General features: G+C 46.0%; 4 protein-coding genes and 1 pseudogene across 6 annotated transcripts; 2 read left to right on the top strand and 3 right to left on the bottom strand.

Annotated features, from left to right (window-relative positions):
* Positions 1-16447: 16447 nt before the first annotated feature.
* LOC135919193 (diamine acetyltransferase 1-like) lies at positions 16448-32485 on the bottom strand. Its single transcript, XM_065452903.1, has 3 exons — positions 32196-32485; positions 20081-20341; positions 16448-16720 (listed from the first exon to the last, which is right to left on the bottom strand). The coding sequence occupies exons 1-3, from the start codon at positions 32424-32426 to the stop codon at positions 16589-16591; spliced, it is 624 nt and encodes a 207-aa protein (XP_065308975.1). The 5' UTR covers positions 32427-32485; the 3' UTR covers positions 16448-16588.
* A 16656-nt stretch (positions 32486-49141) lies between these two features.
* beta-PheRS (phenylalanine--tRNA ligase beta subunit) lies at positions 49142-76153 on the top strand. Its single transcript, XM_065453614.2, has 15 exons — positions 49142-49346; positions 49629-49684; positions 49937-50034; positions 50100-50156; positions 51967-52155; positions 52728-52878; positions 58062-58170; positions 58669-58801; positions 63471-63522; positions 64721-64782; positions 67828-68113; positions 68730-68822; positions 69761-69878; positions 73689-73844; positions 75689-76153. The coding sequence occupies exons 1-15, from the start codon at positions 49289-49291 to the stop codon at positions 75838-75840; spliced, it is 1770 nt and encodes a 589-aa protein (XP_065309686.1). The 5' UTR covers positions 49142-49288; the 3' UTR covers positions 75841-76153.
* A 2678-nt stretch (positions 76154-78831) lies between these two features.
* LOC135919744 (metabotropic glutamate receptor 2-like) lies at positions 78832-113811 on the bottom strand. 3 transcript variants are annotated; one of them, XM_070534566.1, is made up of 12 exons: positions 113672-113811; positions 110260-110358; positions 101746-102056; positions 97875-98036; positions 93080-93310; positions 90753-91121; positions 88023-88257; positions 87060-87206; positions 85199-85374; positions 83071-83486; positions 81888-82311; positions 78832-79113 (listed from the first exon to the last, which is right to left on the bottom strand). In XM_070534566.1, the coding sequence occupies exons 2-12, from the start codon at positions 110327-110329 to the stop codon at positions 78895-78897; spliced, it is 2760 nt and encodes a 919-aa protein (XP_070390667.1). In that variant the 5' UTR covers positions 110330-110358; positions 113672-113811; the 3' UTR covers positions 78832-78894. The 3 variants fall into 3 exon arrangements, with proteins under 3 accessions (XP_070390667.1, XP_065309698.1, XP_070390668.1); XM_065453626.1 differs by having other exon boundaries at positions 113705-113810; XM_070534567.1 differs by lacking the exon at positions 90753-91121 and having other exon boundaries at positions 113672-113810.
* Positions 113812-115575: 1764 nt separating this feature from the next.
* On the bottom strand, positions 115576-142752 carry LOC135919754 (Na(+)/dicarboxylate cotransporter 3-like). The gene is made up of 13 exons (XM_065453635.1): positions 142568-142752; positions 139500-139649; positions 131710-131825; positions 131083-131249; positions 130141-130210; positions 129424-129612; positions 129081-129203; positions 127344-127421; positions 126549-126653; positions 121576-121756; positions 117524-117685; positions 116497-116634; positions 115576-116354 (listed from the first exon to the last, which is right to left on the bottom strand). Exons 1-13 carry the CDS (start codon positions 142697-142699, stop codon positions 116193-116195), a joined length of 1773 nt encoding a protein of 590 aa, XP_065309707.1. The 5' UTR covers positions 142700-142752; the 3' UTR covers positions 115576-116192.
* LOC135920596 (U2 spliceosomal RNA) lies at positions 142133-142313 on the top strand (annotated as a pseudogene).
* Positions 142753-144179: the final 1427 nt, after the last annotated feature.

The following is a 144179-nucleotide window of genomic DNA, read 5'->3' as shown; positions in this document are numbered from 1 at the left end:
GGAGGCTTTAAAGCCGCTGCTGTGGGCGCACATCGCCCTCCTGGCACCTGCGGGTGTGCGAGGACGATTTCGCGCAGCCGCTATAGTGTCCAGCGCCAGAAAATGCATCGCCCGCGGCCTACAGTATGCGAGACCCCGGTGGGACCGGATTTATTTTATTCCCTCCTTCGGGGAAGAGGGGAGGCGGGGGAGCCCCAATGCTGCGATGCATGAGCTTAATTTGTATGCAAATAAGTCCCGCACCCTGCAGGTTCTACAGTGGGTTCCCGCGAAGTGGGCCCGGGCCGCCGAGCGAGCCGATTGTTTGCCGCCCTAGGCTTGGATCCCGGCGCACGAGAGCGCATGCGGAAAACTGCCGATTTAGAGAGGATCTCCTGCTTGCATCCTAATCGGAATCGCTGCACAGCTCGATCTCTCCTGGTTGAAAAGCTCCTCGGTGCGAAAGCTTTACGGAGCGGCGCCGCTGAGTCGGCAAGAACGAACACACGCGCGTCCGCACGATTGTTGTGCGCCATTTTCTCGCTGGCGGGTCCAGGTTTGAGCTTCAGACAAACTGCGTCACGTGGTGGTGGTCAGAGTCGTGCACGAACCTGCGAAAAACAATGCTTATTGTGCTTTCTCTCCCTCGCTTTCTTTAGTTTTTTTTTGTAATTTTTATATTTGTTTTTCATGCAAGATAGGGAGGCGATGCCAGGGTAGTCAGTTGGTGCTCACTGTTACATCCTTCAGGAAGGCTCAGTGGATGCGCTTTTCTGCTACTGTACGTGGCGTCGCGAGTTCGTTTACCGACATTGGTGACTCACGTTCTGACGGAAACAAGATGCGGTCACTCTTGCGAATCGAGCTTTGGGGGCACGGTGTAGAATTCGAGGTGGTAGAACTTCATCCCGAGCCCTCGACTTGCGGCATCACTCCTATACCGCGTGTTTCGGTGACGCAATTCTATCAACCATCGTTTACTTACTTTCACTTCATTCTATCAAACGCTTAACTCAACTCATTCTTTAATTGTTTCAAACGTGAGAACACGGAAACTTGGACACCAAAAACGGCAGACAATTGGGCATCATCAGGACGGAACGAGGCTTGTTGCACGTACACTTCATTTTGTTTTCTTTTGTATGAACTCTTGCCAACAGATCTTTCTTTCATTTTCTCAACAAAATTTATTATGGAGTTATCAGTTATCGTGTCTCGTCCTTGTTTTTTGACCTGTGCAGTGGAATTGTTTCCGCGCTTGCAATGACGGACGTTGGAGAGCCATCACCAAGTCTGTTTGTATTCGTAATCCATGCAGCAGAGTGTTTCGGTGTATACTGTATGAATGATCGGAATTCGGTCATCACAAAATAGCGAGAGATGAGCGGTAAGGGAAAGGCCAGGATGTTAACCAAGCTGAGCCCAGCTGGCTACACTGAACTGCGGAAGGGAGAAAGGAGGTCAAAGATGTGAAGAAGGACAGAAGGAAAGTTTCAGTGTGCACACCGCACCCATGCACAAGTTTTCGTCTTTCAGTCTTTCACAGACGTTTATATAAGCTGGCAGTCTTCAAGAAACGCCTAAGCAGTGTTCCTTGAAGCTCTTCACAGGGGAGGCGCAAGAACAGGGAGGGGATTCTGTAAATGTTTACAGAGGCACGCATCCATCTGTTGCTGAAGTGCTGAATAGCTGCGGGCGTCTGACTCCTTCTCACGTTTACACTAGCTGAGCCAATGAAAACTTCAGCAGCATACGAAATGTACTCTCACAATATACCCCCCCTGACCCCCCTCCTCCTGTTCCTCCTCCTCATCTCAGTTCCAGGACGGATTGCAGTTTCGTTGACATCTGTTTACGCATTTTAAATAGTCCGAGGTACTAACTTCTCCTATAGCATTAAAGAGTCAACGGTACCCTGACACACTTCTGTTGGCACACTTAAGTGTTTTAAGTAAACTCAGTATTTCATCCGCTCTTTGACGATGTCATACTTTGTACCTCTTCAGCGAAGATGCAAGCAGCGATTGAATAGTTTCTTCGTATACGGAATTTTTGCAAGATAGCTGGCAAGAAAACAATAATCTATGGTACAGTCCTTTTTTTTAAAAGAAAAGTTCCATAACAAGAATGTAAAGGACCGGTTCTGTGAGCAGGTAGCTCATATGCAGATTGACCACAAGTAAAGTCACCATATGCACTGAGCATTTCAGGCAACTGCCTCAGCCGACTTCAGTGACCGCTTGCCGTTGTTAGATATGGAGCTGGTTCCTGAGGCTACTTCGAGTTCCCCAAACTGCTTCGAGTGGCAGCACAGCTAATTGAGGAATGCAGGAGCAGGAAAGCGCATTCCAGAGAAGCGGCCGAGCAAACAAGTTTAAGGCAACAAGTTCGTGCGTCGCCGGGATTAGAAGGGGGCCTGGGACAATGGAGCGCAATCGACCCCCTTCGTCTTTGAAGAAGGCTGTTGCCACCGCTGCGGAGCCGAGTCGCCGGGATTTGCAGGTGGGCGTCGGACAATGGAGCAGGTGCAGCCCCCCTCCTTCTCCGGCCTAGAAGTGATTGCCAGTCTGCGTGGCAAGACAGCAGAGAGCCCCGCCAGGTGTGACCCCACTCCTTCTCCAGCCTACAAGTGGTTTGCCAGTCTGCGTGGCAAGACCGCAGAGAGCCCCGACAGGTGTGCCACGCGACACGGGCGCCTACCATTGGCTGCAAGTGGCGTCATCGGAGTGGACTCTCCCATTGGTCAAAGATGACGTGACTTGCAGTGCTCGGAGGGTTTATAAGAAGCCTTCCAGAGAGACCTGAAATTCTGGGACATGCCCTGATTCCCTGATTCACCTCTCTCGAACTTCTTGCCGCGGGCCGCAGCGTCCGAGTTGCTGCCGGCCCGTAATGACTGTACGACTGTTAATTGACGCTCACCTCCTTGTACATAATGTAGAATAAATCCCTCCCAAGTTTTGGGTTTTCATCCCGAAGTCCCGGCCTCCAAACCCTACATCTGGTGGCAGCGGTGGGATCGCCTCCGAATGCATCAGCTGGTGGCAGCGCTACGTATCAACCTTCGTCGAGAAAGATCATAAGGAACCGGGGAGAACGAAGAAGAGAGAGCCTTCGTCGAAAGAGGTCCGAAGAGACTGGGAGTATCGAAGAAGGAGCGAGCCTTCGACCCAGGGAGTCCGGAAGGAACCGGGAACAGCGGACAAATGAACCGGATGGCAGGGTGCTGCAACCGTAAGTGAGCGCGTGGTTTTTTTCCTTATGATTCGCCAGACTCAAAGGTTGTGTGTTCAATTTTGATAGTTCTGGGAATCGGGAGTTTGTTGCACTGTGTATTTGCACAAATTAATTAAGGAAAACAGTTTTAACCACCTGTCGGGGCAGCTGCCATGGATCTTAGAAGGTTGACGAGGTTAGATTTGTTGTTGGTGTGCGACGATTTGGGAGTTGAGGCGGACGAACGGATGGAAACGCCAGCTATCATAAAGGCGATTAACGATAGTGGCAATGATTACAAAAGCATTGAGCTTGCTTGGGAAGTGATACAGGAGCCACGGGAGCGAGAGCGTCGTGTACGTTTGCGAGCGCGTCGTGAACTTAGGAGTGAGCTTAAGCGTGAAGAACGCGAGAATGAACGGAAGCAGGAGCTTCAAGAACTTACTCTTAGGTGTCAGCGTCACGAACGTGAGAAGGCACGCGAACGTGAGCGAGAGCAAAAGTATGAGAGAGAGAAGGCAGCACTGATCAAAGAGATACAGTATTGTGATCAGTTATTGGCACAGAGACAACGGCTGTCTGAGAATTCTGTAGGAAGTACAGAGCGAAAGAATGAGGAGGTGTTTAGCAGATTTTCGCCAAAAGCCGAGGAAAAGATTAGTGCCTGTGAGATTGGCTGCCGATTGATAAGTGAAGGGAAAAAGCTAGCTGCTAACGATGCCTTAGTGGCAACAGAGGCCGTTAAAGGCCGCAGGGAGAGCGACGAGGTGCTGTGCCAACAGATGACTGTGGAGACAGCTAGGCCAGCTGCGAACAAATTGGCACAGTTACCGAGCGTGTGCGTCGCTGGTAAGGTTAGCGAGGTTGCTAGCGAGGAAAAGGGTACTGTTGACGCGACAGACGCGAGCACCCATGTAGAGCCAGATGTGCATGCAGAAATGAAGTGCGAGCTGGACGATGCAGTTGAGAATAGTTCTCGGGGTGGCGAGCTCCGTAGCTCACGAGAGAACAACTGCATTGTCCAGGGATCGGTGCGGCTCTCCGCCAGTCTAGGTAGCCTAGAGAAGGATGATTCAGTTGTTAATCATTCGGACTGTGCGCGTGAGACAGCGAGCGATACCGACGGGCTGTGTGCCGATTCACAGCGTGAGCTGGGCAATGTAGTAGAGGGCAGTTCGCAAGAGTGCGAGTTGTCTTACTCGAGTAAAGCCTACTGCATTGTGCCAGAGTCGGTTGAGCTGTCCGCCAGTCGAGGCAAAGTGAGAGTAGATTTAAATGTAAATCACTCAGACTGTGCGGGTAAGAGGCCGATCCGGGCCGACGAAATGTGTACCGGCCAGCACGAGGCACGAGGCGACATGAAAACGAGTGCAAAGAGAAAGCGCCGTAAAAAGAAGCGCGGTAAAGACCGAGAGACGGTAAATAATGTAGCGCCGCCAAAAATGGCGAGAAACCCAAAAGGGCAGGGCGCAAGGAAAAAGATGCGGTCGTCAAGGACGATGTTGACGCATCCAAAACGTTCGAGCCACAGGTCAAAGGGGGACCGCGAAGAATGTTCTGCACGGACGCGGACAAAGGGCACGAGGCAGTTAAGCTCCTCGTCGTTCCGTAGTTCTTCTCATAGCTCAGCGTGCAGTTCGAAGAAACGCAAGGTGGCAGGACGAGACCAGGTGGGGAGTAGCGACGCGGTCAATCGAGCTTGTGTTGAAAGCGGGGCGCGGGGACGCAAATTGGCAGGAGACCGTAACGTCTTGGGGGAGCTGATAGTGAATCAGCCCTTTTGTTGTTCCTCCGTAGCCAGAGTAGCTTTGAAACTGCGGCCTCCCCGGGTACGACTCAAAGTATGAGTCAGACGTAAGCGTTTGGAAAGGGAGGCCAGGAGCCCTTCCGTAGAAATGAAGTGTTTTGTTTTATTTTTGAGCATCGGAAAGTTTTTCGCGAATTGAGACTGGAATTTCTTTCAATATGTAAGGTTTGAGCTTTGTTTATGTTTTGGTTTGAGAAAGCTCCGAGATTTGAAAGATGCGTTTTAAGTAAACTTGTAGTCTCGCGAGATGCTCATTAATAAGTAGATAGGTTTTTTTGTGTGTGTGTGTGAGTAACCTGAGGGTCAAGGTTATTGTTGAGAGGCCTATCGTAACGCGCGTGTGTGTTATTTAACCTTCTTTCTTTTTAAGTGTTGAATTTTCTAAGGTTAAGCGCGTAGATTTTCAGTGAGTGCATGAGTTGCACTGAGAGGCGTTCATAGTTCCTTTAGCGCGTGTCCTGTGTGGACGGAAGGAAGCAGACTTTATGACTGGGTTGCTAGTGTGTGTGGAAGGCAGCCGTATTCTGACTTCTTTAGTGAGCGTGCGTGGAAAGAGTTAGTAGAAGACGCATTGGTTTGAGTTCTGCGGAGTGTATAAGTCCCGCGAGTTTAATAGTTCGTTTACGTCACGTGTCCTGTAGGACTTTCAGGACAGAAACGTGAGTAAGCGTGAATGAAAAGTTTGCCTACAATGCAAGTACGCGTTCTGTTTAGTGACCACAAGGCTGGTGCACTTGTGATTACGTACTTGTGAGGTTGACCAGATTGTTCAGTGGCACCAATACGTGTGATAAGTACGCCACTGCGATAGATTGGAAACATGCTGTTCGTGTAGTTAGGCCACTTATGTTATGTTCGGCTGTTTTCATTTGTTGTTTGCATCGTCAACGACCCTTTTGTTTTGCAACAACAATAGTACTCTGGTCTTGTCGGCAATCGAGGAGAAATGGATAGCTGTTTGGAAGGGTGGTTGGAACTGTTGTCAAAATTGGGGAACTAAAAGATCAGGGTTGATTTTGACTCAGTAATAGCCTGGCGAGTCAGGGGTGAAGAGCCTGCGCTTACGCGTGGTGCAGCGCTGTGTTGTTTGGTTTGTTTGACGTTTGTTCTCCAGGGCCTAGGATCCCGAAGTTCGTCAAACGAGGCTCGACCCCAGTACCCTGCAGCTTCTTTCAGCGTTCCTCTTGGCCAGCGAATTGAGTTCACCGGCCATTCAGAACAACCGGGGCGAGGACGAGCTGTTAGATATGGAGCTGGTTCCTGAGGCTACTTCGAGTTCCCCAAACTGCTTCGAGTGGCAGCACAGCTAATTGAGGAATGCAGGAGCAGGAAAGCGCATTCCAGAGAAGCGGCCGAGCAAACAAGTTTAAGGCAACAAGTTCGTGCGTCGCCGGGATTAGAAGGGGGCCTGGGACAATGGAGCGCAATCGACCCCCTTCGTCTTTGAAGAAGGCTGTTGCCACCGCTGCGGAGCCGAGTCGCCGGGATTTGCAGGTGGGCGTCGGACAATGGAGCAGGTGCAGCCCCCCTCCTTCTCCGGCCTAGAAGTGATTGCCAGTCTGCGTGGCAAGACAGCAGAGAGCCCCGCCAGGTGTGACCCCACTCCTTCTCCAGCCTACAAGTGGTTTGCCAGTCTGCGTGGCAAGACCGCAGAGAGCCCCGACAGGTGTGCCACGCGACACGGGCGCCTACCATTGGCTGCAAGTGGCGTCATCGGAGTGGACTCTCCCATTGGTCAAAGATGACGTGACTTGCAGTGCTCGGAGGGTTTATAAGAAGCCTTCCAGAGAGACCTGAAATTCTGGGACATGCCCTGATTCCCTGATTCACCTCTCTCGAACTTCTTGCCGCGGGCCGCAGCGTCCGAGTTGCTGCCGGCCCGTAATGACTGTACGACTGTTAATTGACGCTCACCTCCTTGTACATAATGTAGAATAAATCCCTCCCAAGTTTTGGGTTTTCATCCCGAAGTCCCGGCCTCCAAACCCTACACCGTCTACGTCGCTGTCGTCTTTCGGCGACAGTTGGAGACCGTTCACGCGCGCCTTGTTTTGTAGCAAGTGCAGCAACTGGCTAAATGTAGTCAAGCTCGGTGGCCAGCCCATATTTCAGTGTGTCAATTAGCCCAGACAGTACGTGAAGCTGTCGTGTTTCTTTCGCGGCACTCGCTGCATGTGCAACGCAACTTATCAAAGTTTCGAGATAACTCTAACAACTCTTAACGCGGCGACGTACGGTGTTTGTTTTATTCGGGAACGTTCCACGACGCCAAGGCACATCTCTGAGTAGTTATGTAGTCGTCATTTCCACGCGGCTTTTGCTCATGCAGTTGATTCGGGATTCGCAGGAAGAGTGGTGTATCTGTAATAATGATAAAGATTTTCCACATCGGCGTTTGCAATTATTAACTTGCTTTCCTCGGTATAAAAAGAAAAAAAAACGCAAAACATCCCTTTGCACTCAGAATTATTACGCACTCGCGCACACCACGTTTACGTCAGAGAATAGTTTCCCGTCGTACTTGCTATACTAGACAGATTATAAATGTAGTCAGGACATATCTAGTACGTTCGAGCTAAAACGCGGCAACACGGTTTCGTATGAGAAGTTTAGCATCGCAATGTTATGTGTCACGATTGTCAACGTTCAAAACAGTGCTGGGCGAGTGCGGAGCTAACGAAGACACATTTACAAACTAGAAATGTTCGACATGCAGCCAACGTAGACAAGCAACTAACGCCGGTAGATTTTGATCTCTCCGTACACCGAGGGAGCAGACAGGGCATACAGAGATAGAGATAAAAATAGATGATGAAAGAGAGACAGGTTGGCAAGCATAATGGCGTGGTTGACTACCCTGTGCTTTGGGAAAGGAAAAGTAAGCTAACAATAAGAGAAGAAAAATATGGTATAAAAATAAATGAAAATGAAGCTGTCCGCGTACATACGCGCAAAGAGGTGCCTAGCAGAGAGCGTTCACGCCCTATAAACGGTTTCTTGACACTTTCAAAAAACACAGCTCGAGCAAACGTATATTACTACCAATTGCAGCTCCAACAATGCAGTTTTCCGGGAGGAGGTGTGAGCGATTGTCGAGTGTGTCGGTCAGGCTGTCATTCTTTGCGCTCTGAAGCGAGAGCACTCGGTGGAGGTGCTCAAGTGCCTCTTGTTACGCACAAGCTTCAGGGATCGAATTCATTTACCTTTCCTTTGGTAAGTGCTCTTTGCCATTGGCCGCAGTTGTCTTCGTTAATGGTGTGTCACCCATCAAGGTTTTCTAAAATTTTCTCTTCCTCTAAATTTGTTCCCACGCGAGAAAATTACAGCCGATCCCAATGGTGGACTTATCATTAGCGAAGGCAGCCCGCCAATTGAAAAGAGCACTTACGAAGAGGTTTGTGAATTCGGGCCCAAATTCGCACTGTCGGCCATTATGATGTGAAAGGAGACCGTGTTTGTGAATAGCACTCCAAACCAATGACGACATAACAGAGTTAAAGTCATGTCGTCGTATACTATACATAAGGCGGAGCTGTATATGTAGATATAGGCGGGGATCTAGGCAACAAAACCGCTAGTCTGTGAAACTAGGTGGATTCCATGCGTTCACTGTAAGCTGAACTAAGCAGCGCGTCACCAATTTATCGTCGTAAGCATGCAGGTGGTTGGTATGTAATTTGTGTGTAATTTCGTTTACCGAAGTTGGGAAGGCATTTGGCATTCAGTCTCTAAAAGGAGCAAAAGCATGGAGATATTTTGATTTCTGAGCGAAACTCTTTCACTCTGAGTCTGGTCTGTGCTGCAAGCAGACTTGTGCACTACAATTTACATCTAATTAATTACTTTTTACCAATTACGCTCTTTGGTAGTTTTGTATTAAACTATTACCTCTTTTTACTCGGTAACTCTCATGTATTTCCATTTCTTTTTCAGTAAGCAGTTACTTTGTTGACGAGACAAGATGTATCCAGTGATGCTATTTTAAACACTTATTTGGCGTGTAGAAGAAAAAAAACACTGAAATAGAACGCCCGCCGCCGCACCACGTAGCAGTTTCACTGATGCGCATGTCCAGACAGACGAACACAACGCTCATTATTTCGTTTCCTCATCTCAACAGCAAGTCGTGCCCCTGTGTTGTCAGCATAGCATTCCGCACCTCGCGATGATTTCGCATTTCTGTGCAGCGCGAGCCCTAGCACGTCAGAAGGCTCTCGTTCATGAGTTTTTACTGCGCTCTTTCTATTGTCATTTGAATAGTTCCTGTGTTCGTAACTTTCCAGTGTTCGTACTTTATAAGGTGTCCGTACATTATGATATTGTCTATATCGTGGTCAACATTCCTTACCACCCACCTTTCTCCCCGAAGAAGCAGAATTAAAGCGTAACAAGGCCTTTTGCTGACCAATTAGCGAGTAAAGTGCAGTAGTGGTTGATAGATCTCTATGCAGCAAATTCCTCTACACCATTCATGCCAGAGGCACTGCGATAAAACAGATGGCGACGTGGAACAATGGACGTGGCAGGATGTGCCCTCAGGTTGATTAGCGCAGATGGTACAGGTCGATTCCGCGAAACAGAAGAAGAAGCCAAAAAAAAAAAGAAGCGCAGGACGTCGATGGGCGTCCTCGGGGCTAGAACGTGGCACTGGCTCTCTGCGGCTTCGATTGGCCCGTACTGCCCCCATGGGTCTCGACGAGCGGCGAACTCGAGCGGCCACGACGCCTGCGGCGCAGGGACGCGCGCAATCCGGATGACCGCCACGGCCGAGCACTCTGGCCCGCTGGTTGTTTGCCTACTCCGGAGGGACGCCGGCGGTTTGGGCTGTCCTCACGTATTAGCCATCCCCCTACCCCCCTTAGGACAACAAAACAAACAAACAAAGAAAAGAAAAAGACAACAGACTGGTGGCATGGATGTGCTTTATACATACCTCGCCCGAGGGGAAGCAAGGGAAGTATAGGTACTGGAAATATAGGCTCCTCAGAGAATGACCTCTCCACACTCGGTGCTAATGGAGAGAAATGAGAATGAATATTGACCATGCGAAGCCGCGAACTCCTTGCGTCTAAAAGCCGAGAGTAGGTGATTTGGCACGAGTACGTTGGTATGGTATCGCAACGTATGGTGGGAATGGCTGTTGTGTGCTAATTGTTCGGCTCTATATGCCCAAGTTATATTACGTTCTGTTCTACGTTGCAAGCTTGACAAATCCAAAGTCAAGCTGGGGCTTACCGATGGAAACCCACTGTGGGATAAAACTTGGAATAACCGAGGTAAAGTGGCTCAGACAGGCTGGCCTACGTTACAATTGGTGGACACATATTTGGCAAAGGCAGCCATGTCATCTTGGGTGTGTTATACTTAAGTGGCTATCCACCACTGCCATTGATATCACGTGACGTCACGCCACTCACTATTTCAAACTAACATGCGAGGGACGACAAGGCCGCCTTTTACAAAGATAGGTGCATCTATCAAAACAAAGGCCTGCCTGTCTGAGGCGCTCTACCCTTGTTCACCCAACATTTATCTCAAAGTGCAAACTTGAAGTACGCTTTATATCAATCGCCGGTGAAAACTAAAGTTCCCTGTTCCGTTTTTATGCAATCACGTGTTTAGCGCTCTCCCGCCCTCGAAATGCGATTCAAGGACCGACTTCTCGAGGCTTTTCGTTCAAAAATGTCGTTTGCCTTTGGTCGGACGCTTTCTATAGATTTACATCGTCACAGTTTGCTGGTATTCGCTCTGACGAACAGTTCTTGCGTATGTACTTTTTACCGAACATGGACCCCGATCTTAGTATGTTCGACTTTCCGCATTCTCAACCCTTATCTGCACATACATTCCCATTCGTCCCTGATGACCACTTAAAGTAGCCAAATTAGCGTGACGCAATGTTACGTAACCTACAGGCAAACTCTATTTCCTAGGACTCAGCTGCTTATTTTTCTTTCTTACGAAAGTAATCGAGCTCTACTTTTTAAGACGAGGACACAGAAAGACTTGACAGGACGGGCGCTGACTCCAACTATGTTTATTGAAAGGGACACATGCTAAATTTATGAAGAAGGCACTGAGCGCATGCGCTGTCATGACTGCAGGAAAAACACACACACATAAAAACGATTCATTAAGTTGAAAAGGCTGCATATTATCTCCCTTTGTTTAATAATCTGAGTTCACTGACACGCTGCGAGATTGATGTGGTGTTGACGCCCATGTCGCCTCTCTGCATGATAAAAAACACTTCTGATAGCTCGCGAGCTAATCTGTCCTTACTTCCGGTTGAAATTTTTGTTCCCTCAAGTCGTGGCTCACACTTTTGATCACTTAGATCTTTGCAAGAGCGGCAATGGGCAAGTCGATTCTGTAACAAAGCCGTAACGTCTCCTAATGATCTTTCATGTTCCTTGGCGCGTTCGTTGACAAAGCGCCCAGTTTGACCAGCATAAACTTTGCCACAAGAAACGGGTATCTCGTAGACCACACCCATGGCACACCTTACGTACGGCTTTGCGTGATTCATTTCACAGCCGGAGGTCGCTGGGCCGCCACTGCTTACTTTGGGGCAGATCTTGGCCAATTTACGTGATGCAGTGAAGACCACCGTAACACCATACTTGCTGCCAACCCTTTTCAGATTGTGGGAAGCCCTATGGATATACGGGATCACAACTGGTTTGGCGCTGTTACGTTCTTGTCTCCGTGGATTCTTTGGTCTCCCTTTGACTTTCTGTAATAGTGCCTCTGTCACAACTGCCAAAGTGTGGACAGGGAACTCTGCTTTTCGCAGTCTAGCTACATTACCCTGAAAGCTCGCCTGCATCATGTAAGGGCATGACTCGAGGAGTGCGGATTCAAGAGGAAGGGTCGCAATAGCCCTCTTGACAGCTTTTGATTGGGCCGAATCAAAGGCAAAAAATATTTCTTGGCTCCATGGCGATAGCATCATCAAACACACCTTTCTCCGAGCTTTATTATGTCGGAACTGCTCTAAAGTCCCCATAGCGCTTTCCTCATAACAACCTATAATCATTTTCTTTAATATTGCTAAAAATCATGAAAATATCTAAAAATCTTGAGGGCTAGTTCATCTTCAGTTAATGATGCCATGATATTGTCAATTGATGCAATAAAAATATTGCACAGAACTGGAGCTACACATGATCCTATGCGAATGCCCTGGCGCTGTAGAAACCGACGGTTGTCAAACTGGATGAGCGTGGCGTTGATATAAATCTCTAAATGTGAACTAAAGTTGTCGACTCTCAACCCAGCTGCATTCTGAAGGCAATTGTGCCATTTATTTCTATGCATTGTTAGATATGGATCCTTTTCCTGGCATCCTTCGAGTTCACCAGATCACATCGTATCGCCGTCGCACCCAATTAAGGTGCGCAGCAGCGCGTCTAACACGTTCCCGGACCTGTCAGACAAGTTGGCGACCCCAACCCGAGGCGTCGCACGTCCAGACAAGTTGGCGACCCCCTCCTCGTGCCCCGCGCGTCGAGCTATTATCTCCACCCCCTGCTTGACTCTTCCCGAAGGTGCAACGAGAGCCTGGCGCGGTTCCAGGTAGTTGATCCTGGTCCCGAGCATAGCTGTTTTGCAGCTCTGAAAGCTCGTTCGAAAACAACCCGTCTCCTCCAGGCAACGCCGGCTGTAAGTCATCCGTGAGTAAGTCACCGTAAAGCCCTCGGAGCCACACCATCTGCCGGTTGTGATGGCAGTTGCAGACCAGGAGGCAATACCGGTGGCAAGTCATCCCTCGAACAGTGGAGCCCTTGAAGCGACACTATCGGCCGAATATGACGGCACTTGCACGCGGGCGCCTACCATTAGAGCAAAACGAAGACACCTGAGCGGGCTCGACGATTGGCCTAAAATGACGTGACCCCGTGACACCGAAGGGGGGTTAAAAGCGAGAGACAGGGAGCAGAGAAAGCATTCCTTCATTCATTCACCTCTTTCAGGCTTCTTGCCACGGGCCGCAGCGTCCGATTTGCTGCCGGCCATCAATGACTTTATGATTGTTAATTAGTTCATGTTTTACGGAAGGTAAAAAAACCTTCCGTTTCATCTCAATATCCTCCTTAACGTCGGCCAAATCCCGCACTTAACGGCAAGATCCAATAGCATTGTCTAACTTCAATAAACGGGTCGTTATGGGGTGCAGAATAAAATAGATCCTCTACATCTATGAAAAAAGCATAACCTATCTGCTGCTCTCCTTCCAACATGCTGGTAACATCCAAAAATTTCTTTGTAGCAAAGAGCTCTGACATTTCTAAATTATTTAAGTGCTTAAGCAAAGAACGACTAATGTGCTGCTGCCAGGCGCTTTCCTCCCCGACAATCATCCATAAAGGCGCATCAGATTTATGGGTTTTCACAAAGAAGAACACGGACAAAGTATTAACTCAGGAGTACAACTAGCCTTCAACTAGTCGCTAACTAGCCTGGCAGCGCGTTTTCTTCAGCTGCTTATGGTATAATATAACAGTGACTTGCTTACAGCAGTTATGCATATTGTGTTTTGCTGCACGGCAGGGTGTTGATCACGGAATAGAGGCATGATGGACACGTCAGGGTTGTTCTGTTTGTGTAATACTATACCATTCATTTATTCCAAATAATAAGAAAAAGCAGCTGGTATCTTAATTCTCTGTTTCTTTAGTATTTCAGCCCACAGAGAACACAGGGACAGTATAAAAAAATAGACAAAGCACTTGTGTCTAAAAGGCTAAAATGGAACGAATATCACCTTGCCTAAACTTAGAATATTTCAAGTCGTTTCAAGTAATTAACTTTTATGTAGACACTTGAACTGCCCGGTGGCAATGGAGAAGTCACGAAATAACAGTATTAGGGGAGAGTGGGCAGGTATGAGACACCTTTACTATACTTTTTAATTTTTTATTGTAAACAAACGAAATAGTGGTATGAACATAACGCAATGGAATATGCGTCATATCTGAGCAGTACAGAGCCAGAACCTCTGCAAGAACTTAACAGAAGAAAAATAAAGCAGAAGAATGCAAGTGTCGTCCACACCACTCCACCTGCAGGGCAGCACTGCTGTGCTCGCTTTCTTCCTCCCATTAATATGGAAATTCGCAACTTGCAAATTGTGCAGTCTGGGGTATAATTCCTTTGTCCATCTGTATAGGAAAGTAAAATTGCCAACTTGTTTTCTTTTTTACTCAGAAACGTCCCAGTCATATTAATATTGTCGGTTTCCTCTACTGTATCGACAAATAAAACCGGGGGAGGGGGGGGGGGTGATTGAGAGGAAGAGAATCTCTTTGAAAGTCTCATGTAGCTCATGTAGCTCCTACATTTCCGTCGAAAGACGTTGGCTTTCTCTTTCCTCGCTCTGATTGGCTTTCCACTCATCTTCATTTGAGCTGCTCGTTACTTATTGGGCGATCTTCCTTTTTTGCGCTCTCATGTTTCTGAGAGCTCTGTCTCGCTTTAGCTTGCACCTTCAGCTCTTGAAAACGTCTCTACTTCTCGGCATGTTCTTGCTCAACGGCTAATTTCACTGCGGCGTGCGTCGATTATGACTTTGGTGCTCCCTTTCTTTCAACCTTAACCAAATGATTTGCTTGGCGCGGGTTTTGGGAACGTATGAATAGACATCACATGTGATGATTGCCGTTGAGAAGACCCCTGGAGAATGCACTATTTCCTAGCATTTACTCGATGTGGCTTCAAGTGGGCTCTCTTTTTTCTGTTGTCGCGACGGCATACCTCGGGGGAAGGTGTATAGTGGGTGACAACCTAAGAATAAAAAGGCTGTATATAAGCTGTTCAAGTAAACAAAACACATAAATGCACCAGCCAATTAGTTCCCTTTACTTCTGTGGCGCCAGGCGGTTTTACATGTTTAAATGTTTCTTTTTTCGTACAGAACTGTATTTGTGTCACTGGTTTTAGGACGAAACCTGAACGCCTTGGCATACTTTTTTCAGTAGATCCTGATATCAGTGCTCGGCCCAAGGTAATACTTTAATTTGAAACGACGAGATTTAACTTTCCGACTATCCTAAATATCCTAACATTTACATTAGCAGAGCAAAGTCATTAGGCTGTGAGCTAGCGGTCAGCTGTCTCGGCTCTTTTTGAGACGTGAATGGCAGGTGCATTGCATTTTTTCTGGGTGGAGCTTGTACTGAATTCACAGGTTGTCAGCGACAGTAGACCTCTTGCTTCATTGTTCACTGTGGCCATCTGCCTTCGCATATTTCCGCCTTTGATTGCCTCTCATCAATCCGTCGCAGTAGGGCGCCTGAATGCGTGGGCATCGAGGCCCCTTAGGTTGCAGAAGACATCATGCAGTCTTCATGTCTTGAAGGCTCATTGTTAAATGGACGATGGTTACGGGGCCATAACATTTCCGAGGTTATGCAACGGTAGTGTGCATAGAATTCCGGGGGAGTGAGATAGTGTCCCTTTCCTCCCACTGCTTAGCTGTCCCACTTTTCCACAAGCTGCTCTCCACGCGTAAAGCGATTTCTTTTCGCAAAAAAGCTTCAGTTACGCCTACGGTTTTGATGTAATAAAGCAAGTATTTAGACAAATACATGCAAGGCTATTGAGCTTTTGGGCCACATGTAGTAGTAAAAGTTTTGTAAAAGAGCAAACAAGTTGGGTCTACTTACTGTGGGTGGTCGAGCATCGCTTGTCCCAAAGTGACCCAAAGTCATGCCCTTTGTTGAAAGGCCAGTCAATGCTGTGGCTCTCTATTAGAAATCGAAATATTAAGTGTCCCACTCCTCCCACCATCCAATAGCTACCAACTCTTGCCTGACAATAAGGAGAAAAAATAGACACACACACAGAGAAAAACCTAATCACAAAAACAGAGAGTTCGTCTTGAGGCACGTTAACTTATCCAGCTACTCTGTTCTCAGGGAGAAATAAGAGGAAAACAAAGAGCAACTAGATGTGTGACGGTGAGTGGGTTGCGCCATTTCACCAAGAAACAAGAACAATGATGACAGAAGGTATATTCAACATACGTAATGGGCAAGTATACTCGGAGCCTAGACTACAGGGCCTCACTTATCAAAAACAAAAAAAGCGCCTGAAAACTAGGTTTCTGGTGATATCAAAGGCGCAACATATAAGAGACGAGAAAGTTACACACTGCCAGTCGAAGGCTCTATCTGTGGTCCACATTCATTAGAACCCACCTCCCTCTCCGAACAAAAAAAAAAGACGAAATGTGCATAAACCCTCTATAAACATGCACCGACAAAACGTTACCTGTGAAACACTCTGTATAACGCGCGGGCAGCCACGCCAAGTCTTGGCGTAGCCGTGTTCCTTGCACCGGGATTACTGTCCCCAGAAAAGCCACAGTAAATGTTATGTCGAAAAGAAAGTGATATAGTACATAGGAAAACTACACAGGGACATAGCCACACGTAATAGTGCTCGGCTACTAAGCTTCGTTTTAATTTCGCATTCCAGCTTCTCCGATCGGTTGCACGCACTTAAACCCACAGGTTCGAAAAGCGCGAGATCAGCGGGGCGTCCCCAGCTCCAGAAGACGGGCCAGGACCCTTAGCTGGCTTTCTACTTCTCCTCCAGAGGTGGGAAGCGGCTGTCCCGGTCGAAGAAGAAGAGGCGCACCTCTCCCGCCTCGCTCTTATCCAATGCGCCGTGTTTCAAGTAGAGTCTCTGAGCTCCCATGTTGTCCTTGTGCACCTGCGTTCCAGCGATGTCGCGCTTATTTTTGGACAACCTATACGAAGAGCAAGCTTTGAGAGAAAGCTCCAGCTCGTGACCAACTGCGTGATTTTAATATTCAAATACATGTGAAACGGCGAAATTGCTCGCTCGGGACGAGTGCTGGACCGCTTCGAACGAAATGTGTTGCATTCGAGAGAGAAAGTTCAGTTCTAGCACGTGTTGATGGCAGAATCTTGATTTAGAGGATGGCAACTTTTACACACACAAAATGCAAAAAGATCGGGAAGTTCTTATAAAGAAATGATGGCCGAAGTTTACAAATCCGTGACTCTGCACGAGAAACTGACATTGCAGTTGTGTAGATTACATTCGTTAGATCATCTGAGGCGTGCAGATGTGATGAATGAGTTTACAGCGTACGTGGATTTATTATTATGATTACGAGGGCTTCGCAGAAGTCGCAACCAACCAACGGGACTTAAGTGCGAGCACTGTAAAATACATCAACATTGCCCGCTTGGGGACGAGTTACAACAAATGATTGAGGGCCTTAACAGAGAGAGCGTATCAATAGGGTTGAATATTATTATGCAGAAGACAAAGATAATGATCAACAGCCCGGCAAGGGAACAAAAGTAAAGGATCGTTAGTTAGCGTCCAGAGTCTATGAAGGAGTACGTTAATAGCTAGGTCAATTACTCACAAGGCACCCTGATTATGAGAAGGAAATTTACAAAAGAATAAAAATGGGTTGGAGTGCATACGGCAGACACTGTCAGATCCTTACTCGAAGCTTACCACTATCATTGAAAAGAAAGGTTTACAATCAGTGCATTTTACCGGTGATAACGTATGGGGCAGAAACCTGGAGACTGACAAAGAAGCTCGAGCACAAGTTAAGGGCCACGCAAAGAGCGATGGAACGAAGAATGCTAGGCACAACATTAAGAGACAGAAAGAGAGCGGTTTGGATCAGAGACTGAACGGGGATAACCGATATTCTAATTGACATTAAGAGGAAGAAATGGAGCTGGGAAGGTCATGTAATGCGTAGGTTAGATAACCGGTGGACCAATAGGGTTACAGAATGGGTGCCAAGACAAGGGAACGCTGTCGAGGCCGACAGAAGACTAGGTGGGGTGATGAAGTTAAGTTCGCAGGCGCAAGTTGAAATTGGTTGGTGCAGGACAGAGGTAATTGGAGATCGCAGGGAGAGGCCTTCGTCCTGCAGTGAACATAATATAGGCTGATAATGATGATTGTCCGCTTTAAATATCTTAGGTGTAAGCAACATACAGAATCGCGATATCGCTATTAATAACTGAGAGACAGAGCACTCAGTACTTAAGTTGAAGTTGACGGGTCTTCTTTCTTTCTCAATTCTTGTGAAAAAAAACTTACAGCCTAGGTAAAAAGACTGGTTCTTACACGGTCCCTAGATTTTAACTTTTTCTTTTCAATGCAACAAACCTGATTTCATTCTGTACAGCAGTTGTCAAAGAAGACATTTCTCCATTCCCACGTATTTATACGGAAGCTCTAGAGGGGAAACTCCCTCCTCACTCGGGAGACCCAAACTCGGATTTTCGTATTCAAATACATGCGAAACGCCGAAATGCTCTCGTTAACAAGACTGGACCCAATTCGAACAATATTTTTTGCGTTTGAGCGAATAAGCTGAATTCTATCGGCTTTTGCAAGTATAATGTTGATCTATGGCCTGGATGTTCTTACCTAAGATTGCCGAAAATCGGTTTATGGTGTGGTTTTATTTATTGCAATCGTCGGAAATCAATAAACTTAAAAAAAGAAAGATTCGAGCACTGAGTTAACAGTTCCCTAACTTTGAACCACGAGATAATCAGACAATCACAATTCTACGTATAGAGGTCTGTTAGATCATCGCCAGGAGACAAATATGACATTACAGCTTGTGTGAAGTATTTACATTGTTTACATGACTCCTGCAAGACTGCTGTTCAGAAATTATTGCTATATTACTGTGCATTCTGGGCGGGGTAAAATATACCGGATTTCCCTGCTTTGGATGCCCCATTAAATAGATTTGACAGACTTGTGATATCATTTTATTGCCGAGTAAGAATGACCAACGAGGCTAGTCTCCTTTTCTTTTTTATTTCTTGATATATTAAATTTTTTGTTAGGAAAGACGAAACATTGTTTTCTTTTCAATATACCAATGCTTTATTAAAATAGATTAATTTGATTCCGAAGAAAATGATTTATCCATTCTTATGCATTTAGATAGGAATTCCCATAGTATAAAGCTTCCTGTCATGAGTGAAACGCACGGGATCAGCGCGGTAGTAAGTGAGGATAAATTGTTGACGTTGCTTCTTAAAGTGGGCTTAAACGAAGAGCACAACGTAAATAGGCTATACGGAAGCACAAGTGCAGGTCGGAGCGAAGGACAAAGTGCGTTTTCGATACGCGCATAAAAGTGTGTCAGCGCGTCATCATTCAATTTGTCATCTGTGCGTAGAAGGTGATTTCATCGAGAGTAAGTAGGGATGATATAGTTCGTGTAGGCGAGGGTGCCGTTTTGCCTCTTACTCTCCTTTCTTCTTTTTACAGCTCCATAAATATGACAACGCATGGAAAAATAAACAGTTGCCAGTCGCACTTTGACCTGTACTCTGTGATTAATGTGAGGGAAAAGAACAAGGGAAACCGATGGGGCTCGATTTTCTTTTGGTTACAACCATATGAAACAGACAGACAATGAAACGAGGGAAAGCATAGGGGAAATTACCGCTTATTTGTAATTAAAATGCAGAAGTGATGCAGAAAATGGAAATGAAAGCCCGGTGAACAAAAAGACAATTTCTCGCAGGTGGGACCCGAGCGCGCTTGCTGTGGATTAAGCATGTGGTACTTTAATTCCCCTTATGCCACCACAGCGCCACCTTCCCATCGACTTCCATGAGTATTTGTGCGTGTGTTAGCGAGCGCCGATAATTTCCATAGCGGCGGCTGTGGCAGATCCTTTCAACCGCAGGCGTCACGTAGTTAGTGATCTTAGAAGCAGGAAACCGGCAAATGTTTGTTGTCGCTTCTGTTGTGTTGCTAGTGCTGCTGTTTTGGATACAAGGTGCTTCGGAAAGAAACACGCGTGTAGAGCCATTCGATTCGCCGTACGACTAGTCGTGCAGCCCGTAATTACTTGTTGCGAAGCCTCCTATAATTCCAATTGCGTCCGAATCGACTGATTTCGTGCCGACAAGCATGCACCATGCGCGTCTTGTCGCTAAACTGAGCTCGATAATGTTGTCGCTGTAAGCCACGTTCAGTCAATCAGGGCAGCGAAGGTGTCGAGAGGCAGCCCTCGATGTTCGGAATGCGGCCGAGACTCGCCTTGAACTGGACGACCCGGCAGGTGTCCCGCAGCGCCTGCTCGCAGGCGGCGCGCAGCAGGGCGACGCCCAGCCCGCGTCCGCGACACTCCTCCGACACGAACAGGTCCTCGATGTAGAGGATGCGGCCGCCCAGCGCCGCCGAGTAGCGGTAGTGGAAGGTGACCATGCCGGCGGGTGCCTCTTCGGCCTCCACCATCGCCTTGCCGGTGTCCTGGCGCCGGATGGTGGCGAGGAAGGCCCACAGCTCGCGAGGCTCACTCTGCGAAGGCGGTGTATACACCGCAGCATCCGTACAGATTCCTTGCACATACGTCCGTTTCTAACGCTGACTCATAAGTGATCGTTGTCGGCGTTCCCTGCTGGCATATGTATTTTTGAACATAGGTTTTGTTTTCTTTTGATTGACCGATCTACCGACCTACCGACCGAACAAGGTGACAGTTGTTTGAGGAATCAACTGTTTATGTGTGCTTGCCTTCCTAAATTGATGTGCCCAATCGTTGAAACATTTGCGATGAAAGCCCTCTCTTCTATGTTTTTTGCACATCGTTCCTGTAATTCTCAAACGGACGACGCCATCAGTTGCAGTGCCCTACGACTACCTGCGCTTTCCGTGCCTCTGTGTGGCTTCGCCACATTCTCCTAGAGTGCAGCCCCGAGGGTTGGTATAGACAACCACAGTGCCGCAAGGGGGCATGGTGTCGCCATGGTTGTGGTCAGTCCAATTTCGAACACTGAACAAATAACAAATATATTCACTAGAATCAATGAAGAACTTGGCAAATGGTCAAATAAAGAGTAGGAATATAGTGAGCTTATAAGTGTAATAACGACAGAAATACGGAGAGAAATAACATGTTCGTTGGAAAGGAAAAAGAAACCGAAAAGCTGGTGGGACAGGGAGATTCGAGAAGCGATTGCTGAACGACAGAAAGCATCCCGAGAGCACAGGTAGGTAAAGAAGGCGCAGTTGCCGCAGGATGATATAGCCAGTATGTTGGAAATATACCGGGACAAAAAGTATATGGTTCAAATACTGGTGCAAGCAAAGATAAAAGGTGAAAGGGAACGTCGGTTATCAGAAATGCGTGAGAAAAAGAAGGCCACACCTAAAATATTATGTAACCACATAAAATTATTAAGCAGGAAGTCAACAACAATACAACAACATATCCTAGACAAAGATGGAAACAGACTGGAAGGAAAAGTGGCAATAAATTACATCTGAAAAATAACAGCCAAATCTTTCCAAAGCAATCACGAGGTTGTATTCGAGGAAAAAAAGAGCATGAAGGAGACCCAGGTGGAAAAGGAGCTGGTGCTGACAAATTTCAACTGGAAGAAAACCGAAGAGAAAATTCCTAAGCGCACATCCACAGGGCTAGACGAGGTTCCCATTAGGTTGACTAATGAACTGGAACCAAAAATTAAGGAAGCTCTGCTGAAAGCAGTGGGAAAAGCTTTAAAAGATAGACGGATCTCAGACAGTTGGCGACAAAGTAGAATGAATTTACTTTATGAAGATAAGGGAAAGAAAGAAAGAATTCACTCATATAGACCCTTGACCATTACATCGGTAATATACAGGCTAGCAATGCAGACAATCAAATTAAAGCTGCAAGCATGGACACAGAATAATAGCGTTTTGGGAGAACTTCAGAATGGCTTCAGAATAGGCAAGCGTTTAGATGACAACTTATTTGTTCTTACTCAGTATACTGAATTATTAAAAGTAGAAAGCAGACCGTTATATGTGGCCTTTTTAGACATTACAGGAGCCTATGACAGCGCAACAAAGAACGTCAAGCGGAAAGTCAGAGAGGCTGATATACTCTCATGGCTGACGGCAATGGAAAAGAAACCTGCCATGAGTAAATACTTAAGAGGAAGAAACGAAATCAGGAAAGAAGCAATTTATGATAACTCAAAGGGAAACTCATTACCTTTCGAATCGAGATCAGGATGCCTTAGAGCACGCACCTTTAAAGCGAGATATAAGAAGGAAGAAGAAGCATGTGCTTGCTGCAGTAAAGCTAGGGAAACAATGCAGAATGTTTTATTAGAATGTGAAAACGTCTGCCCAGTGGTCGATTTAGGCACCACTGGAATCCTATAAGCCATAGGGTTCAGCGAGAGCAGTGGAAAAGTAAACGCGTCCGCAATAGGGATTGGTAAGAGGCGATTGGAGGATTGGTGGAAGAAAAGTAGGGAAAAGACAAAAACGGAGGCGTACAAAAGCACAGTTCGCAATAGGGGACCGGAAAATTTGGTTGTGAGACTTCATTGTGTTTTTTTTTTCTTGTTGAACCTAGGTAGGACATTAGGCGGTACAACAGCAAAAGCTTGGTAGTGCAACCCACCACCCCGTTCCAAAGAGGACGCTCATAACATCCATCCATCCATCCATCCATCCATCCATCCATCCATCCATCCATCTGGACGCCACCTTCCGCAAAGAATTTACAACGGCCGAGAGTACAGACAGCGTCCTCCTGCGTTTCGCTTCGCTGTCGAAGCACGATTTTTTGCGCGTGCCGGACAGCGTGCGCGAACTTAACGGCCATGGCCTGCCACAAGCGCTTCGTGTCAAAAGGACAACTACACCATTTGATCTGGACCAAGCTCAAACAATTATTTTCACCATCGAAACGCCGCGAAAGCACAGCTAGCCTTACATCGTTACCTGAACGGCGCGGCGTAGGCTATAAAACAAAAGTGCTTGTGCGAAGGAAATGCTTTTCTTGTGTGTCAAGACTTCTTTTTTTTTTCTGCCTGCAACACGATTCAATTGCATCTAAGGCAAAATATGTTTTCACACAGTAATTTTTGACCTAACTAATTATATCTAGAAGTGAGGTCGAACAGCGCGAATAAGACAAGGACACGAGGAAAGAAATGCCACAGACAAGCGCTGACACGCGTATTTGTTTTCTCGTGTGCTTCTCTTATTCGCGCTGAGAGAGAGAGAGAGAGAATAAACATTTTTATTTGGTGAATGCAGCTTTGCAGAGGCGTCCTCATTCGAGAATGCCTTGAGCTCGGGCCGCGTCCTGGGCCCTCGCAATCAGCCGTTGCTGATCCTCGAGTTCGGAGCTTGCCAAGGCTCTCTCCCAAAGCTCGTTAGTGCTGTTCGACCCCAGTTCTAAATATGAACCAACTAGCCCTCATCAAGATCTTATTAAATACTTGTTATCGTCAAGTCCGATTTTTTTTCTTTTTATTCGGGTAATGGAATTATTGCAGTTGTGGCTTAAATGAAGGCGAGCCTGGACACTTACGATAATATTTTGCTTCGAAATAAAATTCGAGTCATCAGAAGGTTATGTTTACTCTCAGGAGTCTGCAGCGACTTTTCGCATAATTATGGATCTCGTGTTCGCCCCTGTCGAACTCCTCACTTTCGGAGCCGGAAGGCTGTGAGTTAATTATTCTCACTCTTTATACGGCGTTTGTTTTCCGATATGTACGCAAAATTAACAGATCGCTCACACTATTTTTCTCTGTTTCTCTGCGTCTGATAAATATTCATAAAGCTAGCGTTTTTCTTCCAGTGAAGAGAAGTGTGAAAAGTATTAGGTTATTTTAAATTGCGAGTTTAAACATCCAGAAGCTGAAAAGTTGACTACGAGGTACACCGTAGTGGAGGCCTCTGTATTTATTTTACATGATGTGGTGCTTTTAACTGCACATCCCTGCAAAGCGCGGTACACGAGCATTCTGTGCATTAAACCTCTCGTAATGCGGCCGCCGTGGACGGAATTGAAACTCATGGCCTCGTGCAAAGCAGCAGAATGCTACGTAGCGGCCGAGCGGATTGAGCAAGCAGAGTTAATTTGAAATCTAAGCAATCAGTTCGAAAGCGAGTCTATTGAAACTACTTGGTTTCGGTTAACCTTTTCTTTTCTGCAACATTTATTGCTCGTTTTGTAACCATCCAAACAGTATATTTCTTCTTCCGGTTATCACGAAGAATTAGGCCCCTGGAATTCACTGCTTGCACGTGAGTGCTCTTGTTTATTTCGTAGTCGTACTACTCCATGAAATAATCAGCTACACCTCCCCGCTGTCCCCTCTATACCCTCGCTCCGTGACTGACACAGACTCGTTTTTTACAAAATTTCGACTTCTGCCATCATTCTCTACACGCCCACTTAGCAATTTCACGGCTGCAAGTTTCCATCAAGCATTCGTGGAAGTTGTTGCCTCGACCAAGACAAGTGCCGTTGTCGAAAGGCTGGCTCGACAGGCAACTCTTCTCCAACCATTGTTGATCTTTTCACGTGAATTGAATGAACGGTTGAGAGAAAAACGCGCAAACGATAAGTACAGAGACGGTAAAATTGCAAGGTGGTCGCAAGCAGGAAAAATGGCTGGAAATGGAAACGCAGCTGAATGACGAAGCTATTATCGTGTACGCCTTGACCAAAACGCATCTTCGAGATTTGGAGCAGCCGCCTGTTATCGACAGCGTTGTATGGGAGAGGCGCAACTGAATGACCGGGCAAGGAAAGGTGGAGGCGTAGGCATGCTAATTAGCCGAGGTATGAAGTGACAAAGGGTAAAAGAGACATGTAAGGAACATTTATGGATCAGCAGCACACGGAAAATAAAAGCGAGCCGAACACCTCTCTCGCAGCACCGGCGACTGCGGCCTGTCGTGTCGTTATAAGCCGTCAAACTCTTCGGCCGCACCGAGTTTGAAGACGATTCCGAGGATCCCGTTCGTGCGTGGCCGGATTTGTAAACTTTGCACCGTCGCTCTCGAGGCACGCTTCGCCGCAAACGCGTTCGTACAGGGGGGATCTTGCCGCTGTTTCTGTTCGTCTTCGCAGCGCGGACTGAACGGAAGAGGGGCCCAAGAGCCACATCGCCAGATTGTATGTTTAGCGACGCCCGCTCCGAGCAAGACAACACCGCGCACGAAACGTTCCGCTAAGACTAGTACTTTAGCGACCACATAGCGAATTAATTTTTAGAGCCCGCGCATTCGTTCCATTATTACTTAGGATGTTGGTAAAGCTGCAGCCGACAATCCTGCGGCTACATCGGGTACATAAGCTCGAGCTGCTGGTTACCGGAGCATTCATTACCATTTACGCCCAGCCAAGCCGGCGGAAAAAGGGGGGAGGGGGGTATTCGGGCATGCATGACAGCCCCCTCCGTCAACTGGCACCTGGCCACCCGAGCCCCCCCACCCCTCCCCCCGGTACTACGCCACTGAGCAGGCGTCAAGGAATCATCGAGAAGTTGGGATTGCACAAAGAAGAGATGCTCCTTAGATCGAACAAATGCCGAGAAACGAAAAGGGGGAGTGAGTTCATGCAAGAGAAAACTAAATGCATAAGTGAACGTTGGGTATACATGTGTACATAACATTCGCAAAAGAGACAAAGGCGCACCAAAAGCGCAGAAGTAATGTAGCGGAAACGTACTTCGCTACGCGTTTAACTGCGACTTCTGTAATTTACATGCTAATAACTACTGATGTACACCGCAGTATAACTTTCTACGGCACCTTTCTAAGGCAACACCGCATTCACTAGAGGTGCTTTTGTCCGTCTTTGAGCCATCGAACTCATGGATGAGTGGCAGCGTCTTAGTCTCACACTCTGGAGACCCTGGTTCGATTGCCACCCAGCCCATCTTACAAGTTTTTTTTATGAATTGCCTTCAGGGATTTCTCGCTCACGGCCAACGCCGCCGACAGCGGCTTTACTGCGACACGAGCTCCTTAACGCGATCGCGTTAAAATTATTTTGCAAGCATGTAAGAACACTCGGAGCTCCCAGTAAAGATTCGCAAACGGCTATAAGAGATGAAGCCGGAAACACACTCAAAGGGAGACGATGCGCTGCTGTGTATCACAGACGTTATTAGGGATAACTTCGGCACGAAGGAAAGCGTGGTTAAGACTCAAACAGATCCAGCAGCAACAGAGAAGCCTGAGATATCAATATTTAGCACAGAAAGCATATACTCGAAAAGAAAAACAGAAGAAAATGCTCCTAATATACCACGGCTGCAAGACCCTATGAACTCCCTATACAGTTAATCAAGATCCTCTGACCAAAGAGCAAGGCACTGCTAATTCCATAGAAAAAGCGACTAGAACGAAGAAAATTCCAATTGGATGGCGTGAAAGCAAGATGATCGAACCTCATCTACAAAAGAAAAGGTGATAGGACGAGCTCGCGCAGGCCAGTTACGGTAACGTCGGTCATGATAGCATGGCAGTGCAAGTAATAAAAAACAACTGTCGAAGTGTATTGGGAAAAATGTTGTACTGGGGGGGGGGGGGGGGGGGGGACTACAGAATAGTTTCAGACAAGGCAGACGCTTACAGGATAATATTTTTGTACTAAATCAGAGCATAAAGATTTCAGAAGCTCAGAATAGATCTTTATGGACAGCATGTCTAGATATTGAAGGACCCTATGACAGCGTATACAGGGAACTGTTATGGGATATTCTCGAGCACGAAGGCATAGATGACAATTTTGCGGAGCTACTGAGATATACAGAAATATGTACAGATGGACGAGTACAAATTATTTCGGTGGTCGAAAATGTAATGAAGTGGTGGAAATTAACCAAGGACTGAAGCAAGCATGTCTTCTGTTTCCATTGTTGTTCCCGCTTTAGGCTAAAGGCATAGAAACCCGACTGTAAAACAGTGAATTCAAGTTTGAATTATCCTACATGCGCAATAGACAAATGGAGCAACAGGTCGTCCCCTGATTGATGCATGCGGACGACACAGTGCTGCTAGCGGACAATGCAAGAAACTTGCAGACACTTGCGAATATCTGTGGCAACGCAGCGACAAATCTAGGCCTCAAGTTTAACGCAGAGAAAACGGGAATGATGATCTTCAATGAAGAGACGAGTAATTCATCAACATCATCATCAGCCTATGTTATACCCACTGCAGGACGAAGGCCTCTCCCTGCCATCTCCAATTACTCCTGTCCTCCAGCGCCAACCAATTTCAACTTCCGCCTGCGAATTTCTTTATTTCTTCACCCCAACTAGTCTTCTGTCGTCCGCCACTGCGCTCCCCTTCTCTTGGAACCCATTCTGTAACCCTAATGGTACAACGGTTATCTAACCTACGCATTACATGAACTGCCCAACTCTATTTATTTTTCTTAATGTCAAATATAATATCGGCTATCCCCGTTTGCTCTCCGATCCACGCCGCTCTCTTCCTGTCTCTTAACGTTACGCCTAACACTCTTCATTCCATCACTCCTTGCGCAGTCCTTAACTTGTTCTGGTGCTTCTTTGTCAATATGCAAGTTTCTGCCCCACATGTTAGCACTGGTAGAATGCACTGAGTGCGCACCTTTCTTTTCAATGATATTGGTAAGCTTCCAGTCAGGATCTGACAGTGTCTGCCGTATGCACTCCAACCCATTTTTATTCTTCTGTAAATTTCCTTCTTATGGTTAGGGTCCCCTGTGAGTAATTGACCTGGGTAAACGGACTCTAGGAGCTATAGAGGCATATAGAGAGGCCGATTTCACTCGGCGGATTTCTCAATTACCTGAATGATGACATAGATGTGATCCATAGTACAGTATCCCTTCCTGAAGCCAGCCTGTTACTATGGTTTACTGAAGTTCTGTATTGCTCTTATTCTATTGGAAATGATCTTGGTGAATACGTTATATAACGCTGGAAGTAATCTAATGGACCTTTAATTTTTCAATTCTTTAACGTCTCCCTTTTTGTGGATTAGTATAATGTTGCCATTCTTCCAGTTCTCTGGGACCCTGGAAGTCGATAGACACTAAGTATCGAGAGCCAGCAGTTTTTCGAGCATTGTGTTTCCTCCATCTCTGATTAAATCGACTGTTATTCCATCTTCTACCGATTTTCCCCGTTTCATGTCTTGCAAGGTCCTTCTAACTTCGTCGCTATATATAGGAAGAGCCTTTGTAACTTGTTCATTACTACTTCGAATGGAGGTATCGTGGCTGCTCTAGGCACTGTACAGGTCAGTATGAAATTCTTGCGCTGATTTTACTATATATTCAATATTGCTGATATTACCTTGCTTATCTTCCAGCCCATACATCTTGGTTTGTCCTATGTCAAGTTTTCTTTTCACTGAGTTCATGCTGCGTCCATTTTTTACTGTTTCCTCAGTCTTTCTGACATTATAATTTCAAATAACCTTTATTTTCTCCTTCTTGATAAGTTTTGACAATTTCGCGAATTCTATCTGATCTCTTGAGTTTGACACTTTCATTCTTTGCCGTTTTTGTATTAGGTCATTTGTTGCTAGGGAGAGCTTACCTACTGGTTGCCTTGGTGCCTTACCTCCCACTTCAACTGCTGCTCCTTAAGCTAGCCTAGTTACGGTTTCATTCATTACCTCTATGTCATCTTCATCTCTCTGTTCTAATGCTGCATATTTGTTTGCAAGTACTAGCCTGAATTGGTCGGCTTTCAACCTTACTGCGTTTAGGTTGACCCGTTTCTTCCTGACCGATTTTACTCTTTCTCTATTCAAATTGAAGTGAATCCTAGACCTATCGTCACTGAATTTCACGCTACTTAACACTTCTACATCCTGCGGTACGCTGGGATGTGCAGAAAGTATGAAATCTATTTCATTTCTTGTTTCGCCATTAGGGCTTTTCCAGGTCCACTTTCTGTTGCTACGCTTCCTGAAAAAGGTGTTCATTATTCGAATCTTATTCCATTCTGCGAATTCTATTAGCATCTCTCCTCTAGCGTTCCTAGAATCAATGCCGTAGTCGCTAATTGCTTGTTCACCAGCCTGCTTTCCCCCCCCACTTTTGCATTGAAGTCACCAATTACTACAGTATACTGCGTTTGCACTTTTCTCATCGCTAATTCAACATCTTCATAAAACTGATCTACTTCATCATTATCGTGACTGGATGTTGGAGCGTATAGGCTTGTGCTACATTTAATCTATACCTTAAGTTACTTTGATTACGATTACAGCTACCCTCTCATTAATGCTGTAGAATTCGTCAATGTTGCCCGCTAAGTCCTTATGGGTTAGGAATCCTACCCCGTATTCCTTCATATCTGGCAGACCTCTATAGCAGAAGACAGGTCCATCATTCAGCAAGGTATAAGCCTCACCAGTTCTTCTAATCTTACTAAGTCTGATTAAAGGTTGACAGGGTCAGTTTCCATTGGCGGCCTATCAGGGTCCAGAGATTCTTAGCACCCTCTGCTGCGTTACACGTCTGACCACCGCCTTGGTCAGGTGCGCCGGAGCTGGTGGGGACTGAGGGACATTGGTTGATCGAATGAGTCATTGGGGAGGGAGTGGACGAATACTGCACTAGGGAGGCCCATTCCTAATCTGTTGAGGGAGCGTCTTTTGTTGAGGCTCAGTGGGTCTTCCTGATTTGATTCTACCTGGATTAGTATAGCCCCGCTGGCTGTCGGCATCTTTTGCCGGTGTCAGGCGTCGCTTTAAGCCTGGAGATGTAGTGTACTGGAGGAGGCGAATTGGAGCTTACCGCCTTCAGATAAGAAAAAAATTAAAAAAGACTCGTCACTTGAGGATTCGAACTTCTGACTATGGCAACCGAGATAGTTCAGTCAGATAATCCTGTAGGCGGCGAGGCCACATTATCGCGGAGAAGTCCAGCCCAGAGGATTTTACATATCTAAAAGCTCCCTTGATTTATCCGCGATTGGCCGGTCTAATGCACAATAAAGAACTACTCGGTGCCATTTCAAAAGCAAGTCATACCCATAATCAAGCAATCTAAATTCCTCGGCGTATGCCGAAACGAAGGAAAGACTTACTCATGCACGCACCAAGACCACCTGAAAATAAAGGTCAAGCGGATGCAATAATAATGAAACATAAAGCCCTTAGGGGCCACAATAAGTACGACATGGTGCGTGGAATCTAGAAAGGAGTAATGGTGCAAGAGCCAACGTTCGCTAATGTCATTCTGTGCTTCAAATCAGATATATTGTTGGGTTTGGAAGTTAACCAAAGATCGGTGGACCGGTTGGCTTTGGGAGCCCACCGTAAAACTGCAAATGAGACAGTACAGGTGACAAGAGTTGGACATCTTTTTGAAGTCAGAGAAGCGCAGAGCAAAATTAGTTATGAAGAAAGACTCAGTAACATGAACCAAATAAATGGGCGGCTAAAGTGTACAAATATCTCTACCTGAAAGGCGTGGACACCGAGTGGAGGAAGGGGTCAAGAAAGCTTGCAACCAAATGAAGGGTAACTGAAAATGTAAATAGACAAGCAGGAGTCGTCAAAAAGAAAGTAAGAGCGAGACTGAATTCGATGCAAGGAATGGAAACAAGAAACACCATAAGGATTTACAAGATTGAGGAGAAAGAAATTTGAAGAGAAAAATCTGTACGATAGAACAAAGGGCACTGCCTTGATATTTGAGGCCCGAGCTAGCTGCCTAAGGAGAAAAACATACCGGAGCAAATATTCGCAACAAGGTGGAGCATGTGTATGCTGCAGCAAAAATCCTGAGACCACTCAGCACATCCTCATGAAAAGCGAAGGGATTCTCCCAGTGAGACCTGTGGTAACCTACACCTTCCAGACGTGCTTGGATTTAAAGTGGACGGAAGCAGAAGCCACGAAGCAGTCGATATAAGCAAGAGGCGCTTACAGTATTGGTTGGAAAAAGCAGGGAAGTAATTGATACGACCAGATCCTTCACAGGCATAGGTAGCGATACAAGGTAAACGGAGAAATTTTGAAAAAAAGAACAAGATCATAGAGATCGGTACAAAAACGCTAGAATGAAAATCATGTGCAATGTACCTGACTAAATCAAGCAGGCTAGGTCACTAGTTGTCCCCGCCTCGATTCAAAGTGGATGCCAATGACTCATCATCATCATCGTCGTCGTCATCGTCATCGTCATCATCATCATCATCATTATCGTCGTCATCGTCGTTGTCGTCATCGTCAAACTTGGCGTGGGCTTGTCTATACAGAGATGGGCGGCGGTATACGGTACGAGCCGCGGCTGCTACACCCTGCATGTTATTCACAATTGTTATATCGTCACGGGGATTCCCCATCCCCCTGAAGCGAATTAATAGCGGCCATTGTTGAGCGAAACGACAATGGAACATATGAAACCTCGGTTAGAAACCTCGCGCGCTGTTTTATGGTCTTTTGGGTTTATTTCAGATATTAATATACTATCAGCGACGGCCGTGTTTTGCGATACTCTTCAACCAAATGGTTTCCCTCTTACGCCATCTTGAATGCGCACGTGTCTATCCACTTCTGCTCTAAGCTATCCCCGTCTTGTGAGACAGACCCCCGCTCGGAACTCTCGCTCAACATTAAAGAGCGGAGCTCTAGCACGATACCCTTCGACTAAAGAAGGCGCTGTGTTTATCGGTGACTCCTGGGACGAGGAGCTGGTCGAAGCATAAGAAACACTCGCACTTCGTATATTGCAGACACTTATCCATCCTAATTTCTTGCTATGTTAACCTTACTTTGTTTGGCTTTGCTATGTTGCCAATAATATGTTAATTACTATATTGTTAATTAATGATAGGGGGTAACACTGATTGTTTTGTAACTCCGGGACTGCCTCCCCTACTAATGCTATAAGAACAAATGAAAAAAAAATAGAATGAGGAGCCCGCATTCACTCTAGTGCGTTCGCGTGGATGCCGAAAGCATCTGTTCACGAAAGTTTGGTCACGAAGTTTGATTTGATTTGAGTCGAGGGCGTCGTTGTGGCGGGCCGTGGCAATCGCATTCCGATGTGAGCAGAATGCGAAAACGCTCGTGTACCGCGTATTGGGCGCACGTAAAAAAAATTGAGGTGGTAAAAATTAATTAAGAATCCTCCACTATTTGGCGTCACTCATAGCCAACTGTGTATGCAGTTTCGGAGGGTGAAACCACTCCTTCATTTTATTACTATTAATAGCATGGACAGCTTCGACAGCCCTCTACAAAAAGTCCGTGCTCGCTGCCACCAATGTTCGCATGGGTTCTATTGAAGCACAACGACCTTATCAAATGGGATGCCATCCGTTTTGTAGGGACTGCACAGATGAAGCGCCGAGGGTAGGTACGTTCTGCAATCGATTGCGCGGCTACGTACCTTGAACATGGCGTGCTCGAGCTGCTGCAGGTTGATGTGCACGGCGTCGGGCGTGTTGTGGAAGTGCGCCAGGGCGTGCACGAAGCGCATTATGGTGGGACAGTCCTGAGGCTCGGCCCGGCGCACGGCCGACTCCTCGCGGTAGGTGCTGGGGCCCTCGGCTGGCGCCTTGGCGGCACCGCCGGCTCCTTCGGCACCGCCGCCCCCGGAGCTGCCGCCGCCACCTTCCATGCCACCGCCGGCCTGCGCTTGCTCTTCTTCCTTCTTCCCTTCGCACGCTCACACCCGCAACTGTTACATTTCGGGTGCGCATGATAGATGTAGATGGAGAGCCTAGGTCTCGGTGGCACATCATCTTTCGTAGTGCGCATCATCTTTCATAATTCTTTTTTTGCCCCCCTTCTTCTTTTTACTGTGCAGAGTAGCGGGCCAGAGCGTATACCAGCTCAGGCGAACATCTCTGCTTTTCCTATAATGGATTCCGTCGTATCTTATTTGTTGCGCAGGCAAACATCATCGCCCGACTGCGCACAACCTTATTCGCGTTTTTAACAGACACCGCGTGTTCTTGACACGTTGTAGGGGAACAAAACGATATTAAAGAAGGCCGCTCAAGAAACAGCAGTATCTATTGCGCTAGGACAACGGCCTAATGACTATTATACAATGACAAGGACGACCGTATGGCTACCATGTCATGACAAACACGACGATGTCGAAACTACACAGCGCACATGTCACCAACGATCTCGCTCGTAGGGATGAGTCATGTTTTGAGGACGCAAAATTAATACACGAACGCTCTGGAACGCGTCTTGTGGAGGGATAAATTCTTTTTTTTTTGCTTTTCTAGCGACTTCTGGTGCCTATGAAACATGATGGTGATATCTGCAGAAGAAGCCACGGAATCTGTACATGAAGTGTAGAGCCTTCTCAGTAGCAGTTATATTTTTCACTTTTACATGCCAAAACCACGATATGATTATCAGGAACACTGTATAGATGGACTCCAGATCAATTTTCACCCCCCGGGGATGCCTACTGTGCACTTGAATGCAAGCGCATTACAGCATTTTTGCATTTCACCACCATGGAAATTCAACAGCCGTGAACGGTAATTGAATTCGCGACTTCGCGTTTAATTAGCAGCGCAACGCCGTGCCCAACGCGGCCAATTTTCAGTTACAGTCTAGCCCTGCCGCGAAGCAGAAATTTCACGTCTACAATGAAGCGAACCGGATCTTAGAGCCAACCTCGGAGCTCCACCGGAGCTTCTCAGGTATACACACAATGTCTAAATTAGGAGTATGTGGTCTCTATCCCACCGTCCGTTTGCCTCCGTATTAAGGTAAGTATTGCGAAAACAATTATATGAACACTCCAGGCGCATGTTTGCCGTCGCCATTGACACCGTTGCCGCGCGCCGTATGCTGTATGTGCGAGTGAAAGCGGGCGAGGGTGAGCCGACGACCGTGGCTCAATCTCGCGCATGCAAGGAAGGAAAGCGAGGAGGAAGCGCGCCCTCTCCCGCCACGAGCGCGATACCGAGGGGGCGAGGGAGGGGCGTTGTATTTCGGCAGCAACGCGTGGTCGCGTTGGCTTTATCTTGAAAGCGATCTGCATTGCGGGCATAGTCTAGGTGGGCGTGGGCTCGTAGCGTTGCGTTTGTTGTGTTCTCGCCCCTCAGTTTGCGTTGAAGCGACAGACAGCACGAAGGTAATTTCGCTCGCCGCAGCTGCCGCGCTTCAGGCAGCTCCCGCACTTCCTGAACTTCCCATAAAGAAAACCAATCGACATTTCCTGCTGAGAGTGGACCATCTCCATCCTAGATCCCCACCAGAATAACCTCTCTACACTCAATCAACTTCCACAGAGGTTCTAGATGTAAGTGAAAAAACTTCCGCTAATATATTTCGCTTACCTAAATCAACCGGCATTCCACCTAAAATTGCAGATATGCGGAAGGAATTAGCAACTGTCATCCAGACCGTTGTCCCATTGACTTGTACCTTTTATACGGAACACATCACTACCTGCAACCAGGTTCAAGTGTGTGGGACAACGTATGCGGGCTATTTCATTTGAACACAGTCCCACGCATTTATTTTTATGTTTGAAATTAAAAACTAAAAAAATCATTCGATGGAACGTCGTTTCATACATGTTGCAATTACACCACGCTATTTTACGCCCTTCCATTTAGATAAGGGTAAAATATTAGCAAAGATTTGGCACTTCTAGCTCAAAACTAAGTGGAGAATGTAGATATAGATGTAGATCCTTTTGATCTGCTGACACGTACCCACTCTGAGAAATTGACCAAGAATCGGGTAGGTTATAGTAAATTGTTAATTAGTTGACATGATTGAGAGTTGTCTGGGTCTATCTGATTGTCTTTTTTAACAGATATCCCTTTAAGGCGCCTTGTACACAATTGTGTACATTGTACTTCTGGTGTTTTTTTTCACGTTTAGGGCGCGCAATTTTCTATTAGGTTGGCTTCAGCGCATTCCCAAACTTTAAACTGACAAGCATGTGCATTTTGGGCGCCATCTGTCGCATTTTGGTGAAGATGTTCATATCAAAACAAGAAATGGTGGACGCTGGAGCAGCAAACAGCGGTGAGTCCAGTTCTTATTTTTTTTAGAGCCGTTTTTTTTATTGTGGCAAGCGAAAAAAAATTAGACGCACTTGTGCATCATATGAAGTACCGAGGAGTTATAATTTCATCCATTCTGAGGAGATGACCGAACACTAACGCTCGCACGCGCATGTGTACACGATTGTGTACAAAGCGCCGTGGTCGCTGCAGAAATGCACGCTGAGAGTTGCTTTGATTTTCTTTCCAGGTTTTTTTGGCCATTCGTCGTTCTTCTTTCTACAGTGCAAACAAGCATAAGAAAACCCAAAAGACAGCTGAAAGGCTTTTGGAGCTCATTGCTGATAAATGTTTCAGATGTCGGGGAAATTGACGAAGAAGAAGCCAAGTGTGAACCGACCGACGCCTGCGTTGCAGCTGCGTTCACCAACCTCACAGAAGAGGAAGATGCTGCTGCAGGGGAAACGCAAGCTGAAGAAGTGGACACTGAGAGTGCTTTTTCCTTTTGTGAACCTGGGTACCTGCAATTCTTTGCTGGACTACCACCGCGACAATCAAACACTGCCTAGAGCTAAACTCCTATATTTGATGCATTTTCGCTTGCAAGCTGCCGAAGCAATAATTAAGTCGGTACTACCCGAAAAAAAGCGTGGAACACCTTCTCTTGCAGAGATCCAAGCACCACAACCAAAGATAGGGCAAAAAAGCAAGAATATCGCTTCCTTGCACCGACGCGCACTACGACTCCTTTCACCATTGGCCCGAATCCCGCGACCAGAAGGTGCGAATTAGGTGCAAGCTCGAGAAGTGCACACGAGGCACCCGGATATTCTGCATGAAATGCGCCGTGCCACTGTGCCTGACGAAAGAGAGAAATTGCTTCCTCGCATTCCACAAGTGAATTTTGTGGCCACCGAGGCGCTGTGTACACAATTGTGTACGATGTTGCAAATATTAAAGTTTCATGATAATTTTCAAGAATTCGATGGTTTTGTGTTTCTTAGGTCCCAAAAAGAATGTTTATATATAAAAAGATTTTTTTCTATGCATAATTGCAAGTGGCGCCTGAAAGGGATATACACGCCCGCGCCGTCCACGCCACAGATATTCTCTGGTGACAGCGACGGAGGCTGTGTACCAACACTCGCCATAGATGTCCATATAAAAGACTAAGCAAACAGCGGCCATGTTAACCTCATTCCAGTTCGGACGAAGTCGCCAAAGAGACATGTTAGCGAAGGCAGCATTAAAATTTAAAAAAAATACAATGCAGGCTAGTTTGCTGTCCAAACTAGATGGCGGTTGGACAGAAGGCTTGAAAACTCGACGGGAATGTCGCCTTCTCCTTCTATCATGACCGTAGTGTAAGCTACGTTGGGCTTTGTGCGGGTTCGCACACGCCAAGTGTTAGGATACAGCAATACTACAGGCTTCTCTATAGCTCTTCCGTGTCGATGCGAGGTGACTCGTTGCGTAGCAGAGATGTCTTCTAGACGGTTCTAGATGCGTTTCATTATACCGGCTCGAAGCTGTCTTCTTCGCTGTGAACGTAGGCTATCTCCTATGACGGCCAGACTCGGGACGCGCCCGATATATCTGCAATAGCACAAATGCATGAGTATTGTCGCGCAGTGGGTCACCTCACTATGTTCGCGTGTGGATGAGGTCGTAAATCCCTTTCCGTGTACACACTACACACAATGGTTAAAAGCTCTTTGCGAAAGCAAAGCACGCTTCCTCTTTTCTGCACCATACGCTCACCTTATATAAAGAGAGAGCTCGCGGAGCTCTGCGCTTCGAAAGCCCTCTTCAAAAGTCTGCGCTCACTGCCGCAATGAGCTGTATGGTTTCCATTGAACCGCATCGACGACCGCCTTTTCAGTATAGAAAACTCCCTTTTGCCATGGAAGGATCCCTCACCACAAAGCATTGCTCTGAAATGTTTCATACTTTTTTTTTTTCGATAAAGAGAGGGAAGATGGTTTCTACTTATCATTATACCTTTTACTCGTGTAGTCATCTCTCTTTCTTTATTTCTTTTTTCTTCTACTGCTGCATCGTTTCCTCTGGCTTCTGGAAAGTTAGCTTTATGCGCTCGAGTTCTTTTGATTTCGCTGTCGCGTCGCTTCATTTCGAATCAGTTTTCACTGCAATTTCTACATGCTGGGAGTCAGGGTTAGTAAGTTAGTTAGTTAATTAGTTAGTTAGTTAGTTAGTTAGTTAGTTAGTTAGTTAGTTAGTTAGTTAGTTAGTTAGTTAGTTAGTTAGTTAGTCAATCAGTCAGTTAGTCAGTTAGTTAGTTAGTTAGTCAGTCAATCAGTCAGTTAGTCAGTTAGTTAGTTAGTTAGTTAGTTAGTTAGTTAGTTAGTTAGTTAGTTAGTTAGTTAGTTAGTTAGTTAGTTAGTTAGTTAGTTAGTTAGTTAGTTAGTTAGTTAGTTAGTTAGTTAGTTAGTTAGTTAGTTAGTTAGTTAGTTAGTTAGTTAGTTGATCAAACGAGCAACCATCATTCAATCATACTTCTGGCAACGGAATCGCACCGTACAGTGAAAACACTTAGCTTCAAGAAAAAAAAAACAGGATACAAGCTGTTTTTGCACAGCTTTTGGTTCGGACTATATTCAAAAGCTATCAACGTCGCTCCAGCCAACCGTAAAACTGCGATGACTTACTCCGCGCTATAGATATCTTAAACAACACTAATCACTTCTTATTTCTCAAAAAAAAAAACTCAGTGCCCTTCCACTCTGGGAAGGATGACTAGCGAAGCTGTGTAGATGGGGCCCCTTAATGGCCAACTGCACCTCCGACGTGGGTCGGCCCGATATTGCACTATCTTCGGGATCATCCCACGCATGGGGACTGTTTAAAGCCTCTTTCACCTCCGCCACCGATCGGCCCGGTATTTCGCTACCTTCGGGATCGGCCCACGTATAGGAAGTGCTTAACGCCTGCTTCACCTCCACTGCGGGTCGGCTTGGTATTGCATTATCTTCGGGATCGGCCCAAGTATGAAAAATTGTTAGTCTACGCGCGGACGCGGCCAGGTCCTAGCCATAGACAGTGTCACTATAAAAAAAAGTCGCGCGCGGTTTCGCTCGAAAGGCGAAGCATCAAATGCGATAGCAAATTAGTAGACAGCCTGCGAAGAATAGTTTTATCGGCCGCATAAAATTGTAAACACTGGCTTACCAACTGAATATATAAGCATCGTGTCAGCGCCACACAGGCAAACATGCGCACATCACACTCGATGACCTCAGACACTCGCTGTCAAAACACTGGCGTGAGGAAGCGCGGCAGCAGCAGCGAGCGAAGTTATCTTCGTGCTGCCTATCGCTTCAACGCAAACTTGACGGGCGAGAGCACAGCAAATTATGCTTAGCACAGCTACAGGTCACCCGATAGAGATATACAAGTGCACGTGTCAATAATAATAATAATAATAATAATAATAATAATAATAATAATAATGATGATGATGATGATGATGATGATGATGATGATGATGTATGGGTTTTGTTGGCGCAAGGGGCAGGGATGACCACAGAATGCCAGCATCAATTTTCGTTTATGTAATATCATCTTATGCTTCGTTTCGTCATGCAGCAATTTATTGCTGAAGCCAGACTGTTGACAGTCGTTGCGACATTCTTATTGTTATGAGAATAAATAGAACAGACAAGCACGAGCAACGACGGACATGGTGGTGGTGGTGGTGGTGGTGAATTGTAGCAACAGGCGGGTTTAGCCTGGCGAACAAGGCCGGCAATTGCTCCGCCCGAGCGTCTCGCACAATACCGCTGAAGGGTTTCACCATGTGTCCTTCAAACCAGTCTCTCTTAAAAACTCGATGAGGAGACGTGAAGTTTCTTTTCGGGCTATAACTGATCCCGCGGGAAATATAAGGTGTTGCAGGCGCGCATGCGGAAGGTTCTTGCTTTGCAGATTCTTCAGGAGAGTGTCTCTTTCATCTTGGAATTGCTGGCAGGACCACAAAAAGTGCTCAATGTCTCCTGTCTCGTTGCATGCCGAACAGTTCGGAGAATTGATTCGCCCCGTTTTAAATAACCATGCCGGTGTATTTGCAGATCCTGTCCTTATTCGATATAGAAGTGTGGCTTCCTCTCGGTGCAATCGCTTGGTTACGCAGGGCAAATGCGGTGGAACCCAAAGCGACGCAAAGTGATTTCGAATGTCAGATTTTTGCACTTGATTACTCTTTGGGGCCTTGATTTTGGGAGGATGATAGAGCGCGGCGTATGCAAGCGCATCAGCTTTTTCGTTTCCCGAGATACCAATGTGGGAAGGAATCCATTGAAACTTTACTGTGAAGCCTTTGTTGTTGAGCTCTTTCACGATGGCTAGTGATTTGCGTGGGAACTTGAGGGATGGCAAACCACGGTATATTTGTTGTAATGCGGCCTTTGAGTCCGTAAGGACAACCACATTCTGCGGAGGCAAAGTCTTTAATTTGCGCAGAGCAGAAGCTATTGCTGCGCCTTCCACAACTGTCGACGAGGCTATACAGTCCAGACGGCCAGACCACGTATATCTTAGAGAGGGAATATAGAATGCAGCTGCACAGCGGTCTTCGTCTGCCTTGACAGAGCCATCTGTGTATACTTGTAGGTGACTCGGGTAAATCGTGTTCAGGTGTTCCAGGACTAATGACTTGGCTTCTGCAGATGGAATGCAGCTCTTTGATTGCAATCGCGGAACACTTAGGTTGCATATGATGTCCTCGAATGTCCAGGGTGGTTCTATCCTTTCCCTTTGTCTCGAGCAGCGCAATCCTAATACGCGAAGCGTGTTCAATGCTGCATAAAAATGTGAGCGCGGCCTGTTACCTATACGTCGTAAGAGCGCTCTACCGGGCGTAGACTCACTCAATCGTAGGAGCTGGATCATCAGAGCCTGGGAAGCCTGAAGTCGTAGAGGGCGTGACTCAGCTTCGTAGAGCACTTTCTTGTTTGACGCTGGCTGAGGGACTCCAAGGCAAAGTCGGATACCTTTTCTGTGGATGGCTTCTAAGCGCTCGTATTGGCTGTCTGAGGGTGACATCAGAGGTAGCTGATACAGGATTCGACTTGTAACCAACGCTGTATGTAGCCGTAGCATGGACGTCGGGTGGTTGCCCCAGCGTATGCCAGCGACTCGCTTGAGCACATGTAGCCTGGGTGACGATGATGCCACAACGTGGTCAACACCGCGGCGCCAGAGTAGCCTGTGGTCTAAGGTAACGCCCAGAAATCGGACGTTGGTGACTTGTCGAATCTGGTATCCGTCCAAATTCAGCGTCAAACGTGTAGATTTTCTTTTCACTCCAGGAAATAGTACGAATGATGATTTTTCTGCTGATAGTGATAATCCAATCGTTGCCAAGTGGCCCTGAATGGCTTTTACTGCTCCCTGGGCTATTCGTGCAAGGCGGCGATGCTGGTAGCCGGAGACCCAAATGCAGATATCATCGGCATATATAGATATCTTCACTGGTGTTCGATGGTTTAGTACTGTTGGGAGGCTACTCATGGCAATGTTAAATAATAAGGGAGATAAAACACTCCCCTGTGGCACACCACGAAATATACGTATTTCATCGCTCAACGTGTCGCCAAGACGAACTCTGATGCGACGATCATTGAGGAACGTATGTATGAAGTGCAAGAGATGACCCGTGACGCCTATAACTTGCAACTGGCTGATGATGGCTCTTTGAGACACGTAGTCGTAAGCCTTAGAAACATCCATGAAAACAGCAAGTGTCGACAGGCCATCCGCACTGTAATGCTCTATGTGGCTTAGAAGGTCCAATACATTGTCTTGAGCGCTTAGACGCTGCCGAAACCCAGTCATGCACGATGGTAGTTTTCGACCCTCCTCGACATACCAAGTGAGTCTTGTGCACGCCATCTTCTCCATTAGCTTCGCTGCACACGAGGTCAGTGATACCGGTCTGTATGAGTCCAGAGCTGCAGGATTCTTTCCAGGCTTCAGAACCGGTACCACCCATGCTACCTTCCATAAATGTGGGATAGCCCCACTGGCCCAGACTTGGTTAAAAAATGCCAGCAAATCAAGCCGTCTCTCAACCGGTAGGTTAGTCAGCATCTGATTACTGATGAGGTCAGGTCCCACCGCACAGCGACGTCGGAGGCTACTCATAGCTAGTTCCAGCTCTCTGAGTGTGAAAGGAGCATCCATTATAGACGACGATAGCGGCGGTGGCGGGTTGGTTGTGCCAGCTGACCTTCCGGAAGAGTATATTTCAGCGAAGTCATTCGCAAGGCAAGCGAGTGTCTTGCCTAACTTCAATGCTAGGGCTTCAAATGGCTTGTTTGGTCGAAAGTTTCCAGCAAGGTTATTAACGACCCACCATATCCGTGGAACTGGCGTGAAGACCGATAGGCTTGCACAGAATGATGCCCATTGATCTCTTCTTAGTTTCCTTGTATAACGTCGAATTACTGCGTTAATCCTGTTATATATAGTCTTCATTGATGGGTTGCCTTTCGTCCTCATCAGCCTCCGTTCCGCTCTTCTACGGGCAGCGCATAGATTTTTGAGCTTTAGATCGGGAGCGGGGAAGTGGTCGGGTAGCTTCAGCTCAGCGGTAGCCAATCTCTTGCTATGTAGCATGTCCGCGAACAGGTTTCCAGATGATTCGCTTAGGCCGTCCCTGTATGTATCCCAATGCGTCACAGGACAGGATCTTCGGCCGTTGGTTCGATATCCAGCAATGTTAACGAAGACAGGAAAATGATCACTGCCCATTCTATCTTTACTAGTCGTTGACGATGCGAGGATGTCCGTTGAGTGTAACGTCAAGTCAATGACACTGTAAGAGGCCGGTGGTCGAAAAAACGTTGGCTGTTTATCATTTGCCACGCAGAGTCCCTCGGTGTTTAAAGCTCTAACAATTTGCTTTCCACGTGCATCAGTCGCCTTGTCGCCCCAGAGAGTATGGTGCGCGTTGAAGTCGCCACATATAATCCTAGGAGCTGGGCAGCGGCTGCAGAGGTCTCTGATAATTTCTCCCATCGAGACCTTCAGGCGAGAGCTCACATACACAGAGGCCACGCTGAGGCTTCGATTTCCCAGCCGCACTTGTACAGCAGTGACTTCCAAAGCACTGCTGCAAAGGTCTTGAACTGGAAGAACGTAATGTGGTATTTCACGTCTCACATATAGCATGGCGCTTCCGTTCGGAAATGTTGGAATACTTTGGTTTCCATGTGCGACGTAACCAGCAATTGTTCTGGAACCTGGAAGACCAGCCTCGGACAGGGCCAATATTGGCACAGGCATGTTGCGTAAGAAAAGCGACAGTTCAGGTAAATGGCACGCAAGACCCGCACAGTTCCATTGCATAATAAGTGGCACCTGTGGACGAGATGGTGAACATTGTGTCCTGACCGCATCCATATTGTTAGGTGCTTTAAGAAGAGGTAGAGCTGAGAATCACTGACTCGAGAGCGAGGACTACTTCGAGCATTTCCTTCATCGAGCTAGCCGGCATCTTCTCTATGTGTGATCGCAAGGCCTTGAAGAGAGCACGTAGCACCTGCTGACAGTTCTCCTGTGGTGTGTTTTCATCGCAACGCGATTGGCGTCGCTGCAGTACAGACACATAACTTCGCTGTTCCGGTTGTTCAGCAGTCTTCTCTTCTACGGGGCCTCTGTTCATTGATTTGACTGTTTTTGCCTGTCCGCTGCGCGATGGCACCACTGTGTCCTGGATTCCTGGAGAAGGCTTCAGGCTTGGAAAATCAGTTTCACTCTTTGAGCTCAATTTCATTGCGTCTGACTCTCTGTGTCTTTCTGTCGTTTTCTTCGTCGTATTTTTCTCATCGTTCCCTGTTGGCCCCAAGATAAACGTTTTCTTACGCTTTATTGCTGCTGCCCGCGTAGGACACTTGCTATAACTAGCTGGATGACCACCACTACAGTTTGCACATAGAACGTTCTCTCTGCACGCGCATGTTTTGAAATCGTGCGGTCCTCCACATCTCTTACACCGCTGCTCACCACGGCAGTACTTGGCCACATGTCCATAGCGCTGACACTTGAAGCACCGAGGTGGTGTCTCAACGTAGTCAATGGTCTCGTGTCTTGTGAAGCCCAAGTTGATCTTCTCTGGACGGTCTGTATTTGGAGCGAACGTAAGAACCACGGAGCTGGTTCGCCTGGACTCCCAATCGGTTTCGGAAATTTGGACGCGTCGCATGACTCTCCTTGCATGGTAAACTCCTTGTGGTTTAAGGTATAACAACAGTTCTTCGTCAGTGTACCACTTCGGTACTCCTCTAATAATGCACGTGTTTTGCAGGTACGAATTGGGCACGCGTGCTGAGATTGCAGTCCCTGAGATCGACTTGCAGCTGAGAAGGGAATTCACATGCTCTTCTGTCTGTACATCTAGAAGCAGGGCTCCTTGAGCAGTAAATCGGCTCCTAACTGGCGATGCGCCAAGAATTTTTTCAATATCCGTAGACAGAACAATGGGATTTACTTTTTTCAGGTCGGCTCCTTCTGTAGCAGGCGTAACAATCACTGGGATTCCGATGGTCCTCTTCTTGCGGTGACGCACAAGCCTGAAGCCTTCATCGTCCAGATCTGTGATGTCAGCTATGTCACAAGCGTCAATAAGCGTAGACTCGTCGTCTGTTTCTGTAGCCTTGTATCGCTTACAGTCACGGTTGCTCTCAGGGTCAGTCGGTGGCCTCTGCCCCGGTGTCAGGCCAGGCGTAGTCATGACGGGGCGCTCGCCGCTACCAGATCGGGCTCTTCTGCAGGCTCCTATCGAAGCGACGGGAGGCGAAGGCCCCCCCGGCCTCCGGTAGGGAAGGTACCTTGGCGAGTCGTCCGACGTCTTCGACAAATCTATTTGACAAAACGTCGAAAAAAATTCAAAAACACTAGGGAGCGAGACAGCAGTGCGACTGTGCCGAACCAAACTTCTTCTTCTTCCAACGACGGACAACCAAACTTCTTCTTCTTCCAACGACGGACAACGACGGACAACGACAACGGACAATTCGCACTCAATGTTATTCGATATACAACGACGGACAACGTGTATCGAATAACATTGAGTGCGAATTGGCGCTGCACAGAAGCCGGCGAACCATCTTTTTTTTCTGTGGCTTATTTCTCTGCATTTCTTTTTCATTAAAGATGACCTCTAAGGCACAAGGGTCTCAGGACAGAGTGATCGAATACGATGCGAATTCAGCAGCTCCAGCACAGAGCACAGACTTCTGTAGAGTTCTCACCTCAGGATGATCACCGCATAGCTCATGCGGACAAGGCACAAAAGCAAGCACGCGTCTCTCGCAGACACGGAGTCTCTAGTGCGAGCGCCGGACCGCTTGCTCATTTCACGCTCCGGGGCGCACCCGCCATACACAGCAGAAGAGCGAGGGTATTCAAACGACCGCACTAAACCCGGGCTGGGCCCATAAACTGGCGCAGAACCTGAAGCCTCCGGCGGACCGGTTGGCGTCTTAGTTCCTCGTTCTCTTGCCCCCACCCTCTTAGCACCATCAGGGTTATTTCGACCGGGGCTGCCGCGTCGGTGCCGTTTATGGCGAGCCAGCTCTCCCGGTTCGCAACTGTACCTGCCTGCCTACCTGCTTGCCGTGCTCGGCGTTCTTGTGCGGGTGGCAATCGGCCGATACGTGGACCGTGGCCGCCTTGCCGCAACCGACTCGCCTACGCGTGAGCCGTGGACAAAATCGCAACCGTGGAGCGACGGAGCCCGGCTTTTTGCGCGCCGTTTAGCACGGAGGGTTATACAGACTTCTCGCGTCGCGCACTCCCGACGAGCAAGTTCCTTCCCCTTTCAATGTCTAGTATATAAATGTTGCACGTGAGCGTTTGATACTGGCGTCGCTGTGCATTCACCGTTTCCTTGCAGTACGGGACGACGGCTCTGTTGTTGGGGCATAGTTGAACGTTCTGGGTTAAAACACGTTGGCGGGCTAGTTGGTTTGAATCCACGGTAGAGTGCGTAAGCGCGACTGAACGAGGACGCAGAAAGAGACAGATACACAGACAGCGCTAACTTTCAATTATAGATTTTATTTTTGCACGCATCCATAAATATACACCGCACGAGCTGAAACAAACGGTTCACTCACTGGTTCAAATTCACTGGTTCATGTCGGTGAACCATACACGTGTTCAAAGCATAGTCGAAACATACATTGAAATGGTTACGACGATAAACCGAGGAATAGTATCTCTTTTTCAGATAGCGACACTGATGGCTTGTTGATGGCTGTGTATCTGTTTCTTTCTACGTCCTCGTTCAGTCGCGCTTACACACTCTATCATGAACCTTCTCGCCTACGCTGTATTATAGATGTCGGTCTCTTGACCATGAAACCGGCATACTGGCGTCTTTCATACTGATCACACCATAGTCCGAGGTCATTTTCGAAGCAGTGCTCGAGCTTAAAGCTCAGCTCGCTGCCTGAGAGTTGCCCTGAATTGCATTTGCAGGTCGGATGGACTCATAGAATCTCGACTCGAATCTTTTCATAAGATTGCGCGTATATTTAGTGAAATGTGCGAGTAACGGAACGATCTGGTAAATGCTGCCCTAGCTGTTCCTTTTCCCTAATGACTGGGCAGCCCGTGGTGAAGACATCTTTCAAGGGAATCCGAGAACACTCGTTTAATTGGGTATAGACTTGGGCGGGTTGGTAAACCAGAGTTAAACTTGCAAACGTGTGCTAGAGATGTCTTTATCGCTCACATGCAAGCTTTTATCACTATTCGTCCCACACTATTTCCACAACTGATTAGTAGTGGTCCAGAACCAGAATTGTTCTGTTTTCGTACCGTCAAGTTTCTCTTCTTGACGCTTGAAGAGAGAGACATTTCGTGCTACCGTATACATTTGGAGAAAATTTCCAAATTGCGAAACTTCAGAGTCTCGCGTTATAAAGGGGTTTGGCATCATCGCTTTTGGTGCCATTCAGAAATTGCCCCTTAAAATTTAAGGGCCCTGAACAACCTCTCGGGCTTGGCGAAATAACGTATGCTCCCCGGTGCGTGGAGCTCGCAAGCAGATCGCGAAGTCACCGTTCTTTCATGCACTTTCTTTTATTTATTTCAAAGTACCTTACAGGCCCCAAGGGGAGCATTGAGTAAGGGGGGCGTCACTGCACAAATGACAAGAGAAAACAGATATATGAGCGCTAAAAAATGTGAGAGCTAAAACTGTTGATAATGATCACGTGCTTCCAAAACAGTGTAACAAATAAAAACCGTAAATCAGTGCAAAGAGTTGTCGGGAACGAAATGAAAAGCGCAATTCATGGTAACATAAGAAGTGATGTAACGCTCCCGCAAAATAACGTATGTAGCGTGAGCATATAAAGCAAACAATATTGAAACAACAATAACAATAAGAAAATGAAAGTCATGACCCATATATGACACGTATTATATGACATGACATATGTACAGATGAATACATTTGTTATGATGAAGACTGTAGGTTCAGTAGTTGTCTGAATTTATCATTGCTCATTTGAGCGACAGTGCTGTTAGGAAGCGAATTCCATAACCGAATCGCTCGTGGTAGAGCCGAGAAGTTAAATGCGTTAGTGTTGCCATAATTGCGAGTGAGGCTTAAATCATTATAAAGTCGTCGTGATGTGCAAGACGAGCGTTCCAGTGGCAAGTTTGATGGCCCTGTCCAACGAAAGGCCCTGTCCTCACTCTCTCCTCGAGGCACTATTTCATCGTTCCCTTACACGGCTGCTAATGGCCGATAGCTGACATCAAGCTGCGGTCGGCTACATGGCCTAGATGTCGCGGCTGCAGCGAGTCCACTGGCTAAGCGCACTGCGGCTCGCTGAGGACAAGCGCGTTTGCCTTATGTTTAGCGCGTCGTAGGCACCAAAGGCGGAAGTCGTGGCGCCTACGTTGACATTCAAAATGAAATTTGAACTGTGTGCCACGGTGACATTTAGAAGGCGGGAACGTTGTGGGCACGCCCCAGTGCGCCATATAGTCTTCGCAGTGCAAGGCGTTGAAGAAGGAACGGAAGCACAGCGGAGGTCGTGTTTGATTGCCAATAACTCCGCTTCTGCTGGACGCATTGAAGTATTTTTTGCGGCGAAGTATTTCTAAAATAGCCTATTTTCGCTTCAAATGCCTCCCTCAACTTCGATAAAAAGGGGTTCAGGGCCCCTTTAATGTGGAAGCACATATGTCTCAGAGTATAGCCGCGGGTGCCTTACGGCACATCCAAGTCCTCCATGTATAACTGAATGATCTTATTTTCTTCTCTCCCTTTATATAGGTGTCAGCACGGGGCTCGTCTGATACGTGGCACTCCTTGCATTTGCAAAAAAAGGTATTGCAGGCCATATTTAATACACAGATGAAGGCGAAAAACGAGCGAAGGCACCGCCAGGGTCTTGTCTCATCTGAAGAGCCTATATGGTTCCGGTTATACAGGTATGGCGAAAGAGGAAATGTGTTCTTGAATTGGGAGACAGAGGCGTCTGCTTAGGACACCGCAGCCAACGACCACAACTGCCTCGTACAGTGCCACAGGCCTGTCCTTCACGAGAGTAGTGTCTTCACCGCGGCGTCTACAAAGGTTTTGTTGTCAGTGAATAGTCACACTTGCCTCTGTATTTACGAAAACGACTCGAGAGACTGCCTGGTCCTTCATATACAAATAAATTAGACCGCAGAACTGTTTTCATTATGCAGGTATTCAATGAAACAATTTGAACGAAGTCGCTCGTTGCACTGAAAATGAAAATTCATATTTTTGTGACCAATGAAGCACATTATCTGTGTTAATGCGCTAAATGTTCTCAGAAAAACTGATGAATATACTCTGGAGGAACTGGCGGACTAGTTGATCTGCTTGTGTGTTAGGGCCCATGTGTCCATGTATTTTAACGTTCATCTACACTTCATTAAGTGCGCTGACAATCAGTCAAGAATGAAGACGACAGTAAGCTTTAAAAAAAAAAAAGATGCGAACACAAGCTTCCCACTCACAATTCCCTATAACTCCGGCAACAACAACAAAACATAAACAGGTATTGTAACTCTGTCTAAAGATGCGCCTATAATGCGCTATTCAAAAGAAATTCGCGCGTCATCGTAGAGATGAGGCGAAACCGTACTTCTAGTACGTGAGCATCGCAAAAGTCTTATTGTTGCTTATATTAGGTAAATTTTGTCGGCATTACACGTTGTCATATAGATAATATTCATTGGCGTCACGCTTGCCGCCGTCTTAGGGTACAAGCACGTCAAGAAGCTACGTAAGCAAGGAACTTAATAGCATGGTAGTTTGTCGCCTACCGGCAAATTTTAACTGTGATAACCCGGAAAAGAGCGTTCGCTGCGAAAAAAAAAAAAGCAAAACGATGCACACGTGATGATAAGGTGCAGTGACGTCATCGTGGCCGCCATGTGTGGGTACTAGCGCTACGAAAAGCTGCGTTCGTGTGGTCACATGAAAGCTATATTTACAGGCTCGCGTTGTTTTTTCTTGTTCTTTCTTGCTAGAAGCGATATTAATCTTAAATATCATAGTATCCCTCTCCGTCCTGCCCTTTTTTGGCGTGCATGGAAGCCTGCTGGTGGTGGGTGGGTCGATATTTCGGTGGATATATTTGCGGATATATGCAAAGGTTATAAATGTACGAGCGAATTGTATTTAGCAGGTGACAAAGCGGGGAAGGGGGCGACGCACGCACGTTGAAATAGCCTATAAATATATATCGGGCCCTCCAACTGGCAGCAGATTTACTACATAGTTTTGACATTCTTTAATAATGAATTTTACTTTCAAATACATAAGAAAGCTACGTACATGTGCTGGACACACGTAGCATGTTTCTTATGAAGTTAACAAGTATATTCTTGAATGGGCGAGTTGGTGCATCATATTCTTGTGCTGCTTTAGCACAATTCAATTTGAGTGTGAAGGAAGAGGGACAGGTGACAGGGTGAGCGCCAACTTCCAACGGCAGTTGGAAGTTGACACCAACGGTTACACATAGGAAGGAAGAGGAACAGAGCGAGAAACACGGAGGTTATCCAGTAATGAACAGGCTGGCTAACCTGCGCGGGGGATAAGAGATGATAGAAAGAGGCAAAAAAGAAAAAGAGAACAGCGATACAGCACGACAACGGCAGCGGCCACGGCGGCGCGAATAATAGCAAAAAAAATCCTTGCGAGTGAGATATTTTTGTTCACATTCAAACTAAACAGTTTATCGCGCGCTACGTAAGATGGTAGCGCCATCCGTTGAACAATTCTGCAACCTTTCTTCGCTTGAGGACGTGACAATAACGCTTGTTGTTATTTTACACGTCAAAATAAGTGTGTGTCTGGCACGTTGGAAGCGAGTGGTGAAGCCAGGCGAAAGTTGCATTGGCCCGCGCCTGTTTCGACGGTCCGCGGTATTATTTGTTGACGTATACGCTTTCGAGGGAGTACCACGCCACAATGCCGACTGTAGGCGTTAAAGCAGCTCTGCTGTTTGAAGCCTTGGGGAGAACATACAGTGAGTAACACATGTCTGCTTGTTTGCCACGCATGGTGCAGGATGTTAAAAAGCTCACTCGATGTAGGGCCTTGCGTCATCCCCTTAAAAAACCTGCGTTGTGATTTTGTCTTATGGAGCTTCTGGATTTATTATTTCAATTCTTGCACAACACAACATGTGTAGTACTACCTTGATTGGTATCACCGGCAGATGCCATTCATTCATCACCACAGAACACGATGTTGCCTGCGATGCCGACAGATGCTTCTACCAGTTTTGATATTGTCTCGTTATGTGCAGCCGAAGAAGAATTCGCAGACCTGTGCTTCGAGTATGGATTGGAGCTGGACGAAGTTGTATGTACCACGATACATCTCCATGCAGTACATACGCTACCCTTTCTCGTCGTGCCACACGACAACTATATTTAGCATATTCAACGTCAATTTATTTCTCCGATGACTTCACGGCATGTGCTCTTTTTCGTGTATCTAGAAGTGCCTCTTGGCATAAAAGTTGTCGACACATAAAGTTAATTGTGGGAAAGATAGTAGGGCTATACCTCAGCGAATGCATCATTTGATATACATTGTATTTTGTTAATGCAGACGAGTGAAAAACAGATGCTCTCGAAAGAGCAAGGCAGTATGAAAGCTGAAGGTGCGTCGGAAGAAATCATCTTTCGTGTTGACATCCCTGCGAATAGGTGAGTCTGTGATTGTTACTCATGTATTGGTCGATCATACTAATTTTGAATTATTTTTTGCCCAGGTACGACTTGCTCTGTCTCGAAGGACTAGTGCGGGCGCTGCTCATCTTCAAGGGAAAGTAAGTGTACGAGTAAAGCAGGCACTGGACTGCGCATACATTGAGTAAGCTTCTCTCTGTGAAATGCTATTGGTTTGTGTATTATCCACCTCAAAGGAACTTGTTTCTTCTGCATAATACTGCTATTTGTATTGTCAAATAGTTGCTCCTTTACAGTTTGAAAACCAGTTCTGGCCCCAGTTTCTTTTTTTTTTTTATTGCCCCTGTCCCAATTAAATAAAACTAGGGATGTTTGAATAGCAAAACCTTAATGAATTGAATTAGATTATTAAAGAAAAGCAACCTGATATTGAATCGAATGCTGAATATTTTCTTATTTCCAAACAAAGTGAAATATAAGGTTAGCATGGAGTTAGTCTCGTAAGAATGCTTGTCTAGATTATTTTATACATGTATGTCCGGTGAACTGGAGGCCTCCTAAGTAAGGAGCAGCTTTTTTGGGCACAATGACATGCTCAGTAATGAAACAGGTGGGCAGCATGTTGCCTTTAATAGGGACGATAGTTGGCAAAGTTGATATGGATGTATAGGTACCTGTGCTCATTCGTTGGATTTCTTACCTTGTGTGTCCCGTTTTTTGGTGCGATTTGAATCAAAGCTTGTCACCAGATGCATGTAGAATGTTCTGTTCATCAAAGTAGATAAGTGCAGTACTGCATACAGCACCGCACACTGTGGTGTGACAGGCCATTTGCAATGCCCCTAGACTGTTGCACCACACCACGGTGCATGAGAGCAACGACACGAGGAGGATAAGCAGATAACAAGCTATATAACGCCACGGAAAATGCATTAGCACCGATTTAACTTGTACTTCTTCATCTTTAGCTAGCTATATAATTGCAGTTCTGGTTCCATGCGGCTCTGTATGCCACGTAATGAAAGGGACATGATGCCGCAAAGTTGTCACAATGTGCTATACAACACGTTTGCGTGCCCTCTGCTTCACTCATGATCCTCCTCCCGACAGCCATCTTGGTTTACCACTCACGCCACTTATAGGCCGCGGGCATTGCGAATGTGATAAGTTGTGTTGCCTAAATTAACAAATTCATATAAGCTTATAAGCTGCCTATAGGCAAAGCATTCTTGCTGAAAGACTTGGAGTTACTGAGCAGAAGTTATCCCCTGTGTGCGTTCACTCAGAAACTGGTGCCTTTGTGCAAACTGCTTCTCAACGGCAGCAGAATTACCAGGAAGAGTTGCATCAATTATTTTCTCTGTAGAGTCCCATGAGTGTTGTTATCCCTTAAATTAGAACAGAAACAAATGTGTTAAAATTTCAAATAGTGGATTCTCTCACTGATTAAGAATCAAATAGCATTGATTCTATTCGTATTCCAAATTTAAAATATTTACAAACATTAAAATAACACAATGTCATAAAACAATGTCATGCACATGTGCTGTCATAAGCATCATGACTAGCAGGCAGATTCACTATGGTGCCAGTGCTGATGAAAAGTTCCGGGAGCAGGTAAGCAATCTGGCTTGTATGAGGGAGCCCTCATGTTTTCTTACAAAAGTCACTTGTATGACATATTTGTTCTTTTTATTCTTCACAGCAATTCTTGTAACTTGTTACTTGTTTTCATTAGCTCATCCTGGCATGTTACAGATTGATCATTTGGCAAAATTCTCTTAAGCAAAGTTTGAAATCATGAATACACATGTTATGTTCCACTACAAATTTAAATGTGGTTATTCAGGCAATGTAAACTTCAGAATTTGCTTTTGTGAACTAGAGCAACCCCCAGATAGCTGGTGTATCTTAATTTTTTATGAATGAGTCGAATACTAATGACTGCAGGATTGAACCGCCATGTTACCGAGCCCTGCACCCAGCTGCAGATGCACTGCAAACTCTACACGTCAAGCCTAGCACTGCATCAGTACGGCCGTATGTGGTGGCTGCCATTCTGCGTGATGTGACTTTCAACCAGGACCGGTACAACAGCTTCATCGATCTCCAGGACAAGCTACATCAAAACATTGGCAGGTACGGCCGTAACTTTTGAAACTATTGAGTCCTGCCTTTGGCTTTTTCCAGAAAAGTGATGTTCTTTCATGTGTGCTAAGAAGTGCTGCAAATTGTGATGCCTGTGGAATTTGATTATTGTCTGTATAGCTGGCTTGACACCTTGTTGTGTGTCATCATGTATGCACTCGCATGCATGATGACATGTTCTTATTGGATGCATTTTTGAGTATTGTAACGGCGTTATTGTTTTTTTCATGTTCATGTCTATGGTTCACCTGCATGAAAAGGGCTTACCGTGTGAATAATAATAATAATAATAATGTATAGTAAAAAACATGCCCTGTATAAACTGACCCACGAGTTTAGATTCGCCTATTGGTGAGTGTGCTCACCCCTATCATTGTGATTTAAATGTAGCGTTTGTTTCTGGGCATAAGTTTGTTCAAAAGAATGCTTAACTCACAGTTCTGACAGTGTTGGAATCTTGACCATCGCTACAGTGTGACAATATGCTAACTTGTGGGGTGTTTTCTGGTGCTGCTGAAGATGTTGCTTTCTGATTCTGTCTGCTCACTTTCCTCTCCTTGCAGGAGGCGCACAATTGTATCCATAGGAACCCATGACCTGGACACTGTGCAGGGGCCTTTTGTCTACGATGCACGGAGCCCCAAGGACATTCGCTTTGTACCGCTCAATGATACAGTTGAACGCTCAGCTGAGGAACTGATGGACCTTTATTCAGTACGTCAGTCTATTTTAAGAACACCTTTATTGTCTTTTCATGCTGTAGATAATAAGGATGATTGTTACTAACTATTGGTCTGCGAATATCAAAATGTTCGAACACGAATCGAATATTGAGTAATGATATGCACATGCACTTATTAGCAAGGTTGGTTAATTTGTTAACGTTGGAACATTGCAATAGCATGTCAGTGTTAACACTAGACTAGTATGCAGTTGTACTAAAACATTCTTTACTTGGCTCATGATAACTTGGAACATTCAGTAATTCCCACTAGCTGTCCTCGCCAGCCTGTGCCTTATTATACCGCATCAAATGCCCGTAAACTTGTAGGCATTTGACCCTGTGCAAGTCGTCACTCATTGCACATACTTTCAAGTAATAAGCTCAGAATTGATGGTGGTACTACAAAAAAAGAAGAAAGGAAGAAAGAAAGAATATGGGTGCACATAAAGCTTGTGCAACCCTAAGGGAGAGGTTGGTTTGTTCGAGCATTTGTGACACATTATGCCACTACTGTGAAGAGGGGTACAAGCGGAGCTTGGGATCTGCGGCTCTTTGTTGTCGTAATGCCTCGGCTTCGCACTCCCTCGCGGCGAGGTCTTCGACAACGAGCCCTTTCTCGAGCAAGTTCCCCGCAGTGTTCATCAAACGCCGTGCGTTTTTTGGCTGAATGCATGACATGCGACCCGCACCCATTGCTGTTCCTTCCACGCAGCTCTGGTAGAATGAACCAAATGCGGCCTCCCCATGCATCTGACTGCAGGGCCTGAACTTGCACGAAACGGCAGGCGTGAGGCGAGTGAATACACGATCACACCCTTTTCCCTCTTCCTCTGGAAGGAGGGTCCGCCTGTGATTGGCTTGCACCTTGCACTGCGCCTACTTCTTCATGCGTATAAAACCCTGCTTTAAAGGGTGCATATGATGAACCTACAGTGGCTGAATCGGGTAGTGTGGCAGTCAAGCAACCCGGAGGTTGGTGGTTCGAATCCGCAGCCTGACAAGCAATTTTTATTTTTGCATGGCTTGAGTTTTTCCGTACCGCAGCACCGACGCCGACACGAGGGAGGCAATACTTGAAAAACAAAGAAAATGCACACTCGCTGTCTGCAAACCCATGCTCCTTACTACTGAGGCTGGCTTTTCTGCAATATTGAGACGTTTAGTGGCTAAGTATGCTTTACAGGTGAAATTTAGCTAGCAGCACAACATTGTCACAAATTCAGCACAAACTCGTCCCAGTATTCTTCGATTAGATAGAAACAAATGCTTAAAACCGTGTTTGCTCCCACACAGCCAGCAATATATTCGATTTGATTAGAATATTTGTGTACAACCGAATACTCGAACATTTTCGAATATCTATTTTACGTATCAAATACGAATATTAAATATATAATATTCAGGCTTTTCAAATAGTCGCACACCCCTAGTACTAACATTTTCTTAGCCAATGACTACTTGTTCCATCCTAAAATCATAGATAAGAGGGGTGAAACTTCTGCATTTGCTCCAAACTGCTGTAAAAGGGGTAAATCTTGCTCTGTGCTACTAGAAAAGCCCCATTCTGGCAATAATTGTGCATGTCATTCCTCCTTAAGGACTTCTGCAAGAGGTCAGGCAATAACAATTGTGAAAACGAAACCAGAGCTTGCACTTCCACAGCTTTGTAGCCTGTAAACAGTGTCAGTACTTCCTGTTATAAATCTGAGTCGTGAGGGGCACATTGCTTCGGCCTTGTGTAAGTGTGTCAATTCCAATAAGCCATTAATTGCTCATAGCAGTAAAAGTTGACTGCAAGCAACGACAGTAGCGACTACTAGAGGAATTATTAGTGAGCACAAAACTGGAACAAAACTGAAGTGATTCTAATGTAACTGTAGAAAAGCAAATCAAAGGAATCTCCAGGATATAATCAAATCAGCAAGAAAGGATGCTGAGCATTGCTGAGCTCCTAATTCTCAAAAGAATGAAAGCAAAATATTTCTTCGACATTCAGAGCGGTGAGACACTGTTGAAAGAGGGCCACAAGATGCTCTCAGAAGCACTAGCAGTCACGGAGTTTCTCCAAATTAAGAAGTAAAGCTATAAAGTAGTGTTGCACGCATAGTGAGATTCCACCTTTTGTACATAATATGTTATTTTTCTACTGCTACTGTCTTGTAAGCAGCTTGCCGCATGGTGCATTTCGTAACTTTGTAACTCATTACATGGTGTTTTAATTAAGCTATGTTATAATTCCTTCTTAATGGGAGTTTGCACAGTTTTTAATGTTTTGACAGCTTTGTAAAATTATTTAACAGTTTCAGAGCTTGCATGTATTGTTTTTTTTTTACCAAAGATGTCTGATACAGAAAGTCATTCTTTCTACTACAAAAGCTACTACAAGAATGCACCACTCACACAAGATATCAAACTTCTGGGCCTTGCATTAACTTTACACAGCAAACTAGTCATGCTGCTGAGTGCTTGACTTGTAGGATGGCAAAGAGTTCCTAAGATTGCATTGACATACCTATCTGGGCTTGTAAGTAAGCGAGTGTCGCATGAACTCCCCGTCACTCCACATTTCAGAATCAGAGTGGCAAATCGCGCCAGACCTGACAATGAAATGGTGTGGACAGTGCCTGGTCGTAACTGCTGGCCCCGGCTACACACGAAGTGTTGAAAAAGTCACGTGATTCGAGTCTGTTGCACAGATTGGCCTTACGATAACTCACCTGCTGCAGAGTTGAATTAGCCCTTCTGTATCTTGGAAAAAAACTGGAAAGCAGAACTTTCTATGCAACAAATGAAAGGTTGCCACAAAACACGGGTCCACTATCAAACTGAGAACCTCACTGGTATTCAGTAAATAGAATCTCACTTATTCATTATTTTCAGAGGAAAACAAGCATTTGATTCTATTCAGTGAAACTTGTACAGTCGAACCCACTTATAACAATATTTAAGTGCCACGAAAATTCCATTGTTATATTCGATAATTGTTATTATCGGGTTGCATGAAAAAATTAAAATAAGGGGATGGCAGAGCTGATATGAGAAAACTATATAGGCAGGGAGGCCAGTGCCCATCCCCACCACCTTGCTCCGCCCAGCTGCTGATTGTGCTCACATGTTTAACTGCTTCCTGGGCACTCCGATCGTGTGTAACAAGCCACGGCTATCAGCGTTAAAGAATGGCACTGCTATAACAACTGCAGAGAGGTGTCACGAGTGGTAAGCAATATGCGGGCACTGCTGAGGCATCGCATTGGTGGCTCGACCTTTTAAAAATTGCGAGAAGGCTGCCATAGCAGCCTGTCAGCTTGAGAAATCCAGAAGAAGTGCTGAGGAGAGATCGCCACAAGCATCTCACTATGTACACTGGCTTGGACAAGAAAAGCCTATGTCCGTCAGCCATGCATGCTTTACGCGAAGCTTGCCAACATCCTTCTCCAAGGTATCCAAGCACTCCGCGTAGTGCAGCGGAAGGTTCCTCGCGAAAACGAAGCCCTGGAGGGACTGAATCATGCCGGGCCTCCTGTGAGGGCAATGTTGAGGCAGCCTGCCCTACCACGTCATCGCTGCCATTGTCGCTGTCGCTATCTGATGGAAGCTCGTTCACGATAATCGTCTCGTCGGTTAGAAGCACTTAGTTTCCACATCTATAGCCCTGCACTTTCTTTTCACCAGCAACGTCATGCATTGGCGATGATTAGCAGGCAGATCAGCCATCTTCCGTTTCAGCGGCGAGTCAAGCGAAGTTGAGAAACTGCATGGTCGGGAGAAATTTAGACACAATTGACAAAAACAAGCAAGCGATTAAGCTGTTCGCAGAATTGCACTGAATGAGGAGCCAGCGAGCAACCTGCGAGCAATCTGCTTGCGGCACAGTTGGCGCGGTCCGTTTGTGCTTCAGAGGATGGGGTGGCGTAAAGTTATGGGCGCAGCCCATTCATGTTCAGAGGGAGGGAAAGGCAACGGGAGAGCCGTGCGGAGATGGCTGGAAAATGAGTGCGCGGCGGCTGTTGGAACAATGGCCAATCACGAAGCGGCTTGAATTTCTCGTTTCCTTTTTTTCTTTTGAAGGATCTTGCATTTCACTACCTTTTTGCTTGGACACCCAGCAGCGAGGCTTCATCGTTATAACTGATAATGCGGCATCGGGGCATTGTAGTAACTGGGTTATTTCACCATGGAAAACACACAAAAGTAGTCGGTGCAGCAGCTTCTCGTTGCAATATCCGATATATTGTTAAAACTGATATCGTTATAAGTGGAGCATAACTGCGAGTCGGCCTAGTTGGAACATATTCATATTGATACTTGTTGTGCGCAAACAAACAGGGACGAAGAATAAGGGCAACACAAGGACGAGCGCTTTCTAACAACTGGTTTATTTTTGAAGAACTACTTACTTAAATACCCACAGAACTGCGCGATCTAGTTAACAGAGCACCCTACATATCATACAGAGCTTATAAGCTCATACAGAGATCATGCAGAGCTTACACAGAGCTTATACGCTCTTATACAGAGCGTATCATATGCGCTGTAGGGTGCTCTGTTAACTAGATCGCACAGTTCTGTGGGTATTTAAGTAAGTAGTTCTTCAAAAATAAACCAGTTGTTAGAAAGCGCTTGTCCTTGTGTTGCCCCTATTCTTCGTTCCTGTTTGTTTGCGCACAACAAGTATCAATATGTTATAAGTGGGTTTGACTGTATTCACAAAAAAATATTTTCTAGTCCTTTATATACTAGGACTGAGTTGTAATCAGTGCTGGCATATTAATTTGGTATTCTCTTTAATAAGATTAGACCGTACTGTCTATCTTGATTTCTATGTACTTAATTAAGTTACTGATTGCTTGCTACGTTCTTGTTATGCTATGCTAGAAGGCTCCTGAGCATGTGTTGCACTGTATATTCTTGCCCAAAATTTGTAAGCATTAAATTTTGTGGAAATTTTTCTAATGTTCAATTTAATATTCAGCTTTTGTTTTTCTTGATTCTATTTCATGTTCAATTTGAAATTTACTATTCAGTATTCACACACCTCTACCGAAAAACAAACCGTTGCTTGTGTTTTCTTTTGTTTTCTTATATCAGTGTGATCATTCATTTTGTGGTTTTACTGGCAGTTTCACTGCAAAATACTAATTGGCTCCTTCACTCATGGTTGTGTTCTTTACAGAAGGACAGTCACCTTCGGCATTACCTGCACATTATTAAAGACAAACCCGTGTATCCAGTTATCGAAGATGCCAATGGCACCGTACTCTCACTACCTCCAATCATTAATGGTGAGCTAATTAGGCATTATATAATCATTGCATCGGCATGACACGCATCATGCATTAAGATTGATGCAATAAGCCAGGCAAATATTACAGCCAATGTGTACATCTATTCTCAAGTGAGATAATTTGATACAGTAGCCAGGTCAGATTATTTCTGCCAAACATATGAGCATGTTACGAGCATAGCAAGGACAAGGGCTAATGTGCTAGCAGTTTCGTTTGTGACCACAAAAAGGCTTTTACTAAGACAAATGCTTGACGTGCTTGACGCACTTTCTGCATTAAGTAATGTTGGCACATTAGTCTACGTACATTATATAGGACCTAAACATTTGCGAAATTTTGTTCTTAAATTTTGCCCTTAAGCTGGAAGGTATTAGTTTATTTAGAAGAGTTTCATCGAAGTAAAGGATTGTGTTTTTGTTTGTGTTTTGGTGTCCTCTGTGCAATATTCTGAAAATAAATGGAAACTAGTTTCAAGAAGGAAGTTTGTTCTTGCAGGCAACCGCTCCAAGATTACATTGTCAACGCGTAATGTGCTGATTGAGGTGACGGCTACAGATCTGCACAAGTCAAAAGTTGTTTTGGACACCATGGTCACGATGTTCAGTGAATACTGCAAGGAGCCTTTCACGTGAGTAGGCTCTTAAACTTTTGTTAATACTGTGTCATGGTGCTCAATTTATGGAGGTCTGGGTGAAAATATGAGAGTTTTGGCCAGATGTGTGAGCATTATCATTATTATACTGCTGCAGTGCTTGGATCTAATGAAGGCATCCTGTAAGGTTGCATTCAACTGGAATGAGAAATGTCATCAAGGCTGATTCATGTTATGTTGGATACCACCTTTTGGTGAAAAATAGTCGTACCTGGCTCTAAGATGATGTTGCTCCCAAAGCCATTACATCGCAGTATATAATTGGAACATATATGCACTCCATCTAAACCTGCCAAATTAGCCATGAGATGTGTGGATTCTGACCATCTTTTACAGTTATAATGGCTGAAGTAAGTATCTCTCTGAAACCAGATTTTCAGATTATCACTCTGTCTACTGAAAGGTACCTAATACAGTGAGAGCATTGTTGATATGTTCCCGTTACATACTTTTTACCGGCGCCAGCGTTCACAATTGAGAACACAAAAAATGGCTCAATAGAGCTACACGTTCATTTTGTTCTGGTTGATACGTTCCCAGAAAACACGATTTTTTGGCACCAACGTTCAGTGCGTTTTCCGGCCGCTAGATCTCATGTAAACAAGAAAATGCACAATGTTCACGTGATTGAGAACAGTATACAGTAGAACTCCGTTCATATGTTTTGGAAAAAGAAATGTGAGAAAAACATACTAACCGGGAAAACCTATGATCCGAAGTAACCAAAAAATTTGAGACTCAACTATTGTTGACATGTTTGTAATGCGAAGCATCGCGCGGATCGCCGCGGCACGACACGCCAATGCACGTTGAGTTGGTGGTGCTCCGGCAGTCCGAGACGTGTTTTGTTGTTTTAGTATTGCGTGTTGCTTTAAGAGGGCAGCAGGAAACCGAAACAAAATCGAGCTGGTGGGTGGCGCCGGATGCCGCCTGCAGCAAGGAACGGCGGCGCATTTGGATTATTGCCTACTAAAAGCGTGCAGTACGCTACTAATGGCACTGTGAACCACGCACTAGAAAACGGATAGGTGAAGATGCTTATTGCAATAGGTTTGGCAACGATAGCTGTTAATGTAGCGTGTGACGACCCGAATGGAGATTTGCTGGTACCAGAATAAAAATACTGTGCACACTGTCGTTTTCCCATAAGAAGGGCAGCAATATACTGTTCACGATTGTGCGAGCATCACGCCTTTTCTTGTTCACATGGGATCTAGAAGCCGGAAAATGCATACAATTGCAGTCTGCAGCAGGGAATGGCAGTGTATTTCGGTTATCGCCTATTAAAAGCATGCACTGTGCTTCTGACGGTAGCACGTGTTATAAAATATATAGGCAAAAATGCTTATCACAATAGGATTGGCGGTGATAGCTGTGAAAGCTGCATTCGGCGACTCCGGAGAAGATGTGCTGGTACCAAAATGAGAAGCTGAGTGCACACTGGCGTTTTCACATGAGACGGGCGGGCGAGTATTGCGGTGAAGCAGCCGTGTCGTGCCACCATCAGCGTACTTACCGTACACTGCGATCACGCATGAACTCGCCTGGCCACGCGTCCGTTACAATGCCAACAATACGTACACCGCCTAAATGGCCGATCCTCATACCTAGGCAACAGGGCAAGCAGACTGTTGTGTCAGGTTTAGGAACCGACTTCCTGTTGGAACCAGTCGTCCTTGCATCTTGACTGCCCTAAATGTTCACACATCTCTTCGTCCATGCCGCTCAGCGCTCAGATGCCTCATTGCTGGTACATCCTGTCATTCTTGGCAGTCTTTCCTCTCCGGCCCCTGTGTCGGTGACTGCCGGGACAACAAACACGCTGTTAGTTTCGGGAGTGGCTATCAGCTTGCAGAACATCTAAGTTCATTCCCACCCAAGGGTAACCATGCGAGCACAAACAAATCATGTTCAATGTGGGCCCGTGAATCGCACAGCAATGAGTCTTGCACACTGCTGCCGCAATGGTCTTCCTACGAAGTGCACATGTGGCATGCGGTGGCTTTGTTAAATTGAAGCTTCAAGAACCCTAAAATTCCATTCACAAAATGCTCTTGTCTACAAGACAAATCAAGCAGTGCACATCTCAAGCTCGGCATTGCATGCCTGGTGCCACTCAGTAAAAAGATCAAGCATTATGCGCACTTTCTTGTGGAACATGTATCAGATCGGGAGGCCTTTAGCATTCTTGAAGCAGAGTGGCAATCTGCTCTTGCCGATAACGAACGGCCAAAGTTTGCACAAGCCATTCATATGTGCAGCTAGCAAAACTGAGAGCACCTTACTCATTTTTTCTCCATGGCATTTACTGCCCTTCAGATTCAATCTATTGCTTGACAGCGTCTGCCAAAACAGTGCCATTTCAAATTTGTCAGCATTAAATATTTCTGACAACGGGAGAAGCAACTGTGTATCTGTTAGGGGAAGCGGCAGCGGTGCGGCATTCAATATATCGACTGTGGCAGTGAACGGGAGCTTGATGTAAGCATAATACGTCATTATACTTCTGGTATTTTTAAAAGGTTATTACTGCTGTTCAATATAGACAAAAATTCGATATATCCTGCAAATGTGCTTCTCCTAATTAGTATGCCATCACTTCTCGCACCGTGGGAAATATTTAATGCTGACGAATTTGAAGCTGCACTGTTGTGGCTGTTGCTGTCAAAGAAGGCATTGAAACTGAAGTGCAGCACACATGATGGAGGAAAGATGAGCAGAGTTAGTTTTGCTCTCTGTGAATATGGATGGCTCCCGCAAACTGCAGCCATTCATTATCAGCAAGAGCAGATCGTAGCTCTGCTTCAAGAATGCGAAAGGTCTATCGGTATGATACGATTTCCACAAGAAAACGTGGATGACACTTGAGCTTTTGACCGAGAGGCTCCAGGCATGGAATGCCGAACTGGAGATGTCCGTACTGCCGAGATTGTATTTCTTTTTCTGTGTGTGTACCACCAGAATGACATATTAGTGTCCCACAAACAGCTTAAACAAATCCAACCACAATGTTGCAACCTGTACTTCAACAGTTTTTTTACATTACAGTTTGGATTTAACAAAACCACTGCATGTCACATCTGCACTTAAGGTTGGAGGTGGCATTCGATAACAACTTTCTTATTTCTTCGTGGATATTTATGAAAATTGGCAGACTTATCAGCAACATTTCTGGGATACTACTGTATAACTTTCATAAAGCTATCCTTAGAACTTTCTATTTATAATATTTTTCTCCTTCTGGCCTTGTTCCAAGCCTGAATCACTTAAAAAATATAATAGAACACTTGTGCAAAGCACTGTGCATTCTAAGATGAATGATTGAGGTTGTGGTATTCTTAGATTATTTTTATTTGCAATGCAATTTTTTTTAGTTCTCATTTTTTAATTCGTGGAAAGACCATCACAGCTTACGTTGACCATGGTACAGGTGCGCGAGACTCAGCGCTGTGCAGTTCGTGGCCCTACAGTCTGGAGTGAGCATGCTTCATTTGTGCTCGATAAGTTACATGAATGGGAATGAACTTGGATGTTCTGCCTGCTGAAAGCCATTTTTGAATGTAACATTGCCTGTGTATTGTTAACACTCACCGATTCTGAGGCCTGAGGGAAAGAGCTGAGAACTGTGAGGTGCTTAAGCACCGAGCGGCGTGCAAAAAAAGATGGGTGGATGAGAAACAATGATGACTGTTGATGAAGGGAGAGGACAAAGCTTTCAAAGGACAAAGGACAAGATTTCAAAACCAAACTCAAACACAGTAGTAGTCTGATTAATCAACTCATTGCCAACGTATGATGATTGGCCATTCAAACACCATATTGCAACAGGGCTTTGGGCGAGCTGGTGGCGGCCTGGTGCATATCCAATTGATACTATTTGGCTTGCTTCCGTGCTGCAATCTCTTATATGTTATCCTGAATAAAAATATGCAACGAGCACTTGTACACGTGTAAGGTGCACTGCGGCCAGGCAGGGTTAGCGTTGCAATCAGTACATCAAGGACTATTCCGCAGTGCGAGCGTCTTCCAATATTGGTGTGCAAAAAATTGTTAAACTTTTTGTGTAATTGAAATGGCCTTGGAGTTTCAAACTAGTAAATCCTGCTTTTCACGATCTCTGGCAACTGTCCAAAATGTGTGAAGGTTTCAGATAAACTTTAGATAGGCATATTATGTATTTCGAATTATCGATATATTAAACTATTTGGCAGTCCCACTTGAGTTCGATATATTCAGGATCAAAGGGGATTGTACCACTCCTCTTTGTAATGCCTGCTTTTGTCTTTGACGGTAACATCAATAAATAAACATATTTCAGGTGGAATGCCAATATTTGGCTCTGTTTACGTCTCAATTTGAAGTACAGGGGAAACTGCTACAATTGTTGTGTTCCATAAGTAATTCTTGCATTGTATAAGTGAAGGGGAATGTGGATGAAATTCTCCATCTTGCTGAAACTGTAAAACTACATTGATGTTCTTGGCATTGTTGTCACTTCTGTGTTGTGACAACTTTATCTGACTGGTATCATTGATGACTAAACCACAGCATGCTTAGCAGAGGGTCTAGAACTGCATCTACCACTAGACGTATAAAGCTGTTATTGAAAGCACTTCCCGACATCCTTTATTCATGGGCTTTGCAGTGCAGAGAAGGTCCAAGTCGTCATGCCTGATGGGACGTCGGCATTTTATCCTGTAAGTTTCTTGCCAATAGCAAAATGAACAGCCACTGTTCTTTTCTTTTTGCACAGTGTTATGTCATAAAGGTTATATTGTCCCAGTGCAAATGCATTTTAGCAAAACGTGCGGCCTCACCTCCATAGCTGCAGCATCTGCCTTCGTGGTGATATAGCAATGGTATAGATGTGTCAAGGACATGCCGTCTCCCACCAAAAACACAGATTTTCAAACTGGCATAAGCAAGGTTTCGAGTGCAAACTGCAGGTTACAAAGAATAATTATGTATTTACCCTATTCAAATGCACACGTTTCCTTTCTTTATCTTCAAGAAAATGGGTCTGAACATTGCTTGCCTATTAGTATTAGATACTAAACTGAAGCTATGTTGGTGGCATTGGCAACAGCCCACCAACAGACCCAGCACCATTGCCATCACAAGATGGTGACAAGTGTATTTGTACTAATTGGTTGTGACAGCGCACTGCTTTCATTACCAAGGCTCATTCAAAGGGAAAGTTATTTTACGTACTAAGCTAGTGACAATGGAACCACGTGACATATTTTCTGTGTGAAGTTTGTGTGTTGAATGACTAACTGGTGAAATGGTTAGGCTAGGTGGGGGCCACAATTACGTTTACAATCGTTGGGTTGTCCGAGAAATGCAGAATATAAAAAGTATTGCACTGCACGGAGAACTACACGTGGCCCGTAGCAATAAAGAACTGTCTGCCAGCGACAACTATGGACGGTAAATGTGGAAAAGTTTTCATTCCGCAAAGGTGAACTGGACAAATGTAATCTTTTTTGGATTGCCAGAATTAGACGCATGCTACATTTTTCTGATTGTAAGCTTGGGTGCCACTTGTTTCATTCTTTGAAACTCTGAAAATATAAAAACTGGGTTGCATTAGAATCAGATTACGATTACGAAATAATCCAGCAGTGTGTTTGCACATCTTCTTTGCACCTTAATTTGACCTGGCATTTGGTATATTCCATCGGTCCCATCAAGATGGAACTAATGAAAGTCGACTGTATGAGGTTTTGTTATGTTGGGAGATTGGTAGCTTTCTTAAAGACCGCACGTACAGTGCTCCCATTGGAATCATCAAGCATATATCAACTAGATTGCCTAAAGACGTCACTTTCTACCTACATTGCCTGCTGTGCTGTCATCCCATTGTAGCACATTAAGTCTGTTGCTCTTACGCAGGAGCTGAAGTACTGGACACTGGATGTCGAAACTAAGGACATCAATGGCCTGCTTGGACTTAGGTGGGTAGAGCACGCAGCTGTTTTACCATGCACTGAGAGCCATGGTTGACACCTCAGTGGTCACGAACGGAGCCTATTTTGCAGTAGCTGAGTTAGTGCTGTCCCCACTCACACTTTACCTTGTGGCTTGCTGTTAACTGTATGCATGCTGATTGAGTAGCTAGGTGCAAACAAGCTGCTGCTGCTATAAATTGAGTCCTCTTACCGCTGTTTTGGCGATACGCAGAAATAGTAGGTGACAGAGTGCGTCCTATTACTGATATGTCACGAATGAAAAGTTTACTTCCTTATGGTGAGTGTGTTTAAATACGTCTTATATGTGTAGTATATTTTTTTAGCAGAAAGCACATGCAGAATTATGGTTACAGGTTTTGATTGCCCCAGCATAATGCACATGTCAGACAGGCCAATAAAGACTTGAGAATGTCGAAGGCAGTGCTTAAGGTTGAGTAATAAGTGACCGTAGTGGTAGGTGGCACGTCATGGTCTCTACACATTTCAGCTTCACGTACTGCCTCCGCCTAAGGCCTTGTTCACACCGCTAATTTCACTTTTGTTTCGCAACTGCAATAGCTTTGATTTACACAGTGGAACTCCACTGATACGTTCCTCGCTGTTGCGTTTTCCCAGCTACCACATTGTGTTTTCGTGGTCCCGACCTAAATCCCATTGGCTCTTATGTATTATGTTTCCGCATCTTACGTTGCATTTGAAATTGGCCGTCATATAAATATAACGGTGCAGGGAGAAATTCGCTCTCGCATATTGCAACAAGTGACGATTCGTTGCAGCAAGCTACTAATTCATTGCAACAAGCGACTAAAGTTTGCAACAAATGAACACAGTTACACCAGCCAGGAGCTGCACAAACATTAGGAGAAAGTATGCACAGAGCAATTGGTGAAACCTCTGAAAATTGTGCATCGATTAAAACCTGTCGGGAACCGTGCACACTGGGCCAATTCTTCCAAGTGCAGAGCTACATTTACTTTGAGGCTTGCAAGGGTCTTATTTGCATTTCACAATTGCCGGTTCTCTTGAGTCAGCTTCGGCGCTGTAGATGTGTGTTATACAGTGAAGCATATACTATATATTGCGGTGGGACCACTGTCACGGAACACCGTATGTGTGTCTGAATTATACACGCATTCATGTGCCGTTCCTGGTCATAATACGATCACCGAGACCTTTAACAACAGCACTGGCAGCCAGTCGGACTGTTTCCGACGTTGTGCTGTGGTGATTGGCAGCCTTTCTCATAGTTACGTTTTCCCGGCTGGTACGCTTTTTTTTTCCCCACGGTGCCTTTAAAGATGTATGAACGAGGTTCTAGAGTATCAGCTGAGTGGATTTCCCAGTTTGCTTAACTGCACAAATATGCAACTAGTGCACCGAGTTTTAATGCCTGGGGAACATAAGAGCGATGACTTGTCTGAAACCGAGACATCTCAGAATTCATTCAGCTGTGTACTTTGGTTGCACAAAAATTATATAAAAAGCACTACTTCAAGATACATAAAAATTCAGATAATTTGAAATCTCTTTATTACAGATAATTCAAACTGCTCTGTTGGTCCCAGCAAAGTTGTATGTATTTGAATAAGGAAAAACACCAGCGAATTCGAACTATAAAACCTAAAATAGGGCTATTTCAAACAAAATTTCTCATTCCCTTGGACTGCGTTTCATACAAATGTGAGCCAAAGGGGAAGGTTTGATGCTTCACTAGCTACCATTATGTTGCGTGCCCGAAAAATGATGAGTTAAGAGACATGGCAAGCCAAGACTGAACCGGAGCAATAGCAGGATGGCGCATGCCCTCCTTGCTCATCCTGCTTAAAAGAAGGCATTAAAAGGAGGACCCCAGCGTACTTGATTGCATTACCATGCCCTCACCTGCCCTCACCCTCTACCCTCCCTCCAAGTGCCCTTGATCACATCATTTCAGCACAGGGAGGACGGCGCACATCAAGCCACCATCCTTCTCAGCCCACCCTTGCATGTTGTCCCTCACACCATCAGCAAATGGTGCACGAGCCATGATCTTATTGCACTTCAACTTACACTGAACCTAGGCTTCTTCTGTCAAATCTCTTTGCATGCTGATGGAGGAAAAAGCAACTTCTTTAATGTGAGCCCAGTGACTGTTTTGGTTTTGTGCACTTTACCATGCAATTGGTTGGACGCTATACATGTATTTAAGGGGCTTTCCTTAGTTGAAACAAGGTTTTATGCCAATAAATTTCCTGTCCTCTTGCACTTCGAATTAATGACATTTAACGAGAATTAATGTGTGTTGTTACGGTGGCTTAGTAGCTACGGCATCCTGCTCCTATGCACAAGGTTACAGATTTGATACCCAGTTGTGATGGCTGCTTTTCAATGAGCACAAAAGGCAAGAACACTCATGTACTTACATGTTAGAGAACCACAGCTGGTAAAATATTCATAGCTTTCTACAATGCTGTCTCTCGTAGTCCCTGTCTTGCTTTCGGACATTAAACTCGTTGAATTAATCAATCAAGAATCAGTATTTGCACACAACCATTCATTTTTATTTTAAGCTTATGTCAAAAGAAGTGTTCGTTTGTGTAGCTTTCAAGAATACCGTACTTGCATAATTCACTTTGGCGAAGTTGAGGATCAGTTGGCCACCTATATAAAAGTGCAGCAATGCCCATTGTATGGCAAAATGTAGCAGTACAGCAGATAACCGAGCAAGCTAAAGCAAGCACCAAAGAATCACAATCTTCTGCCTGCATGTGACCCTTCTGTGCCGTAACGTCATGACACATTGGCCTCCTGGGAGGTGAAACCGGTTTGTAGAAAAATTAATACTAACAAATTATTGAAGGCATTCTAAGGCTTGCCTGTATTTAACTTAGGGTTTCGAGGTCTAGGGCCTTTGTTTTATGCAGAAAATGAAAAGCGGAAATGGCACAATATTTCTTCCATTAATCGTGATGCTATCATGTACACTTTGGGCTTGGAGTTCAGTTTGAACTTGTGGCTAAAAATGAGTCTCCTCTGCATTGTTACCCGCAGTCAGAGTGAGCAGCAGCTGTGTGACCTGCTGGGCAGGATGAGCCTAAAGACCAAGATAGCAGAAGGGGAGAAGCTGCAGGTGGAAGTGCCCCCGACGCGGCACGATGTGCTTCATGCAGCCGATGTCTATGAAGATGTGGCCGTCTCGTATGGCTATGACAACCTTCCTCGAGAGATGCCACCCACTTGCACCACTGGACAGCAGCTGCCTATCAACAAGCTCACCGAACAGCTGCGAATGGAGATTGCGCATGCAGGATTTACCGAGGCATTGACTTTTGCCCTGGTGAGAGAATTTTTGTCTTTCTTGATGGCAGGTTCTTTGATCGCCTGTCCTTGTTGGCCTGTTTTTGATGGCTTGTTGTTGGTGGTGGTTGTGATTGATAGCAAAGCGGTAGATATCCACTGGCAATTTGTCATGCATACTATCCGAGAAATTGTACTGACAAATACCCACTGCCATAGCTTCACTGGTAGCCCAGTTGATAGCAATGATGCAGCAGTTGCGGCCTTGATTTCCATTGGTAGTAAGGGCATTTTCTCCTGCATTGATTATTTACTTATTAAAAGCAGGAACTTTGAAATTTCTGTTATTATAAGCTTGCCTTTACACTAGAGCACTCTAATATTGTTTATACATTCTTGGTCAGCAGTGGTTCTTGCCTTTTCACCAGTTATGAGTTTACTAAAAATCAAGCACCTCAAGCTGCATTTATTCTTCCTTTGTGCCTTTCATGTAGGCGTAAATCTCTCTGGTATAGTATGTTCTTTATTTGTAATTTTCTGCAAGTTTCACCAATATGACATCATAAGGAGCTCTGAGGCTTTACATGAATGTGTTTGTGCTTTATCATATATGTTACTTATATTTGTACATTGTGACATGTATGACTCGTTTTCAGTGCTCAGAGCAGGACATTGCTGAGAAAATTCGCAAGCCTGACGGCAGCAAAATTGCCGTGCATGTCTCAAACCCAAAGACACTTGAATTCCAGGTTTGTAGCTGTCTTTCTTTCTACTGCGAGGGCAAATCAGAAAGTCATTGCCCTTATTTTTTATTAGCCAAAATAAGGTACATACAGGTAATTACAAATATACGTACTAATTTACACACTTTACACTATTTTTTCACATAGTCCGCACACTGGTTCAGACATTTGTCCCATCGCAGCACTAAGTTTGAGATGCCCTTGTGGTAGAGTTCGCCTGGCTGATGCACGCGGCCTCTTCGAACACTCATTGTCATCCAACTCTTCACAGGCTTTCGTGAACTCACAACACCACCACCTCACACTTCTCAAATCGAGACACCTTTCCCCATACATGGGCTGCATTTCCCTGTGGATTTCGACGGCTGTTCCTCGCTTGCTCCATAGGAAATGAATCACACTTCGTTGCTCATGTGCCGCATATGCGTGAAGCACAACCGCCATCTTTAACAACTGACAACAGCACCATGCTGTAGAGCTACCAGCAGGTAAGGCCAGGCCTGTTCAAGAAAGGTCCACCGCTGGGAATGGATATGGGGACTTCGCATTTACGGCTGTAATTTGGCAAAAGAAAGAATTGAGGCAAAGACTTTCTGATTAGCCCTCATACTTCTTGTCATCATTGCTGTTCAACATTTTGCAACTGCAGTAGCTTCTGTTCGCTCATTGAGTGTCATTACCCCCCCACCAATTTGTTTTCTGTGTGGTTCTTTCCATGTGTGCATTATTATGCCCCTTAAAGCAAGTAGTGCCATTATTCATTATGGCTGCATCTTTTATGACATGTACAGTGAATGTTGCACATGTCGCTGTAGTTGAGAAAATATGTACACTTCTTAATAGCCTTGTGTGGTATCTGAAGGACAGTTTTTTTTCTTGGTGTGTTGGGCATTATTTTCTTTCTGCCTGTGTTAATCAGCTGCATCTGCTTCACCTTGACACAGGTAGCTAGAACAACACTGCTGCCAGGACTGTTGAAAACACTGAATGCCAACAAGAAAATGCCTCTGCCCCTCAAACTGTTTGAAATTTCAGACGTTGTTTTGAAGGATGATAATGATGGTAAGTGTTTTCTCATGCATAAAGTACAGGTGAATTACAGCTCTACCCTAGCTGTATTCATAGTTGTCTGCTCTGTGTGTTACACAGAACGTGATCAGCGCTACTGTCTTGTGCCCGGTTTCACATGCACAGTGCATCCCTATTTGCCTACCAAATTATGGTAACACATCATGCATTGCACGTTGCTTGAAAGATCTAAGAGGACCGTCACATGCCATGTTGATGCTCTTGCATTGGTGCAACTGCATTTGTGCAGTAAAAACGCCAAACATCACTGTGGTGTGTCACGCCATTGAACCTGATGTCCCCAAATCAGGCTTCTTACTGCAGTTTGAACATGCTTCCATCGACACCTCTCTTTGTTTCCCTTCCTTGTGCTCAGTTTCGATAATTTCAAACCTGCATTTCTTGCTATAGAGACATTGGCTTTCCTGCCACATTGAGTTGCCTGGTAGCTGAGCTCGTCGCATCTCTTGGGCCATGTTTGAAGCATGGTTCCTAATACCGTATTTACTCACGTAATGAATGCACTCCCAACTTTAATCATCAAAATTTGTTTGTTTTTTTCTCCTGCATAATAAACGCACTCCAACTTTCATCCCCTGCAGTCCCACCAACAGCCACACTGTAGCTTTCCCACTTCACTCAATCTGGCTGATGTCATGGCAACATGAGCAGCAGTCGGGGGTTGCCTCCTTGTTCTAGTGGTCGTCTTTCTTTGTTTTTTTTCATGCCAACCCCTTTCGGTTGCTTTCTCACCCGCCCCGTGCATCATGCACCGTTTTTTTCTTGCTTTCCTTTTTTCCTGTGTGCGGCACGTACTTGTTTTTGAAGTATTCGTGCGCCATGGCACAACTCACGAGCAGTGCGAGTGTAGAGACATCACGGCGCACAAGCACACTGCGAGCGAAGATCATGAAACTGCCCACACCAGCTTACGGCGGCTTCCCACAAATAAACATTAAAGGGCCAGCTGCAACTGGCGGCACTCGGCAGCACCAGGACAGCTGCGGGAATGCACGGAAACAGCCAGTCAAAACGACACAGGACAGTGGCGCGAGGTCTAGCCCAACTTTTTTTTTTATGACAGCCATTCCCACTCCGTGACAGTGTTGTCAGTTGCCTGTTTTTTTGTTGCCTGTATCGCGTTTTGAAGTTCAGGATGGGCCGAAATGTCAGCCACAGGGCCGGTTTCAAGTTCAGGCTGTGGAGTGTGCAGTTGAGCACGGGAATCGTGCTGCTGGTAGGCATTTCAGAATGGACGAAGCCCATGTGCCTTACTGACAGAAGAAGCACAACAAGCTGTGCACTACAAATTGGGAGCGGTGTGCCTTTAGGCGATTGAAGACTGCAAAGTTTCCTGATGTCGAAGAAGAGGTGCTAGAATATGTCTGGTAGCTGTGAAAGGAAGGCTGTGTCGTTTTGCACAAAATGATCAGGATACATGGGCAAGCCACAGCCAAGAAGCATGGCATCGTGACCACCACTTTTAATGTAATGGGTGGATGACATGCTTCATACGGCGCAACAGACTGTGCTTGAGGAGGCGCACATCAGTTTGTCAGCGGCCGCCTTCTTGCTACAAAGAGAAGGTAGTGGACTCTCACAAGTTTGTGATAAGCCTGCGGCGGGACTGAGAAGTTATTATTTCACAAATCAGGAATGCTGACCAGATGCCCATCAACTTCGACATGCCGATGCGCAGTACGGTCATTGAAAGAGGAGCAAGCAGCGTGCTCTTCAGAACGACAGGCGCCAAGAAGCAGCATTTCACGGTAATGCTGGTAGTCACGGCAGATGGCAGGAAGTTGCCACCGTACATTGTGTTTAAAAGGAAAACTGTGCCAAAGGTCAACTTCCTAGCCAGCATACACGTACGAGCCCAAGAGAAAGGATAGATGTTCACTGACCTAATGGCTGATTGGGGCCAGACTGTCTGGAGATGGTGACCTGGTGCCCTACTTCTCCCGTCTCCCTTCGTGCTCGACAGTTTTCATGGCCACCTTAGAGAGGACGTATGCCAGAAACTAAAGGAGCTGGCACCGAGATCACCATCATTCCAGGCGGACTCACTTCGGCGCTGCAGCCCCTTCATGTTTGTGGGAACAAGCCGTTCAGAGACAGTGTGTGCCACTTATACGCAGACTGGATAGCCCAGAAAGGGCACACCCTGATGCCGACCGGCAAGAGGCTGTCCATCAAGCTGGTATGCTCCTAGATCTTGGATGCATGGCGCTCGCTGCCAGCCGACTTGATCTCAAAGAGTTTCAAGAAGACTGGAATTGCAAATGCACTGGACGGCAGCTAGGATGACCAGTTGTGGAAGCACAATGTGGAAGTGGCCAGCCACCTTGACGGTGGGTCTAGCGGTTCTGATGAAGAGCGAACCATAGAGAAAACAAAGATGAGTAAAGGGCAATAAGAAACCTGTTTGCAAATAGCATACGCATATATGTACTGCAAAGGGTGAGTTATCTAACGCATTTTTTTTTGCATTACTGCATTTTTTTCTCATCCCAAAAAGTTTTCATTAAGTTGACCCAGCATAAGAAATGCACCTCCCGACTCTGCTTCAGTATTCCGTGAAAAAAAGTGCACTCATTACACAAGTAAGTATGGTATAGCTGGAGGTACTATGTCAAGCTCATACTTCTAGAAAGAATATACATTATTTTTTTTATTTATTTACATATACTGCAGCCCAATGTATCGCTATAGCAGGAGTGGGAACATTTTACATTACTATACATTACACATTAAAAACACACATATACATACACAAAAAGATGAATGATCAAAAAGAATCACTTTACATGTTAGCGAAGTGCTTACCAGTGGTAGCTATGAAATCATTTAGTGATAGTGAATGAATATTACCGGGTAGAGAATTCCAAAGCTCTATTGTATGGGGAAAGAAACTACTTGAACGTGTTAGTACGGGCATATATAGGTGTTATGTTCAAGGCATATTCAGGCAATTATATTATGTCAATAGGCATGCTATAGGAGTAGAGTATCTCCTCGTTGACACGGTCTTGTTCTGTACAATTTCTGGGTGCCAATGTTTGCTATTGAGAATAGAGAAAATTACCCATACAGTTACACTTCTTTTCTACCAGTTAATATGTTCCCAAAAACACAATTTCTTGGCAACAACGTTGAGTGAATCGCCAAACTGTGTACATTTTCTGGCGGCTAAATCCCATGTGAACAAGAAAAGGCATGAGGTGCGCGCTGTCGAGAGCAGTAGCTGCTTCCCCGCAGTGCTCTGCTATTTGTGTCACATGAAAGTATGACAGTCGATGGGGTACGCTCACTTTCGTTTCTATTTCTATTTAACCATAGTTCACAAAAAGAAGCATTCTATTTAAACTAAGTTTGTCAACATTGTTCCTATGGGTGGCCAACCAAAGTTGGTACCTTTGTCCTGTTTATGTGACACTTCTGTTTAAGCGAGTTTCGTTTATCTGGAGCCTTCTATTTCACTATAAAAGTACATTATTGAACACAAAGACAATTAAATTATAAACCCCCTTGCCTAATTTCAGGGTTCAAAATTTTGTTTAAAATGGGCACATAACTTGAGGTTTAATGGGAGTTGCTTCAGAGTAATGCATCCATTGCTGACTGAGAGCAGACATGTGAAGTCCACAAGCTTGCAACAACAGTGCGGATGTGTAATACAATGGCCACAGGTGTTGGCAGTCCTCATTGAATAAGTGTACAGCTCCCGCAGGCTTGTCTGCTGAGGGAATTAATGTGGGCACACTGCTTGCTGCTCTCTTCTCATTGCCTCGTGGGTACTTCCAGAAATTGGAGCCGTGAACCAGCGCCGCCTGTGTGCCTTGTACTGCGGCAAGACGACAGGCTTTGAGATTGTACATGGCCTTCTTGACCGCACCATGCAGCTACTAAGTATTCCCTTTGGCGATGGGCCTGAGCACTACCGCCTACAACCCACTGAGGGTGAGCTACCCTTTGCATCTTTGTTGCAGAAGCTATCAGCATGTGGGCTTCGGCCACATTGTGCTCAATGCACCAGTTCTTATGATATCCTCGTAGCTAAGCGGCATGGCATTTTCGGGGGGGGGGGGGGGGGGGTGATCCGCCCATCACGTAGCCTGATTTGTGTCACGCAACCTTCACCTGCGACGCTGTCGGGTTAGGCTGAGTTGCAGGAATTGGAGTTCCCCTAATTGGAATTGCAGTTTAGACGGAACTTTGTCTATATGCAAGCTTTCCCCACCACGTCCAGTAACCGCACACAAACGTGGTAGGCATTGGCAGGAGTTGCTTACGGATCGTCTGTGGACCAGATCTCCACTTCCGCGGCAGCCAGTTGAGCTCCTGCTCATGATATCAGGCCCTATCGCTGAAGAGGTCTACTAGAGAACATATTGACATCGAGCTTCCCATGATGGCTTGCCACCTGCTACCATACTCTCTGCGCAACTACGTCTAACTAACACTCCTTTGTCAGAATCTAGCAGCAAAAGTTGCAGTTTGGTGCATAATCAACGAAAATTTCTTAGTAGTGGACTTCTGTTAATTCAACCCCCGGTAAATTGATCCCGATCAAAGGCCCTGTCCTGTGCCGATGCATTTCTATGTGTCCAAACCTTCGTTATTTCTATCCTAAAATTGGCATTTGCAGGACAATTTGAACTTGACCAGTAAGTATGCACGCGGCTGACCCCAATAACGACCCCTTTAGTGGCAGCGTCTGGCTCGGCGGAGCTTGGGGAAGAGTGAATGGATTGAACACATGTCACCTTCCGTTTGAAAATGCCTATTTTCGGTTCACCCTGCGACGATTTCGACGCAATAACAATAGCTCAAAATATCTGATTGCAGTATTTGCCCGATTTTAACACGTGCCTTTTGTTTTCCAAAAAAAAGTGTGGCGAATATTGCCTGTGCTTGCAATCGGATACGAAACCTAAATCGCGGTCGCGGCCTCTGTACGCTTTACTGCATAACTGGGTGCCATTTGAAAAATATTGGTGCACTTTAGATATTCACTTTGTTTAGGAGCTTTAACAGCATTTCTATGTTAGTTTTCTACCTGGGACACTTAGAAAATAGGCACACATTTGATTTGGGGGCGTTTTTTTAATTGGACAAATACTGTCAAACCAGTCCGTCGTGTGTATTGGCGTTTTTTCTACATCTTTTTAAATTCCGCCTGCTGGATGATTCAATGAATTTCATTGGTCGCATCAGGGTTGATTTAACGGAAGTAGACTGTATATAGGTCGTATGGCATCCTGATAGCTGCGAAGCCGTCTCATCAACAAAAGAGAAGGCAGCAACTTTGTTCATGGCTGCCACGTTTGTGACATCACATGCGCAGATCGCATCATAAAAATTGGGCGACACATTGTACAGCATTTGAAAGTTAATATGTTGTTATGCATTGGTTCTATGGAAAATTTTGTGGTGCCACAGGGACATTCAAATATTCTAGCAGAATAAAAAAAATGGTTGGCAACCATGTTTGTTTCTAATGCTCAAAGTAATGGTAAAGATCGAATGAAATTACGGACAATATTTTTTACATTGAGAAAATTTGTGAGTAATAAGATATTTTCTTTAACTATGTATTGGCAGATCTCTTCACTATTTACAATTTACTGAAAAGTAATGAATTGTTCCAACAATTTATTGACTAGTGATTGCATTGCTGTTACTTTATGCAATTGTGTCTGCTTGGTTTGTATCTTTTGTTTCCATATTTCATCAGATGCCACTAGATGGTAGTCATGCTTTCATAAATATTCAAGGACATTCTTTTGAAACATGCTTTTCAGATGCCACCTTCTTCCCAGGCAGATGTGCAGAAGTTCTAGTCCGGGGCAAGGCTGTGGGCACTATTGGTGTTCTGCATCCTGAAGTAATAGCAGCATTTGACCTCAGTCTTCCTTGTTCAGTTCTAGAAATCAACATTGAGCCATTTGTCTAGCTGCTCATAGCAAGCGATCTTGGACTTTTCCTGGTGCAAGCTTTTTTTATGAGAACATAAAGTAGGCTTTGCAAGTGGAAGCTAAATTAATCTGCATGCTTTGGACTATTTCTGAACAGCGTGCTTTTCTTTTTTGAACTGTGGAAGTTGGATCACCTTTGAGCCATTTCTGGGTATGCACATGTACGACAAAGGTCACTTCTCTACTTATCTCGCCATTGCAAAAACTGTGCATTGTTCGGACCAAATAAAGAAAGAAGGGTAAGTGACAAGAAAGTTAGTTCTACCCTAAATAAAGTCCTCTTGGCTAAAAGCTCGTGTGTTTGTCATAGCACTACATACATTTCATTTAAATAACATGAGCTCAAGACAAAACCATGACCACAGGTTGGAAGCTGTGCCTTTGCTACATCTATGCATTGCTCATAAATTGCATAACACAGCCTACGGACTTGGTAGTTAAGTGAAAACACAATTATTACAGTTACAACACTAACAATGTGTTGACAAACACTATGAGAAGGCAGTAAGCAGCATTTCTTTTACAGCTGCAAATGCAAATTAGGTGCAAGCATAATGTTTTTGTTTTAGTGTTGCCATTTGTAGAACAGTGGCACTAACATATACCACTAACCTCCGTAATGACAATTGGTCCTTGACTTGAAACTTTTCCTCATCCACACTGACTGGGGTACAGTGCTGTGCCTTAACTGAAGAAAGTACTGTGCTTCAGTAACATTCTTTGCTAATTTCTACTTTAAGAAGCTGTTTCAAAAACGCACCTTTGCCCCAGTGCATTCACGGGGATGTTGAAAGAGGGAAATATAAGTCCAGATGAGACGTCAAGTGGAGGAATGTCTAGGAATGTTTTAGAATAAAAAGGGTATATGTACTAGTGCTTGTGGACCATATTAATGAAAGGTGTGTGGATGCTGCAAAATTCCACACTGGACTGCGGCAAGTGTGCAAAAGCTCCAGCTTGGAAGCATTGGGAAAATTGCAGTGCCCACCTTCTGCACCTGCTTGCAACCGTTCAGGGTGCATGTATTTTGACTCATGTATGTAAGCACTGTCGGGCATTAACCGTATTCGAACGTGGCGCCAAATATGACACAAAGAGAAAGTTCTGACGACTTGGTAGTTAAGTGATAATATTACAGTTACAACACTAACAATGTGTAATGTGACTGTAGCCATGAGCTTATAATATGACATCCTACAAGAACTTGTGCAATCCTCTGCAGCAGCGAGTGCAGTTATGTAGGACTACGTCCACATGCTCTAAGCATGCACCTGCATGAATCACGATAATACAGTGCTTATTGCACTATACAGGGCGTGTTTTTTTTTTCTTTAGACTTTATAGAATTTTTTTAATTGGCTGTGGTAGATGGCATAATTACTTAATGTATTACTCGAAGCAGTGGACATTACTTGCATGAGAAATTGAAGTGCATAATGAACTATTTAAACAACAATAATGAACTTGTTAGTTAATTATTTGGATGTATATATAGTACAACCACTGTATGGCAGTCGACTTGCTTAAGAAGGAACTACAGTCAAATTGCTTTGCGCAACCCAGCTCACTCACGTTTCATTGAATTACATACTCTTACATCTTGGACCAGCACCTCTCATGCACATGCCAGCTTGTATTCTTTCTAAGACATTGTGTTGTTTGATCATGTTGTTGCTCAGACCGCAGCGGTGGCCTGGCGATAGCCTCACATGCAGGAGGTACCGAGTTAAAATCCCGGTGCCGCCGGAAACCTACTGGTTTTTCTAATGGGACCCACAATGGTTGCTCAGTGGCTATGGTGTTCGGCTGCTGAGCACACGGTTGTGGGATCGAATCCCGGCCACGGCGGCCGCATTTCGATGGGGGCAAAATGCGAAAACACCTGTGTACTTCGATTTAGGTGCACGTTAAAGAACCCAGGTGGTCGAAATTTCCGGAGTCCTCCACTGTGGCGTGCCTCATAATCAGAAAGTGGTTTTGGCACCTAAAACCCCATAATTTAATTTAAAATACATTTTCTAATGGGTAGAAATGTTCTATGGCCTTGTGTTTGGCTCTTTTGGGGGTTCAGATCTTGAAAAGGGGGCTCAATAGAGGTTTACCAGTTGTCTATGGGTGCCTGGTTGTCCAACCACAGACGGCCCTGTTGGAGGGGCAAGTGCTGCCACAAGGTACCTACCGGTAAAGTGGGTACAAGTGTGCTCCCGGCCTGGTACTAGGCCATTATAGGACCTCAGTGCTTGGAAAGGGTTGTATATCTCCAACCCGAAGGCTTCCCCACCTCAACAGGTTCATTTGGGGCGCCACATGGGAAATGGCTGCCATTTTGGTGTGTTCACGAGGGTTTTGACAGGAGTTTAGAGTGCAGGCTCCTTTCCCAAACATATCAGCACCTAGCTGTAGTACACTTGTGCTCATTTGAACCAACGGGTGCCCAGCGGCAGTGCAAATCAAACTCACAACCTCCCGCAGCTGAGGTGAGCGTTCTAGGTGGGTGTAGCTTGGTGCTTGTCAAATTTTGAAAAATGAAATTAGGTGAAAGAATTTTGATACAGCTATATTGGAAGCTTTGCTTCAAATATGCCATGTAGTGAAGCATTGCTTCAAATATGCCATTTAGTGAAGCATTGCTTCAAATATGCCATTTAGTGAAGCATTGCTTCAAATATGCCAGGTAGTACCTTCTCAGGCTGGTAATTCTGGGGAAAGAGGAAAGAAATCATGCCATTCTGTGAAATGTAGTTCAGGAGAACAGCAACAAGTACATGACGTGACTGTACATTATGTACTACATCTAGAGGCTATACAGCTTTCAGCGTCGGACTGTAGATATCACCGAGGCATTGGTATCTCCGCACATTGTGCCAGTGCTGTGCAGATAATATGCAAGTGATACAGAAAGCTAGAATAATAGCTGGTTGTTGGCATTGCAAGTGTAATTGTTTAGGTGAATGCAAATGCAGCAAAAGTTTGCAAGCACAGCCATTTACTGCAGTTTTTGTGCAAGGGGCAGTGGAAAGCGGGCACGCGCGTCACAGGGTCTTGCTCTGTCCGCGGAGAGGCTTGACGTTGGCGATGGCAGCAGCAGCAGCCTCGGCGGCCATGTTGTCAATGTTGTCGGCCTTGGCCAAGTTGTTGAGTGCTAACGGCGGGTGCACAGCGCAGCCAACCGCAGCACAGCGTCCGCCATGATGGTGACTCATTACGCCCTCGCGGGTGTTCTTGGCCGGCTTGCACAGAGCGATGTACACCTACGCATTTGACACAATGCAACTGAAGTTTTTGATCTCATTACGAAAGGGACAAACCTAAATAGCACATGAATGAGGCTGTCGCCGGAATATTGAGTTCCATTACAGAAGAAACGAAAAAGGCATTTCACATCAAGATCTATAGTGACAGTGGCAATGCGAAAGTCCCAAGAAAAGAATTAGGATAGTAAAACAATGTACTAACACGCACGCGCAACCGCTCCATTTAATTTTTTTCCAAAAGAGGGAAGCGAGGCCACAGAATATTAGAAAACAAGACAGCTGCTGATTCTTCCATGACAATACAATGTAAATGATGTTTTATAACGTTCTGTTTTAGACTACTACGCAACTCTTCGATGCTGAAGGGCTCGCCCATTTTTTAAGCATACACTGGCGCAGCTGAACGCGCGCCAAGTAAGTCACCGCCGCCAGCGCTTCCCATCTAGCGGCAAACGTCTACGCCCCGCGCCGCTGTAAAACATTGGCAGTGGCTTAGCTCGGATATGCCAGGATATACGTAGCGAAAGCTAAGGCATAGCATGGTTAGCCTTGGTTGATCTTGATTGCAAGTCCAGGTTAGTCTGGTTGTCTAGCTATGTTGCGGCGTTTAGCCAGTTTTTCGGCGCGCTGTTCGTCTGTTTCCTGTGCGATTCGTTTCCTCCTCATCTCGTTCCGATGTCTATTCCAGGCCTCCTCCTGCTTATCAGAATTGTCGCCGTCCTTACTGCCGCCTCAACTATGGTTGCGGCACACGCGAGCTCTCCTTTTCAATCCTCCGACATGTAATCAGGCATGCGACGCAGCCTGCGAAGCGAGCGGAGGCGAACGCAACGACAAGAAACTCGGTGTGACGTCACGTGCCTCCTCGGAGCACGGCCGCGGCCAGTAAAGCTTTCGCTTTAAAACTTCCACCATAGAATAAAGAATCTTCCACGACTCTGCGGGCGAAATGGGTGGGCTGGGCGTCGCGTGGGATGGATGGTGTTATCAGATGGGGCACTCCAAAGGGTGTAAACTGTTCTATGCTGATAACGCGCGTGCCGTTCGTTACTGGAGAGTTCCGGGCCCGCAGCGATAAAGGAAACGCATCAAGGCATCAGGCAACGCCAAAGGGTGTGAAGTGTTCTTAAGTGTACAGGGTGGTGAAACTTTTTGGCCTGCGCCGCGCCGCCGTTTCGCTCCGCGCTCGCCATATTGGGGTGAGTCGCTCGCTGCGCCTGTTCCTTCCAGCGTTGGTAAAGCAGCATTGTTAGGGAGTTCGCGAAGCTGCTGTGTTGTGCGTCAGGTGCTGGGCGATTGAACTGAGTTCAGTCGTAAAAACCAGCATGCGAGGGTGTTGTGTTCCGGCTAATAATACCGCGAAGCTTGCTTTTGTTTGTTTGATCATTCTTAAAGCGGCCGGCACGCCGCATTATCAGTTTTTCTGTGACGCGAGATGCGCCCAGATTTATCTCGATTGATCCGAGCCACGCGCGACTATGGCCGGTATTTTGTAACGATGCCTTTTCCCATTCTATGCTTTTTCCGGCTTTTCGCGCTTGGCCAGTGGTCAGAGCGACGGTCTGCCCACATTATCAACGGGATCAGGCGGCCCTGTGTGGTCGATGATCAGAATAGCATAGAATAAGGCATAAGGCATCGCTGCAAAATAGCGGCCTATGTAGGGTTCCAGAATTTGGTCGTTGTCTTTAACGTGTTATCTCAAAGTTTCTTACCGGCTTTAAATTGAGCTTGGCCGAGAGCGGCGGGCATCCTGTTCATCGATGAAAGCCGAGCACGTTTGCTGCTATCGCCGCCGCGAAGTGGTGCAGTTTTTAGAAGGCGCAAGTCTGCCTAATAAAGCCTTTCTTTTAAGACCCTTTCGGTGCCTATACACTACGCGTTGCATTGAATTCTCCGGCATCTGGAATAGTGCGCTGGCATTTCGAGTAATTCAACGGTTTGAGTATCCCAGTTGGCGAACGTGGACCTAGCTGCACAGTAGTCATTTTCTCTGAGATCTGTGCACATGCAAGCATGCATGCGCTATTTCTGTGTGCAAGAAGCGCTTAGGATTGCGAGTAAATGTGCAAGACCTTTATACACCTGAATTTGCTGGCGCAGGCGCATGCTAAACAAGAATATCGGCCGACGCTCCATTGCCCGCCGTATCTGCGGTTGCCCAATATAGCCGTCACGAAGGCAGTGTCTCCGCCCTTACGGCAGCTCGCAGCATCGAGGCACCCTAGTGTGCACGGAGAGCGACACCATCTGGTGGTGTTGCATGGAACCACATGCACGGATCCGAGCTTTCCGAGACCTGACCGAACTTGAACTAGCCAGCCGTTGTAATGAGCATCTAGGAAAATAAGCGGATGGCAGGATTGCGGGGAAGTCTGCACTACAGCACAAGCTCACAAGGCAGTTGTCCTTCTGGAAAGTGCCACAACGAAGGTGCATGGTAAGCTAACCTGTCTAAAGTTTTCATCTCAAGCCGTGCAATTTCTTTCAGGTGGATTTGGTTTCAAGCTCTGGGAGCGGCAGACAATGGAAAGCTGCCTTACGCATTCCACGCGTGGTAGCGGTGTCCTGACTGCCTGGCAGCGCATGACCAGAACTGCGCTCTTTGACTAGCGGCGCCGCCTTTTAAACTAATGCTCTCGCAGACGCGCCGCTTCCGTAGGCTTTAGACTGCTTAAGACAGGTGACAGGCTGTACAGTTGCGAAACATTTGCATTGCTAACACAAAATGGCGGATCTCAGTAGCTGCAATCGAGACCGTTCATACGTACTTTAGGCGCGAAGAGGCAAGCTGTCTGGACAGCACCGGACAGGCTGAGAAGGAAGCTGAGTGCCAGCGTGCGTATAGTTGGTGACCCGGAGAGCAGGAACAGTGGCAGGAAGGCGAGCCAGATGACGCAAGTGGTGTAGTTTGCGAACGCCAGGTGGCGGGCCTCGTTGAAACCCTCGGGACACTTGCGCGTCTTGAAAGCGTATACGGTACATACTCCGATCAGGAGCGACGGGTAAACTAGCCCCAGCAGGTACGATGCACGGTCCGAGCCTTGGCAAACAAGCACGTTGCGCGCTCGGCTCGGGTACACGTGCGCCACAGACGGAGGCTCGAGCATGAGCCACGCCGCGGCCAGGGTGGCCTGTACGCTGATCAGCAGGCCCGCCAACAGTAGCTGGGACCGAGGGCTTGTATAGCGCAGCCTGAAAAAGATAAGGCAATTGCACCGAAGATGGCAGGCCGATGGTGACGTAAGCAAGAAGTTGGTGCTTTCAGAATCGGCATGCCTAAACCGTGTAACTCTGGAAGGGACCAACACTATCCAAGTAACACAAGACCCTTGCACTATTTGAGGCGCGAAGCCAGCCGACTGTCTTTAGGTTCAAATAAATAAGGTGAAAAGTGAGAAGCAGCGCTTGCCGCATTCAAGCTTTCGTCATAAAAGGTTTTGCATTGGAAAAGCAAGTCGAGTTACCTGGCGTTGATGCGCCATGCATGAGAACGTTGGCTATGCACTTAAGTATAGCAATGCCGTCGCAGGACGAGTTTTCTTCATAACACGAAATTGTTGGTCTCGCATTGTATTTTTTTCCCAAGTCTGCTGGTCTCGTTTGCGTTAGGACCAAAAAGTGTCGACTTGACCATGCAATTTGGCCCGCTATTGATGACAGCGGACTGCATGCTTTCTGCACAGCTGTGGCCAAAGCCACATATGTCATTTCGGGTGACCAGATGTGCTTTCTGCTGCGTGCTGGGACGCCTCGCTCAAGAACAACAGTGGTTTAGGACAGGAGTATTTCTTCTTTCCTGCGTGTCTTTCGATCGCTCGAAGCGCTACCGGTACCATTAGCATACATGATCAGAGGTAACCTCCTTCCCATCTCGGTCTGCTATTATTAATGTGTGTGGGCTGTCCACGCAGAAACCGTGGTACAAGGGATTTCGCATTCACATGCACTGACCTTCGGCGTCCTCCTCCGAAGATCCGCGCCGTGCGAATGGTCTTGCAGAGCAACGCCGCATAGCATACAGCATAGCAGAGGCCCAGGAAAAAGCGTGTCAGCGCGCAGCTCCACGCCGACGGCTTGGCCACGATGACCGGCGTCAGGGCATACGACATCAGCAGCCCGAGCAGCAGCATGCTGCTCAGCTCGCGCCCTGACGCCTTCACCACGGGCGTGTCGGCGTACGAACGAAACACGAGCGCCACAAACACTACGGCCGCGGCACCCAGCGCTGCGACCGCCAGAGCAGCGATAGCCCATGGGTCACCGTAACTTAGGAACTCTTCGGGCAGCGGCAGGCAGCGCGCCTTGGATTCTGGGTCTGGCACCGTCCCCAAGGGGCAGTCGCGGCAGTGGAATTCATCCGCCAGGTACTGCGCTCAAGAAATCAGCTTGTTTGAACAAGTTGCTCAAAAAGACGGAACGAGGATGCTCCCAGTCAATGCAAAATGTTGGCAGGATCACCTCGAATGGTCAAAACATCCCAGTTGCATACTCGGGACGTTCTTATAGAGCACAACCTAGAACATTGGTTCAGTCAAGTTGGCTTAAAGTACGCCCTTGGGAAGTTCCTTGTAGGAGATCTGCACAATGCCTATACGAGGTCTGTCCCAAAAGTTCGTGTAGTGAGTCACCAAAAAAGCAAAATTGTGGAAGAGGGTGTAGCAGCGCCGCTCTCTCCAAACAAAAGCACCCAGGTGACTTCTAGTACGAGCCGGACTGCTGCATGACGGCGGAATTTTATGCACGCACTTTTTGCACAACCCCTTTTCAGTCTTTCAAAATGGAGATCGACGGAACAAAAGATCAATATAAACTTACTTGTGAAATTAAGTAAGAGCGGGGCAGAAATTCATCGAATGTTGCACAAGGGAAAGCCGACGGAAAAGAGGCCCTAAAGAAAACTATTCAAGTGGGTCCAGCGTTTTCGCAAAGGTTGTGAAGACCGCAAGGACGATGTCGAACTAGCACGCTACCATACCCCTTCACCACCTCGTGTGAAGTTGAAAGGATTAGTCCTGTGCGTTCCCTTGTGCTCAGTGACTGCCGAATGACTGTTATGATATCGGAAGCATTTGGTTGAGAAAGTTGTCTGTTGACTGAATGTTGACTGAAATTTTGAAAAAGGAGGATGTTTGCGCCAAGGTGGTATAGAAACTGGCGACTCCTGAGCAAAAGTGACGACGATAAGAATTGCATTAAATGCAAAAATTCTGACGATAGTCAGTTCTTGCTAAGGGTCGTTCCAGGCAACAAGCACTGCCCTTATACTAACAAGGACAGCGCCTGTCCTTGTCGCTTTTTTGCGTTATGTGTCTACTTTCGTGCTGGTTGTGTCGTTATGAAATACCAACTAGCCCGGTCTCGCACCTTTTTGAAGGTCAAACCATCCATGCAGCTTTCGACTCGGAGTTATTTCCTGAAGCGTCTGAAAGATCGGGTGCGCCGCGTGCAATCAAATTATAGAGGGGCACTGTTCCGGAACGCATCACTGTGCCGGAACATCCTCCCTATACTCAGCGCATGCTGCACCGTTCCCCATATGCAAAAGGGTGCTCTGGGAGCGGCATTGCGGGGTTTTGATGTAAATTCAAAATGAAAGGACATCGCTGCCGAAGTGCTTAACAGAAAAAGTACTTCCAAGGGTGCTTCCAGCAATGAAAGAAGAGGTATGGAACCAGTGTATTGTCTCTAATGGGCATTGCATGGAAGTGGCGACATTGATCATTCAGAAAGGTTGTGAAATGAATTGTTTTTAAACCTACTGCACGACCTTTGGGGACAGGCCTCTCGCAGAGTGTCTCATCTAACTTGTGCTGAGCCTTAAAGGATCCAGGTATGCGCTACGAGAATGGAACCAACTCAGTATTCCTCACTATCCTTTTGAGCAACTATAGGCATTTTCGCTATTATCTTAAATTGTTATTTAACAAATATTGATTCCTTTAACCTTCTTCCTCTCCGCTACAATCACCCTTTTTTCAATGATATAAATGCACGCAGGCAGCCTTGAATACTGTCATTAGGCCTGTGCAATTTTGCTTGGATGCATTTATCGAGTGTCCATGTACCGAAAGATATATACCTGGTACTGGGAGCAGTTGCTGCACAACCAGCAGCAGGTGTCTCCTTCCAGCTGTAGCTTTGCCTGTCCACGGCGACAAGGGGCGCTGCAGAAGGAGTGCGGGAACCGTGGTTCGTCCGCTTTGAAGCGAAGCGCCTCCAGGTCCAGGTCCAGCTTGGCCTCGCCATCGTCCCCCACTGCGCGCACCGAAGGACTGTGATAGCCTTCTTTCTAAGTTTGTACGAGAACACTCTTGGAGCTGTTATGTTGTGCATTCGGCTTCGCGATAATAACGATTTACAGGTATATCTCATTCTCTGCTAGCTGAAGCTGTAGAATTGCCACCATCTAATGTTAGCGCTTACAAGACGTCGACAAAAATCTGTTTTCTTTATTTTCTTTCCTCTTTCTTTATGACGGACAGCGAGGCCCATAGGTAAGAGTTCCTATAGGGAATGAGGTCGCCAGAAGCACATTTCTTATGACAGAGGGACCATGAATGCCAAATGAACTGTACGCTTTCTTACGGAGAGTTGATTACTTCGTGGCTGCAGTCTTGTACTGAACACCTCTGTTTGTAAAATGACTGCTGCCTAAAAAAAAATCACCGACCCTTCCCCTACCAGAAAATCGAGGTAAGCGGAGCTTGTCATGCGTGCACTTGACCTTCGTCACGGTTAAGTAACCCACAGGTAGCGGTGCCGGATCGCTTCGAGCTCCCGTTCCCTCAGCTCGGGATCTTCCCGTTGCTGTCGGATTACCTGGGCTCGGTCGGCTCTAACGGCTGGATCAGTGCGCCGACGACGAGCCCTTTCACGGGCGAGTTCTCGCCGCTGCTCGTTGAACGCTGCCTGTTCCTTGGAGGAACGCGCAACGCGTGGGTGTACCATCTGTTTACCCAGACCGAACTGATCGGAAACGAAGCCGGCACAGCGCGCGCGAAACCCTTCCCTGCTTTTTTCCTCCTCGGCGGAAGCGAAACGGCTCTGACTGGTCGCCTGCGTGACGAGAGCGCTTGTCTGTGCAGCTGGAATCCTTGCTAGTTATGTTCCAGAGCCGGTGCAGCTGTCAACTCGCCAAACCGCCCTTTCCCGCAGCTGTTCTGCTCTGGGAGCAACTGGGTTTTTTTTCGCGTGACCACGACAACGGTACTTGTGAGCCAATACAAGCTTCGCTTGAAAATTTGGAGGACGCCTAAACTTCGCTTTTAAGAGTGGAACGCGATAGCTATCAAAGATGTCTGACTGCTTTTCACGCTTCCCGGCAACTGTAGCTTACGTCCCCGTAATGTTTACCGGGAAACCCTGGCGGCGAACGCTACGCACGAAGGCGAGCTTTCTGGTTGAAACGCTGCCGCTTGTGTGGGCCGATCTCCTGTTACTGTTTCGCACTTTTATTATTTCACTCTGAAAAGATCTAACATAAAAGGCATGTGTTGTCGGTGTTTTCTTACATGACATTTGTTTGTGGGCTATCATTGTCAAAATCCCGAGGAATAACTTTGTAAAGAAAGAGAAACAAGGTTTGAGAAACTTAGGTGATGAAAGAGCGGTTGGACATCCGTGCTTCGAAATGATTCTTGCCGGCCCTTTCCCTCAACTGCGTTGCGGGGGGAGCAGCTACGTTTTTTTTTTTTGCGTGATCATGACATCGCCACTAGTGAGCCAACACTAGCTTCGCTTAAAAACGACCGTAGTAGCACTTTGCTTAACGCAATAAATCTGCTCTATAGGCAAGGCCGGAGCAACCCTTGTCTGCCACAGCAGGCAGTTCACTCGATTAAAATTACATCTACTTTAGTTTCCTCATTCAAAAATGGAGGCGCGATAAATGCGTAGGAGGCCTTGTTGATATTCTCAGTGCATGAAGGAGTCCCACTCACGCGAGTAGCTACCCACGTGCCGCCAGCCGTAGCGAGGCAGAGCACCGTCGGCAGCACTGTTGTTGTCTAGGCGCTGGAAGTTGAGGATGCTGTAGCGTGGAGGCGCATCTCCACTCGGTAGGAACCGGAATGTCTTGCCTCCTTCGTCTGCATATTTGGACAAGTAAATTTTTATGGCTTCACGACACAGAGTGGTAATGCTAGTATAATATATATTGCATAAAGTGATGATGTCAAACATGGCAGTGTTTCTTTTTTCTTTGTGTGTGTGTGTGAGTATGTGTTCATGACAGACACATTACATAGCTATGTCACCGATCCGTTGGTTTCTCAGCAGTCGGTAAGGGCCTTGATACTTATGGCGCCTACAGGCTGTTCAGAACATGATTAAGAGCTTCACAGACTGATGGTTTCATGTATTCATTGCATACACCTGTACTCAACTGCACAAGAAATTGTGCAGCGAGTGAGCCTACACGATAAGAGGTGGATTCGGCTCCCGGTAGCGAGGCTCTTCTTAAGTTCACTGCTTCTCCCTTGATTAGGAACACGATTGCAGAAACATTAAAGTAATACACCACCCTATACAGCTGTAATTTCTATGCTTTTCTAGGTTGCGGGTGACCACCGGCTTCTCCTGCCGTTACGTGTTTCACTCACGCACATCGCGAATCTTTTCATTTCCTCCGATTTGCAGCCTATAAAGAATCACTCTAAACGGCTAAAGTGAGGTGCCTTGAAGGGCCTTCAGCCTGCTACACATTAATAGCAGAATGAACAAGCATTCACAATATAGGCACACGCAAATTTCGTCAACAGTGAAATGCTGGGTACTAGTAGATGTCACAATACTGGACTTTCATCAAGCACTGTGATAACTGCATATCACGCTGTGTCGTCACTTTGAGCGCGCATGCGACAATCGCGCAGAGCTCGTAACAGAGGACCGAGTACGGCGCCCACCTTTGAAGGATACCTTCTCGAGGTACCGCTTCAGCGCGTCGCTCTGCATCTCGCGCGCCATGGAGGCGCACAGGCCCTGGTGCTGCGGCCCGCAGCGGTCGCGCTGCATGTCGTGAAGCGCGTGCGCGAACGCGTACGCCGCATCGCGCACGAACTGCAAGCCGCGGTAGCCCGGTCGAATTCGCCGGCCGACGCTCGGGCACCACAGCCGGAACTGGCTGTTGAAAGGGGTCTCCTGCACGGCACCAGCGCACGTGGTCAGAAGGCCCGCCTCCTGTAAGATCTGTGCTGTACATACTACCGCGTGACAGTCGAAATACATGTGGCGGAGCGATCACGCGGCTGCTTTTGGCAGGGAACTACTTCAAGGAGGAGATCCGTTCTGTCTTGTCGCAGAACTGCGTGAACGCTTCGAGGACAGCCGGGCACATGATGAATGTATGGTCCGGCTATGGTTTCGTCATCGAGTCTTCCGAGGAATGGAAGTGGTTGACTGGTGATTTTGATCTGTTGTGTGGTAGCTTTTATATGACAGAAAACAGGATTAAAGCTTTTAACGTTGTTCCCCACATTGACTTAATTACCAAACTTTATGCTTATGGTACCCATAAAAATGTTGTATCCTGAATTTCATGTTACCTTACTAATAGGAAACAAAGTGTTACTGTGATGTCCTGTTCCTCTGAGGAATTGAGTGTTTCTTCTGGTGTCCCGCAAGGATCGGTTTTTGCATCCATATTATTTTTAATTTATATAAATGACATACAATGCTGTGTTCACCCGTCAGTGCATGCACGATTGTTCGCAGACGACTGCGTCATAAGTCTGTGCTTAGCTGTGCAGATCAGCACGTTAAGTGACTCTTTACGTTCTATTCAACAGTGGCACGTGCCAGGAATGGGGTATGAGACTAAGCACTGGTAAAACAAAATACATTTCATTCACTAACAGAAAACATCCGCTTGACTTTACATATGCATTAGACAATACCCCACTAGCCAGAATGTCGTGCATAAAATATCTGGGCGTAACTATGACAAATAACCTAATTTGGGAAAGCCACAATAATGACATTTGTCGCAAAGCCCAGAGTAAATGGTCACTATTGAAAAGTAAACTGCGCGGGGCAACAGTCCCTGCCAAATTGAAAGCTTACAAAAGTCTAGTAAGACCTAACTTAAAGTATGCCGATACAATTTGGAGCCCGAATCAGAAATATTTAATTGACAAACTGGAACGAATACGAAGATTAGCGATTCGGGTTGCCTTAGATTATTCAAAATGGAGCAGTGTTAGCCAGTTAGTCATGAAAGCTAATCTACAGTCACTAGTCCATCGTAGAGCGCTATCGAGGATAAAATTTATGTATGAGCTCTATCATGGCCACTTGAAGATCAGTAGCTCTGCCTACCTACCAGACCTCACGAGACATTCACTTCGCACTGATCCGCCATTGCCTGCTGGAATAAGCTACTAGAAGTATATCTGTTTCCTCTACTTCGGTAGAATCCTTCGTTAATATTTCGAACATCAACTTCGGTATGTAACATGTTCATTATGCAAGACTGCCCAACTCACAATTTGTATTTACGTTTTTTTCCTTTGACACTGTATATTTAATACTCTTAACATGCCATTCGTGTATTACTTATTTTCTTGTTCTTTACTCCTGCTTGGGCCCGACTGCGGCATGCAGTATGTATAAATAAAAAGATAAGTGATTAGCATTCTTAGCCTATACTTCGCCCAATTTATAGTGCAAGAAAAAAGAAAAGTAAATTACATTCACATGTCCGACTTATAAGAGAGAACGCGTGCTCTTCTAGCTGTCATAAAGAAGTTTTACGCCTGTGTAGTTCATTCGTAGTCGGATATGCTGAACCCTAATTTTACATTGACAGCAGGCAAAACTGGCTATGGTTTGGAGGCCATGGTTAGTGAAGCTTTCTTTGTTGCGTCTGAAAGCGTGGACGCTGTGGTGCGTGGTTGTATTAACGATTAACATTCTTACTTGACCCACCACATGTTAATAAAGGGGTCTTCCCCAATACGGTGTTTCGCTACATTGTTTGAATGCTAATCGCATTGACGTCGGCAGCCATTGTGAGATGGGTTCTGTCAGAATTTCTTCTGCTTACTAGGGCACCATTCGTTGCTTTTGTGGACTTGCCTTCGGTGTGCCATAAGCGGTTGTTCTTTAGCGCGCCACTCTGAAGCCTGCTACCTTGCTTATGCGCGTGCATCATGAGCCCGACTGCCATGGGCGAAAGGTCGACTACCATGGGCGAAGTCGCGCCTACTGAGCATACCGGAATGGGAACCTCATACTTTTTGGCACCATATCGTGAGAAATCCGAATGCTTTATACTGTCACTGCCGAGCATATGTGCAAGGTCTTGAAACGAAGTTGCTTTTCGGGGGTATCTCTACGGAAACTTGATCCTATCGTCTACGCATATGCTCAAATGAATCGCTGCTTTGTTCGCTGTGTCATATCGAACTCCGGTGCAGTGACGCATGGTGTCTTCTCCCATGTCGCGACAAGAGAAATAGGCGGAAATTAAGCAGAACCCGATGCTCATTTCCTCGGACTCTCATAAGCAATCAAGTTGCTGGCCTGCACTGTTTCCGCCTTCACTATACAATGGGCCCTTTGCACACACGTTCACTGCAGCCAAAAAGCACCATGACGTGCAAAATGCCCGCGCGTAAGACAGGTAAGAGGCCGACCTGGAAGTCAGGCAGTCGGCACTGGAACTTCTCTTCCCAATACTCGGGGAACCAAGGGTTCAGCGCGTTGTTGTCGGGCGTCAGCTGGCTGAAGTGTCGCTCGAACCCGTTCAGCGGCTGCACCATGGGCGACACGGTGATGGAGCCCTCGACGACTTCCTCGTGGCCCTGCGCGACGCTCTCGAGGCCGCTCCAGGCATCCGAGCCGATCCACACGAAGCGCGCCCGCCTGCGCCAGGCGGCGCGCATCAGGCTCCGCGCGGCGCCCTTGTCGGCAAACACCACCACCACCCGGGCGCTGCTGCGGTGCGTCAGGCTGCGGATCACCGCGTCGTAGTCTGCGTCGGTGTAGTGGTCCACGGGGATGCTCTGGGGGAGGGCCGCAAGATTTCACGTCAGCTGAGAATTCCATAGGCGCCAAAAGTAGCGTGCGCCTGTGTGTGCGTGCCCGCGGCATGCATGGTCAAAGTCCTTATCCAGCGCCTCGAGGTGTTAAAAGGAGCCATTACCCGAGAAGAAAACAGCAATAAGAAGCAAAGGCTGCAGGTATTCAATTTACCAAATTATTTAATTTTATCAAATGTGTAGAGCATTGTATATGTGTCACAGAGTTGCATGCCCGCGCTCCTCTCAAGATGGCCGCCATTGCCGCAGCAGCAGCAACGCCGCTTGAACGGCGATGAGGGAGAGCGCTCCCCACTGTCCCTGATCTCGCCAGACCGGTTTGGTCACGTGTGTCGGCTGAGCGCGGCGGAGGGACGACGCGGCTCGGCGAGCGGCAGAGCAGCTTGGAGGACGAAGGAACGGGGTCGTGCACCGGGGGACAGCTGAAGATGTGGTCGGCAGGCTGAGATCTCCAGGCCGAAGTCTTCGCCGGTCGAGCGACAGACGGTGCAAGTCCGTCCGGATCTTCGGCAGCGAGGTTGCAGCAGCCCGACGCTCTTCAGATCGGGACCTCGGCAAGCACGCCCCAGATAAGCCTCGTGTTCCAGCCTGCTCTCAGAACTTTCCGCCGGACTCTCTTTTCCAATCGCGTTCAATCTTTCATTTGTTTAGCCATCGAGTGTTAATTATTGTATGTCCTGTTAGTTTAGTGTTTGCCCTATTTATTGTCGCGTGTATTTTGTATTTGTGTCGCGTATTTTATTGTATTTCGCGAGTGTTAACGGGTCCCACGTGGTGGGCTTAGTGTCGCGCGAGTGGCGTCAGGGCGTGTGCTGTGTGACCCGCACGCCTTCCGCGAGCTAGGACCCATTACTGGAAGTTTGCATGTTTTTTTCCATTATGTCTCGGGCATGATTTTATCTTATTAAATTGAGTGTGTGTTGTACGACGTCGCCTCCTGTCTCATGCCTCTGGTTCATGGTCGATCAGGCGTGGACCTTATCGCCGGTCAGCAGTCGAACCCCCACTAAACGCACGCGGGGTGGGTTTGTTGTCGCCCCATCCCCTCCTGTTCGGAGAGTGCGAACTACCCCACCATCAATCCTTGACAATATGTCACGAAAGTTTCCATATCACTGACCACGTGACCCGTTGCAGGTCCCAAAGAAGGAGCGACATTTCGAGGTCCCCAAGCGCCATTACGTCGGCACATCCTGTCGGTGTGGTACCGTTATATGCAGGTTGCGTGAGCGCCAGCGTTTAATTGTGCGCCAGTGGCCTTCTACTAATGTTTGCGTCTGTCGGGGTGGCCAGAAGCACTAGAAGCGTGTTAGCGGATACTGGTGCTAAGAATAGGATAGAGGATGGCGTGCAACTTCGATTGGTATATTTATCCTTCGCATATGGCGTGCCCGGCTTTGGAGGGTAGGATGCACGTCGTTCCATAGCCGTCGTTCCATGTCGTGGTCACCGAAATATGACTAACACTCGCTTCTTTCGTTAATTATATTCCTATGTCAACGGAACATATTTAGGCCCTGATAACAGTGCATTTATGGTGCAGCATACGAAGGAGGTTAAGTCGCCATGAGACGGTGCGCTAGAAATTAGTCCGAAACGACTGATTGCGTATGGAAACTGTATATCGCGTAATCCTCTTGTAGACGAGGCGCACCACGGATAGGTGCTAACGTTCAGGTGTTTACCGAATATGCATAAGACTCACCTGCACATAAGTCTTGCATCTGACGCCATTGCCAACTTACGTGTCGGCAAATTCATCCATGATTGTGTTATTTGGTTTTGAGGGTCATTTACTTTGACGGTTTCGAGGCAGCTTTAAATTTGTCTATATTTTCTTGGCGCCTCCATCACTGGCAAAAGAAGCACTTTATGGCATAGTCAGCCCCCTATATATGGTCAGCAACCGCCAGGAGACACACCTGTGGATTGGAGAGACATATGCGGTATCTGGCAGCAAGCTCCTGTAGCGTGTCGTATCCCTTGTTTCCGTAGTCAGTGTCCGAGTAGACGACCGACACGTACGTCCAGTGGAAGGCGCGCAGGAGCTCCAGGATGGCGTGTGCTTGGTTGACGTCCGACGGCACCGTCCGAAAGAAGTAGCCGAACCTGTGCTTGTTACTGAGCGTCGGGCTGGTCGACTGGTAGCTCACCTGGGCACGCGCGCATACAGGATTCAGCCGTCAGTCAGCTGTGCTGAAGGAGTATACTCGTGGGCACACAACACATGTCGCTACTTCATCAGCAGCACTGCACCTTAAGGAAGGCGTTCCATCGAGTTTCTCCGACACAGAAGGTACGCGGGCAGCACAAGCCAACTACAATACGACGTTCATAATGGGAACAGCGCGAACAAGATGACGACGGAGTGAAAAGACACTGGACGAGCACTTCATCATCATCTTTTTCGCGTTGTTCCCATTATAAATGCATACCAACTCGCCCAACATTCCACTTTAATACGACGAGTGAAAAGGCAATTAAGTACACCGTGTTTTTAGCTTGAGAAAGGCGTTGGAAAGGCAAGTCATTGCAAACATTATGCCTAACAGGGATCGAACTCCTGACCTGTAGAAGCCGCCAAGGGTGCTCACCTGAAACAGTGAGAGTAGTAATATAATTCAAAAGTTTGATTCGCTGCACAAGTCGGTATTCATTCTGGAAGGCAACAGTGTGAAAAAAATTTTTCATACAAAGGCAAGCGCTGTGTTCGTCTTCCTTGCCTTTGTATCACCTTTATTGCGATAGCAATTATATGGACAATCCAGGCGCAGGTCTGCCGTCGGCGTCGCCGTGAGGTTCCGTACAAAATCCAAGAACGATCAAATCGTCGCCGCGCGCCGTATGCTGTATGTGCGAATGAAAGCGTGCGAGAGTTTGTACCGGCGATCGCGGCTTAATCTCGCGCACGCAGCGGATGAAAGCGGAGAGGAAGCGCGCCTCCTTCCGCCGCGCGCGAGGCTTCGGGGAGAGGGTGGGAAAGGGGGAGCGCGTTCTACTCCGGGCGGCCCGAGCGGCCGCGCACGCTCAGCCGGGCCACTGTATCTTGAAAGCCATCTGCGATGGGTACAGAGTCCGCTCTGCGCCGTGTTTTCGCGGCATACTTCACGTTGATGCGAGCGCCAGCACGAAGGTCAATTCGCTCGCTGCTGCTGCCACGTTTCCTCATCGCAGCGTTTTGACAGCGAGTTTACGTGGTCATCAAGTAAGATATGTTTATGTTTAGCTTGTGCGCGCTTGGCATCATGCTTGTTAATTTAGTTAGTATGCCATGTTTACAAGTTTATGCGGCCTATAAAACTACTATCCTCACTTCGTACAGCTGTCCACTAATTTGCTCTAATTTGCTATCGCAATGGTTGCTTCGCCTTTCGGGCTAAACTGCGACTCTCTTTCCCGCTATTCGCCTCAAGATAGTATATACAGGGTGTCTACCAGCCGGGAAGAGCGGGAAATCTCAGGGATTTTGAATAATCTGGAAATACTCGGGGTATTTTGTGGTTCAATCAGGGAGAATTAGCTGTAATTTTATTGAAAGGGAATGAAAGTCGCGGTAATTCTGGCTCGCGTAACAGAGAGGGATCGTAACGAATCGTCTTTTGACGCCGTGTCGTCGGCTGGAAGAGTTGCCAGTGTACAGTCAATGACCGACTTTCGGTATGCCCGATGATTCGGACGGCTTCGTGGCACCACCACGTACCCCATAGAGTCAATGTGTAAGAACGTCTGAAATTTCGGATGCAAGAGTCCTTCGCCGTCCGTTTTTCCGGACTTTCTGCCGCGACCCCAGGTCCGGAGCGGCAATAATCAAAGCCACCACTGCCGCCGTTTTGGTTACCTCGCCGCCATGGTTAACGTTAGGCCTAGCTGCTTCAACGTTCGCTATTAACTTAAGAGGAAGCATTAGCTCAGGTGTTCCTATCTAAATACATGTAAAAGGAGAATTCGTTTTTCTCTGTAACCACTGCACCGAATTTGATGAGGTTTGTTGCATTTAAAAGAAAAACTTAAAATCTAGTGACTGTTGGTTTATAATTTTTGAGTTAGGTCGTCAACGTTTTGTTAAAAATTGGCAAAAATAAAAAAATTCAAAAACGAAACTATCAAGTTTTCAACTCTGTAACTCAACAACAAAAAATGATAATACAATTCTGTGAATTGCTTCTAATAGTACATCTAAAGAGCACCAAATTGATGTGTTACACATGAATATAAAAAAAATTAGCATTATGCAAATGCAGCTTTTACAGAACCCTTGTAACCAACGTAACAAATTCACGTAAGATGTAAAATGACGCATCGAATTTATGCGATTTTATTGACCCAATGGATGCCGTTTACAGAGCCGCGATATCTGTTCTTCATGCAGAGCTATGAGCTTGTAAACTTCGTGCTTGTATTTTTTAAAACTGTCGAATATTTGAAATATCTTTTTCACAAAATTGGGCATCTAAATTGAAATTTAGCTTCCAGCAGTCACTCTAATTTAACTTTCTCTCTCAAATGCAACAAATTTCATTATAATCGGCCCAGGGTTTATCTCAGAAAAACGTTTCTGCATTTTACATGTATTTGAATCGGCCGCATCAGAGTTGGGCCCGAGCTAAAGCTTCCTCTTAAGCTTCTTGCCGCTCGGCGCCGTGTTTTTCTTTGAAAGAATTCGCCGCTGTAAGCAATGGCACCGACTCCGTCTTTGTAGTTCTCGCGATTGGCTTTGAAGCTCGGAAAGCACGGCGTGTTGCATAATGCCGGTTTCCGAAAGTCAGCGTCGCTTCAGTACAGAAATGTTACGCGGTGAAGCATGCTTAAAAGTATTGCGGTGAAGCATAACAAGAGTGAGAATGGGCAATTGTCACAGCACACCGTATCTATTCCTTAAATCTCCTGTCACTGTACGAGCACGATATGCCTAATAAGTGTACAGATAGGCCTTTTCTGAGGTGCCTGTGGTGATTTGAGCTCTTAACGGCAGTAAAAGACATGCGTTCATTTTACGGACGTTTTTGCGTCCGTAAAGAGAGTCCGAAAAATCGTAGAGTAGAGAGTCCGAGTAAAAAGTAGAGAGTCCGAAAAATCGGACTTTGACAGTACAACTGACGAAGAGGGTGCTTCAAATGGTCCCTGGGGCGAACGCGCCGTGGAAGGAGGACGAGGACAGAAAGTGCCTACGCATTGAGGAATGAATGGGAAAGGAGGCCTGCCGCCGCTTCTTTCAAGGAGCTTGAGCTCAAAAAACAAAGTGTTGGCTGACGCCGAGATGCAGGTGTCCCTCATCCAAACCAAAATAAACTCTTTAAAGCAGTGAAACGCAACACTGAAACATTTTGCGCGGGCTGAGTGTATGTCAGGGCAGCTGAAGTTGACGCACCAGTTGTTGAGAGAGAATCTCACTTGTGACAAAGTTCGGGCCTCATACCAATGACCTCGCTACCAGTTGATAAAAATAGCTCATATCCACTTCACTCACGGCGTCCACATTTGTGGACGCGACCTATTTTTGCCATTTCTGTGCAGTGGTAGCATAGATTAGAGCACGAATATTAAGCTTAGGACAAATTTAACATTCTGATAAGCTAAATTACTTCCATTTTGCTTCTGAGTGATATGTATCGTTACAGAGTGTCGCGTTGGTGAAGGCACTACCATGTTTTATGTGACGCTTGACGTGGGGCATGTCGGTAGCAACCTTGAAATATATATATATATATATATATTTATTTGAAACGCTTAAGGTCAATGAATAACTTGCGCATGTAATTCGAGCGGGGGACTTATTCCTTTTTATGAAGGAACGTAGCTTGGCTGACTTTACAATATTCAAGCACTTCGTTACTCTGTAATTATAATGACTGATCGTAAAATACTCAAAGAGACATTCAATCAACTTGATTTGCTTTCAGTGGAGTCTCAAGCACCACATATTTGTTTCACACATATGTATCGACAGTCGATCATAATTCGTGACTGAAGTGGATATTCAAAAACATTTATTTATGTATGCATCTCCTTTTTATTTGTATTTTAGAATGTTCGACTCGATTTGCAATGAGTTTTATTAGTGTTTTCAAAATTATTTAATTGCTTTGCATTTTACTAATCTCTCCATTCTGATTTCTTCTTGAATAAAATAAATGCTACTCCTTACTATTCAAACTGGATTAAGTCGTTTTCTTTTATATTTTAGCATGCTTACTAGAGAGTGACAACCTCGGGCGACATGGTTTCAGCCTGTCATGACGTAAAATAAAGTTCCGTGTACCTCAGGTAATTTTGCGAAGGCACTCAGGGAAAACCTGGAAAACTCCGGGAATTTGTAGATGTCAGCTTGGTAGACACCCTGATATAGGCAAAATTTTTTGCGTGAACTTTGATTCCTTTACTTTGAATCAAGAACCGCTTCAGGGCATTGGCCAGTACTGTGTAGCCTGTTTGTGTAGTCTGTGTAGTGTAGCCTGTTTTGTGGGCACAGGTTCGCCCAATAAAAGCTAGTTTTGTCTTTCACAGTACTGCTACTCTGTTCTTTGACGTCACGACCACGTGACACAATGGTGGCGGATGGGCAAGGTTCTTGAGACAAGGTGTGCGATATGCGCGGCATGCAACATGGCGTATGCAGTGTCAAGAGCTGCAAAGAGCCGCACTGGTTGCGTGCACGTGAATGGGTATTGGCGTGAAAACAGAGTTCAAGCCAGGTACTGGAAAGCGGGCGGCTCTGACCTGTGGCACGCGGAATAGCCTGAGCAGGTTTGCGAGCTGGATGGAGACGGCGCTGGACTGTCCGCCGATCACTCCGACGACGCGGTCGAAGGCTCCATGCCGGTACGCCGGCGATGAGCCATCTGTGCACGCGAAGCCCACGCTGCTCCGCGCGATAAAGCCCTGCGACATGAATGCGACGACGACTCTTGTACAAATGTCTGCGATGAAGTGCAGCTGCAGTTTGCTGAGCAACAGCCATTCAGGGAAACGCGAACGAAAAGTGCAGTTAGATGTGTGAACACGTGGGATCTAAAATGTTCATGGCCGGGCTGCACTCATGGCACAACATGACGCGTTGCTCAAACGTTCCCTTCACTTCAAGTGCTGGCGGAGACATCACGTTATTTGCGAGGGCACACCATGTTTTTAAAACAAACGACTGCACCATTTGGACTCTTCTCTCCGCCTTCGCATCCCTACTGGGCAATGCCAATGCAAGACCATTCTGCTTTGTCGGCTATGGCTAGGAGTCGCCTTTACGAAGTCTTTTGCTTTTAGCAGTGGAAGGACCGACAGCGCGGTACAGTACGTGGTTTGAATGTGGTGGCGAGGAGACCCTTCAACACTTTCTGTGACTGTCCTCGCTACAGTATATGAGGCGATCGCTCGCAACCGCGCCAGCTCGCTTTGATCACAGACCCTTATCAGTATATACTGGAACTTTAGGCGGAATGCCTATTTCTTTCTTACATCCTTATCGGGCCTATTTAGCATATAAGTACGAGCTATTGATCTAGAAACATTTTAGTGACACTTTTATTGTGCCTTTTTCGACGTTGGTGGCTATATTGAATTTTCAGAGCCTAAAAAATTACTTTTTTCTTGTTTTGTCGTAGCCATATTTTGTTTATACTGTTATCACCTGCTGGGGAACTTGGCTGAATGCAAGCCGAATATTGCCACAAGGACTTTGCCGGTGTAAAGGCCGTTGTAACAGCTTTGCAGTAGACGAAATCATAGCTATGAGAAGGGCTCAAACTGCGCTAGGCGACGGAACACCTGAAGATGAGTTAGCCCACTTGTGTGCTCACTTCACATGTTTAACCGACATCATCGAGAAACTTCAAGGCTCATGTGCAACTATTACCCGGAATGTGGGGCTCATTTTGGTCACCAGGTAAGGTTCGCCACCATTCGCTGATAGAGTGTTCGAAACTCTCGGACGAAACTTCCGGGTTTTCGGCAGTGAAAGAGCTGTCAAAGGATTCTAACCGGCGAACATTCTGCAATGCCAGAGAGCACTGGATCATCGAACGTTCTAAAGTACAAATATGTCCCGGTAACCTCGGTAGGTGTTAAGCGTTGCTTTTCTGCATACAAACCAATACTCAGTGAAAGTAGTTGCGACATGATACCCGAAAATCTAGAGGTTGTGCTTGTTTATCACTGTTTTCACAGCATTTCTCATGCTGTCTAGTGATACTACATTTCAGATCAATCTTGAAACCTAGGCGACAATTCGTTTTACTGAGAAAATAAAACGAATTTCACTAAACCTCTGTTTAGTGACCTGTGTTCCTAAAAAAAAAATAATTTATCCTCACACGCACAGCGGAAGTTAATTATTATTGAGCCAATAAACATACCTAAAGGACAGCATTTGGCGCCCATATGTGCCTTTACTGACAGCTTTAGTCACTGCCATAGGTGCCTAAAACAGCATTTTCAGTGCCTAGACATCCGGCCTCTACTTATCAGAGAAAACCTTTTTGCAGTGCCGAGCTCATAAGCCATTGCAGAAGAGGACAACGAAGTCACTGCAACACTATTTAAGGACAACTGGCCTGCGCAAACGACTTTAACACGAGTTGGCATTCATTTCACTATACGTGATCCAGTGTTGTGCTATCGTGCAGTAATCAGGTGTGTGTTCACTGTCTATCTATTGTCTTTCTAGCTCCTTCTTCCCCATTATTCAGTATAGGGAAGCAGACTCGATTTTCTTTGCTGGTTAACCTCTCTGCATTTCTCCTTTCTTTCGTATATCCCTCTCCCATTGGTCTGCGTAAGCGCAGCTAATGTCCCAAGTGGTCCCGCATTTTCTGTCATAAGTCACGATAGAGCGTATGACACTTTTGAACGTTTCCAAGTAACTGACTCGCTCACATACTTTTGTGTCTTCCAGGCTGCGCCTCAGCGTCCCTTGCGAAGGAGCACTTCATCCTTATCTGCTTGTGCGTAGCGAGGCACTAACTGCAAAATGGCATCGTGGCCGGTTGAAGACACATAATTTCACGTGAAAGAGAGTGGTGAAATCTTTAGTGGGTCGGGGAGGGGCGTCTCTTTGAGAGCACCACCGATATAGTAAAATGTGGGTGTTTGAAGCTGTGATGTCACTTACGTGGATGGTTTATTATAACTCTTTGTGATCTAAGCTATGCAGTTGATGCTGCGCATGGAATACCGTTGACGATGCAGTAACTCGTGTGCGCAACTTTTTCAGAGCGCAGCTCTTAAAGGGACACTAAAGTGAAACAATAAATCAGTTTAGACTAATGAAGCATTGTTTGAGAACCCTGCAGGCAGTCATAAAAAATAGTTTGATTATTAGATGAGAAAATGAAGGTCCAAGTATCAGTATTTGAATTTCGCGCCGAAACCCCAGCGCCAGTACGTCAGCGTGACGTCAAGGATTCCAAAGTATGTTTTCAAATTTGGGCCGCGTTGGCTGAATAAAGGTTACCGCAATTTGCCATGTTTAATATTTGGTTCCTTTAGAACACAATGTAGTCAATCTGTACAACTATATATAATTAGTAGGCCCTAGAAGATGCCATCAAAATCCAAGACGTCACAGCCCCCAGGTGCGGGAACTGGAGTAGGCGTCGCCACCCGTATTTCGTTCTTGCGCTTTTTCTGGCTTACCAAACGTCTTATCGTTGTAAAAGTGGTGTTTTTTTTGGTGTTCTAGAACGGTATAAATTACTGATGCAGAAGAAATCATTTTTCCCTTTAGTGTCCCTTTAAGCACCCGTCCCTGCGTCGATCGTCGGCGTTCCTTGCTGAACTGAGCGAACGAGTGCAGCATATGAAAGAGCGAACGCGAAACGCAGCTGGGGATAAAAAAAGATTAGAAAGATGTAGACACAAATTCACCGGCAATTACGATGCTCCGTAATGAAAAATTTGATCGCAGCTATTTAGGTATTTTGAATACCACAGGTTGTGTCGCTTATAGTTCAGAAAGAAAACGTGAACACGGGAATGCGTGTCTCGCGCGGAGCGCATTCCCATGCGCATTCTTTAGAGGCGGCGGCGCGGGCGAAGTAGCGCATGTGATGTGGGTCCGAAGCACACGCCAGTGCTTTGTTTCTATGCATAGTATCGGCAGACGCGAATTTTCGCTACCTTTTAATACCTTGTACTTAAGAATCTCTATTGGCGACGATGGCTACGACATGGCGCCAGAGTAGCGCGCGTTGTCTGTATGAAAAGAAAGCGCTACATGAGCAGAGTTTGTCTGCGGCGGCTACTGTGAATCTCCCCCATGTGCCACCCACGCGTTGTTTCTCTCGCTCTCCCAATTGGCGGGGCAGTCGCGCCGCACTTCGCTCTGTTTATAACGTGCCGCACGAGACAGATTGTCCACGCTAGCCAATATATCGCGAAATTAAAGCACGTATAGAGCTGCGCTCAAATTTCGCATTAGGGAATATCGTAATCGTCGATGAATTTTTTTTCGTCATTTTTCGGAACACTTGACGGCAAGAATAGGTTCACCTGCAGTGAGTAAACCTTCACCTCTCTTACTAAAGGCGTCTAGCGTGTCGCGTTACTCGCATTCCTGCTTTAATTTTTGCCACCGCGTGCCGGAGGACCGAAGGCTCACCTTGACGAAGTCTAGGGACTGCTCGAGCGCGTACTCTGTCGAGTCGCACGAGTCTAGCGCGAGCACGCCCAGCGACACGCCGGGCAGCAGCGCCGAGTCGTTGTTGATCTTGTGCAGCGTGAAGAGCAGCGCCTCGAGCTGCTCGACGCCCTCGTCCTGGATGCGTCCGCACTCGTACGTGGCGTTGCGCTCGTGCACGGGGAACAGCGCGCCCAGCAAGATGTCGCCGCTGAAGTTGGTCATGCGCTGGATGGGCCAGCCCGCCACGCCGCCGCCGCCACACACGGGACGCCACGCCAGCGCGGCGGTCGCTGTGTGCGGTTGGAAGAGAGGCGGATCAGTCGCTCCAGTCCTTCCGGCGTTTCGGTACAGAATTTAAGGTTGTGCGTGGGCGATTATCATGCATGTAATACCTGAGAGGTAGATGGGAGTAGTAGCGTTGGTGGCGCCATCACGCGGCGTTTAGTTCAACCAGAGCATAGAAAACTATTGTTCCAAATTAATTTGTGGCTGTGATCAACAGTGGTCGAATAAGATACACCTCTGTATTCAGTGTTTCGAAGAGGGACTTGTCTTCGTCAATGCCTCAACTGCTTTTTTTTGACAGCGTTTATATGGCGCAGATAAGATAAGCGGCAACGTTGAGTAGGTTGAGGCAAGTAAAAATGTTCAACAGGGCGTGAGGGGTGGCGGTGATATCAAGGAGCGAGGGAAGGGGATAGGGGAAAAGGAGTGCTGCCAATTCTTGTTTGTTCTTCCAAAATGTAGGAATGAAAAAGAGTCTTTCCGTTTTCTTTCCGAATTCCTTTCCATGTTTGTCAACCATACTTATTGGTACTGATAACGACTGCTAATGGTATCTTCCTTGAATCGGGTTGGTCACTAAAGTCACGTATAGCCTACGCGAGCTTCTTACGTGTTAACATATCGCCACTCTGCTTTTCTTTACTTTATCTCGTAAAGTTGCCTATACCTGAGATGATCGCGCCTGCATCTTTCCCTTGCTTTTTTCTATCAATAGTCTAAACCTCTCTTGCTTATCCATTGCTGGGCAGTTAACACTGCCGTCAGCTTTGAACCAAACGCTCCTGAAACGTGGCGATTCCCTACGGTTCTCGCTGAGAGGATATCTATGGCAATGCACACTAAAAGAAGGATCTGAGCTATATGTGGCTAAGAGTTGGCAAAGGGAGCTCTGTAGGATATGCTTTTAGCTGCACCATAGCCTGTGGCAGATAGCACGATTCTAACCCTAGAACTGAACTACTCGATGAGGCGGCCATTAATTCTACGTGAAATGGAAACGCTTAATTGAATAATTAACATAATTAGAATAATTAACTTTTAAATTATTCCTCTACGGCGCATATTGCAATCTACGAATTGTAGCTGGTGAGTTTGCAAGACATATAGACTTGGAACGAATTCTGAGGATGGCGCCGGTTTCGAGATATGCATCGTCAGATTTGCGGTAAAAATGCACTGTTGTTCCCCTTACTATGTAAAAAAGAAAACGCTGTTTGATGCATTTAATCACAAGATAACTTGAACGCCATTGCATTTCGTTGGACAACCCCCCCCATTGAAAACTATAGTATCTCGAAAATAGTGTAGATTCGTTCCAAGTGCACACGCCTTGCGAACTCACCGGCTAAATTCGTAAATTGATATATGTGCCGTAAATCAATTAATCTTAATCATTCTATTAAGTATTTTAATTTCTCGTAGAAATAATGGCCGCCTCATCGAGAAGTTTAGCTTAAGGGTTATAAATATGCTATCTGACACAAGCCATATTTAAATATTTGGTGTATCTAAAACAATCACCTGGCCTCCCGCAAGCATGGAATGGGAAGTTCCGCGTGAATTCCCAAAGTGTTGATAGATTCACAAGCAATGGTTTCGTTCGGGTCACTGGTAACTTTTCCTACCGCGAATTTATTTCGTTAATCGTTACAAGCTATATTTACTTATTCAGCGTACATCTGAATGGGAACGATTGGCAGATGTGACGCGTTTCCAGTTTGAAAGAGAAATATTCATGTCCTCGCCGGTTTCCATGCTAGGACGATTCCTTCTATGTGGAGGTTGATCGGTTCAGACTGCCCCGTGGGGTCTAAGCGATTGAAATCGAAGAGAGTCGGAGACACGTGTTGCGACAGTGTCGCGAAGCGAGTGTAAGTGGCGCAATAGTGGAATGCGTCGGGGGCCAGCCAGCTCTTCTACGTCAGAGTAACCGAAACCGGAGGATGCCGGGGAAGAAAAACGCGTCAGTAGCGCAGGAATGACATCGTAACGGCTACGGATAAGTTACGTCATAGCAGCAGTCTATACTCTCCCCGAGCAGCTTGCCCTTTGGCATAGAGCCGCAGAAGAAACTTCCGAATAAAAGAAATTGCTTAAATAAAATTGCGGAAGCTGTCCTCTTGTAGACATTTCAGTAATGGTTTAGCGAACTTATCGTCGATCTGCCAACGCATATGATTGTCTGATTGATCAGTTCGTAGCTTGGCAGCTACTAAAGTTCTCTCGAGTAGTCTTCATTTCCGGGCAGATCCAACAGGCGGCGAATGTCTGCGGTATATGCAGGACCAGCGCATTTTTGACAGCTCACGGGGACTTCATGTGTTGGATGCCAGGACTAGGTGATGGAAGATGTGAGGGCCACTCCATCCCTTTGTCTTCTACAGCCTAGAGAGCTTTTTTATTTGTTATTTATTTATTTATTATACCTTTAAGGTACATTTGTACATTGCAGAGGGGAGAGGCAAAGGCAAGAGGTAAATCAATAGGCAAATAACACAAACCTGACTATAGGTACAAGAAGTAAAATACAAATAACGGGAGGAAGCATAAAAACAGAGCCAGCCTCCTGCAGCTGAAACAGGAGTATTCGCTGTATATATAAGTTTTCTCTCTGTTGCTGCAAGAGTATAGAACGGACGTTTAACTCTATGTATGAAGGAAGGAGTACAAATAATATTTCATTATCTCATTTCTTATGGAGTGAACCATGCATTTCACTCCATCCGACGTTTCGCGAGAGCAAATCAATGCGTTGAGTAGTAACTCAGCCCCTTTACCCCTGAGGTATTTCCCCCAGTTTTTAGAGCGCAGGGGCGTGGGCCTAAGTGAGTAAGGCTGACTAGGACTCTGGGTAGTCTGAGTCCAAGCTATCACTATAGGAGAAAAAATTATTTTGTGAGTAAGTTTCGTTTATTGTGCCGAACCATCCTGCACCGAGAAACACCGAGCAATTCCCAATTTATTGAATGTGTTCTCAAAAGCGCACACTGTACTCCTAGTAGTTTCAACTGGATACGCTTAGTAGCTAGCACACAGCAAAGGTTTTTCTCATTGTGTAAGCATCAAAAACATCACATAGAGCACGCACGTTATGCACAATTAATTTAAATTTCGTACGTGTTTCGAAACAACTCAGTTATAAGGACCGCATTAGCTACAAAGCAGAAGCGTGTCTAATTGCCCCCCCCCCCCACACACACACTTCTACTTTCCCACAAACATACCACGTGAGATACAAAAACCAACTGTCCCTCTATGTTTCATATCGCAAGCTCCAATGGTTATATTTAAAAACTTTCGCCCACTCCTGCAGCGGGCATTCATCGCCAACCACATGCTAAAACGGAGTGCAGCCGATGTAGAACGTAAACGAATCACACTCGAAGCTCTAACCGTGGCCGACTTTCGTGCTCTCCAGTATTAAGCGTTCTTTATTTTTGTTTATTTATTTAAGCGAGCCTGCTTGTAGAAATGCAGTACAAATGAGGTACAAGCAATAGCCTGCTTGTTCACTGATCGACTTGCGACGATATAACTCAGCAGCGCTCTTAAGGAGAGCGGGGAAGTACTGTGGAAGGTGCAGCTCCGAGCTTTGGTTCCTCAAATTAAGGTAATAAAACACCGAGGCTGCTGTTAGCCCCATACCTCACGCCTGCTTAATTTGGCCCTATAACTATTCATTAACCGTTAACTTATAGTACAGCTGACTGCCACAAATCGATTTGTACTGTCTGGCACGATCAGAAGTTTTGGATGCGTTGGCACGCCTGTTGCTACGAAAACATGTGCCCGCTCTCGTGCGCCATTGAGGGTACGAGATAGATGGTCGCATACACGCTGTCGTCTGTGATAAGAAAAGATAACTCATTTTTTTTTCTTTTCTGCCACCGGCAACGCATCCAGTGTTGGCTCAGTCGCAAGACCGAAGCTGCCGTTTCGTCTAGCAAATAGCGTTGTATACACAGCGAGGGTCACACATTATTTTCGAGGCGACTTGCCGGCGACAGCCGGCGCGTTTGCGCGCTTCCATGCGGTCGAGAGACAAGCGTGCAGCCGAGAGCCCACGCTTCCAGCAGAAGCGAGTGCGATTTGCAGCCTCCGCAACCGTGCAGGGAACTGCGCAAGTGGCGCCCATTGCGGCCCATCGGTGGCACGAATCAGATTTCCGCCCTGGTGAAACACGATTGCCCCCAGAGCGAGAGCGGGCGATGGAGGGAACAGGCGGCCCATCTACTTTCACCGAGTGTCGACGACGTAATTGCGAGGCCGCGCACTGAGAAATGCTCATCAGATTCACCACCCAAAACATGGTCCGGGGCATACATTCCGCGGTAACCAACCGAATTTCAGTAATGCGCATGGACCTTCGTATGTCCGTATTCGTCTGCCGCTCCGGTGCACGCCACTTTATGTATACCGCGCGGGCAGAACCAAAAGGTCTCCAGGAGTGATCCTCTCAAACGAGCACAGCGAGGCGTTACTGCAGTCTTCGTGACTCGGTATGGTCGGCGCAGCCTAGGAAGAAATTTGAGACTGCAGACTTGGAGACACAGTGGTTGAGGATATGGACACTCGGGAGTAAGCTTCAATGCTAATGACTGAGCTTAAAGAAAATCATGTTAGGCAATGCACCTAAGCTGCCATGGCTGTATAATGACCACAGCGGCCTGCACATTGTATTAGGAGTCGTTGCATTCTAGTAAATTAGCAACATATGTTCACTTGTACGCAGTTATGGCCTTTGTGCTATAAGACGGAGTGGAAAAGAGGCAACTTTCTGTGAAAGTTGATGTGCGGGTGCATCACGGTTGCTTCCTCCAGGCCACACTCCCGGCATGCATATTTGAGTTATATTTCGCTGTTTGTTTTTGAGCTAGACCCGCCCATCTTTTCGCTCTTCCAAGCGGGGTGGGTTTTCAGCCGTTGGATGCTGCACTAACCACATGAGATTCATACAACGCAGACGCGTAACCATGATTATCGTCGACCAATAATTTTCGAGTACACAGCACAGAATACGGGAGAATGAACGAATGCCGAAACGAGTCCACTGCAGGACCGCCATTCCCGACCGAATCGCTGTATATACGGCCGTTACACATCAAGAAGTCTCCGCAGTCAGGAAGCATCGTCACAACTTTATCCTACTCCTGTACAGTCACCATTATCATACTTCACGCGAGCGGGGTCTTCAGGGCCCTTTTGGTACTCCTGCGGAGTGTTGTGGATATTCCTGTTTGGCGTGCCTTGAATGGGATGCTAGCTTAACGTGTCTTCCTTACAAAGCATTCGATATTGGTTCCTTACACGTGTTTGATAAAGTTATGCCACTGTCAACGTGCCTTGATTGTTCGGTTTGAGTCTGACGGTGACTGAGAACATTAGGCCAACACCACCTAGATAGCATAAGGCCTGTTCACTCCGATCCATGACTTTAGGCTACCTGGCCCGAAATTTCCATTGCCAAGGTTGGCGTGAAGAAAGCGGTGATACCAAAATCACTGGGGTTTACTCGGGAGCATCCCTATTAAATTTCATGGCGGTCGGGCCAGGTAACACGACGTCATGGATTGGAGTGAGCAGGCCATGTGCTATCTAGATGATGTTGATTAGGCACAAGTCTCCTACTCCCTACAATCTGTTCCTCTCCCCGCCTCCCCTTCATTTCTGCCTTACCGGCATTTTTCTCAGGGTTTCATGGTTCCATTTATGCAATTTCGTAAAAAAGATTAAGAGATAAAAAAGCTATTTAACACAACTTCTTGTCCGGGGTCTTTGTGGGAGCCACCAAGTCTCTCCGAATACTTGGTGGACGGCACGCATGAGTGCCCGTAGGAGCTTTTCTGGTCCCTCGTGTGCCTCGAAGACGCCAAAACTAAACATTCTGAGCGCCCTTTCACGTGATACTGACCGCCTCAAGTTCCTGACCTTCCCGAAATCGTCCGGTACTCACAGCCTGCGGAGGAACCAACGGCTGTCGCGAAGCACACTACAGTGGCCGCGCTCGCCGGCCGAGCGAATTTCCCTATTACTCTCGGCGGGCGACAGTGGCAGCTGGCGAGCGCGTAAACAAGCCTACTTCCAAGTGTGGCGCTGGGCCCCCCACGCGCGGCTTCTTCGGCGCGTGATTGCCGATCGTTGCAGGGGGCCCCCGCTGCTGCTGCCTTGACAGCTCGGGGTTTCCCGGAAGCGGAAACCCCGTGCCGTGCCTTGGCTTCTCCTGCTGCACCCCTACTCCCCAGGGCGGTGCGGGCATGCAGGGCCTCCTCGGGGGCTTTCCGGCCATGGCACGGACAGAGGCCTCACGTGTGTATTCCTCATTAAGGGCTCGATTGCTGACCGTTTGGAAGATGGGGGCGGATCGAGGGTATAAGGTTCTCGGAGAAACAGTTGACGTACGTCCGGAATGTCCTGCGTCATTGCCACTTGTAGATATAAATAACACCTTGTGTACCGCGAGTTGTGGTTGCCAACGCGGAAGTTCTCTTCGAGCACTGTGTGAGGCATCGTATTTCGTTAGTGGGTAAACTGCAAGATAATCGTACAGAAAAGTGCAGCTTCGCTCACAGCCCTAGCTTAATTCCACCGTGCACGACAAAGAGAACATGCACATATTGACGGCTCACCGCTTTCAATATGTCAGCGTCAATCTGCCTAATCCGGAAGAGACCACGAAGCCCTACAAGTGATTGCGCTTGATTTTGTGGACGAATTCATTTCTAGCTGATGCTGCGAGCCAAACCGCTTAAACAACTGTGTAGCAGAAGTGCCCCATCACGTTCTTTTAGGTGCGTTTTCGTTGAGAAGCGTTTACCAAGATTCTCAGCGAAACCACCAGGACTACATCAGAGTCAGTATTTATATAGATTTAGGCAGTCGAGCAGCTTTATACAGGCATAGATTACCTTGCTCTCCTACACACATATCTTTTGTTTGCACGTAACCCGTATACACAGTTCGACAATTACCGATTAAATGTGCTTGTATGTGGACGTCCGATGGACTATTAAGCAATCAATTGCCTGTAGACAGCGGTAACACTACGGATAACGCGTAATCATTCCGTACATTGACGAAATCAACTTGATGCATGATGGACGAAGATGCAAGCCACTCTCGCTCAGGCATTTTTGTGAATGCGACTTCTCTTCCTGTTCTGGAAGGAGTCGATGCACTGGGTGGTGCTAATCATTGGACCCTGTAAAACATCTTGCCTGCCAGCCTCATTTTGGGAAGTGTTAGCCTAACTCTTTGCTGCAAAAGTTGTTTTTTTTTCACTATCGCTGCCATTGCAAGTACTACCCCCCCCCCCCCCCCCCCCCCCGACAGTACAGGCCAATTTCACAGCACACTCTGATCCAGTCTGTGCGAAGATTTTCTGTTAAGCAACTGACGCGACCATTCAGTGAACACGTTCCACGGAACCTCGCGTGCCGCTGAGCAAAGGACAACTCATTCAGAGGCCCTTGAAATCACGTAAATTTTTTGCGAGTATGGTTGCCCAATAAGCTCCGCTTATGCGAGATAATTTAACATTTCCACTGCTGATTAGACGTGCTAAGCCATTACCAGAGTAGAGACCAATGCGCACATACAAAACAAGAAAGGGAGAGGGCGGAAACGACACCACAGCGCTGAACTTGTAGCAATATTATTGCGAGAGGGCGCATTATTTATATACACATGTCTACCACAGAATATGCATTGCGCGTGTCGGCAATCTAACAATTCGTTATCAGAGCCTGAAGGTTGACATGTTCAGTTTTAGTTCTTTATTAGATTGTTGTAAGGGCTAGTAGCACGTCGTGTTAGCAACGAGTATTAGATAGCAACAATTGTGCATGCCTGCCACTTTTTAGAGAAACGGAAATTATGAGCAGGGATAAAAACAAACCAATGCGTGAACTAATTGAAGCAGGAATGATTCGCATACAAAGCGCGCAGTGTATCAGCTCAATTTCTGTTCTACTATTTAATAAAGAACGAAAATTTCCTAGTCAAGCTTCTGGCTCTCATAGGGTATTGTTAGGTTGTCGACAGGCGCAATGCGTATTCTGTCGTAAACACTCTTACATTATCGCTCTTTCTTTCAATAAAGCTTGTAAGCTTAGTGGTATGGCGTCGTCTTTGCCGCAGTACCCATTTTCTGCGTGTGCGCTGTTTTTAGTTCCTCAGCCTTTAACCATGTGAAATTGCATCGAAACTCACCGGCAGCGAGCACCAGAGCTCGGCCAGTTGGGACCAAGCTTCCGGCAGAACAGCAGGGACGTCGCAGCATGTCCTGTTCAGCCTAAGGCGCTTGCAAGCCTGCATTAAACATTCGTTCTGTTTACTGGATGTTGATGCGATAACAGTTATATAGACATTCCAGGCGCCTTTCTGCCCTCAACGTTGGCGTGATGTTCCGTATAAAGTCCAATGAACATAAGATCGTCGCCCTGCTCCTGTGCGTACGACGGGAGCCGACGACCGCGACTCAATCTGGCCTGCGCGAAAGTGAAGGAAAGCGGGGAGGATGCACGCCGTCTTCCGTCGCGTGCGAGGCACCCAATGTTGCGAGGCCCCGGGTGGCGGGGAGGGAGGGGGAGCGGCGTTCTACTTCGACTGCAACCTGCGTATCTGGAGGCTGCGCGCGGTCGCGCGGCTGTATCTTGAGAGCGATCTATGTTGGGGCCAGACTCTAGGTGCGTTCACGGCTTGTAGCTTTGTGCGTGCTGCGTGTTCTCGGCGCTTAGTCTGCGTTGAAGCGGCAGAAAGCGCCAAGGTCACATCGCTCGCAGCTGCTGCCTCGATTTCCCACGCGAGCGTTTTGACTGCAAGTGTAAGCGGTCATCGAGCGCAATGAGTTCATGTTTGCTGTACGCGCTGACACTGTGCTTGTTAATTTAGTTAGCAAACCTTAGTTAGCAAGCGAATGTTTACACGTTGATACGGCCGATAAAAGTACTATCCTTACTTCGTATTGCTGTCTGCTAATATGCTATCGCAATTGATGCTTCGCCTTTCGGGCGAAACTACGATTTTTTACCATCCGTTAATTACCGATTTTAGTATAACTCTGGACCACACCTATTTGCACTTTGCGTCCTTAGTATTCTGTGTTCCGTGTGTTAGCATTTCTGTGAAGCTTTCCTGTGCAGTTTATGAATAGCTATTGCGGAATCCCGAACTTAACACCGGTCTCCGGTATAATTTGGTCTTAACTCATCCTGAACGATTGTCACTTAGATTCTGTGCGCCGCAGACAATGAGGCTCTGGAAACTACGGACTTCGCTATTCTGTTTTGCAAGTGAAAAAACTGTCAGCGCGATGCGCACGCTTAGCTAATTTTCTGCTGGCAGCATACAGTGAAAGCTTGTTTTAATGTAATTTAAACTTGAACAATTGCAGTCGTATTATGTACCGTTGTGTGACTTATTTCTAATTCGTTTTATACTTTAATGAACTGATAAGGTCGACTTTCACCTGCTGCAGTTGCTCAGTGTGTATGAGGTCCTGCTGGTGAGCAAACGTGCCACCGCATTAGCTGGCAATGTACAAAAAATTCATGCACTTTGGTATAGGTGTGCGTTAAGTACATTGGGTGGGCGGCGTCATTAACCGGGAGCCCTCCACTAAAGTGTGCCTCACAATGCATTGTTACGCTTCCGAAAGGCAGTATCCTATCAATTAATTTATGTCAGACATCCAGCCGTTTAGCATAACTTACCGGATAGTGGGGCATGGATATGCCTTATATGTACTCATGATTATAATAACATTAATCAGATCGACCTTCACTGATATAAAAAAAAACATACAGCTCAACAGTTCATGCCCAACCTTTCTCGAAGACAGACAGCGTAAGAAAATCCTCAGAGAAACCAATCGAACCATTAATGCTTCTAGACACGCAAAAGGTAGGACTACAAAACCACATCACAGCATACATTTATAAAGCAGTTGGAAATAATACAGAAATGTCATATGCAGCAATGTTTGCTTGGCCAGTTATCTGAGGGGAAAATCATTAAAGCTAACAGGGCACCCACGTGCATGTCACTTGCGCGTTTGCAAGTGACGTATGAAGAGTAACATTCCCGGTAAGGATCCTTAGCTGTGAAATTATGAGCAGGCAAGTAGGGTATTTGAGTGACTAAACCAAAAATATGTTAAGGTATTGGTTCATTTACATTTATCTCAATGTATTGAGCGTTGCGAATGCTGGTTAATGAAGACGCAGCACAAGCGAGTTTCAGGAGGAGCAAAACACGCGGATTTGTTTTCCACCTCCACGTGAGCACGCGGAACTTTCCTTTGGTTTTGTTTTCCGCAGCGGCGAAGCACGTGGCATCAAGCAAGGACTTCTCTTTCCTGCTTTGGTACCTTGACAAGCATGTTTGTCTGGGCCACCCATCCGAAAAGTACAACTGAGGAAGAAGATATTGGACCTGTTACAACTTTTTTTCTGTATGGCAGAACATGTGGGAAGAAGACGCGGTGCTATTGAGTTGAAAATAAATAGGTACCAACCTTTAGTCTTGAACTATGCGTTCACGAAACGCTCAGTTATAACGTCGCTGGCTGTCGCTTTCGTTAGAATGAGACGTCAGAACGTGGTCTCGAAAAGGCCAAATCTAGTGTGTTTCCTTTTCTCTCTCTCTCTCTTCAACAGTCGGGTGCACGTGATGAAAAGAGAATTTTGCTTTTAAACACGACATTCGCATATGCGAAGCATAATGGAAAATATTTAATGCCTTATTTATTTTTTCTTCAGATTGAACTATTCTGCATTCTTAAAGATCACTATCAGCTCATGCTGCGCGCTTATAAATGAAAATAGTGCCCCTAGAAATAACCAACTTCAGTTACACGCTGCCAGCTGAGGAACAAGACACTAAATCTGGGGCACCAAAAGTCGACACCCAAGTTACAGCCACTACTCGCTCAACATGTAAGCGCTGACGGTAACAGGAACGCACCGGAGAAGGCTCACACCACAGTACATGACGGATGTGGAAGCCTTCCGCGTGCGCGAATTGCGACCCGTGAGAGCTAGAGCAACGTGCGAATTTATTAGATGGCGTTGTCAATAGAAAAGACGAGATGCTAATTTTCCCGATATACGGGAGTTGTGCTTAGTCGCTATCTTCCGGGCCCTGTTCTAGAACGAACATTCTCGGTGACAACTAAGTTCTAACAGTCTCGGTTCTTTCAACGACTTCGTTGAGCCAAGTTGGCATAGTGTTGAAGGCAATACTCGAAACGTCAAAGTTGTTTAACAGAAACGGTCAAAGCCACTTGGAACAACCACCATCGAAATGACAGGCGTTACACGCTGCTTCACAACCGATTACTTCCTGTTGAGCCCTGATATCACTGACTGTCAATGTACAGGCGAAGTCGATCGTGATCGATAATTGTCCTGTTTGGTGCCTCTGCGGTGATTTCCACTCGGGGTCAATAAGTACTCGGCCAAGTACAGTTTCAATAAATTCTGGCTTATGGCACGGATTGCAAATCTAAGTCGTAGAGCAGTTCCCGGAGTGACGGACAGTCGGTCGTCTTGGACTGTCGCTCTCTACGAAAGATGTGACAGCCGAAGGGTCAAAGGGCTCCGATCGCTCCGCGCGGACTCGCCTTGCGTGACAGGCGACGTGGTCGACGACTCACGCTGCGTGGGTCCGGACGCGCGGTCCACGGCGCGCGCTCAGGGGGCCACGGCGGTAGTCCGGGTCCGAGTGGCGGCGGCCTCTTCGGTCGCAGCCGGCGTCGACACTGGAGACCCGACACCCGAGGGGCGCGCGGGTCGCGTAATGCGTCTCTCATGGCAGCGGCCGGCTCCGCCTCCTCCTCAATAGAGCTGCACTTGATCGAGGCGAACGTGCGCGTCTCGTTGACCGCACAACTCTACCGAATGCGCTGGACCGCGCTCGGCCACGCGGTGGCCTTTCTTACGCATGCCAACGAGCGCTGCTGCGTAGAGGGATGCAGTAGTCATCGCTCTCGCACTGGTTCATTTATCGCCTGTGAGCATCAAACAGGGTGTCCCAGCTAAGTTTAGCCAGAATTTAGAGATATTTGTGTGCCACGTAGCTGGACAGAACCAAGGTAATGTTGTTTGCCGTCGCTTGGAGATAGATTCTACTATCTACCTATTCTACCTAATCACATGATTTGTCCTAATTAATACATAACCTTGTCAAATATTATAACTAGATGAAAATGTCAATGAGAAAATTGTAGAGGCACATGAAAGACTCCCAATGCAGAGAGAGAGAGAGAGAGAGAAAGGCAAAGGAAAGACAGGGAGGTTAACCAGAGATTATCTCCGGTTGGCTACCCTGTACTGGGGGAGGGGAAAGGGGATGCGATAGGTGAGAGGGAGAAGGATTAAAAAACTCCCAATGCAGCTTTCTGTTGCTCAATACGTGCTACATAAAAGTGTTTTCAAGAGCGTGAAAGAAGCCCGCTAATACACGCAAGGTGGCTCGAGCGGCCAGTCGCGAACCTTTTAATGCTCGTGATCATTGTATAGTCACCGTCAGGCAAGTTTCAGACGAACTCTTGTGGAGCGTTGCACTTTTGGACAATCTCTGATCAAGTACAGTGCCGCTGACGTTGTCGATGTCATAAAACCATACTTTCGCCAGACGTTGCACTCTTCAAGTGGCGCAGCGAATGAAACAGAGTTCTACAATACCTGTTAGTCAAGGCGCGAATCGAACCCTACTCTTTTCCCGACTATGACTGATCCGGAGACGCTACCTCGAACTTATAATTGCTCGTGAGCTCGGGAGAGCTACCGGTTCTTTAAAAGTGCGTGTCGTACAAGCAAAGTTAGTTCTAAAAAGTATATGTCCTAAAGTTCTTTATAATACCAGCACAGATCAAATGCAAGTCCTGTTTAAAGCATCTGGCCTGCCTTCGTCTGGCATTGATGAATTTTAAACGAATTGCAGTTGTGAACTACTTTTGGAAAATTGAATATAAATCACAAGCTACGAGGGCGATAGCAATAATACTTATGCTCCGATACGTAGTACCAAGAGTGCTACTCACTATTGTGAGTCGACAATGTGCTATTACGTCCCTCAATATCTTTTATGAGCTACTTAAGAAGAAACCTTTATTGAGTTCATTTTACTAAATGCTAAAAAAACTACTAAAAAACTTGCAATGCATTTGTTCAATTTCTTATTGTTAAAAAGTCTGTATACCACCTGTCAACTATTATAGCTCACCTGGTTTAACATCACTGACACGGCCACCTCTACCGGGCGTCACCAACAAGTCTCCTTGTGGCTGTCATGATACCGAGCTAATCTTTCTAAATACGCTGCGTTGAAATAAATGTTTACTTGTTGATATTGTAACTATTATATTCACTTTCATCACCCTCAACTTATTTGTTTATAGGAAAGGCACCTGTTGATATTGACGTAGCTGTAAATATGAAAGTTGTAATTTCACGTGCCGCACTGATATTGGGAAAGTCCAGTTCTTGGATTGGCGTTGAATGAAAAACGGGCGATTGCTTTGAAAGTAACATTTTATTTGTGGTAATATTTCTTCAATGTCATAAAATCGGCGTCACTGCAAGCGGCGCAGGGATGTACTTATCACTTCATGAGTGTGCAACTCGCATTGGGAGATTATTGTGCCGGGTGCTTCAGGGAACACATCAGTCTTTTATTAAACACTGCACACGAGAGATGAATATTTCTCAGGCAACACGTCATTCGCAGCGACGGACATCAGGGTCTGTCTTAATCAGTCAACGGACTTGGTACTAAACTGAAATTCGTTGATGATCTTTTTATTAAGCAACATAAAAGGAAATGAATAACTGTGATTTTGAAGTTATAGACAGAAAGCGAAGTATTCCCGTACACTAAAGATTGTGTAATTTGCACCCGTTTTGTTCTCGTTCGCTCTCAGGATTGGTTGGCCCCATTCTTACGAGAGTTTCTCAGTTAAGGCAGACGTGAGGTATAGTGCAGTGCCAGTACGTATTTACAACACTTCCTATTCCTGATAGTGTTCCCTCATTGGTAGCGTTCGTGCATCGTCCACTTTTGATATCCATTAGCTTCACAAAGGCACGATCGTAGGTGGCACTCACGCAATTCTAGAACCGGAAAGCGCACAATAAAAGAATCTAAGTTTTCGCAGAGACGGTGGTGGTACTGAAGTTTCCTGCAGTGGCAGCCGACACCCAGTCAGCTTCTTGAAACATGCCGAAGATTGGGTCGCCCAGCACGTATGTTACCACCACGGTCACAAGCATGGTGATGATCTTTGCCAGAAGTCCAGGAACAACCTGCAAGTTTGGAGACGCATGGCTGGTCAGTGGCGACATCTCCACAGATCTACTGCCGTTCTATTTGTGGTTATACCAAGAGCTGTCGTCTTCCACCGCAACAGATAGTACCTTCTTTTTGTTCTCTTAATCTGGGGCGTACCATTTCCATTATTGTGAGCCGGCCATGCTCGTAAACCATGGCGTTCGCCGGCGTGCCCACGGGCAGCAGGAAGGCGTAGTTGCTGGCGATCGTCGTCGGGATCATGAACAACAAGGGGTTCAGGTTCAGGTCCTCCGCCTTGAAAAATCCAGAAAAAAGAATGAATTCAGCCGGGATTTGTCTTTACAGTTGGATTGCTGACATTTCTTGTAAAGTAGCTTTCGCATAACTTCGTCCACGTCATGCCAGTCTTGCGTTAAACATTGCGCGTGATTTGTGCATCTGTTCATGGTGTCATTACGGTTATTGTCTGAAACAGTATATACTTTGTTATTCCTTGCGACCACTGCCTCAGAGCGAAGGCCAAGTAGTATAACTATATGCATCAATTCAACATTCTTGCATTTCCTATATTTATCTCTCTCAATATTTTGTTTACTCTACGCGTGATCGTTGAGCAACTTTTCATGTGCTATCTTCACTGTGATGCATCATTACTCAGCCGCTTTTCTTTTCAATGAGAACTCCCACGTAAACTGAAAAGAAGGTTTTTTTTTTATTGAAGAATTTGCTGTGAGCCATAATGAAAAAGATATAAACAAAAGCGGGTGGCAGCTGCAACAGCATCTTTGATAACTTGTTTGCCATTTGACCATTTAGTTCTGGTTTAGTGCACATAAGTTTGTTAATTAATTAATTAATTAATTAATTAATTAATTTGCTTCTTTGTTTGGATCGCACTGCCAGCTGCCAGAGCAACAGCAGTCCATTCAGAATCATTGTAGAAACATTTGCGCCACAAGCTCAGCGGAAAAATTTTTAAAAAGCAAAAACAAAACAAAATACATATTACCAATTAAAAGAATCAAGTTGTATCAGTAGTTCTTTGCAACAGTCGATTGCTACAAAAACAAGAAAACAAAGACGTTTTTCGTTATCGCATTGGCTATGAGTACCCGTTATTCCTCTTACAAAACAAAACACTTGGACCAGATAGCAAGCACACATGTTATGGCAGTTCGCTCACCAGCACGGCAAAAACTGGTAGAAGGACGGTGCACGTTCCGCAGTTGCTGATGAGCTCAGACATGAAGGAGCAGATGATGCTCAGGCAAATCATGAGTGGACCGGGTGACAAATGGCCCAGTTCGGCGAGTTTCTGCCCCAGCTCCTCTGACAGGCCCGATACCTGCGACCACACACACACCTACGTTAAGCGCGTGGGGCAGTGCCCCTTGAAAGACCATGCCGCTGCCTTTCAGTCAACCCACCATTGCACCGCAGACTCCCCGTCGCCACCTTAACTATTTCAAAATTACTCGACCTATTGCTTGACCGGCCGTTCTAATGCCTCAAAAACATGCCGCCAAAGACTCCCCCGGATTACCTCCTAACCCTTCGCATCCCCAACACGCTCCCAAGCCCCCGTATTTCTTAAAGATTTCATTTTTCTCTTTCTTTTTCTTTCAACCCCCCCCCCCCTTTGTTGTGTCTTGGTACGGCCCTGGCACCCCCCTGCTTTTTTTTCCCTTCTTTTCCCCTTTTTTCTGCTTCTATTTCTTTTCTTTCCTCCCCGCGTGCCCACTCTCACGCTCTTGTCCCTTCGTCTTGAGAATGAGGCTCACAGACGTCGGACGGCAGCGCCTGTTCCCTCTTGTAATCTCTCTCTTTAAAACCAGCCGCCAGCGACAACACCCGCACGTGACGTCACTGCACTAACCCTTTAAAACTAACACGCCGAGGATGACGAGGCCGCCTTTGACGAAGATAGGTCCACCTATCGAAACGTTGGCCAGCCTGTCTGAGGTACTTCAACCCTGTTTTAAAAAAGTTTATACCACAGAAAGCCGGAGAAAGTATGTTTGAGATGAGCCTGTAGGGGCACACATCCCCTTGGTGTACAGTTCTTATAGACGTTCCCTACACGCAGGGTTCGCGGAAAAAATGAAATCTTGCAGAAACCATCTCGCGATGACTGTCGACGTTAATTCGATTAGCATTGAAGCAATGTAGCACCGCCGAAAGGCATCATGTACAAGGCAGAAACTGCAGCCAGAGCTTTTCTCGCGCGCTTCCCTCTGGAAACGCTTCGCCATCTGGCGGCGCCGCCGCGAAGTCTGCGCGTGGCGTGTGTCTCAATATATATTCAGGTTAGATTGTTTATATATGACTCGGGTTTGATTCCGCCCAGCACCGGAGAAATGTTAAACTATATTTCTTTTTCTGTCATTGAAGGGTGGCACATATTCAGTGGCACATACTCAGCGACCGAGGTTGGTCTGACGGTTGGTGTAGAGCCCGGTACTCTTTGCACAGCAGCCCGATATTCTCCCCTTTGGACCATGGACTAGCCAGTGACCTGAGTTAATTGGTACGAAAGGAGTTAGATAAGGATAGCAAAACACATGCAAACATGCCGCGGATTGGGTGAAGTTCCAAAAGAATGCTAATAATTAAAGGAAATTCTCCCTCTCCAAGGGTCGGCATAGAATTGGTGGTCCGCTGCTTAATCACCTACGAAACTGCGGGTAACGCATTTTGATTTCTGGTTGTTTCCAGGAAACTTTCTAAAGCTACTGCGCGTTATCATTCTTGGAAACAATGAAAGTTCTTTTTTTTACTCACTACAGCAAAAGACCGGGTAGCGCAGCTCATCTCGCACAAACGTAGGGACAAGAGCATAAGGGTGTCACTGCCCTGTGGGCTTAAGCCAATAAAACAATGATAATACCGCCCTAACGAAGACCACATGCGTCCTTTCACTGAAATGATTACTGCACCAGTTTCGCTTGGACATTTGGGGCTACTTACAGCCTGCAGTAGTGAAGCTGCAATAAATTTCCTAAGTTATTTTGATCGCATAGAAAGAGAACGCTACGTACCGTACACTTCCTTTAATATTATATATGCGCTTATACCTGAGGTTAAATTCAAAGGAAACTTTCCATCAACGGAGTTCTAAATCATGAGTAAATATTACATCGGACAGACAGGCCGTTCCGTGAATGAAAGGCTGAAGGAACATATGCACGATGCAGACCGCGCAAAGCAGGGATGGCTTTCTGCTCACTGTAGCACGTGTGGATGTAGCCATAGACTCAATGAGTGTTGCAGCATCGCAAAGCACAGAGATTGTGTCACGCGCGAGATAATACAGGCGGAAAAAAAATATGTTTAAAAGCTGGTTGCGTCAGTACCCCCTCTGTCGCTGTCACTGAAGAGGAGATGAGATACCTCGGGCTATCACTACGTTGAATGTGCTCGTCTTTTTTCGCTGCGTTCTGCGCATAGCTGTTGTGCTTCTGTATGACTATATATATAGTGATGCTTCCTGAAAAGAAAATAAACTGTTCGAAGTCAACGCTCTGTTCTCTCTTCTGTCCCCTCTGATGTTCTTGTGCAGTTAATCAAACTTTTAAGCATGTTTTAGCAATAAGCCCAATCTTACATCCTTCTGAATCCATTGTTTTATTTCGTGAGGTTACGAATTCAGCTAGCTTTGTAGTAAATCTTCGACCTGACGTTGCCTAAGGAACTTCGTAAGATTTTACTTTATGCTGTTTTTTCTGCTTTATATAGTATTGCACCTTACGTAATTCCAACTTGTTGCTTGTCAATGCTCGAGACAACAAACAGACAAGGAAGAAAGACATTCAGATGTCGTTTACAATAACCATCCGATAAAGCAATCTAGTGAGACAAAATTTCTTTGTGTTATTATCGATAACCATTTAAAATTCCGCCTAATGTACGTTCTGTAGTTCATAAGGCTTCATATGGCTTTCATGTGCTGTCGAAATGTCTAAACTGTTTCCCTCCCCACATACCTATCAATCTTTACCACGCATTTGTTCACTCTCACATTAATTACTGCTTAGCGATCTGGGGTTGCACATACAAAACTAATCTGTCACCGGTGTTTATACTTCAAAAACAGCTCTTCGCATTATAGCACCCAACAATATGCATATTAAGAGTGAAGATTTATTTAAAACCCTGAAAATCCTCAACATTTACGATTTGACAACATACAACATCACCTCCGTCATGCATCAAATAGTAAATGAAAAACTAGCCTTGACAACAGTCTCGCTCCATATCTCACTTCGCAACGTTGGGAACTCATCTCGCTGTCGTTTTTTATTGCCTAAAATAAATAATAATTACGGTCGCTCTACACTACAATTTACAGGCACCTCAGTTTGGAATAAGCCTGATAGTGACATAACCACTCTAAGAACAATGCATATATTTCTTAAACAATTAAAGCACTCACTTATTAACAATGCGTAACATTTCGCATGCTTGTACATGTCCTTACTTTTCTTTTTTTTTTACCTGTGCCGATGTTTTCCATGATGTAAAAAAGAAAATTGTTGAAAAATTTATGTCATTTGGGAAATTTTTCCTACTACTGTATTTTCTTGTTTTACTTATTTCAGTTATTTGAGTTTTATGTGATTTTACAGTATAAAAAAACAGCTTCCATAGTGGTTTTTTTTTCCTAATACCATCGGTAGGGTCCCTTTAACAAATTTATTGGGCCCCAAAAGTGTGTACTTTGCAATTGTATACGTTAATTATGTTAAATAATATTTCGTACTTTCAAAGGGACTGCCGCTAATATGCTCGTGCAGGAAAAGCATCTCGTCCGATATTTAACCCAGTTACCGAAAGATCTCATATCCCCCCACACCGCATGCTTTCCAACGACGTGCGTTCACATTGGTTGGAGCATGAGCACAGTAAAGGTAGAGCTTACAGTCAAGGGACGCAAACGGCTTGCGTTATCTAATCTAAAGTTCTGTAATGTACACCGTCCGCCAACACGAAAACTCTTTAGTGTTGACTTAAACAGGGAACAATGAATCGCTCCTGCACAACGGAGTCACCAGCACACAGTCTTACTGTGAGCTTCGTTTATCTAATCTAAAGTTCTGTAGCGTACACCGTCTACCAAGATGAAAACTCCTTAATGTTGACTCAAACATGGAACAATGAGTCGCTCCTGCACAACGGAGTCGTCAGCACACAGTCTTAGCGTGAGCTTTGTACGCCAACACACTACGTTTAGCTTACACGCATGGCTTCGGCGATGGCGAAACCGCTGCCAATGAGAAGAATGACGCTCCATTGTAGCTTGGCCTGCACCATTTTCCATGTCAACAGGACGGGGCCTCTGAAGCCCTTTTGAGGCTTCGAAGGAATCATGAACAGCAGAATCACAGGTATCATCACTGCTGTGGCGTCCTTAGGCTTTCTGCGGTAGGAAACGAATGAATAAACCAGCATATATCTGCATGCAACGAGATATGTATATATTGTGTGCCCTTTTGGTCACGATTTCGGTCGTTTACTGGGTGGCATTGAAAAATGTTCCTTCGTGAAGTCGTGATGAACATGTCATGATAGTGCACAGTGAAAGTGCGCTCTCTTTTATTTTCACGGAATGGTGCTTTGAATAGCCACGTAAAGAAAAATTATCACCGAAGATGTGCGAACGTTTTTTTACATACGTACAAATGTCCAAGTTTATTTTCGTGGAAAATTGGTGTAAGCACTTCAGCCTGTAGGCTATAAATGGAACGTTTTTTCTGGTTTGTTGGTTCATACTTGACGGAAGGTTCAAACTGCTCGAAAAAGCGAGGACAAATGCAAAAAACACACAGTACACCACGAGCGCAGAGTGCCAACTATTTATTCTTCGTATTCAAAACATAGGCTACTTCAAGCGAGACCCCAGGCACATGATCACATTGTCGCTTACAAATTGCGAAGATAACGTAAGAGAGAATTCTGCGGACTAATTGTGTGACACTACTTGCACCGAATAAATATAAGGGAAAACATAAACCAATCTATGCAATGAAAGAAAATGTTGAACAGGTAAAAGAACCGAAGACGGCACATGTCTCTTAACAGTAAACAAAGTGTAAGCGATAAGTAAGGTAATCAAAAACGCATTGGTACCTATAAAACGTCGTTTAGGCGAAGTCAACACGAGCGACGGAAAAAAAGGGGAAGAAACAATACGAAGATGTTAGAATTATAGAATTATAAAACAACAATCAGCCGAAGTAAAGGCAAAAGTGACGGTACTGAAAAAAACCTGAAAACTTGTAAAAAAGTGACATGAAGGGAGAGTAGTAAAACACGGTAAAAAATGATGGCGCTCAGCTTGAACTCGCAGGTGATTACATTCATGAAAAAAAATCCAAACAAACCGCACGTGAAAGTTACCAGTTTTTACAAGTGGCTTTTCAGAAAAGCAGTTTATTCCTGTAAAAGTGAAACAAAGCGTACTGAAACATTTACCGCTAGATTTTATGACATGAAATGTATCGACAATCTCCCTTTCGGTCTGGTCACTCGATTTGAACAAAAAAAGTTACGTTTTCCTAGATCAATTTGCAAGGAGTCTTTTGTTTACCGTCGTTCTAACCTTTGCATCCTTTGCAATGTTGGGCTAAGATGCCTCCTGTGTTATTCTTTACATTCCGGTTATGTTCACGTGCCCTTTCATTAAAACACCTACCCGTTTGTCCGATGTAGAACTTGTCACAGATGAGGGGAATTAAATACACAACCCCACAAATACAGGCAGTGAAATGCTTATAGCGCTTCGTTGTGTACTGAGGCCTACTCTTATTTTCTCGTGTCACCAAAGGGCACACTATGCTGAGGTTCCATGGAGCCGAGAAGACAACCTTGACCCCGTAACGGCTGGCTATGTTTGTTTTGTTTTGTTTTGTTGGGCGAAACGGAAATAATTTAGGGTATAACATGTAGTTTATCTTTCTTGATAGTCTCTTTCTGTTTTTTGCAACTTTAGTTTCTGCAAGAGATTTTCGCACGCACCGGTGATTAAGTTGTCAGGATATCCAGCCGAAAGGAAGCGCTGCACTTGCTGATTGAACCTAGTTTCTATTTTATGCTCGCAGGATAACTAACAGGCTAAAGTTATAAAGGGCTTCACCAGCTTGGAATACACGCTTTCAAATGACAACGGGGTCTTCTTTGTCGTCGGATTGTAAGACAACCGATGTGGTCATATTAGTGATGATGTGGTCACGTGCCTGGGGTCTCACTTTAAAGAGCCTATGCTACGAATATCAAGATTAAATAGTTGGCAGTCTGCGCTCGTGGTGTATTCTGTGTTCTTTCCGCTTGCACTTGTTTTTTCGCCTTGTTTTAATCTTCCTTCAAGGCTTTAAAGAGCTATACTCCTTATCACACAACGCAATTGATTTCTACAAGTTATATTCCGTGGCACCTGTCGAATTTAATTAATTCTTCATATCTTGCCGTAAAACTGGGGGCATCAAATGCGAGGCCATAAGATCTGAACACTTGTACTGCATACTAATATGGTGCTATATCTGCAAAGGTTGTTGTTCAATGTAACTAGTGACTTATTTATTTTACAGCGTAATGTAACAGGAACGTCTACGCGGAACATACGGTTACCACTGGGATTCTACATAAGCAGAGCAGTAAATTAACGAGGTAATCACAGTCCATTTATAAAAAAGTCCTAGTTTCGCCAGAAAGGCGAAACATCGATTGCGATAGCAAATTAGCAGACAGCCATACAAAGTAAGGATAACACTTTTATTGGCCGTACCAACTTGTATACATTCGCTTGTTAACTAAATTAACAAGCACGATGTCAGCGCCCACAGCAAGCAGGAACACACCCCACTCGATGACCGCGGACGCTGGCTGTCGAAACGCTTGCGTATGCAAGCGCGGCAGCAGCAGCGAGCGAAGTGATCTTCGTGCGCTCTATCGCTTCAACGCAAAGTGAGCGACGAGAACACACAGCACACACAAAGCTACGAGTCGCCGACGCACCTGGACTCTGCACCCAACGCAGATTGCTCGCAAGATGCAGCCGCTACATAGACGAGGCAACCTAAAGTTTGCCCGCGCGACACCAGCGCCGAATGCTCCCCTAGCGGACCGATGGAAGTTTCGAGGGTCGTCGCTGCGCTAGCGCGCGCCCGTGTTCTGTACGGCGGGAGCGCTCGTGCGCGTGGTTTTTGCGATGCCGAGTGCGACCTCATCAGCCAGGAAAGGTGGCACGCAATACTGATGTGTTGTTGATTGCCACAGCAGCCTCGAAAACACGAAAGGTCGTACGCCGCCCGTGAAGTTCTACAGATTTCTTGGGAAGTGGTACGAGAAGGACAGACGACAAGGATGGATAACTGCAGTGCGCCGAGTCAAGTAAGTCTCATACTTTCGCATTCGCGTGTAATATCTTGAAAGCGGAATAGTCATATGCCTGTATTTAGTGCACGGACGTTTGTTTAGTCGTGTCGCGTTGTTGAACTGTGGTGGCATCCGCCGTTTGTTAGCGGTAAATGCATGCATGTTGCGCCGCTAAGCTCTACGACGCGTGCTCGATTCCCAGCCACGGCGGCCGCATTTCGATAGGGGCAAAATGCAAGAACACCCTTGTTACCGTGTGCTTTGATTTTTATGCACGTTAAAGAACCCCCAGGGGTTAAAATTATTCCTGAGACTCCGCATTACAGCGGGCCTCATAATGATTTCGTGGTTTCGGCATGGTTTTGGCACTTAGAGCCCCCGAATTTATTTGATTGCACTGTGGCTTCCCTCGCGATCGGCATGGACGAGCTCAAAAGAATTATTTCCCTTTTCCAAACGCTGCAACTTAAATTACTAGTTGTGCAGGTAACGAAAGGGGCCGCACGCTACTTTTGTGTGGTAGCAGACCGTATTTAATGCAAGCCGCGGTCGTCGCGTGCGTCGGGAAGTGGCAGATCGGAAAGCAGCCGCTCGAGACGTGAGCGTTTTGTTTGTTGTTTGGCCATGCTTTCTAAGTATCTAATTGTGCAAGTATCATAACTTGTAGTGGTACCACTCTTGTAGAATAATATATGCACACAATCACAGGAACGTTACGCGTGCAAACATATTATTGGGAGTAATTTAATCCCGACAACAAATAGGCACACATACTGTTTCATTTATATGCGATACAGATGGAAGCGGCGCCAAACAGACCAATGGCAATCACAACAGTCTTCTCAGCAGTCAGCACCACCGGGACATGTGCTTTCGTACTGCAGCAACACAGCTCTTGAGCAGCAGCAAGACGCGTGTGAAACAGACTCCAGAACATGCATGCCTTTGTGAAGTGACGGAACCGTCAAGAAGCAGCCCAATGGATCTGCAGTCATCGAGTAGTATGACTACAGAAGTTCCTGCTGCCATTGTGACTTATGTTGTAATTGAAATAAATGTGGCTAAATTTCTGAACATGGTGCGTACCTCTAACTCGACGTCGTCTACGATCTTGTGGGACACCTGTGACACGCACTTGGCTTTCACTCTTACATCACCGTCCAGAATTTGTTCAACGCCGTACACGTTCGGAAGCAGACGCTCTCCTATCGTGAGGTTGGCGCCACGAAAAAAAGCTGTCCGCGTCGGCAACCTTCTTGAAACCGCACGGCAATCTTTGCATCGCTGTTGCGCAAGCAGGCGATCTGCCGCCGTCGAAAACGGAGCGCCGTGAGAACGAGCAGCGAAGAAAAGCGCGGACGGCACAATGTAAACAAAGCGGAGACTACGCCACGACGCGACCGCGCTGTTTGGCGTTTCCACATTGGGGCGCTGATGTCAGGAGGCGCAGTAGCGCCTCCTGACATCAGCGGTTTTCTCGTCTATACGCAGTAGCAGCCGGAGTGGAGCGCCACCCCCCGTACTTCCCCCCACTGCCTCGCAACGTTGGGTGCCTCGCTCGCGACGGAAGACAGTGCGCTTCCTCGCCGCTCTCCTCCCTTTTTTGCGGGCGAGACTGAGCCGCGATCGTCGGCTCCCCTCGCAAGCTTTCACTCGCGCATACAGCGTAGGGCGCGCCGCGACGGTGTTATTGCCTTTGGAATTTATGCGGAACATCATGGCGATGCCGACCGCGACGGTGACGGCAGAAATTCGCCTGGAGTACCCATATAATTGCTATCGCAATAAAATGAGAACCTGTTTGTTTGAATGAGCATGTTATTCACGTATACACTCACATGACTCCGAAGTATGTCGCCCACCCTCTGGCGAACATGGGGTCGCGGAAAAGCCAGAGAAACACCAGCAGTATGAACAGGAGCAGGACTGCAACTTCGTGAAACCTGTGGCGTTGTTAACATTGTCAGGTTAAGAAACGTCCGGTAAGAAGAGGGAACATTCTGCAGTGAACTGTGTGACATTGTAATGTGAGCACAACTTAATGAAAATTGAGGCAATGAAAATTACTTCGAAGTATAAAGTCGCTCGCGTTGTTGCATCTTAAAGCTGCTCCCCGCGTTATTACTTCATAAACATCATTGATTTATGAGCAATACATGCCGAGAACCTGACATACTTCGCAAAAGTACTCCAGACGAGGCTGGAGGTCATTTTTCTCGAAAGGAAGAAATATCATTATGACAAGCAAAAGAAAATTGAGAAGGACTGTACAAGGTGGTCTACATTTTATAACGACAGTATACTTGTTATGCTGAAGAGTGATGCTGATGACGAAGCACCCAAAGAAAACAAGAACTTTAATAACTACTACTTATTATATATCATTGTTGCGATTTTTGTTGCTATTTTTTATTCTGAACACCATTTAATAACGCTAAAGTGTCCAATGACGGGCCCTTGCTTGCTTATCACTTTGCGGATCTAAACTACTAGTGAAGCACTGTGTCATTGGGAGCATCACTCAGTTTTAGCAAACCCTCTAGAGCACCCGCGTATTTAGCTAGATCTATGTTACTTATACACTTAAGGCTAAATTAGGTCAGTACTCTGTTTTCTTGCTTTCTTCTACGTACTTGATGGATCCGAGTGCCATGTAGTTGCGACGAATTGCAGCCATGGCGTAGTTGCTGCTTTCTTTCCCGAGATTTGGGCTGAAACGAGAGTTGACAAAGTGCGTGAATGTAGTTTATCTGCAGCCTAAGACGGGGGGGGGGGGGGGAGCGAAAGCTCAGAATCGTCGATAAGTATTCTCATTGTCCCGCAAAGTGAAGGTGCAAATCCTTCAGTGCAATTTCTACGCCGCGGTGGCAAAAACACTTATGCCTCCTAGTTATATATTACGTTTATCGACAAGTTGCTCATAGCAAGCAAGAAGAAACCACCACAGACTATTCTCCTTTACTACCATTTGGCTCTGTCAATACATCAACCGCCATGGTAGATTAGGTACTATACTGTATATGGCGTTGCACTGCTGTGGGCTCGAGGTTGCGGATTCTATCCCGACCGCAGCGACCGGATTTGGATGGGACCGGAATGCAATAAATGCTTGTGCTTTTATACTTCGGTGCGAAAGAACCCAAGGTAGTAAAAAAATAATTCTGGAGTCCCCCACTACGGCATGCTTCATAATCAGATTGTTTTTTGCGCGTAAAATCCCAGAAGGTAATTTTTTGCACTAGATTAGGTCATCTTCCTTTCATTTTAACGGCCAGCCCTATTCTTCTCAGGAGATACCTAGAATCATCGGAAACTTATGAACTATTCCGAACTGGACATTTGTTAACGAATCGAGTTTCGCCAGAGAGAAGAATCGTTTTCTCATTCATTTAGAAACGAACGCTGTGGTGTACGCAGTCTCTTTACTAAGTAAATTTCAGGTTCATATCATGGCGAGGCATTATTCATTCTTCAAAAAAAAGACAGCATACAAGCGACCGGTCGGTCAGTTGGTAGGTATACGTCGATCAGTCGGTGTTAGCGTGGCAGTCTAGGCCGGCAATAGCTGCGCCTGGTGGTCTCTTTCGCTGTTCAGGAATCTGCTACCACATGTCAGTGAGTTCAGTGTCGCGTAGATAGGCAAGTAGAAGGTGTGAGATCTCTTACGAACTGTACGAACTGTTCTCGACCATTCGGTGAACATGACATGTTGCACAAATGCGTTTGGATATTATCTTGTTTGCAGGTTGTCAACTAACGTATTCTTTTTAACATTGAAATGCGGGCAGGACGAACGAAGTGTGCCACGTCGCCAATTTCTTGGCATGCTATGAATAACGGAGAGATACGTCACCCAGTTTTGAGCGCACCATCTTAACTGCAAGCCCATCCTGTTCTTATTGTATACAAGGCCGAGTGACTTTCAATTGATTAAACTTGACTACGCACGGCTCATGTGGTGGAGTCCAAAGCGACCGAAAGTGACAGCGAATTACGCCATTTGACAGCCGGTGGCTGATCGATGTTCTGGCTGTTGGTCGCCTTGTGAGCACTTCTTTTCCAATAGCAACCGCTGTCTCGTTCTTAGGGATACCGACATGGGAATGTATCTTCTGAAAAAAACATTATTATATACTTTGCTTTCTCAAATTATTGAATAAAGCCAACGATACGTAATTATAAACGTTGCATGAGATCACACGTTGTGCATGGTGCAACTGAAGACAATTTTACGCATCAGATTTAGTTGCGTGCCTTTTTGTTTATCGCTTCGCTTCATATAGGTTTCAACATGTGCGTTGATATGCGTAATTTCATTTCATCATTTTTTTCATTATTTAGACCTCAATGAAGATTACAAATGAACTTGCCTTTTGCAAGAGAAGAAGAATGGCACAACGATGAGGAATACGAGGGCCGTTCCAATCAGCGCAATCGGCAATGCGAAGAACATCCACAGCGCATAGTCAACAGGAGCTCGTTCTTTGTATAGGCTGCAATGGCATAACGAAACAACAGCTAAACTTACAACAGCTATAGGTGATAATTACCTTCAATGTTCTACATTCTATTTTACTCCAAGGAACCTTCAGTGCAGCTCATTAATGTGTACAATACATTACTCTCATCTCTTCATTAAAATTATGCCATGTAGCGGCTCTTTCAATATGCCTGCCTAGTGGCTCCTGTATATGTTGTAAAGTATTGACTCACTCTTCGATGACGAACTTGAAGACGACGTTGGAAGCTCCACTGGTGATGGTCGTGATGGTCCCAATGTTGGCGCCGTACAAGACGCTGAGGTATAGAAGCACACGAACGCGATGTTCGGTTGCCTTGTCGATTTTTGGATACTGCTTCTTCGGCTTTATCGGAATCACCACATCGGACTCTTCTTCACCACTGCACAGAAATTCAACAAGGCCTTCGTTTATTAGTGTTGTCTAGGGGGTTTTCCTCTTCTTCGCAAGAGCATATTTTCCACCCGTTCGTTCACTCCCGTAAACGTGAGAATGCCTTTCAAAGTTTTCTTGAGTGTGCTTATTGTACGCAGCTCTTTCCGTTGCTGTTCTCGTGTTCGTGATGCTCATACTGAATCCAGCATTTACGAAATGACTGCGCTAGCGCTCTGCGTTTCATTTCCTAATATAAGTTATCTCGCAGTGTTTTGGCCAATAAAAATGCGGTGTTATCGACGAGGCACTTAAATATTTGTCTTAATCTGGTCTAGATATTTATAGGCTTTGGTGGCAGGTAAATGGCAACTTGCAGAAGTGTGTGATACGCTTCGTCGAGGATGGCTAACACCTTAGTATAAGTCTTCAATATCAAGTGTAAGGTAGCAAGTGTCCGTAAGTTCGCTGCCGAGAAATATTTACAACGAGAAATTCACGAACTGAACAAAGCTTGCGCTATTGTAGTCAGGCGTACCCATCCTGTTGTGGGATGAGACCGGTGTTTCCATTGGCGGCAGCAGCCTTCTCGACGCGCTCTCTGAGTGCTGCAGCCAGAAAATGAAAAACAAATCTCAGTGAAACGCACACAGAGATTTAGTGCACATATACGCCTTAGGAAGTGATCGGAAAATTGAGCATTTAAGTATCGTGAAGCGCACTGTATTTACAGCTCTGCAGTAGCACTGTGGCATGCGTTCGAACATTTCATCAAGTGCGTTTACATACACGCAGGTATATATGTTTGGCATCGAAGAATGGGCAGCTATAGAAGAAGTGCTTCTTTCCTCCCATCACTCTCGCTCTCTCTCTCTCTCTCTCGCTGCTAGCCTAAGCAGATTAGCTCATCCTCACAGCAAAACATTACAGCAAAACACTTTCTTGTCACTGAGCCTAACTTGTTCACTGCCGTTCTACTCTAGTTTCTGAGCGGCATCACTAGTTGCAGTTAATTCTAATACGACTCACAGAGTGTCGAGGCTCACTTTGTCAAATTCTGCATGATTACTTGAAAGGTGGTGCCGATATTTGGGGGCTATGAATAACTAAATCACCTCATTTAACGTTACTGTGCATGGTCGTTTTAAATGAACTGCAATAGGGTTACACTATGAGCCAATTGTTTCTTTTAGAGAATAGTGCAGCTGGTCATAGAGATGGGCCCTTAACACACGTGATGATCCACTCAATTTTTCCCAAGGTCTATGGATAAGGACAGTGTGTTCAGTTACACATAGTTTCTCTTTCACTCAAAAAAACATTCAAATCGCAGTGCCTTGCCTGAGATAGCTAATAAACCTAAATTTTATTTTAGACTTGTCACTTTTATCTTTTCGCACGTCATTCATAGACGTATATGAACAGAAACAATTATAATACCGCGAACGATAACACCACGAATAACAACAGAGCCAGGTACCTGCTATCCCCTCGACATCGATGTTGACCCGCGAAAGGCTCCTGCGCCTCTCCTGAAGCAGCTCGTGCGAGAGCGAGTTAATCACAGGCATCATCATGGCAGTGATGGCAACGTTGTTGATCCAGATGGACAGGAACATGGAGATGAACATGATTCCAAACACGAGCCTGCGTCAAGCCGCACCAGAATGGCGCCAGGATGTAATTCTAGGGCTGTATTTCTCGCAACGCACGTCTACGAAATGCTGTATCGGCAGCTATTCTACAACGATGAATTTTTGTCTTTTTAATATTCGTTCTTCAATCTAGAGCGTGATAGGCTGTTGACAAGAACTCATTCCGCATTGTTTGAGTGCTACGGCGCCTAGCTGATGCTATAGCGATATTCGAAGACTTGGAAACGATCCTTTTATCTTTAGCATACTGGCAGCCACGCTGTGAATTCGGTATCCCCATTGGAAAGCTTCCGCTTAGTATCTCACAATGGCTTCCTGAAAATTGTATAAACATGCTTTGTATTCTCATGCTTCTAGTATTATAGCAAGCTCACTCCACATAGGCTTCGTGCGAAGGCACATGACAGTGGTCTGCTTTTTAAACAGCGTCGGTCAAAGAAACAAGAGCTCACATTTTGATGTCTGTGCCCAGGAGGCAGAGAGTCTTGAGGGCTATCCTTTGATGCAAGTGAGAATGTTCAATAGCGATAGCCATTATCAGAGTCCCAACAAACATGATATTCGTTTCCTGGAGTGAAGAAGACAACATGGCGATAAGTGCGAGTAGATTTTATAAGTTGCCGATATAGTGCCCCACCGTATTCATATTGACTTACTACGCTAAATTGAAAATTAAATAATGGGGTTTTACGTGTCAAAACCACGATCTGATTACGAGGCACGCCGTAGCGGGGGACTCCGTAGCGGGGGACTCCGCCGTAGCGGGGGACTCCGGGTTCTTTAACGTGCACTTAAATCGAAGTAACCCGCCGTGGTTGCTCAGTGGCTATGGTGTTAGGCTGCTCAGCACGAGGTCACGGGATCGAACCCCGGCCACCACGGCCGCATTTGGATTAGAGCAGAATGCGAAAAGACCCTTTTACATAGATTTAGGTGCTCGTTAAAGAACTCCAGGTGGTCGAAATTTCTGGAGTCCTCCACTGCGGCGTGCCTCATAATCATAATGTGGTTTTGGCACGAAAAATCCCATAATTTATTTTCTTTAAAATTGAAGTACACGGGTGTTCTCGCATTTTGCCCCCATCGAAATGCGGCCGCTGTGGCAGGTATCCAATCCCGTGACCTCGTGCTTAGCAGTCCAACACCATATCCACTAAACAACCATGGCGAGTGCCTTCTACGTTATCGCATACGTTTTTACTACATAGTCCCTAGTGGTAGGTTACAGAACTGTGCCGAAGTGCTACAACGATTCTGCACTAATCGAGTGGTCTGGACCTTATCGGATCTGCCTGTCTAAATTGAAAGCAGTGGCAGCTGATATCTTAAATCCTGCCGTTTTACGTGCCGAAACCACGATTTGATTCTGAGGCACGCCGTAGTGGTTGACTCGAGATTAATTTTACCGACCTGGCGTTATTTAAGGTGCTCCTAAATCTATGTAGAGGGACGTTCTTGCATATCGCCTCCAACTAGATGCGGCCACCGCGGACGGGATTCGATCCCATGACCTCGAGCTCAGGCGCCCAACACCATAGCCGCTGGGCTACCGCTGCGTGTGCTGTCACCTTTCTGTGTAGCAGAGTACTGAACCAAACCATTCAGCGATTCAACAATGAAGACTGAAGTGCTCAAAGGCAAAATACTAGACTGTTAACTTGTTTAACTTTACCTTGTTGGTTACTTGTTCGTTACAACTATCGAAGCTTTTCGGTACTTGATTTCATGCAGGTTATTATCGTACATAAGAGAGAAAGAGAGAAGTCATCAGGGAAAGACAGGGAGGTTAATCAGGCTAAGCCCTCTAGGCTACCCTGTACGGGGAAAGGGGGAAAATGATTGAAATAGGAAACGAAAGGCAAAAGTTTACAGTTTGCACAGTTGCACAGTTGAGCTATTCATCGTTGAGTTAGTCACGGGTGGTCATACAGGCAGGTGCGTTTCAAAAAGCGCTGCAGCGCGTTAGTAGCCTTGCACATAGGAGATGCACAAGGCCACGGGCCCAAGATCTCCCATGTAAAGGGCCTGTCACCTAAGTGTCTCAAAGCTTTCCGAAGGGCACTCCTGTCATCTTCGTACATGGGGCAGTCACATAAGAGATGTTTGGTGGTCTCCTCAACACCACATGTGCTGCAATTGGCACTGTCCGCCATTCAAACTCGGAATGAGTATGCGTTTGCAAAGGAAACTTTTATTCGCAGGCGGCACAGTAATGTTTCTTCCCGTCGGTTAAAACCCGGTAAAAGTAAGTTCCTATGTGGGTTCATGGCATATAGGCGCCGTTTGATAAACTCCGGTGTGTTCCATTTTTTTAGAGTTATAATCTGGGCAAGACCACTTAGGTGCCGCACTGCGTCCGTTCTCGACAATGGTATCGAGGTTCTTTTACATTCACCATGTGCCTCACGGGCAGCTTTGTCGGCACATTCATTGCCAGTAATGTTGCAGTGCCAGGTAGCCACTGAAATACAATGTCGTAGCCTCTGTCCACCACTTGATGGTAGCGTAATCGTATGACTGTGGTTTCTGCTACCAAATGTGTGTACATATGGGTTGTGGCGCAGAGCTAATAAGAGTGACTTCAAGGTTACCTTTGAGTCGCAGAATATAGCACATTGATTTGGTGACTATTGGTGTACATAAAGCACTGCGTCACGAAGGGCGGCAAGTTCAGACCCCGTTGATGTTGTGACGTGACTGATCTTGAACTTCTTGCAGAATGATGTCGACGGAATAACTACCGCACCAGTAGAACTGGTTATCGCCGAAAAGTCATCTCTATAAATGTGAAATCGATTTGAGTAGGAATGAAGCAGTAGATGTGGAGCGGCTTGATTCAGGGCACAGGTTGGCAAGTCGGACTTCTTTCCAACTCCTGGAATGGGAAGCCACCCTTGTGGCTGCCGGAGACACCACAAAGGACTAGGTGATCTTACTGTAGGCGTGACATCGGATGCAAGAGAGGATCGGTAGGAGGCTGCAATGCCCGAAAAAGTTGCATCTGGTCTACTTTTCGAAAGAGAAGCAAGGCGTTGAGACCATAATCGGGAAAGGTATCAAAGATGGTTTCTAAGGGTGTCTGCGGCGACACACGTACTGATGGGATATTCCCTGGCGATGGAAATCGTTATGGCTGTTGAAGCGCATCGCTGTAGTTCAAGACAGGTTCGAAGTGCTTGAGCTTGCATGCTCTCAAGCACTCTGACGTTTGTACTCCTGGTGCTTGACAGCACCGAAAAGCTGTAAGGCAAGAAACCCATGAAGAGCGCTTTGTACTGTTAAAACGTAGAATTACCGACGATCCCCATGCTTTTACAGCGATGGCTTTGAAAAGGTGATTGGTCGAAAGGAATCTGTTCCTTAGGTAGAATACATGGGGTTTCCAGGAGAGGTCGCGGTCGACAATGATCCATAAAAATCGGTGCGTTCTATTGTACAATATAGGCTGGCCATTATTATACACCGAACATGTTAATCTTCAGCCCAATTCTTACAGTCTCTCTAAACAGAGAAGGTGCATGTGTGATAGTGGGGTTAAATATTAATAAGCAGAAGACAAAGATAATGATAAATATCCTGGTAGGGTAACAAGAGTTCAGGTATTCCAGTCATACTCTAGACTCTGTGAAGAAGTTCGTTTACCTAGGTCAATTACTCCCAGGGGTTGCTGATCATGACAAGGAAATTTACAGCAGAATAAAATGGGTTGGAGCGCACATAGCAGACATTGTCAGATCCTGGCTGGAAGTTTAGTACTATAATTGAAAAGAAAGGTGTACAATCAAAGCATTTTATCGGTGCTAACATATGGGACAGAAGCTTGGAGATTGACAAAGAAGCTCGAGAATAAGTTAAGGACCGCGCAAAGAGCAATGGAACGAATAATGTTAGGTGTAACCTTAAGAGGCAGGACGAGAGAGGGGTGGATCAGAGAGCAAATGGGGATTGCCAATATTCTACTTGACATTAAGAGAAAAAAATGGAGCTGGGCAGGCCATGTAATCCGTAGGTTAGATAACCTGTGGACCACTAGAGTTAGAGAATGAGTGCCAAAAAAATGGAAGCGCAGTCGACGATGGCAGAAGACTAGGTTGAGTGATGAAATGAGGAAATTTACGGGTGCTAGTTGTAATCGGTTGGCGCAGGTCAGGGGTAATTGGAGATCGCACGGAGAGGTATTCATCTTGTAGTGGACATGAAATAGGCTGATGATAATGCTGATGCTGAGGATCCAGTCATCGATTTTCGCGTGAAGGTGACTAGTACATTTTTGTTGAAGCGCCGAGGCCTTGTCTCTGAAAATAAGTAGACGTCATCGTTGCAGCCTTTTGTAACCCTATGCGAAGCTGCGGGCAAGTTCCTCCTGAAGCCCAGATGCAGATGTCATCTGCGTAAATTGCCAGACTGACCGACTGTGGCAAGGTTTCTGCCAACCGAATCAGAGCCAGGTTGAACAAAACATGGCTCAAAATGCCACCTTGTGGAACTCCATGCCTAGTATAGGGGTCGGTACTTTCACCATATTCAGTGAATACACAGGAGCTCCTTTGGGTCAGGTAGCTCCGAATACACCGAAAAGTGCGGCCGACGATTGCAGCAGCCACGCGCGCGTCAAGAATGGCTTCATGAGAAACATTATCATAAGCGCCCCTCACGTTTAAGGATAGCGCTACAGAGAAGCGTTTGAATTATTTCTGTTGTTGAATCGAAGACACAAGATCAATGACGTTGTCGATCGACGAACGGCCACGTCAAAAACCTGTCATCGCGTTTGGATAAACATTGCAATGTACTAGAAAGCACTCGAGGCGCGTGACGTTTTTGGGGGCCACGGGCCTTAACAAAACTTTGTAAATATTCCTGCGAAATATATATATATATATATATATATATATATATATATATATATATATATATATATATATATATATATATATATATATATATATATATATATATATATATATATATATATGTGTGTGTGTGTGTGTATGTGTGTGTGTGTGTGTGTGTGTGTGCGTTTGTGACTGTATGTGTTTTGAAGTGTTTATGACTGTGTATATAATAATCATCACCCAGTACCCAGAGTAGCATCACAAGCGAACAGCCAGGCTAACATGTCCAGCTTATCAATAAACCTTGTTTCGTTTTCTCCGTGAGACGTTTCGATGGCGCAGCAAGACCTCTCGTGCTTCATGGTCAAGGTGGCGGAGAGCAGCGTACATTATGTTGTCGGTCCGGGCGAAGAGCAGCCTCCAGTTCTTGAGTGGAGAAAGGTTCGTTCATCGCTGAAACTTGCACGTAGGGAACTTAGTACAATTCAAGATTCTTTGGTTGCCCTATCTCACCTTCAATTGCCTCGCAAAAGTCTTCTCCAACATCCACTTCTCAACAGCCTTGGTGGAGTTCCAGTGCCTTAAAGCAGTGGCGTTGCTTAGAAAATCGAAGGCCCTGGAGAGTTCGCCATACGCGAAGTAGAGTTTACGGGGGTTGAACGTGTTACAGAATGATTGCCATCGTTTGGCGACTAACTTGTCTATGCGATTACGTATTTTATTTTGCGTGCGCCTGGCCTCTCTAAAATCTAGAATCGACTTTGTGCGTCTATTTCTCTTCTCGGCGTGCCAACGTACTGCACGAAGCCTTTCTAATTCAATCTCGAAATCCGTGCGAGTACCTGACCACGAAAATCGGCGCAATGCAGCATGCATCGCGTTCGCAATCACAAACTCTATGCTACGTGCTGGGGCACCCTTGCATTCGGCGTGCACAGAGGCTTGAAATACGAGCCAATCAATTGTTCTAGAGACCATAGGGAAAGACATACTGCTTAGGCCTTTGATGACAACGTAAGTAGAAATATGGTCACTTCCACGTGTTTCCAAGTCACTAAACCAGTAGACGATGCTCGAAGTAAGGCTTTGGGACACCAAAGTAGCTGCCGTACGACAACCCTTTCAAGAATGTTGGGCTGCCGTCGTTCAAAAAACAAACGTCATGGTCCGAAACAACATAAACAAGAGTCCTGCCTCTTAAATTGGTTCTTGTACTTCCCCATAGTGGGTGAGACACATTAAAATCTACTGTGATTATCCCAGGACTGAAGGTCACCGTCAAAACATTTCCAAGCCTTCGCAGTCTAAACTACTTAATAAGAAAATGGTTCATGAGCGCCATTTTCTGCAGCTACTTTTATTCTGTCTTTCAGAGAGATTATAGTTAATTGACCTCCAACAAAGCAGATAGCGTCCCCTCCCCCCCCCCCCCTCCCATCGTCATCGTCGTCCAGGCCCTGCCCACAAGAAAAAAAAAGAAACCTACAGTGACACGTCAACCTGCTGGCACACAAGGCTACCTCACATTCCTGCACCGATGTTGAATGGCATACCGTTCTTTTAAATTATACACCCTTCCCGCAAACACACCCTCGTTCGTTTCCTCGCCCACCCGCCTTACCTTCTCTTCCCTTTAGAAGCGCCGTACCTATATATATTGCGCCGGAGAAAGCACATGTCGCCTTGAAAAAGAAAGACAAGTCCACTTGTCGAAATTTTGGCTCCAGTTTGCACCTTCTTCTCGTTTTGCTCATCGTCTTGAATTTCCGTCTCTCGTTTTTCCCGTGTTTTCCCATTATAAGAAAAAGTAGCTTGGAACGAATGTGAAGGAGAGCCTCTTCTTTATACTAAGGCACGCACACTGGTTGTCGTCATGGGGAGGCACGGCCTGGGCCACGTAAGTGCATGAGCTCCTTGCGGACATGAACGAGGACCTTGTTGCTCTTCTCAAACATGGTGTAAACAAAAGATTGGTATCCTGATAATTTGAAAATATTTGTCACGTTGAGTTCACAGATGACTAGCACCAGGAACCGATTTGCATGTGCAAATTGACGAAAATCGAAAATGTGTTATTACAGGCCTCTTGCATTCCGTTGGAGAATTAAAGCATTCTTGACTTCTTGAAGAGTCGCTTCTGCAGAAGTGTACGATCCAGGTTTCTAATGCAAGCTTTCAAGCACAGGAGCGAGAGCATTGAACACTTATAAAGCGCATCGAGTAGTCGAGGATGGTGCATTTCCCAAGAGTGTGCGAATCGCAGCAATATAACCACCTGCACATCCTTTTCAGGCAACTGGTCGGAAGCAACAGGTGTAAACGACATATTCCGCTCAAGCTCAGCAGGTGGGTGTGCATTTGGCAGTGCAGACCAGGCAACATCATAACCACTTTTCTGGGCTTCTTTGTCCTTCATGAAGTTGCGTCTGGTCTCGCGCAAAGACGGCTGTTTTAGAATTCGAGGTGGTGACGCCGCTGGACAAGGTTGGCGCTGTGGAGGCCGAAGATTGTCCGAGGGAACCACTGACATGAATACTATGGCGGGGGCTCGAGGACGGCCCGTGTTCTATACTGTAGGCGTAATTGAATGCGAAGACGTTCTGAGGCTCCTCCGCTTCGCTTTGCGGCTTCGCACAGATTCGAAGCCGTCATCGGCGTCCATAAAGGACACATCGAAGGTATAGGGTTGAGGTAGGAGGGGGAAGTAAAGGGGGCGCCCGGCAGTAATAAGCGTATGTTTGTTTGCTAAATTAAACATGCGGCATAAGGAACAGAGCATTCATACTTGTACATACATAAATTCGTCGAGTTTAGTATTACACTGGTAGCTTTTTCCTATCCAAAACATTTCAGATGGCACATTGTTGTGAACCAACGTACATACCTACAATTAATGTAAATATCGCACTTGAAACTCGAGTAAACAAGCAAACTCATCCTCTCATTTGTTTATTAATTTACTTCCATGTAACGGGGAATGTCAGCAAGTGTATTGGCATCGGCTTCTCAGTACACTGCAAATTGTTCATTGATTTAAAAGAACGATAACACGAGGTGATATAAAAGCATTCTTACAAACCAGCATAGACAGTCAGTTGAATAGAAAGGGAAAAAAACACTGGAAAAGAACGGCGCGTTAAGCAATTTCTGAGGTTAGACAGAGGACACTGACAGAGCTTACTATCGGCTGTCCCTTTAGGCACCACTAATAGGAGGTTATGACTCAGAGATATGAAAGCTGGATACGTTGAAAGAACTCAACTGAGTAAACGATGTTCACACAAATAATATCATCACATTTCGATGTAGCCTTTATCGAACATTGAATAAGTAGAATATGTTTTTTTTTGCACTGTCTTCGTAATGTAAAAGTAACCTAGAAATCTCTATTTCCCACTTGTACTTACATTCATGTAGAGTACACATGTCTGCTCTGTCGTAAGAACGCCGAGCATCGGGAGCAGTACGATAGGTATCAGAGACGTTGCTCCGAGTGGGATGGGCTCTATGATCCAGTAGAGTCCCACGACAGCTACTACGTAAGCACAACGAGATTTCTGCAAAGGATAGGTTCCGTTACGCTCTTTAGCTGTGAATCCATCAACTGTTCAACGTTCGGCGCACACAACAGAGTGGTCATTTATATTTGCAAGGACATTTCAGACATATTTCATCACCTCTTCTATCAATCCAGTAAATCGTCAATTCATCATTTCTTCAACGTGTGGTGACCCCAGCAAAGTTGTTATTTATATCTGCATAGACCTCGCATACGAACCCTTGCAGTCTCTCTCTCTCTCTCTCTCTGTTGTTTTTTTTTCGGTGGAGCTTTAGATGTACTATGGAGCAGCGCGCAACCATGGCTTGCCTTAAGCGATTGTTAGCCAAGTTGGACAAGTTTTGGCGAGAAGGGGGTCAGTCTGTTTTTGTAAAACGCAGCCTTTCGTGCTTTAGCCTACTCTTGCCGGCAATGTTCAAACTGCGTTTTACAGCGCGGCTGTTACGACTCAGTGCGTTGGAAAATGTCCGCTTCGGTAACCACACCCCTCTGTACTAACTAAATCATGCCGAAACCTTATTTGCATATTGATTGCAGCGACTACAATAAAATTGTAAGGGGAGCTTGTGCATGTCAAGAGCAATGTTTGAGATAAGTTATAATGAACAGTCACAAAGTAATAAGCTAGCAAAGTTCTGTTAATTCCTTTTTGGAGTTCTATGAGGTATCCAACAGTTCTTTTAAAATTATCGCGCATGTCAAAATGAACTCTGGTGGAAAGTCATTAGAAATCTGGTAGTGTTCCTTGAGAGGAACATGCTAGAGAAACTTTAACATTATAGGTGCGATAGGAACACCGCACTAAATTATCAAATGTGTATCAAAGTACCTATTGATGCTTGCCGGGTCCTAAAGCGCGGACCGTTTGTGAATAGGCCTAACGTGCAACTTCGTAGAAATAAAGTGTTAAGTGTACTTTTGGAGGAACGCGATGAAATAAATTCACCATTGTATATTGTATAAGGGAGCCGTATCAAATTTATATACAAACTGCCGCTTCTTATAGCAGCTAATGATATTTAGCAATTATTGCTGTAATCAAAATGCTCAACATTTTTGCTTCGAAGTTTGCACAAGGTGTACGTTCGAACGAACAATTTGAATTATGTTTCTGCATTCAAAAGTGGTATTTTACCTCAAGAACGCTTGACGTCTATAACAGTGTGCGGCTTTAGTGCCGTGGCTTTTTTTTTTTCGCGGTCGCTGCTGCATAGGAGTTTGGGTGTAATTCTGCAAGCTTGCGCACATCTGCCGTTTTTATTTATGTTCTATAACGGCCGGCTCTCAAGTAAGTTCTTCAGGCACTGTAGGTTTTCCCTTGCTATAGGCTCAGAATAAGAGTTTTAGTCGTGTGTTCCACGTGTCACAAAAAGGAACAGGGAGTTTTAACGCGATAATGTTGAGTACCCCGTGTCGCAGAAAATGCGGCGTCGGCGTCCAGCGTTTCGCGTCCAGCGTCGGACGTCACTTCGGAAAAAGTCTATCTTGAAACGTCATACCTAACCTAAAAAAATCCTAAAGTACGACTTACGCACAACCTACATGCATGATAGCGTTGGATTGCGATTTGAATATACGAGAAAACATAATTCTGTTACGCGGGAACTCAAGCACAAACCTCTTTCAGGGCGGTAGCGTTTTCCAGCTGCCGTTTGAGGTCTGTCTTAGTGGGAGCGCCGTGGCCCCTCGGTTCCTTGCGCACCATCAAAAAAAGAAACCACAAAGCCCACCTTCGGGCATAGCGTTCGCCGCCAGCGCTTCCCGGTGAACATAAAGGTTACATAAGCTACAGTTCCCAGGACGCGTGAAAATCACTCAGGGATCTTTGAATGCTATCGCGTTTCACTCTTAAAAGCGAAGTTTAAGCGTCCTCCAAATTTTTGGTTGATATGATGACGCAGTCTTAGCAGCAATCTCTTTATGATCCTTTTCTTGTGTGTTTAAGCGTACACCTCGGACGTGGTAAAAGAAGGCCAACAAAAGACAATTAAAGGCTTTTCTTAGCGCTTGTCTTTCGTTTGCCTTCGCTTGCCTTCCTTTCTCCCGTGTAATGTGTACCCCAGTTAAACCTTCAAATATTAACCAACTAGCCCAGCAACACGTTATATTATTTGTATCGATGGGTCCCCAATTTAATCGCTGTCCAAAGAGCGGAGCTCAAACTAAGTTGCCCCGAAGTGGTTATGTGAAAATACAAAAAGGAAAATCATTAGTCATTCCCCACTGGAAAGGTGTATGACCATCGAAACTATTTAGCATGCGACGCAGAGGTGACGCTGTGTAGGATAGATGCGGACTGATTTTACGTTATTTTTTTTAGATATTCGCGTGTACGACGGGACCGCCGCCCCGAGAAGCCGGAGGAAACTAGACACGCATGACGAGTCAGCGGGACAACCACCACGGGAGAGCGGAAGCAAAGGAAAGGAGATACGCAAGCGCTTGGAACGCCGACATAAAGAGGGCGGTGAGAACGTAGACATGGCGGACGCGGGTCAAAGTGTAGTGTATGTTCATATCAGCTCAATATCTGATACGGGTTATATTTGGACCCAATATTTAAAACTTATTATTGCAAGTTTGGCGGAGTGCTTGATGCGTGCTTCACCTCCGCCGCGGGCCGGCCCGGTATAGCACTATCTTCGGGAACGGCGCACGGTTTCTGGTACGCAGACATCGGTCCGCAGAAAACTAGCCATGTACAGCTTCACTGTAACTGTAACTTCACTGTAACATTTTTAGCGACAGGAAATGTCATCTCAAGAAGCATAACGGGATAGTATGTTTGTACGACTCTAATCGGAACTGTTTCGTCCTTCTAATTTTAATATTTCGGCGTTTGTCTGGGATAGAGCTGCACTTCCGTAGCCTGCGCGTAATATATATGCATCAAATACAACTTTTATAACGGCATACCTGAGCGTCTTCGAAGAAAAGTAAAGGCAGCAGAACGAGGGGGATCAGCACCATCAAGATTTGCCTCCAAAGTTTGAGAGCTCGAGCCGCAACCGCCTTCGCAGTCGCCATGGTGGAGGATAAAGACGGCATCTTCAGTGACTTCCGTACAACCTCGCGTCCGGCAGCGCTCTGCTCCGGACTGAAAACGCACAGCGTGAGCTAATTAAGCTTGCGTAAAGTGAAAAGAGCTCGTTGACGCTTCGGCGTAGCAGGGCGACGTGCTGCGGCGAGCACCGGAGTCGTTGCCGGGAAAGGAGGGTAAGAGCAGCGGGTTCCGCCATAGCAACTTGCCCAGTTTGCGTACCTGGAAGTCGCGAGCAACCCCGCGTCTAACTATGCATGCCACTTACTCGCGTCTTGACAGTGACTGCGGTCGGTCTCTCGTCATTCCATTGTGAACAGTCTGTTTCGTCTGCTTCGCTCTTTCTACCGGTTGCTCAATAGGGCGGAGAGGAACGTTTATTAAGAACTTGTCCTCTCCCGGCACTTGACTTACGAAGTGAAGCAATATGCGACTGACAGGACAAGCTTAATTTTAAAACGCTTTATTGTGCAGTCCGACTTAGATCTAAGCAAACACGTGAGAAGAAAGTGACTGAAGGCTAGCAATTGTGCACATGACTATTTTTACGGTCTGTTGCATTGAAGGCGGACCAAGATTCGAACGACTTTTTCGTGACTGTTCACCCTGAAGGGCACTGTTGTACACCGAACAATATCAGGCAAAAAGCAGTATTAAGTATTCAAAAAAATAACATGTATATTGTTTTCAGAATGATGGTATGCTTTCACAGTGGAAAAAATATTAAAAAAATGCCGATTATCGCTGGTAAGCAACAAAAATGAGATAATTTTTATGCAACTTCCGTGCTTTGCATGATGTTGTAATGACCTGAAATACCTGTTCGAAAGGAGAGCTGTGACTTCTTGCCAATATGCTGGGACGTTTCAGGAGACTGCCTCTTTCTTCACAAAAGGAATTACTTGCTTATTCCTACCCTGCAGTTGAATTAGTCAATGTCGACATCGCGGCTATGTTAAGCTGGTCGATTGAGTCATTCATTCGCTTTATTGTCTGGTTGAATGATTGAGCCATGATGGCATTGTGGTCTGTTCGTGTTGTCGGGCAGCTTGCTTGAATAATTGAATGACTAATTAAGGACCAGCATAGCGAGTGGGTTCTGAACACACACTGCCTGAGAAATCACGCTCGTGGTTGACGTTTTTCCTGCCTGGTGTCAGAGTTTTTGTCTGTTGCAGCTTCCGTAACATGAAACTACAGCTCTTACTGGGACAGCTTTAGTTACTTCGGCGGAGAGGAGTTTCACTTCAACGTGCTATCCAACCAGTTCCCTTTCCGTATTCGACAGAGTCCATTACACTGATGTTACAACTTCATGGACGTCCAGTTTTGGGGCTAGGACACTGTAAAACACGACAAGAACAAGCCACTTTTACATCCCGGTTAAACCAAGATTGAATATCGCCATGTTATATAATTAAGCAGCATAGTTGATCTAATTAATTTTTTTGTTAGTGTTTCATTTGAGCATGGTAGTAAATTTATTAT

The sequence above is a fragment of the Dermacentor albipictus genome, chromosome 2 (assembly GCF_038994185.2).
Source record: "Dermacentor albipictus isolate Rhodes 1998 colony chromosome 2, USDA_Dalb.pri_finalv2, whole genome shotgun sequence".
NCBI lineage: Eukaryota > Metazoa > Arthropoda > Arachnida > Ixodida > Ixodidae > Dermacentor > Dermacentor albipictus.
This window is presented reverse-complemented; position numbering and strand designations above follow the sequence as displayed.

Coding starts and splice junctions, on each gene's coding strand:
- LOC135919193 (XM_065452903.1), bottom strand. CDS start 32,426: ATGGAAGGTGGCGGCGGCAGCTCCGGGGGCGGCGGTGCCGAAGGAGCC. Junction 20,342..32,195: donor TCGAGCACGCCATGTTCAAG/GTACGTAGCCGC, acceptor CCGCCTTCGCAG/AGTGAGCCTCGCGAGCTGTG. Junction 16,721..20,080: donor GCCGGGTCGTCCAGTTCAAG/GCGAGTCTCGGC, acceptor GCTGGAACGCAG/GTGCACAAGGACAACATGGG.
- beta-PheRS (XM_065453614.2), top strand. CDS start 49,289: ATGCCGACTGTAGGCGTTAAAGCAGCTCTGCTGTTTGAAGCCTTGGGG. Junction 68,114..68,729: donor AGGCATTGACTTTTGCCCTG/GTGAGAGAATTT, acceptor ACTCGTTTTCAG/TGCTCAGAGCAGGACATTGC. Junction 68,823..69,760: donor CAAAGACACTTGAATTCCAG/GTTTGTAGCTGT, acceptor ACCTTGACACAG/GTAGCTAGAACAACACTGCT.
- LOC135919744 (XM_070534566.1), bottom strand. CDS start 110,329: ATGCTGCGACGTCCCTGCTGTTCTGCCGGAAGCTTGGTCCCAACTGGC. Junction 102,057..110,259: donor AGCTCTGGTGCTCGCTGCCG/GTGAGTTTCGAT, acceptor AACCGCACACAG/CGACCGCCGCGCTGGCGTGG. Junction 93,311..97,874: donor GGCTATTCCGCGTGCCACAG/GTCAGAGCCGCC, acceptor GCGCGTGCCCAG/GTGAGCTACCAGTCGACCAG.
- LOC135919754 (XM_065453635.1), bottom strand. CDS start 142,699: ATGCCGTCTTTATCCTCCACCATGGCGACTGCGAAGGCGGTTGCGGCT. Junction 126,654..127,343: donor ATGGCACTCGGATCCATCAA/GTACGTAGAAGA, acceptor ACAACGCCACAG/GTTTCACGAAGTTGCAGTCC. Junction 121,757..126,548: donor GCGACATACTTCGGAGTCAT/GTGAGTGTATAC, acceptor TTCCTACCGCAG/AAAGCCTAAGGACGCCACAG.